General features: G+C 40.5%; 6 protein-coding genes across 8 annotated transcripts in view; 2 read left to right on the top strand and 4 right to left on the bottom strand.

The window, feature by feature from the left end:
- Window positions 1-16,078: 16,078 nt before the first annotated feature.
- Window positions 16,079-20,069, top strand: dclre1b (DNA cross-link repair 1B). The gene is made up of 5 exons (XM_031845383.1): window positions 16,079-16,217; window positions 16,714-16,934; window positions 17,460-17,625; window positions 17,826-18,008; window positions 18,376-20,069. The coding sequence occupies exons 2-5, from the start codon at window positions 16,737-16,739 to the stop codon at window positions 19,662-19,664; spliced, it is 1,836 nt and encodes a 611-aa protein (XP_031701243.1). The 5' UTR covers window positions 16,079-16,217; window positions 16,714-16,736; the 3' UTR covers window positions 19,665-20,069.
- Window positions 20,070-32,413: 12,344 nt separating this feature from the next.
- On the bottom strand, window positions 32,414-97,685 carry cpne5a (copine Va). 2 transcript variants are annotated; one of them, XM_031844557.1, is made up of 21 exons: window positions 96,826-97,685; window positions 85,542-85,582; window positions 84,688-84,734; window positions 80,550-80,653; window positions 79,414-79,453; window positions 78,468-78,482; window positions 78,242-78,318; window positions 66,430-66,493; window positions 62,693-62,796; window positions 62,353-62,457; window positions 59,902-59,943; window positions 59,517-59,592; window positions 56,731-56,784; window positions 56,084-56,145; window positions 45,457-45,503; window positions 44,478-44,659; window positions 43,103-43,230; window positions 40,889-40,991; window positions 38,381-38,438; window positions 38,098-38,171; window positions 32,414-36,226 (listed from the first exon to the last, which is right to left on the bottom strand). In XM_031844557.1, the coding sequence occupies exons 1-21, from the start codon at window positions 96,933-96,935 to the stop codon at window positions 36,038-36,040; spliced, it is 1,722 nt and encodes a 573-aa protein (XP_031700417.1). In that variant the 5' UTR covers window positions 96,936-97,685; the 3' UTR covers window positions 32,414-36,037. The 2 variants fall into 2 exon arrangements, with proteins under 2 accessions (XP_031700417.1, XP_031700419.1); XM_031844559.1 differs by lacking the exon at window positions 78,468-78,482.
- A 17,742-nt stretch (window positions 97,686-115,427) lies between these two features.
- On the top strand, window positions 115,428-118,903 carry lhfpl5b (LHFPL tetraspan subfamily member 5b). Its single transcript, XM_031845455.1, has 3 exons — window positions 115,428-115,836; window positions 117,888-118,127; window positions 118,853-118,903. The coding sequence occupies exons 1-3, from the start codon at window positions 115,428-115,430 to the stop codon at window positions 118,861-118,863; spliced, it is 660 nt and encodes a 219-aa protein (XP_031701315.1). The 3' UTR covers window positions 118,864-118,903.
- A 176-nt stretch (window positions 118,904-119,079) lies between these two features.
- srpk1a (SRSF protein kinase 1a) lies at window positions 119,080-130,545 on the bottom strand. The gene is made up of 16 exons (XM_031845454.1): window positions 130,464-130,545; window positions 129,751-129,805; window positions 126,811-126,938; window positions 126,501-126,609; window positions 126,283-126,370; window positions 125,857-125,944; window positions 125,275-125,381; window positions 124,679-124,844; window positions 124,570-124,595; window positions 124,222-124,447; window positions 123,781-124,131; window positions 123,507-123,607; window positions 123,146-123,253; window positions 122,929-122,998; window positions 121,874-121,966; window positions 119,080-120,424 (listed from the first exon to the last, which is right to left on the bottom strand). Exons 1-16 carry the CDS (start codon window positions 130,474-130,476, stop codon window positions 120,240-120,242), a joined length of 1,914 nt encoding a protein of 637 aa, XP_031701314.1. The 5' UTR covers window positions 130,477-130,545; the 3' UTR covers window positions 119,080-120,239.
- An 849-nt stretch (window positions 130,546-131,394) lies between these two features.
- On the bottom strand, window positions 131,395-141,990 carry mapk14a (mitogen-activated protein kinase 14a). 2 transcript variants are annotated; one of them, XM_031845046.1, is made up of 12 exons: window positions 141,601-141,990; window positions 139,060-139,189; window positions 138,800-138,858; window positions 136,470-136,581; window positions 136,194-136,223; window positions 135,854-135,901; window positions 135,625-135,739; window positions 135,463-135,534; window positions 134,162-134,241; window positions 133,026-133,104; window positions 132,595-132,768; window positions 131,395-132,455 (listed from the first exon to the last, which is right to left on the bottom strand). In XM_031845046.1, exons 1-12 carry the CDS (start codon window positions 141,717-141,719, stop codon window positions 132,394-132,396), a joined length of 1,080 nt encoding a protein of 359 aa, XP_031700906.1. In that variant the 5' UTR covers window positions 141,720-141,990; the 3' UTR covers window positions 131,395-132,393. The 2 variants fall into 2 exon arrangements, with proteins under 2 accessions (XP_031700906.1, XP_031700905.1); XM_031845045.1 differs by lacking the exon at window positions 134,162-134,241 and adding an exon at window positions 134,678-134,757 and having other exon boundaries at window positions 141,601-141,989.
- Window positions 141,991-143,424: 1,434 nt separating this feature from the next.
- elapor1 (endosome-lysosome associated apoptosis and autophagy regulator 1) overlaps window positions 143,425-144,179 on the bottom strand; it is a 10,944-nt gene continuing 10,189 nt past the window's right edge. Inside the window, exon 22 of the mRNA XM_031845771.1 lies at window positions 143,425-144,179. This exon is cut by the window's right edge and continues 396 nt beyond it. The gene's annotated coding sequence lies outside the window, so the exon portion shown is untranslated.

Below are 144,179 nucleotides of genomic sequence, written 5' to 3'. Positions count from 1 at the left end.
AAATTTAAAAAATGTACTACAGGACTGTACTACTGTTCTTCTTTTGTTTTGTTTGTCATGTGTCTGTTGTGTTACAAATGGGCTACAACTGAATTTTGCTGTGTCACTCTCAGTGTGAGAGATTAATATTTCATACAGCAGTTTTCAGTCACAGTTTACAGTCAGGAAGGAAAATTCCTACATTGTGCATGTGCATTGCAGGTGGAGTGAAATAACTATGCATGACAAAAGCTGTTGTTCAGTTATCTCATTTCTTTACTTTCCATTGATTCTGTCCCACTTGCATAATGCGCATTCTGGCTCTGGAAATGAGTTCCAGGGGATTATGTGACTATTGACACAGATTAATTAACATTTTAAAAATGTTGAAGAGGGTTGGGGCTAGACAGCCAAAAGTACATCTTAATGCATAAATATGGTGAATATGTTGGGCTGACTGAAGAGTTATGAGCATAATAATTGCATCATGTACAATTATTGATGGTCAACCATACTCTACAATAATACACTATATTACCGTAAATATGCTTTATGGAAAAAGTCGTTGACTATGTCAGATAGGTGTTAACTCCATTAGTAGTATTTACTACATGGCTGTTCGGATCCATTGCAATACAGTGAACAGATGTTTCTATTTTGTTTCTGTTCAGTCTCTGTATCTTAACAACTACAGGACAGTTCCACTATGCTTTATGTGTGTTTTATTTGTTTATTTCAGTGTTTCTTTTCAATCTTATTTCATTTTATTTAGTTTATTTTATTATAGTCTCTGGACTTGTTTTTGCTTGATTTTATTAATTGTTAATTGCTGAATTGTTTTTGTTCCCATGTAAAACACTTCATAGCATTATTTAAAAAAAGGTGCTTTATGAATTAAGTTTATCATTATATTTTACACTTTCTACCACTTCAATTCATTCTTTCAACATGGACAAAGCTTTTTTTATAGTGAGGTGTAACAAATATTATATCTTCTAGGAGCCACCACCGAAGCTTTAGACTTCTAAACTTGTTCACTTACATTAGTTGAGGTATTTTGTGGATTTCTACCTCGAGTCATGATGCTGATATTTCTTTCTTTTTTGTTTGTTTTTTGGTATCCAGGTCTTTTGGAACCATATTTCTGACAAACAGAAAAATAAAGATGATATCCACCCATTCATCTCATGGGAAGCATTTGAACACACTGGGTTATATATTATCTTCATATATTTTGTTATCATCATTCATACATTCAATGTGACACTGCACACCGAGCAGTACCCTTTAAGGAGGAATGAGATTGTCTTGGCTGAATTCATGTTGTATGGTTTACAGACAAATGAGGGCACAGATTAAAACACACAGCTGTCATGATGCTGAGATCCAGATAATCCCAGCGCTGTTAAGGAATGTGCTGAGATTCTTTGATCCTCAACTGAGTTTCTAAATAAAAGGGTAATAGAAGAATGCGTGTTAACATTGTTTAAATTGAACTGAATTGAAGTTGTAAGGCAAGTGACCTTACTTAAATACTTAAATACAAATACTTACATTTCTAGTTCTCTCAAGCCACAGGGATGTGTATTTTCCTACCGTTTGCTTTTACTACATGCTATATTCAAAAAAAATTGTCAATCAAAAAGTTGTACTTGTATTTAGTTTTAGAAGTGTTCTTCCTTACCTCGTTGTAAATGCACATACATAATACATGCCAAGGCCAAGGTCTTCTATCAATTTTCCTTTAGGATCTACTGAAGTGTCCCTGTCCTTACCCAAGGGCAGGACATCAAGGTGATGCTTCTGTGCATACCGATTACTACAGTAAATTATCTTTCACAAACAAACCCATTGACATGAAATAGCAATTCATACCAGGCTATTTCTGATGGGTAAACACTGGGTCGGGGCCTACATACTACTGCAAAACGGTGTTGCATATTTCAGCATCATTGACATGATTGTAAAGTATGTGGAAGAACCCACTGCTGGCTTGTGTGTGTTTTACTTCTGTATAATTCTCTAAGGGTTGGTTCACCCAAATAACAAAATAGAGCATATTTCCCTAAGTATGTCTAGTTTTATATCGACATGCAGATTTGGGTTTTATTTACTGATCTCCATGTCTAAAATTGTTGCATCACAATTTCAAAGATGATGATAAATTGTTAGATTGCCGAACCGAGTGGTCTGCACAACCTTAGAAAATGTTCGCAGGCTAATGAGCTAAATTAAGACAGTGAACATGGTAAAAATGATTTGCTAAACATCAGCATGTTAACATTGTCACTCGTGTTTCCATTCAATTGTCACAGCTAACTTTTAAAACGTGCCAAAACCAGAAATGTGAATAAGGCGCGTTTTCATCAACTGGTTGAGAGTGTATAAACAAGGCTACGTCGTAGTTTGGTGAGAAATTGCCGCTAAAGGCCAAGGTTTAATTGTTTTTTCATGTCAGCCTCGATTTGCAATGTTTCATGTTGCCCAGTGACGAAGACAAGCAATCGAGCACTATGGCATTTTCCGAGAAGAAATTATTTTTAGGCAAAGGCGTTTCCATAATTAATTTAGCTCAACTCTTTTTTATAGCAGTGTCAGAAAACAACTTTGGGAAGCAGTAACATATTGTGTTATCCTGCCAATAGAGATGTCGGATAAGAAAAGCTTGCATGCGTCACCCTGGAGGGAAACAATATGTTATGTCATTGAATTTGGAGGACTTGTTGGAAACATGCAGCAGCCAGAGCAGAGCAGAATTAAATGCCTCTGGGCCAGATGTCAAGTCAATCTGCATACAATACGTTGTGTGCAACCTTCCACACAAAAGCCAAGCAGCATTTAACATTCAACCCCTTTTAAACCTGTAGTGAGTAGCTGTGAATTCATTTCTGGTAACCTGCATTGACCCATTCACATCAAGGGTAAAAAGCTATTTTTATTAGGTTGTTGCATCAGTGAGAAAGACTCACCTGCCACTCACATTATTTTACAGATGCATTCCTAATGAAGCACAGCAGTGCAGAGTTTGTTTTTAATATCCACTTCATAGCTTTGCAGGAAACAGTTCACCTCAGAGTCTAATGCTCTTCTGTCTAACACAGACGTTTGACTTCGATACCCAAAGGTCAAATTTAGTTAATTAGACATTGCACCGCAGAGCACTTCAGGGAACAGCTGATCTAAAATCAAATCAACAGCACTTGACAGGACCACTCCTGGTTGAACCACAGACAAAGAGACCGGAGAGAGCACATATATATGCTCTAGTCTAAAGTAAGCAACTCCACGGGACAAACCTGCTGAATTATAGATGACCTAGACAACTGAAAGTGCAAGTTCTCTTAATGAAAAACTTTTTAAGCAATATAGAGATGGGAAAAGGGAGCGAGAGAGCGATAGAGAAAAAATTAAGCTCTGTATCTCAGTGGAGAGCAGTGGGTTCGGAATTAATATTTTATCCTTCTCTCCCTCTCTCTCCACTCGCTCTCTTTCTTTATCACTTTCTGTTTCTGACAAGACAAGTTCTGCTCGAACAGAGTGTCTGCCTTTTGCTGAGGCGTTTCGCGGCCTTGGCCAAAGCCTCAATCTCAGCCTCCCGCTCCCACCGAGACCAATCACAGGTCACGCCATGCCTTCAAGTCACGGCAGCCCTGTGCTGACAGCCAGCTAGTTGAATTTAAGATGGAGCACGGTAGAGACTTCTCTTCTCTTCACTTCTCTCTTCATCTCTTTTCATCACACTATGGCATTCTCAATCCTCTTTATTTTTTGGTTCTTATTCTCTCTGCAGTAACTTCTTTTCGTGTTTCACCTGTGTGATGTTCCTGCTCCAGATCTCCACTTCACTGAGCCTTCCTTTCGTGTGCTCTTATCTTTGAATTTCTCCACGAGTACCACATAGTAATACTAGTATTAGTTCTCTACCTCCCACACAAGCCACCCACAGGCACACATTTTTAAACTCTTGTAATGCTGTGTTTTATATTTCACCAGCTGCTGCCACGCAGTGTAAGCATTACGCTCAAGCTGGCACGAGGGCGTTGTCAAATAGAAGAAGGCTGTACTGTAAAAATCTGGGGTGCTCACAACAAGAGGCTAAGCACCATCTTAATCAGAATATAATCAGGGATGACTCTTAGCTGAACCACGAATCTGACAGTTAAGCCCCGACATGCTATCAGAGAAATGCCAATTTAATGGTGATGGTGGAATTTATTCTCCACAACTTTAGAGATTTTTCCCCTCATTTCAAATGTGCCACATTATACTGTGTGCTATAAGGCTGTGTGTGTGTGTGTGTGTGTATGATTATGTGTGTTTTATTAATTTCCCCTGAGCCAATATTTGCCCATCATGTCATGTCACCTGCTCATAGCCGTTAGAGAGCTAACATTATCAACCCTGACATGATGGCAGGTCTAACGAGCAGCAGTATTCCTCAGAGAGCTTTTCCTGTCTCGGCTCCGGAGAGTCACCTGGCTTGTCTGACTAACCGGGAGGAACCTTGTGTTACAAAACCATTTCTCTCTCCAGAGAGGGAGGGAGACATCTCAGGGCTGACTGACAGCACGTCATCACCTCTTTCTGCAGCTCTTTTCACATGCGCGGGTTATCCACTGGTGGATGAGGTGACCAGCAGTTGCAGAGAAGGTTTGAAAGGTTTCTGTACTTAAAAAGGAAGTGAACTGAATAAGAAATGTGCTGCAGGAGGAGCAAAGTCAGCAAAGTAAGAAGTGGTTAAAGCGTGATGTCAAATGATGTCGCTTCTTATACAATAGTAGTTGCTTTTACAAAATCTAACACTGCTGCAAGCACATGCTGCATAGCTACAAACATGAACTGTCTATACTATAAATAAAATGCATACGTACAGCGAGCGCTCTTGATCACATGAATTATGAATGGCCACTCATGCTGCTCTCGAAATAGTCAACATGGCAGCCTGGCATGACAGTAGGAGGATATAGAATATTGGATTGCATCTCTCATTGCTGCAATCAATAGCTGGCAGGTCATCATTGTCTTTTCAGTCTAACAACCTGACAAACTAAAAGAAATAAAAAGGATATTCAAGGTTACAGAGACACACACCTTCGGACTTGGTGAAACTGTCAACAACAGTGGTAGAAATGTAAGTTTCTTAATGTCTGTGAGAGAAAAGAAAGTAATAGTGACAAGAGGAAAACACAAAGGAAAGAAAAGACCGTAGTTAGGTTTTTGCAGACCTACGTGTTTCTGCTATCTCACTGCTCCCCTCTAGCTTTTACTAAATGAGAAAAACTGGCCTCAAGGAAAACGCAGTCCTCGCTTGTGGGCTCACTCGTCTGTGACATTAATTGCGAAATGGCTCCATATTAATGAGTCAAATGGTGTGAGGTTGTGAGAATGTGGGGAGTTTTGTCGGAAAGAGATCACGTTGGTGAAGATCTGCTCCACACTTGTTGACTTTGCATGATAATCTTCCTATAAAGCTTATCTTCTATTACTCATGTTCGCATACAACTTTCGACTTCTGTCTGTCTGCATAATAACTGGCTCAAACAATACGGCGACTGTCTTGAACACAGAGACAAGGTTAACAGCCCTTTAAAAGTGCTGAGGTGCTGAGTTTTCCAGCAATCATTTCCCCTTCAGTCTTTCCCTCTCTGTTCAGTTGGCTTATCTTTTCTCCCAGTATACGATAGACTGATCATTCGTAAAGAATATCAGCGGCATGGGTTGTCTCATTGATGTCAATTCATCCAAGTAAACAAAATGATGACAAAGGCTCTCAGTTTTGTATAATGGGTATAGCAGCATCGTACCACTTGTTGGTTGCCTGATTAAAATATTGAGTAAATTAGTTTTAACAAGGAACAAACACTGAGCTGTTGCATTTAAAATGGGCTTCAGTTTCCCACTTGCATTGATTTTTCTGGCTGCAATCAATACAAACGTTCAAGGTCTTTTTTGGCTTGATGATACTTGATAGGGAAACAGATGTTGTAAATGTAGAGTTGGAAGGTTTGGCTTGCCTAAAATTGATGTACCTAAGAGGAAAATTACAATGAAGTAAAAGTCAAATTATCTACAGACTCCCAAGTCCTTGATCCTGAGCTGTTATCAGCTCTGCAGGAAAGGTCGCAGCACAGATTTTGCCTTTTACTGTCTGAACTCTGGACATTCCGTCCCTGCAGTCGCAGCCTGAGAAGATACTAAAAATATCTAGGGCAAACGTCTGAATCCTGTTTTAAGATAATTCACTCCAACAGAGTTCGAGGCGCACAGCACTCTGCCAACTGGGCCTCATAAGATGACAATGAGAACGCTGCTGTCTGCTGGAAATGAGATAGACGCAGAAAACGCAGATGCATTGGCAGCAGTTCCAGATTGGCTTCTTATTTCACAATTTGAAAAATTCAGCATAGAAAATATGATAGTTTGTCTCTCTGGCTCGATGTCTAGAAAAAAAGGTTTCTTCTGCTGACACTGAGCGCCACAGTATGGTGATGATAGCAGAAGTTGGGTGCACGGGTCTGTCATATTTGACAAGAGCAAAAATCAAAGCAACAAATTAATTTATCATGACCTGAGTATTTGGGGATAGCTTTTTAGAACCTCAAGAGAAAGTGATCCGCTGGCTCCAATGAAGTGAGCTCCAGAGCTGTACTCCTGTAATCTAGCTGTTGTTTGCTGCAGTACCCAGTGAATGGCAAACATCTTTTGTTAACACTTTGAGCCCTGTGTAAGAAGGTATTGATATTTCACTCGCTGCACATATAAGAAGAATCTTAAAAGACCATCAAACTGACAGAGTGTGTTTATCTAAAGGGTCAGCTGACACAGCAGATGGAGAGAGATAAATGTGGATCCAAATCTTTTCAATCTCAGTGGAGAAGAATATGGAAATCTGCTTCCTTCCTTGTGCAGCAAGACGCAAATAATTAAATTCCTCCTACTCTGTAAACTAGAATCTGGACGCTACTGTGTCTGAGCAGAGCACGAGCAGTATTTCACAACAATGATTCCTGCTCCGTTGAATTGAATAATTAGGGCTCTATAATCAATATTTTTAAACTAATATGACAATACATGACTACTTGTATGTAAAAGGAGTCCCTCGTAGAGACAAACCCTCAGAGAGTCATCACCTGATCTCTGCAGTTCCCATCAACATCGAAAGAGCCAGATATCGAGACATGAATATCTAGTTGGTGTTAACAAAAAACACAGCTACAAAGAACTTACATTCATCAGGTGTACACAGACAGGACTCCAAATGAATGAGGATGTTTCCGTTTGTCTGTTAGATGTGTAAATAAGGAGCTAATCTGATGATTAGTGCATTAATTAATGGTTTGCAATTAGGTGTACATAGCGATATACCAGTATTGACAATAACAGTGATGTTTAAAAATGAAATGTTGATATCATTTTAAAGGTTCTCTAAACGACATTCAGAGCATTAACATAGCAGCAAATAACTATTTGTTATGTAAAGATATGTCTACCTAAGCAGAGAATGAAGTCACTCTCTCTGTGTGTGATGTTATCCAGATTCTGCCTTGCTGCTTTTAGTGCATGTTCACGCATGTGAGGGTGATCCACTGGCAGCTGTTATATATATATATATATATATATATATATATATATATATATATAGTCTCTCAAACTCCATCGTAGTTTGAATGTAATTCATTTGCCCATAAAAACTGACAAAACACTCAATAAACTAAAATAAAGAAGACTTCTTGACTTCGCAACTTAATGGTCCCTTCCTCACCTTTTTTTAGACATCATTTTTCAATGCCCCCTTTTTCTTTATTTTTAATAATGGGGTAAGGAATATGATGAATACAAGTATTTATCTAAAGCATGTATCACCCTGTTACAAAACTAAGTGCAATATTCTCCCTTAAACTTAATGACTTCAGTAGTTAACCTCTTGCACACAACGCCCTTGAAACCGCCCGACGCCCTTGAAACCTCTACATACTACATATATAATCTTTGATTTGCCATTTTTAAAACCTTGTCAAAACGTTGGGTTCTTATCCCAATCAAACAATGTATTGGAGCTACTGTACAAGTGTGTGAGGCCTCATCTTTTACTTATCTTCTTGTTAAGTTCATCTTGTGTGATCTGCGGTCATGCGATCACATCGCTGAACGCCGCACTGCCTCAGTGGATTGTTGGCTTTAGTTCAGTCTTTGAAGTCGGTTAACCAGACAACAGGTAATGAAGACAAATGAAGACGTGCTGTTTAGCCTCATTATCGTAAATCTCTCTTCTGAATAAATGTGCAGCTTTGTGCATTTAGCCTTTAGAGGGAACATCTGGCATGTTGTTATTCATCCAAGCTACATCAGTTTACTTCATGGTTGAGTCATATTGAATGACATAGACTCAATTACAGGCTTATTAGATAAACAGTCTAACGCAATAAAAAACTATTAAACACAGTAAAAAAAACTTATGAGTTTGTAATTTTCAGCTTTTTTGACAACACGTCAGAGAACAGTTGATTCCCCATGGTGTTGCATTGAACTGCATCATCCATCCATCCATTATCCAAACCGCTTATCCTGTTCAGGGTCGCGGGGCGCTGGCGCCGATCCCAGCTGACATTGGGCGAAGGCAGGGTACACCCTGGACAGGTCGCCAGTTCCGAACTGCATCATATTTAAAGATATTTTTGTTTATATTGGGGTTGACGAGGGTCACAGAGCAGTAGACGGGCGTTGCAAACTAGCTTAGCCTATAAAGGCTGTGGTATGTGGCATTGGTTAATGCCAATAACAATTAAATAAATTGGAAAAACCTTTCAATACGGTGCAGTCCAGAACAACACCACTAACTATAGCTTTAAAAATGATCGGTCGGATCATACCGTCTCTACATACTGCCAACAAAGACTGAACATTATAACCTCCACAAAAACAGATAGACATTGCAGTGCTACAGTATTAGATTGTATTTATGATACAGATGGTCCCTCAGTATATATCTGATTCAGTAGGTTTAAGGACAGCTGCAGTCAAGTCCAGTAACTGCACAGTACTCCTACACCGTGTCAGATGAATACCTCACTGCATGACCTTTAAAACTGTTGTATCAGCTGTCTCAGTCAGCCACGGAGCCCTAACATGTGCACTGATTCACCTCCGTTTACAGTGGCTGTAATTGATGCTGAGCAGGCCATCCATGAGCATTACATATTGGCATCTGGCTGGGAACAGGAAGAGGGAGAGAGGGGAGATAAAAGAGCATTTTTCATTCACTCTCTGCGGTGGAAGCTCTCTCAGATGTTTACCTGAGCATTTTTCGCCTGTGTGCATATCTGGCTCTTTCAAAATCCATGCACATTTTGTCAACTATGGGCACTTTGAGTTTGATCATCATTTTAAATAGATTTAAAAGAGGATGAAAACAAACGAAATTCAACAGATTATATTTTCATGCAGCACTTAAGATTTGAGTGATTAGACTCTTGGAGCCCGTTGGATAGATGCAGTATAATGCTTTGTCTTGTCAATTAGTGCTACCACTATCATGATGAGATTCAAATGTATTGTGTATATCAGGATGCTGGAGTATTGAAATTCAAATTGTGATTTTAGAACCAGGAAAACTGTGAAGCCAGATGAAAAAGGTTGCGGTTGGAAAAGACAACACAGGCATCATAAAAAAGGAGAGCATGAAAACAGGCATCTTGGGGGGAAAAGACAGGGAGAGATGCCATAAAAGTGTCTTTTATGTCAGCCCAACTGGAGCTGCATGAATAATTTCAACTATTTTGTGAATAATCCACAGTTTTGAAAATTAGAACTACAGCATAACAAAAAGTGGGTTAGCCAGAAAGCATCATCCTGTTATTTGGACTATTTTTGTGCTGAAAACCATGCTTCATCACTTACTTTAGTTTGCCTTCAGCCATCTCATCACCAAAAAAACAGCCACTTATCCGCTAAGAAACCGCAGCACTAACAACAACTGCCCACATTTACACATTTACACTGAAGACTCTATTCTTCCATTTTCAAATCTATTGTAACAGAGATGGAGTACATGAAACCATGCTCTCACTGAAACCATGAATGACTTGTTCTCTTTCTCTTCCTTTCTGTGCAAGTATACTCAGCAGCCTAATCCTGCTGGGGTTAGAAGAGTCAAACTGCTATCAAAGTGAGTGGTACTGAGCTCATATTTGATATTTACTGACGTATAGTGATTGAAAACCCTGCCGACAAAAGGTCATGCTGTACACTGTCAGGACTTTTGGAATAACCGGCTGTGAATCTCCATACCCTAAAAGGCCTGCAGACAAATTAAACATCCTGTGACCTCACTACTCATTGTTGCTGTAAAGTGTCATTCATTATATATTGTTCTTATACAGTAAATTAATCATCGAGAGACCGTGCATTGATTGTCTTGCAATCCTAAGAGAATACGGCTACCTTTTAATTTACTGCAAATTAATTAGGAGTAGCAGGTTCATGGGAGCATCAGCTACAATAGTGGAATTTGCCACATCGTTTTTATAATGAGGCAGCTCGTGTTGCTGTGTCTGTGTGAGTGTGTATGTGGGCCTGATTAGCACCAGGGTAAAGTATTATTCTGACGGCCTTACCAGCAAGACTGTAATAGACCGAAAACAAGGTTATCCCGATTACCAACAGCTACTCAGGGCCAGCCCCTTCAAGGTTGCCATCAGCAACGAACCAACAAAACACACCAAACCTCCACATTCACCTACAACAACAAAACATTTCTCATAACTACTCCCATCGGGCAATAGTACAGGGAACGTGTGAATCAAGAAGGGAAACAGCCACAGTCGAGTTTTCTTGCAGTCTCATGAGTGTTGTAACAGTGTTGGTGGAAAGAATCGAACAGTTCTTCTGTAGTATCTGTAGATCCTGTTGCATAAGTGTGTTAAGCGCTCTATAAATAAATTGTATTATTATTATATTATTATTATGCATATTTTTCTGGGGCCTCAACGATCAATTATTCATCACGTCTTTTATTACAGTTTAATGTACAGGGTACTACTGGCACGAATAAGCACTTCTTCCGATCAGTGGTGTCTGTTAAGAGTTAAAGCAAAATTAAATAATAAATTGAAATTACATAAACTATGAACATTGGTCCTTCAAATTCACTTAGACACTGATGTTTTTTGACAACCTCACAGGACGATTGGCCATAGTATAGCCTTTTATTTCGTCTATGTTCACCCATTGTTGTACTTTCACTCGAGCATGCAGCCGGCAGACGTGAAGCTACTTGAAAACCCATTTTTCACGACTGAATAAGAGTCTCTCTCTCTTTCAGGCGAATGATGCTTTTACTGCAGAATTTAATTTTGCCAACCATCATATACTCTCTGGGCCATCTCAGTAATGCACCTACAATATTAGTTCTTTGTTCCTAAAAAGCCTCTTTGTGCTTTGCATCTATGAGACAGTCTAGATGTAGAACCCCTTCTATGAAATCCTGTCCTGATCTACATGAGAAGAGTAATGGAAGGATGTCAACAGAACTGACTTGACAGTGATTGAAAATCTTACATCACAGCAGCAAATCAGTCGTGCAAAACGTGCTACATGCACAGACTGAAGCAATGTATAAATCGGATCACTGGATGACAATGTTTCTCCTTGCTCATGTGGAAAAACAAATGATACACTGCATGTCCTTGTTGTTGTTGACAATCCATTTGTGAGGAGTTGTCAGCTTGTTGTCATGTGAGGGACAACAACAAGAGCTCTCTTTAACACACACATCTGTCTACTTCAGAAAAACTGCAAATAATCTTAGGACTAGCTAAAATCTTTATTTTTCGCATGAAAGCTTCTACCCATTGCTCAGGGCAGGACTATTAGTAATGCCTGTGCCAGAGAGAAATGGATTATACACACACAAAACATTACACAAATTCAGTCCAGCACAAGAAACATATTTGCAGTTTCAGTGTAGTAAACATTGCCTGAATCACCTTCAAACACCCCCACGGTTCACAACTTTAGTCAATTTAGTCCAGAGCACATCAAAATTATTTGTGTATTTTTTAACATTTATAAACAATCTATAAAATAAAAAGGTATTCCATGTTTCTTGAGCAATTTTCAGACAGTTCATTCTGTTTTTCTTTCACGTAAGGCTGAGGATCAATACCAATATGTTTACTTTTCTATTCAGGAGCAAAAGGTTACGTGTGCTTTGAATGTCTTGTCTGTACTTGACAATGTATAACAGTTTTATTCTACCTTTTTCATTGTTTGTGCACACATTGTTAAGTGTCAATATTGTATAACCTTTTAACTTTAATCTTACATTGTTTTTAGGTTTATTTTGTAAACATCTGCCTTTGGGACTACAGATGAAAAATAGCCTTTTGGCTAACTCTGGCACATTTGCAGAAATGTTTTTATTAATGTGCACTGTCCCGTTCAAATAAACCAATAAATAAATATTAAAAACTGATATGGTGAATAAATTGACCAGGGCTCAGTTTCCACTCATAGATAGAGAGAATAAATGACTGTATTCAGCCCCACTCAGCTCTTATTAGGATGGCATAGTCTAAGAGAGCTTTCAGCCCTCCTCGGCTATGATTTTGCCCACGCCTGCTTCCTACCAAGAGAAATTCAAAAATAAAGACAATTAGAGAGTCATCTTCCCCTCAGTATGTAGCGCCGGCCTGCTGACAGCAAGCTACATGCACATTATGCATAATGCAGCCCTTAAAACTGCACTCTTCGCTGGCCGGTGGGGATCCTCAGCAGGCTGACTGTGTGCCTGTGTGCACCACCCAGCCTACTACTAAAGGTCTAATGAACTGAGCTAATCAAATCAGATGAGTGGGGGAATCAACTGGCTCTCATACCCCACACTATAGTGTGGCACGTTATGGCGTGAAGCCTGGCCACAAATAGCAGCTCCTCCACCTCTGACACTAGGTGTTACAGCAGTTAAGAAAAAAGGCAATCACAAAGTCTGTAAAGAGGTTCAGACAGCAGTCCTGCTGCTGTGCTGTGAGTGTGTGTGTCAGAGTGTCAAAATGACAAACTGCAAGAGCACAAAAAGATACCTCCTGAAAACCCTATTGAGGATGACAGACTGGAAGAGGATGAAGTCAAGAAGATGTAACAAAGACAGAGACTGGCGGAACAAGGGAGTGATGGAGAGATAAACAGAGAAAGACATGAAATAAGTGAATGTGTATGCCAAAGTGAGAATATGTGTACTCACCAGCTCGTTCTGGTCGGCAACTTGCTCTTAGCCCCCAAGAGACATCTTCTCACACCTGTCCATAAATTTCTCCAGAGGAGTGTGTGTATAGCACCACTGCAGCATCCCTGGAGGGGTTGTAAGAAATAAAGCTGCTACTGCTTTTCACTGTACAAATTTGTTGACTCAGACAAATGGGGGAATAGCTCACATTGCTCATCATTCACGTGGGATCAATAACTAGTGATGGAAGAGATTAGAGAATCCACAGAATTTCGCATGGGACAATTTCTGGATTTAGGGGACAATTTGGTCACCAAAATGTATTTAGTCTTCAATAAAACTAATGAGAATGTCACAGAGTTGTATACCCAAAGTACTTATAACTAGTTTTAGTAATGTAGAAAAAAAGAATGAGCGAAGTCACAGTGATTTACTGACCTTAATAAAAGCGTATATGGAGGATTCAAAGAAATGCTCTTAATACTGGCAGTGGCAGATCACAGACTGTGCAGCCATCTGCCTTCGCAGCACCACTGCTGCTGTCTGACAGCACTTTTGTTTTTCTCTGCATAACAACATGACAGAAAAGACAACTCATCCTCCTGACCTCAGCAAGCTTTTGCCTTTATGAATGTAAACAGTGATGCTGTTTTTATTCTTACTGCTGTGCGTTATTAATATCATTCTGGAGAATAAAGTACTGCGCCCTGTTTATTTGTATAAAAACATTAGGACTGAGATTTTAAATCTTAATGAAGATGCGCAATCATTTGCGGAAGTGTTCAAATGTTTCTGACTGATAATACAATACTGTTTATATGGTTACATATTGTTTTCCTGGGTGCAGTACTATTCATCTTGAAATCCTTTAGATAGTGGAGTCTATATTATGACTATTTTCCATATTATCATAATTTTACTCAAACTGCAGCACGCTATTCACTGTAGCTGTTTTTTTACTGTATGTGCCAGGTATGACTGTACTCATTATTCATATGCCAAAGGCAAAATATGTGTGTGAGGATAGAGGTAGGGTCCAATTACTAAAAAGAAAGCATAAGGGAAATAATTTACAAATACGTCGAATGGTAAAGAATTAACTAAAGTATCTTACAGTTAGGGTAAAATTGTAATCACTTGCTGACTTGTGTCTTGACTGTATAAAGTTGCCTCACACGATGTGCAATAATCTAAAGGGCATCCAGCTGTTTAACGTATCACAAAGTATAAGATGCGAACAGTAACAGGGGCCCTCTGACTATGCTCGAGCCACTCCTGTTCAGTTAATCACCATTTCATCTCTATCATAGGGTTTCCACAGTGTGTGTGTGTGTGTGTGTGTGTGTGTGTGTGTGTGTGTGTGTGTGTGTGTGTGTGTGTGTGTGTGTGTGTGTGGGGAAGATAGATAATTAACTGTAAGGCAGAGCATGATTAATGTGCCTCTGGATACAAGGAGAGGACATACGCTGTGCGAGGGGAATGTGAATAAGCAGCAAGGTATAATCCTGAAAAGTGAGTAGTGTGCAAACGAAAGGGAGGGCTACAATGGATTGCTGTCACCATAGCGACGCTCCCATTTAGCAGTAACCCCCCCCCCTCCTAGTATATTGTAAGTATACAATTATTACAAATAGCTAGATGTGATGATGTTCAGGACAATTGCATACAGGATTATATGAGTTTATAACACCATCGTGCCAGATGAGTCAGCAAAGGTTTTAGAGAGGACGCAATCCATCATCCAGTATCACATCAGATCAAACTATGTTATTCATTGTACTGCTTCTTGTTTATGTTCTGTAATAGAAGAAAATAAGCTTGCATATAGAGTGAGAAAGATTCAAGACATGTTTTTATGTCATTGTGTGGACAAAAAAATCATGGTGTAGCATGTATTAAAAGCATAGGCCATTGTTTTCTGAAATTAATCAAAGTATAAATCAAAATGAACATGAATGAATATGTAGCTTTTATATTTATTATATAATTTATATCCTTTCTAAATCTCTCATAATGTAAGCAGCTTACAAATAAATGTATTATCGAGAAATGTTCTATTTCAGACAAAGAAATCTAATCAAAACCATTTCCTCTCTCTTGGCGCCATCTTCTGGAGAGTAAACCACAATTCAATCAATTTGAGGGAGATGTTCCTAACTTGACATTAATTAATTAACCACCTCTTTGCAGATCAATAAAGTGCTTCGGGAGTGTTGGTCTTGGTGGTATTGCGGATTATTAGTTCTGACAATTGGCTTTTACTAATTTAAGAAAAAGGACAAATAGAGAGTTTTACTGTTATCTAAAAAAGCTTCAAAAACTGAAAATATGTTAAAATTTGAAACCAGATAGATTAAGATGCATTCTGTGGTTGTCCATGTCTTGTGTGTTTCATTTTGTTTCCATTCATGCAGCATTTGTTTAGGCTTATATTACTCATTTCTTGTAAAGATATTTTTGAGTTTACTGTTTTTAACGGCCCTTGGGCATTAGAAAATGAAACTAAAGGTAATGAATATATGGCAAACCATTTCCAACAGAAAATAATTATGAAAGATGATGTTAGAAAAACAACAAATACACGTTATGTCCCAATTATAAGTGAAATGGTCTATCATACATTTTATTAATTCTAATTTGACTTAAAACTCAATCAGTAAATCTCATAAATATGATTTACAGTGAGTCATATTTTTTTAAGTAATGCCAAAATGTATATTTCTAATTTACTATCATCGTCATCTAATTGTGTGTCGTTTTCATCGCAGAACAGTCTCGCTACCTGTCCATGGGACCCTCCATGGTACAACCTCCAGGTGGCAGTATGATACAACAACCTGGACGACAGCTACAGTACAACACCGTAGAAGAAGAAGAAAGGGAAGCGGCGCATACATCACACACTTATGAAGGGGCGTCGATTGTTAACTTAAAAACAGAAATGGCGAGGTCCATAAACGGCTGTAAACACTGTGACTGAACATGTAACGACGACCAGCTGCTTGTGATGTCGAAGGTTGGACAAGAGATTTTATAATCGCACAATAACGAAACAATTGCTTAATGCTAACTGCTGCTAGCCACATTGTTTTTAGCAACGTCCGTAGTTCACTATAGTGTCTTACTTATGATTGCTTAACGCTGCATCCAATTATATCCAATGATGACGTCGCTTTTCTGTTTTATTTTTATTTGTTGATTTTACTAAATTATTTGACTAAATATATATATATATTATATTTATTTCTTTGTTTTTATCGTATCAACTGTCTCACTGAGCTTTCTGGTATTGTTATTATTGCCTTGCTTTTGCTGATTTGTCTGTTAAAGCACTTTGTAAACTCTGTTTTTAAAGGTGCTACATAAATAAAGTTATTATTATTATTATTGTTATTATTAATTATCACCGGTATGAAGGTAGTATTTTACCTGAAAGAACCTTAACTTTACAACCAATGTCCACAGCCGTTAAACATAGAAACAGTTGTTAGCTCACCTGTTTCTGGTTGTAGGACATCCAGTGGAACCTCAGACAATGTCAGGCAACGGAAAAGTCATCCCCAACACCCCGCTGGCCGTGGACTTCTGGCACGTGCGGAAGTGTCCGGGCACACGGCTGTTTTTCTTGTCCCACATGCACAGCGACCACACGGTGGGTTTGTCCTCCACCTGGAGCAACTGGCCCATCTACTGCTCACCAACCACCGCCGCTCTGCTCAGACTCAAACTGCAGGTGAGGGAAACGCAAACGTGTGTACTGTGACTCAAATTAAAATACCACCCAGGTAAAATGTCACGTTATTTCATAACAGTTCAGTGTGCTGTAGCTAACTGGAGGGACTGTTTAATGCGGATGGGCTCCGTGCAGGCTCATTGGAGCAACTGGTCACGGGTCTGTGTGCTTTACATTAGTAAAACAATGACTTCTGACTGTTTTTTGCAGTCAGATTTGGTTTAAATTGTGCTCATATCTGTTTTGCAGTGCTAAAGTATTATCTTTATTTTTTTTTTTGTGACAACCCAGTCTCTTTAGTTTCTAGAAGATTTAAGTCAACATTCACTTAACTGTCCTTGTTTAATATAATAATATTTTTTAGCAAACAAAATGAATGGATGACCCTCTTTTACTTTGTCAACATATTTGTCATGTGTTGCATGTATTTCAGAAGAAGATTGGCATCATAGGGTTGCCGCGGTTAAGAACAACAGTAGATATAAAGCTGTATTTCTTCTGCTGATCATTTCTATTTTTGATCAGGTGAAAGAACAGTGGATCCATCCACTAGAGCTAGATGAGCCTTACCTGTTTCCACTGGATGACATCGGCAAGGAGAGGCTGGCAGTCACACTGATGGATGCCAACCATTGTCCGGGGGCTGTCATGTTTCTCTTCGAAGGCTACTTTGGCTCTATACTTTACACTGGTCAGTGTCTGAATGCATGGGCAACACATTTCATCTGATGCTTCTAGGATGTAGAAAAAAAATGTAAAGCTATTTTTTTTTTCTTCAGTATTTTGCTTTCCAACATCGTCTTTGGTATCATATGACATACAAATATGTGCAGGTACTTTATCAATTACGGAATCAAGTAACAGTAAGCATTGACACATTATTCATTTCAGGTGACTTCAGATATACTCCCTCCATGTTGCGTGAGCCGTGCCTGAGGACCAACACCACTATAGATGTCCTGTACCTAGACAACACCAACTGTGATCCCAACCGCACCCTCCCCTCCAGACAGCGAGCCACTCAACAAATCAAAGAGATCATCCGCAGACACGCCAACCACAATGTTGTCATAGGTAATTTTATTTAGACCTTTCTACACATACCTTCTATACTTTCTCCTCATCTCAACAGGATGAACATACAGGTTCTCAAAAAGTTATATACCGTCAGCTCTCTTAACGTCTTTGACTTTATTTGAAACTGTTATTTTTTTTCCATCACTGTGACTGTGTGCTGTCTTTGACACATCTTTCTATTGTCACACCCCTGTATATGTTAAAAAAAAGTGATTTAATCGAGGTTCAAATCAAGCTAACAGCCTGAAAAGTATCTTGGTTTGCCAGTTCACAAAAAGCTGCGCTCTCTTTTTTTTGTGATGTTGCTGTTGCTCCGCACGCTCAGCTGAGACAGACCCTCATGCTCTCTTGCGCTTCCTTGCAGGTCTCTACGCACTTGGAAAGGAGTCCCTGCTGTTGGAGCTGGCGATGGAGTTTAAGACCTGGATCGAGGTGTGCTTTGAGAGGATGGAGACCCTCAAAGCGCTGGAGCTGCCTGACGTCTTCACCACTGACCCAGGAGCCGGTCGTATCCGAGTAGTGCAACAGTCAGAGATTTGCTCTGCCACTTTAAACCAGTGGAACAAAGAACAACCCACTTTGGCCATCATTCCCACCAGCAGGCCCCTGGTCTCTTTTCACCCCAACGTCCATGTGGTGCCGTACTCCGACCACTCCTCTTACCAAGAGCTGGAGGATTTTGTCTCTGCACTTAAACCTACCTCCCTTGTACCCATTGTAGGAAACCATGTACCCGGAAGTTTCTTTGCCTTACTGCCCACCAAAAAGCGCCATGAAATCCTGGTGCCCGAGTCCGTCCGACACTACATGTTGAGACAGCCTGAGAGCCAACTCGGCTCCTCCGCATACACCAGCCTTCGCCGCAGACGTTGCCAACCTCTTGTTCCCAAAGGGGTGGTATTTGAGTCTCCTGAAAGGGGATCCAAGAAGCCATGCGAAGAAACCTGGGAGGCAGAGTGCCTGGAGCAGGATGCTTCTGAGGATGAGATGGACACAGAAAGTGGTGAAAAGGACTCCGACTGCATCCTTGTTGACCTGAGCAAGGACCTCACCCCTAACAAAAACAGAAGAGGGACTGGAGATTTGTGGAGCCTCAATATCGTCCAAACAGTGTCTGAAGATATGGTGATGGCTGAGTCGGTGCCTCTCAGTCAACTCAGCCAGAGCAACTTTGCTCCAGTGGTGATCCGGACCAACACCAAGGCCTGCTTGAAGTCTGTCAGGAGGACAAAAGGGCCTTTTGAAACCAATGCCAAAATAATCAGCAGCACAGTTTCAAATGAAAATGACAGCAGCCAGCGTAGCAGACATGGTAATGTTCACAACAACCACACATTGTCAGGGAGTGATAGTATGAGTCAGCACAGTGGACATGGAATTGATCAGGACAGTGACATAATGTCAAATGACCAACTGAACAACATCGTGACAACATTGCAGAGCAGCCTCGATAACGATTCCTGCTCTTCATCCAGCTCGGAGACTGAGCTGAAGCAGGAGTATATAGAGGAGCTTGAAAGCAGTATTTTAGAGGCTCTCTCCTTCACAGAGGAGGACATGAAGGTGTGTGGCCTCTTGCAGCAGAGCTTTGTGCAACAGTTTTCTCTCTCTCCTTTCTGTGATGCACAAGAAGATGACATCTCAGACAAATAATGTGACCTGACGTTCAAGTTTTTGCCTCGCTTTACAGGCCCTTATTTATATAATGTTGTATGTGTGGCCTGGAGTTTAGAAAAGCAGGCTTGTGATCAGTCTTTGGACCTGACCTGTGAAGAGACTGACCTCTGCCCACACCTTTCATCACGGTAGCCATGGCCTCGTGGACATGTATGCCAAGGCAGCTTTCTTTGGTTAAAAAAAATAATAATCTAATTAAAAAACTAATTACTTTAGTTGTAATGGAAGGAACTATACAGTGACTTTTATTGACCGGTATATGTGGTCGGGGCTGATGCACAGCTTACAGTATTCTGTAATGGATGTTTGTAAAGTCACATTTCCACAATGATAGACAAGTAAGCTCGTTACTCTTGTTTTGTTTTTCTGCCTCGAGAACCACCTGTTTCATAAAAGCAGTTGCTTTTACGTTCTTTGTTTTGATCAGTTGAAAATAAGAATCTTATGTTAGATCTGCATTTTTCACCTTCATTTGTATATTTCCACTGTGTTTGAATAATGGACTTTTTTAAGTCAATTGTGAAATCTTCAAGACTGGTGTCAGTTGTTTTTTTGTTGAGAATCAAGGTGTTAAAGATAAATGGTGATTTTGGTATCATCTGTATTTTGTTTTTTGCATCTAGAGGAACTTTATAATGAAAAATGTTTGAGAAGATACTGTTTAAAATAAAGTGTTTCCTATATATCCGCAAGCAGCTGTGGCAGTGTTCTTTCTTTGTTAGTCAACTACTGCAGATGGATCAGTGTGGAAACATGATTTATGTTGCTGCTCATATTGATTAACAATCCAAGTGGAATTGTCAAGAGGTCAAAATCACTTCTCTTAAAAACATGCATGTGTATTGAGAAGCATGATTGCTTCTGATTGTATTATTCTTACAACAGGTTATCGTGCATTAATTCACAGTTGTTTTTGTCCCCATGACCACCTTTAAAAGTAGCTGCTCTTATCCGTTTTACATGTCTGAGTAGACGTGACATAAACCAGCTGCGTGCTGCTCGGCTGCCCTCTGTGCGTATTTAACAACTCGCTATGATAGTTTTAATCCCAAATCTTACCTGTTGGGACTACAGTGCTTTACAACTCTTTCATACCTGTTAACATTGTGCAGCAACAATTTGCTTTTTTACTTCTGGTTGTATTTTATTCAAATAACTAAAACAAAGCCACATAACACAATGCAACCTTTTCTGTAAATGTATTATGCGTATTACTAGGAGACTTGTGCTTTATGTGATAAATTACTGCATTTATGTTGATCTCATATTCATGAGCCAAGCAGCATTTTGTTTAAAAAAAGTAAAATGTTCCTCTTCAGAAAGAATAATTTCTTGTGAAGTCAAGGAACGTTAGAACTGTAATATTTATGAAGAAAACCGGCTCCTTATATGTGGACTTTCTCCTCAATAAATTGCCCTTTTATTTGCAAGTGAATACGCTGTGATGTCCCTTTTTGAAAATCATTTTTTAAGCCTGATAACTTAAGAAGTCCACACACTGAGATTTCTGTCAGCATCTACTGTATATGTGAGCTAAGCATTAACAGTTGCTTCCTGTTGCAATGCTGTCATTCCTCCTTAAGATGGCAGTAGTTTATTAAGACAAGTTCAGCAGATGCTTTTACTTTGTCTTGCTTCTCATTTAATTAGGTTTTAGGTTTCTGCAGTATGTTTGATTCCTGCAGCAACATTGTTTTGTATATTTGGTCGGGAAAAGCACGCTGAGCAGTAATGACTCTGCTCTCAAAAGAATCCCATTGTGTCTCCATGGTTTTTATGAAGATAATAAAAATGTATAATACAAACTGATTGTCAGAAAATGAACAGAAGCCTGCTATGCTCTTAATGTGAAGGTCTTTCTGCGTTTTTCAAAATCTGCATATTTATATTTGTATAATGTTGAGGTAAGCATGCTGCACTACCCGACTACAAAGCAGGACGGACTGTCGCCCTGCATTGTAAATGTTACATAAGGAACAGTACAACCAGAGAACTGTGCTTAAGAGTATTAAATACAGAAACATTACCCTTTTGACTGTTCTATACACATTGCATATTATTTTACTATATCTATTCATGTGTATTTGATTGTTGCAGCTGCTGGAGGTGGAGCTGGCTTTTAACTAATTTATTTGGGAATGCAACTAATAAATGTTTTGCATAAAAGTTGAATCTCTTAATTATTACAATAAATCAATTGTTTAACAAAAAACAGAGAAAGCGACACCATCACAATTACCAAGTGGGCACTTGGGCACAATTATAATAATAATTAAAAAAATGAATAAATATATGAATATAAAAGACAATAAAATTACTATTAAGCTGTAAATCTTTACATGTGAAGAGCTGGAACCATGAAAAAATTATTTCAACAATCATCAAAATGTATTTTCCGTAGTTTAATCTATAAATATACCTCTCACATAAATATAATGGCGGTAAAAAGACAATATTTCTCTCTGAATTGTAGGGTAGTATAAAGTGGCATGAAAAGAAAATACTAAAGTATAAATAACTCAAAATTGTATTGAAATACAGTACTTGAGTAAATGTACTTACAGTCCACCATTGATGGATGAGTGTGACAGGGTTCTTCTCACACGGGGCAGTTGCAGACAGTGAGATGCTCCACTTTCCTCACATGACCAGATCTACGGGGACTCCAGGTAAAATGAGTCCAGCACTAAAAGAGCACAAGAATGGATTGTTTCAGTTTGCTTACATTATAGTCAGTTGCAATATGTCTTGAACATGACAGTAGGGTGACAGTTTGCATTAAGACGCCTGCTTTTTTCCCTGCAGCCCAAAATGTTATTGTAAGTAAGTGCTGCAAAAAAAACAATAACATAAAAACTGAATATGGGAGAAAAAAACAACATTTTACACAATAAGTTAATATGAAGCTCTGGCAGTGAGGCCAGGAAATGAGAGGAAATGGAGTGTCACATACTCCTACCAGCATCCCAGCAGGGTATTAGGGCTAAAGTAATGGATTTCTCACACATACCATTACTTCAAAGTGGAAATCATCAGGAAGCTGCTACCTGCAAGGCCAAGCCCTTTTACCTGGAGTAAAGCGGCTCTAGAATGAGGTGGCTATTGCAATGGTCAGTCAACTCTCCTTTCAAGTTAATATTTCTGTTCAGGATGGTGATCTGATTGGCAGAGTCTCTGCCTACCTCATCATGTATCTGACAATTCTACCTGCAGAAAGAAGTGCTGGGCAAGGAATATGACATTTGGCAACAAAATCCACCCAGAATCAAAGTGCAGAGTCGATTGTTTTTCTTTTCTCTTTGCATTGTAAAGAAGAAGGTCAGGATGCTTGTGTGCAACTTCCAGCTCTGTTCCAGTAAGGGCTCTCAATACATTCTTCAACTGTTACTAAGGACTAAAATGTGCTTCCAGTCAAGACCCGTAAATCTAAAAAAAGGTAACGCACCCGACAGGCGAGCACACCAAGCCTCTGTTTTGTGTGTTGAAGCACTTAATCACAGTCCAAGGCTACTGTAGTATAATACAGAAAAGTCCCTGCCTCTTTGAACAGGATCTGTTTGTCATTTCTTTGTGATCTGAGTCTGGATGTTACAACAACTGCATTGCTTTGGAAGTGTTGGTCTGGAAAAAAAGACAGCCTTTTCTATGTCATTCCCCCTCTGCCAGATCTATTGGGTCATATAAACCCTTTAACATTGTGAATATCTTATTGTCAAGGTCCTGTTTTGTATTTCAGTGTATTAGCAAGAAGATTCAGCTGATACTCACGGTTCAGATCGTATCACGGTTTTGAGTTACGGATCAGATCAGCAGAAAGAAATTCAGCAAATTGAACTTAAAAATGCCCCCAATCAAGTTTTTGTGCCGCCAATTGTCGATTTTAGCTGAGCCAAATTGGCCGATACAGATCGCTTTAGTTGTCGTTTTGTTATCATGCTGTGAAAAGATCTTCTTCAAACAGTTTCTCGCCGAAAACTACATTTAACGAGATTACATTTGAACTCATCATGATAACGTTCTATTCACCTTCGCCCAATACTCATTTTTGCTGAACAGAGCCTGAATCCATCATAACGTTACTGAAGGGAACCTCTGTCCGTTAGCCGTTAGCGGTGCTGCTAAAGTTACTCGCTTTCCTCATTTCGATTTCAACAATGTAACATTATTAGAGATCTGAAACTAGAAATAGTTGCAGATAACGATCGACCGTAAACAATTATTTCACACTACGATGGTCAGACTGTGTAATTAATCCACGGTTCACATGCATGCTGAAGCCTTTGGTGGGTGGATCCGTAAGGATCACAAATCAACTACACTGACTTTATTAATATTTTTGTAGTGTGAAACGTTTATAAATGTTATTATTTTGTAATTTATATTATTTGCTTTAATTTATTTACTTTCTTATTGTCTTTCCTTTTCTTTCACACACACACACACACACACACACACACACACACACACACACACACAAACTGACATCAGTATTTTCATCTGAATTCTAAACTCAGATGTCTGACTTTTCTTTGCTTCATGCGCCGCTGAGCAACGTTTATAATAAACAGAATGAATCATAGAAGACACTGTAATTGTGTTTAGACTTTGACTCATTTTTCTTTTCTATTTTATTTTCAATCAACTTTGCATTTAAACTAGTAAAACAACTTTGAGTGACACGAGGACATTTCGAACATTTACTTATTACATTTAACTATCCAGTCAGACTTCTTTTCATGTATTTCTTAACTGCAACACTTGTGGTCTTACAACTTGGAGTTTGGTGGGAAACTGTGTGGGCAGTCAGCCTTGGAGCTGGAAGGTTATTGATTATAGTAACATAAAATACATAATAAAATGCATATAACTTATATTGAAAATACGTAACAATATGATTAAAAACCCACCATGCAAGCTCATATATATATATATATATATATATCATGGTAAGTTACTGCTCATGAAAACCCAACATTTCCTGATTCTTTAAAGAATCTGATCTGAAGAAGAGGATGACGAGGTAAAACCATGAATCAACTTGACACAGCTGGAACAAAGACTTTCCTGGAGGCAAAACCATGGAGCAAGAAAGCGGCTTTTTAACTTAGAGGAAACCTTTTTCCTCATTTACTTTCCACTTACAAAATGCTGACTATTCAAAGATGACGCCATTCAGTGGGGGAGACGAGCTCCAGATCCGAGCTCATGTACTGACATAAGAAGAGCAGCGCCGGGATTGTTAATAAGAAAGCCACTGCATGGTTTCTGCACTTTGTAGTGGTTTCCCTCAGTCCCTCTTCCCTACACTGTCGCAGAGAGTTGGACCGATGAAGCTGAGCTGCCTCACACCCACACAGCAGCAGAGGCTGTTATCTTTCTGCTCACAGTCTACTGCTATTTCTGTTGCCTCTGCCAGTGTTTAAACTGTATGTGAGGGGTTGCACACACACACACACACACACACACATATGGTAATGTATTTGTTTGGGTGTCTTCTGAGGGGGTAAACACACAACGATGAGAGGAACACAGCAGTCCCAAAACATCTCCGCTGACTGCAGAGTAGAGAGAAAAGGAGGGATTTGGGGAAAGCTGCCAAAATGCAGCATAAAAAAAAAAAGGAAAAGTAGCTGTTGCTTTGTGACTTTCAAAAACTAGGATCATTTCTGTCTTTCCCACAAACCATCATTAAAAAATGCTTTCTACAATGCTCAGCCTAATACTGGAACCACATCAAATTTCTGCATGTGTCGAGCTTTCTTGACTCTTTCACATCAAAAGAGTCGTAATGAGGAAGCGTTGAGGTGTTGAGAAGCAGTCATTTATTACACTCTCTTTATTAATACCCCATAAGACCATAGGAGGGAGTCTGGTTTACACAGGCCCAGATCCAGCTGCTTGTGGATGACTCACAGGACAGTGCTTCCCTGTGGGGGACTCCTCTCTCCTTCTGTAGTCCTCATGCTCTCTCCCGCTGTCTCTCCATGCTACACTCTGTCTCCCTCCTCTGTGCTCTTCCTAATCTCCTTTACTCCTCATTCCAGCCCCCTACCCTCTCTATCCTCTCTCCACCTGACAGCTTTTCTTCCCCTCCGATGCCCCTCTCTCTTTTTTAATGTCACCACTCGCCTACCTCCCTGTCATCATCCCCTCCCTCTTGTATATTCTCTTCTACTCGCCTCCTCTTCTCCTTCCCCCCAGCCACAGAGATTACAGTCCCAGTTCTGAGTCACTGAGGTAATCTAAGGTGTATAGAAAATACGGGCAGAGGGCGCAGCAGAGAGAGCAGCAGATAGAGCAGCTGTCAGTGTAGGAAGTATTATCTGAGCACTACTTGAAGCTACCACCTACTTTCACTTATTTGAAATCTCCAAAGCCTTTTTATTGCTTGACAGGGCTGGTACGGCATTGTATGCACTTTTCAGCCTTCTGCTAAATGGCGAGCATCAACCAGAGAAAGGTTTTCTGGTTTATGTCTGTTGGCAGCATCAGCACTTACTGGAGATGTAACAGCCATTTGATTTGTGTGAGATTGAGTCAGTCTGGAAGTCTTACAGTTCTGAGGGATTGTTGGGTAAGGAGGATAGTCTGACTTTTTTTTTTTAGAAGAGCTAATGAAAATAAAAGGGCAAATATTCCCAAACATCAGCAGTACGCTGAAAAAAAAAATCAAATCCATCTACAGAGTACAACCTATTTACACAGTGTTTTAAAGCTAGCCTGCTCCAGATCTGATACCAGATTACTGGGTGTGGAGGAGTGTTATGTGTAAGGGGAGGGGGAAAGCCCTCCAATTAAGACGGTCCCTAGTGCCGCTATTCTCAACCACTGGTGGGCCTCAGAGCAGAACCATAGTGGACTGCAGAGGTACTGCCTGATAGTTAGATTAAATCACAAATCTTATTTTCATATCTAAATGTGCTCAATAATTCACAAGAAGTCCAAATAAAATGCTTGATTTTAATAATTAGTTTCACAGTATAACATAAACCATATTCATACTTCATATTCCAGTATTTGAATAATACTGAATGAAAATTGCTAAACTTAGACCACTTCAATTTTCTAATAAACCATTTTCAATGTCTAAAATTAATTTGAAAGCAAATGTTCCTTAAATTAGACACAGTTCAGATCAGTAGATCGCTCTGGGTCAGTTTTAGTGATGGGTGCACACGATAATGTGGACTTGTGACACAATCTTACCACAATGGTGTCATCAAAATGAGGAATCGAAGGAAGCAATGTTTTTCTGATGAGGTCCAACAGCAGCTCGCCATCTCCTTCATCAGGGAGGAAATCCAGAACCCCATGGAGGTCCAAGGCCCTAGTCTGTACACCAACAGAGCTATTACTTTCATTCAGTAAGTTCAGCAAGTTTAAACTAACTAGGCCATGGTGAATTATCACGTTATCAAAATGCTATTTCAACATAATAGCAATTCTATGAGTTAATTAGTTTTTAGAACTGTACAGCATTTTCTAGTATGTTTTTCCACCATCAATCATGAATTATAATTAAAAATATTTCAACCTTGAATTAGGGTTAACATTTTACAGACACAATGTAAACTAAGACTAAGTGTACACAGCATTCATTTCATACTTCACATTGTTTAGGTATTATAATATATTTCCTCTCTATGCTAAAATAGGTGATCTAATGTAACGTTAAGTTAACTTGACCAGTCAGACTGCAGTGTATAGATGTTCAACACTATTCTACAATTGTGCAAAATTAACTACGCTACAAAGTTCACTTGGTTTTTACATTCAGTGTATCGTTCAATGAGTTTCTGTTAACTTTGGCTTTAACCCCGTTTAATATCTCAACATGTTACAAATGCACAAACTTCAGCATGAAAAAATACACACTCGACGTGCAATACCGATTACACACCTCGACTGGCTGCATCGGGCTTCAGACAAGTGTTAATGATGGTCACAAACAAGCTCACTTTCAATGTCTGGGACACATTTACACCCCTTCTCTAAAGGCCTGCACGTTATTTCACGTTTCGCTTTCTCATGTTGCCCTACAGTATAAATTGTGTCATCATGAACCTATGTGGGATTGGAAAGGTTGTCAAATGTCAAAGAGGCAAGGAGTTCTGCTTTTATAACCAGGACGGTCCCAGACGTTGAAAGATCCCTGTCTTGCCATTAGAGGAGCTTTCCTCCAGTTTTGGGTAATTTTGACTCGTAATTGGTGTTTTCCATATCTTTTCCTATGACTTTGATTGTATCTTAATTATGAATGAGGTCGATCTCTCTCCGGTTTAGGCACAGAATTTCACATTTTGCTGTATTAACTTTTGTATCAGAGGCCGCTGTAAAGTTGTCACAAATCAACAAGGTGTCTCTTACTGATTATTGTCTGTGAGAATGAGAGTTAGGTCGTCCATATACAAACAGAGTTGTGCCTCTTTACCTGCTGCTCCTGGAATTGGGAGGCCTCTGATGTTTTTTCTTGCCTTGAAACACATGCAAGGGGCTCAATTGCAAACAAGGAAGGGGAAAAAGGAAAACCCTGTCAAACACCCGATTTGATAGAAAACCTTTTCTGGGACCACAGGTCTCGGGAGGTGAGTAGTACCATATACAATTTTTATTGTATTTTGGGGTGAACTATTCCTTTAAGTTTTTGGAAATCTTGCTTAAAAAACAACATCATTGACTGCCTCCCGAGTTTTATCAGCTCAATTATTTTAAAATATGGATGGGATGTTGATGAGGAAGGAGAGGGGACTTTCTCCCGTCCCTGCAGTCCATGAAAATATTAATGTTCTGTTTTCAGAATACTTTATTTTTATGATTCCCCCCCCCCTTTTTCCCAAAAGATTTCTTAGCAATTCATAAATATATAATAACTCATGTGGAGACTTTGTAGTCTAATAATTCAGCCAAGAAAGCAAAATCATATTTCATTCTTCATAGCAGTAAAGCATGCTGTGTTGCATTCATTTGTATGAAATATATATTTAATTTTAACATCATTAGTATTAAAAGGTTGTGTGAAGTTACATCAACCTTCTCTCTCTTTCTCTCTTTTATATGCATACATAATGTATCATATATAAGTGTTTTTCAGGCAGCAATTAACAATTATTTTCATTATCAATTAATCTGAAGAGTATTTTCTATTTATTTTCTTGGTTTACTAAATTGTAAAATCACAATTTTCTAAAGCACAAGTTGACATTTTGTCTAGGCAGTCCAGCACCCAAATAATATTCAGTTTTATATCAGAGAAGATTAAAAAACATCAAATATTCATATTTGAAAAGCTGGAGCCAGATGTTTTCGGGGCATTTTTGCTTAAAATAGGAGTCAAAATGATTGCGGTTCAAACGCCTATTGATTCGACTCGTTTCACCTCTAAATATATTCCAGCAGTGGTCTGTTCAGTGTAGAGGCAATTAAAACCTGCATTGGCATTCAGACTGGGTTATTTGCCTTCTAACCAGTATTCTCTTGTTTTGCGCTGGCATGAAGAATCAAATAAAATCACCAAAACATCTCTGACATTTTTAAAATCATTGTTTGGTCTGTAATGGGGATTCATTTTTATGGGGAACAGGCTTTTATAGCCCGCAGCAAACAGTAAATAAGGCTCACTCTGTAAGGACATGCAGCATGCCTCCCTGTGAGAAGCCCGCACTGTGATACTGTAGGTACTCAGCTCTTCTCCATTCTTTATTTGTTGATGTTAATTATGTGTGTGATCAGTGCATTGATGCTTTAATATCAGATTTCATCCGTTCAAGGCAGACGACGTGATGTGAGGTATGCTACTATTCCAAACTAAATATCACCGCTCTGTCCTTTAGTTTGCTTTAATGTAGGAACAGGTACAAGAAATATGACATGTTTTTGTTTCTTTTCATCACAATTATTTTTCATATGACCGGTTCTCCCAGCAGACAAATCTCCAAGAACCATTGGGGGGTGATGAGAAACCACCTACCGCGCCACTCTGGCTCTATTACACTGCACTGAAAACTCACTCATTCTTGTAATATCTTTATCGGTGGCCTAATGATGATTTATAGCCAATACAACGGCAGCTGGTGAATCGTGGTGGTGAGTGCAGTTGTGCTGCTGAGCGAGTGTGGCCCCGAGGTGAGTGGAGTTCATTTTGAGCAGCAGAGTAGAAAGGATACAACAGAGAGTTGTACCATGCAGTTAATGGGAGCTGTGAGGCATAGAAGCTGTGACGAAACCTTCCCACGAGAACTCCAAATTCAAATCTAAAGAAAAATAGCAGGTCAATTCACCTGAGCTCTACAAATTGGTGGAGTTTGTTCCACCCACCATCAGACGTGAAACGGCCCACCTTACTGCTGGAGAACCTGGAGTCTGTTTTAATTGGGAAGTGCTGTGACATACCATAAAGATTTGTTTCCAGGTCAATACTGATACCGTGGTCCACTCTGATCTCTGATTAGAGTGGGAATAGCTTCTGCACACCTCCCTCCCCGCCCTGTTGAACAGGTTAAAAAGACAGAGGAGTGTTTGGTGGGTACTGACCACACTGACAGCGGACCTTATTAATTCACAAATGCACACTTTATTTGTGAATGTTACAAACATGAACTGTTGTTATTGTTCTGCTAAATTAAAAGTTGCAAGCTTCGGCAAATTATTTCAGTGAATTCCTTTTGATGATTTAATATATATATCTGCAGTTATTTATCATCTTTATAGGATTCTTGTTGCAGATAAAATGTTTTTTACAGTTCATACTTTGGATTGCCAACCACCCGTAGAGACGTTAATGAATGCAGTGGCATACTGTCTCATCGAGATACGTTTAGTGTGTTCACATGGCTGATCGGAAAAGCCACGAGTCAACACTCAAATTTATTCTACCAAATTGATGATTTAAAAGAAATAGTTTTGGGAAATACGCTTATTTGCTTTCTTACCGAGAGTTAAAAGACTAAAGCTGGGTTGATTTAGCTTAGCACAAGAACTGAAACTGTTTTTTTATATATATATAATTTGGCTTATAAATAGTTGCCTGCCAGAACTCCAGACTGATTGGTGCAATTAGATCTTGGCAGAACTATTTAGCATGTTATACATGTGAAACGTTACATATAGGGTGTAATTCTATGTCATTAGCTGTTGATTTTTCTCCCTGGCTGCCAGTCAGCGGTTATTGTTCAGGCAGTAAGTGGGTGGGCGAGGGAGGTGTTGGCTCTATCTTAGGCTGGTAATTTATGGCTCCAGCTGCTGTCTCCCTCTCCCCAGGTGGACAGCTTGATGCGTCAGCACTGCATCTCATTAGGGGGAGAAAAACACATTTCTAAGGGGAACACATTCTGCGAAAGGACGGCGCTGATTGGACACCAGTCTCTCGGTGGGATAGATGTGTAGATAGAAATCAACCATCTTGTTGATTGTCGAAAAGCTGCAATAAAAATCTCATGACAGCAGCTTTCCTAGTATATGACCCAACACCGACATATGGATCCATCAGAATAAAATGAAATGTAGAGAGCTGAGCTTAAAGGGGAATGTTTCGCACCAAAGTCTGTTCAACGCCAAGATAATAAATGATTCAGTTTACTAAAAACAGCAAACTACATACGACAATGACTGACAATGGACTGACAATGTGTTGCTATGTTGATGTAATAAAGAATACTAAATATATTAATTAAGTGCTTACTTCATGTAAAATATTCAAGAAATACATAAAATGCAGTTTCATCTTAATATTCTGTTGCAAACTTCAACAACTTTCTCTGATGTGAGGCAGCTACGTAGCATCCTGTTGTAATTCCGATAAAAAAAATGTAATTTTGGATTACTGTTCACTCACCTGACCTAATTTTACCGTCCTGCTCTCGTGCACTAACATCATATCTGGTTTGCTGTCTACTGTCTGCCTGATACCATGTGAACACAGCATTGTACTGGCAAACCTGCCGTGACTTAAGACAGAACATCTTTTGAAAATGGGTTTAATAAAATACTAAATTAGACCACCGAAGCAAAGCTGGACTTAAAGGTCAGGGGGCCACTTCAAGTGGTACCCGATAGACAAGACTGTAGAAACACCAGAATAGAGAGGCTCAGGAGAATGACAGGTGCATACTGCCCACTGTCTGATATTAAATCAATTTAGTTGTTTTTTTTAACTTCAACCTCAAACATTTATCGGATTTCATGTGGTTCCTTCTGGAGCTACAAAAAGCTTTATAGGTTGTTTTTTTTCAACATATGCAGTAGTACTTCGCTGTACACCTGTACACAATAGCGGGTTTTATTGGGGGCCCGCGCTCATCAAGGGGCACCATAAAGTAGCCCATGAGATCACAACCTACTTTGCTTAAAAAAAAAAAGTTGGTGTAGAGTTAGAAAGAATTTCTCTTAACAGACGTCTGTAGCCCGCTCCTCGTCTTTGCTTGAGGCTAGCAGCTCAACGCTACATTAGCCGCTACTGGCACAACACACCTGAATCTCTGACTAAACTGCATTATGGGAAATGTTTTAACAAGGAAGAAGAGTGTGTGAAATAAAAAAGACAATATGTCTTGTTCTGCTGCACTGATTTTAATGCTTTATTATTAAATGGTCCATCATAAGTTCAACACTGTTATAGGAGTGCAATGCTAAACATGTGGCTATTAAAGTTAAGAGTTAAATGTTTAAAGTTACTGTTCCAACTCACTGAGACCAAACACACAAAAAAAAAAAAATATCTTGCATTCTGCCAAAGTTGTCAATATTTTATTAATCTTCAGTTAAGGCAAACCATTACAAAGCATTTCACAAACCACAGTATGACGACAATATCATGTCCAACACCTGGTTTGGAAATTATTCAGCATGCAATTTAGAGACCAAGAGAGGTATGTAAACAACCTGGGATAAAACAGGAGTAGTGGCAAGAAGAACCCATACAGAATGTGTGTCATAGGAACAGAATGGAAAGAAACCAGAGATGCAACATGCGAGGTGGCTGAAATCTCTAAATAACACCCTAAGTAACAAACGAAGCACATGGCAGATGCACTAATCAAGTGAAATGAAGGTAGACTACCAAACCTCCCGGCATTTTGGAACAAACATGCACATTGTCTAAAGAGGCCAAGTTCAACAACTGAACACATGTTGGCACTGAATATTCTCTATACGGGCTTATGTACATAATTAGGTTTCAGCCTCAAAGAAAATTCTAAATGAAGAGAGAATCAAAGCCATTTCCATCAAGAAAAATAAATAATTAAATGTATTGTTGGAAAGACATCTTTCAGACTGAAAAATATATTTCATAATAACTTAATGTTTCACAATTGCATAAGTGTCATTGCTGTGCTCATTTCATATTTATTGATCATGTGTTTACTACTGAGGGTTGTAGTCTTTGATTTCCCTGTGGAGGAAATCTCACAGAGAAAAAGGAAGATTGTAGCTTGTTATAATCTTAGTAGGCCGGCCCAAAATAGCCATCTTGCTGTATTAATTACATGAAGTATTTCTAAAAAGTGCACATAACATATGACCCCTACTCCCTGTTTTCATGTCATCTCTTCACAGTCACAGTGTATGAGCTGCATGCGGACGCTGACAACATGCCTGCTAAATGATGTAGCCTACTTTTCCTAATTGATTTTCAGTAATTATAAACTTGTGAATGTTTTAAAGGGAAAATGTGAAAGTAACAACAAATCACTTTGACAAAAACAATTTGAAGAGGTTACTTGCAAAGTAAATATATCATATATGTGAGTCAGTAGTTATAATACTTCTTTAAATTACTTCATAACAATTGTATTCAATGTATATTCATGATTTCCTTTTGACTTGAATGCAGAGGTATTTTGGTATTCATGTGTGTTATGTAACTAAACTTAACGGCCTCAATTCATTTCTGATGAACAAGTGGATTTGGCAGCAGATTAAACGCTTCTTTGTCATCTGAAGGAGAAATGTCATCACAAATTAAAAATTAAAAAAGAAAAAGAAAGGACGCCAAATATGGACCTGGGCCTGCGACAGAAGGAGTTCACTGCCTCTGGACTGAGTTTCTGCAATATCATCACACTATATCGTCTCTTTGACAGCACTAAAGCAATGGGAGTCAAAGAACATTATGCGGCTAACAAAGATCGTAAAGCAACATGAATTACATAAACACGTTTGCTCTCAGCACAAAACAAATTATAACAATGAGAAATGTAAGCTTCACATTCTCTGTGACACACGACAACTCTTTGTAAACGTTAGTTCAGACTGTGTCATTCGATGAAACTTGCTTTAAGTACAAAATGAGACTGAATAATGCACAACACAGCGGATCAAAAATAAACTCACTTCTTAATGAATGTTTGCTGTTAATCCTTGAGACAATGTTAACAGCCACAGTTGAGTTGTAAACAAGTCTTGACTTTGAATATTGTACAAGGCTCAGCGACACTGTTAATTCTCATTATTTCAAGACAATTAGTGAAGAGCTGCAAGTATAAAAAGTACAGGACACTGGTAGAGACAGCGTGGAATAGTCTGTAATAGTCCTAATCTTGCAACAGTTTTATTGTCACCAACATTTTCTGTGTGTACATCTTAAACATGAGATCTGCTGCTGCTGGCAGAATAACACCTGGGTAACTGAATTTGGATATGTTTCTATATAATAGGCACATTTGGATCGAGATATTGAGTGACTGAGAGATGCTTATGGAAATAATGGCCAATATAAATAGATAGGATGCACACCACTGGGCCACAATGGCAATATCTGACTTTAAAAATGTCTACACAGTCACGAAAAAAAAATGGAGAGAACAAACCTGAACATATGGGCAGCTGTCTTAAATTAAATTGTACAACACAATTGTGATATTGTATCTTAGGTATTAAAATGGTATTCCAATGTTTTGTTATAAAATGGGCTGCTGTGCATAAGTGTAAAACAATGTTATCTAGGAACACTCAATTAATTTGAAAGAGTAAAAACAATGAATTCACTAAATAAGACAATAAATAATTCAGAAAAGATGGACTCGTAACTGTTTTTGTTTTGTGCAATCAGTTATTGTTTTCTTTAAAAAACATTCAACACCCAAATATCTCACTGCAAAATGTGCGATTGTTCAGTTTTCGTTCCGGGGAAACAAATCAATATAAGAAGGAGAAAAATAAGTCGGTATTCGTTGACATCAGTCTTTTGAAAGTGTATTTGTAGCGTCCTTTAAAAGTACAGAGCAAAATCCCAGACAATAAACTGTAACCACAACAAATATAATGGAAAGAAACACAAACAGCAAGATGACGAATGAGATATGGCAGCATGACTAATCATTTACCTCTCTGCATAAAACAGGGAAAGCAAGTATGTGCTTTGAATTATTCATCTATTTTTCTGTAAACATACTGTTGTTGTAATAAATATAAGTTAATTTTAATATGTCAGTATAGTCATTTCTTTACAAACATTGTTCCAGTTTCATTCGGTTTAAAACAATGCATGTCGTTGAAGCTGTGTTGAAAACATAACATGGGGTCCTTTCCATTATTTTCATTGTGGTAGCTGTTGGTTCCTTCAAAATAATCATTTTTGAGCTTATTAACATTGTAACCATTGTGCTTTTTGTTAGGACAGTAATTAGTGCATTCTGTTAATATAAATACTATAAATAGGTTTAACACATGGTGCTGGAAAATCAGTATGGCAACAGCTCACAGCAGGTCCTCTACATAACTGCTTGCAATTTAATTATCTATCAGTGAAAATGATTCATAAACTGCTGAATAGGTTTTATCACATGCAATTATATTACAGTCCTTATCAAAGTAGAAATGGGGATTTTTTTAATACACTGGTCATAAAATATAAGATGGAAAACTACAGGGAAAATAGGACTTTAATCCCCCCCCCCCTCCTTGAAACCCCCTTAAAGGAATAAATTATTTCTGCAATAAATAAATAAATAAATTAGTATACCTATGATTTCCTAGTTCAACACACACCGATTCCAAAAGGTATCACAAACATGATACACACTGGCACATTCTAATATATTAATGCCTTCAAACAGGCTCTCCCTACGAGTTCACTTGCTATCCATTACATCACCACTTTGACAGGTTTGACAGCGAACAACTAAAACCTCCTTCAACACCGTCCTCTTCTCAGCGCTCTCATCCTCAAGCACTCGGAAAGAAAAAACTTCCTGATCATCAGCGGGTTCACCAAAAGCAGTCGTATTTCTCCAAAACAATATGGAGTCTCGTCATCTTGTTGTTCAGCCAAATTTATATCTATGAAAGGGCCTTAGAGCGCATTTTCCCACGAGGGATGCTGCCCTACCTCAACGCAGAGCTGTTTTTGGCGCTCAAACGAGATTGGTCTGGAGTTGGTCTCCAGGCGAGTAAGCCGGTGGGATGGGGTTAGGTTTGATGGCTCTGGTCTTCATGGAGGAGATGAGCTGGTCAGGGATCTCGGCCAGTACGTCTTTAGCCAGACGCGCCATGCTCAGCACGTGGTTGCCTGTGCGGTCCATGTAGTCTCTGAACGGGACAAACTGTAAGAAATGTGTGACTTTATGAAAAGGATGTATCACGTATACAGCAAGTCTAACAGGCTAAAGCACTTCTAGTAACCCCTTTAGTTTAGATTGACTTTACTGTCCCCCTGAGCTCACCTGTTGATTGCACCATTGCAGCACTTTTGTAAAGGTTTCACCTGGAATGCTTTCCGAGGGTTCTACCTAGGACCCAACAAAAAGGGTTATACCTAGAACCTTCTGTGAAAGGTTTCACCCAGAACCCCCTATGAGAGGTTCCACAGACAACCCTTCTATGGTGTAATAGTCCCTAACAGAACCCTCTCTGGGGTTCTATCCAGAACGTTATTACCCTCTAATGGTGCTAACAAGAACCCACCTAGGGGTTTCTTCCGAGAACCTTTTTATATTCCAAGCCTTTCATCTAGAACTCTGAAGGGCCAGTGCTGATGTGCAGTGCCACCCACAACAATCATGCTTGACAAATGCTTGATGTTATGAACCCAGACATGATGGCGTTTAGTTTCTCGGGATATCTGACACTTCCACAACATATACAAAGCAGCAATAGTGGTTATTTCAGCCATGATTGATGAAACGTCTACGCAGAGGGAGTCCTCGCGTTTCTCCGGTGAGTCTAGCTCGAATAAAAATGGAACCTGCGATCAAACTCCCGCAAAAATGGAAAATTCCCTTCACGTTTGGTGTGAACGCAGCATTAGTCTTACAAAAAACTCTCTCCTCAAAAAAGAGTTCTTTAGAAGCAAATGATTGTGGGTAGAACCTAAACCCATCAGGAACAACCCGTTTGGAACCATTACTTCTTAGAGTGTACTTAAATAACAGGAGTTGCATCCAGGTATTTTGGCTCGTCTTATTTCTCATTGCTGCCATGCCGTTGCAGTATTTATGTTCTTTCATTCGCTGTGATGAAGAGGGGTATCGCAGTTGGCAGAAATGTGCAGCAGAGATGGTTTTACTTGTATTTAAGGTATTGAAGGGTTTCTTCAAGTTTGTCAATGTCGTCTTCACTCTCAACAATCTCTAGCGGCAACAGAAACTTAGTAGGAGAAAACACAAGCTGCCCAAGCTGACCGATCACAGTCTTGAGGTCGCCACATGCGTGTCTGTACCCCCATAAGTAGTACATTTTGAGGACGTTCATAGGGATACATGCGTAGGCTATGTAGCTACGTCATGGCCCCTTAACACACGGCCATAATTCAAGCTTCAGATCATTGTTGGTACTGACAGTTCAAAGGAAAGAGCATACAAAAGTTTCCCTGATGCTGGTAGTAGATAAAAGTCCAGAAGTTCAATAAAATCTCAAGAGTTTGCCCTCTTTCGAGCGTGAATGTTTTAAGATAATTTTGCCAATTAGAATATGATAATTAATGCAGTTTACATATCATCTTTACTGTGGCGCACAAGTAAAGGACAAAGGGTCACCAAAGCACTTTGGTTGATCCTCTGAGGATGAAGAACATGCACAGTTAATTAATTCGAGGATGAGCATGCAAAGTTAATTAATTCGAAATCCATCCATTTGATATCTTGTGTACGAAGTTGACATTTTAGGTTGAGTTTGGATAAGATAACTCTTGGAGTGGTTTCATCCTCTGGTGAGTATGAATGTGCTCAGTTAATCATGATGTGCTAACTGGATTTTCTCATTTTTATACTGAATGTTTGAATGAATTTGAACTATCAACCACACCTGTAGCTGTTGAGATGAGATATCTTGCTTTGTAATAAAACAACCAACCAACATCGCTGTCTGTAAGCATGGCCAATAAAGGAGCAAAAATGTAACTTTTTCACCACTGTGCCTTTGGAAAATAAGCCGTGTTCTTCCTATCGCAAGCGACAAAACATTAGAAAGGTCTCACCTGAACAATGTCTCTCTCTGCCAACTTCCCCCGGGAGGAAATCCTGATGTCATCTCCATCCAGCTCAACCATGGCTACAGAGAAAAGGTATTAAAATAATCTCAGATAAAAAGTATATTTTCATACTGATGATTATGTACAATATTTGCTGTGGATGAGAGCAAACCTAAAGAGTAAATTTGATTAAAACAAACCATCTCGGATGCAAACAGACCACAGACTGGTTTTCACTGTTTTATTTTTACACATTTGTTCCCTGAAGAACTTTATTTACTGTTCTCACCATCAAACTCAGCTTGGCCAACTCCAACAATGATGATAGACATGGGAAGTTTAGCTGCCTGTCGTGAACAAGAAGAACAAACAGTCAGTCGGGGTTACATTTACAGTATCTTTTTCCCAATAAACTTCTCATTCTGCAAAGTCAGTATTAACCTGCACTGTTGTCTCCAGTGAACAGAATCAATAATGGACAAAATAAAATAAACATAACGAATACGTAGCATTTTCTTGACTGTGTTTCACATTATGATGCATAGTTTGGGTTGTCAGGGGATAGAGATAACATACAAAATGCATTATTCAACTCAGGGGCCCAAAGGTTGTTACAACATCCAGCATATAAAATAATATTTTAGCTTCTACATATTGTGCAGGCCACTTTTACAATGTGGAATACCAAGTCAGTTCAAGGGAATAATGTTACACACCGTTCTTTACATAACGGTCACTAAGAATAAGACAAACATGTACAAACTCACATTATCTATTCATGATCTTTACATAAAGAAATGTTTGCACCACTATTAACGTCAGAGCATAAAGGCCACACTTCAACCTAAATAGTAAATATGTAATAGGGCTTATCTTCCACACTGGTTGTGGTGTCCAGGTTTCTCCACTGCATGATGAATCTAAACCACAGTCCTGATGTGGAGGAAGTGAAAGCTCTGGCATGGATGAATGATGTATGCTTGTGGTAGAAATGCATTTAAAGGGGCAAAAGTAGGTCAGCTTTCCTGGAAGAATCTCCCGAGGGGAGAGGCCTGTCACTAATAGGAGTTTATAGTCAGAGGTGGACCATCCTCTCGATGTTCACATGATCATTATTCTCCCTCCATCTCCTTTGCCATTTTATCTTCCCCTCCACCTGGCTTATTCCCCATGAACTCTTGTTCTCACACTCATTACATACATTCTCTTTGCCCCTTTCCAGCAGCAGAAGACCACACAAGCATATACCTATAAATGCCAGATCGGATTCTGTATCAAGGACTGAATTATTCAGTCTACACCATTTGTTACTTTGCTTGTACTGTACAGTCACTCAGGGGATATAACTCCATCAGTCTGTGTGAACACAATCCTCCTCTCACTGCACAGAACCACAACAAATATAGCATGGAAAAAAGTAACTTTCTCTGTGTCTGTTGGAAATCATCATCAGTTCTTCATCAATTTGGTTCAACTTCTTATTGAAGCAAAATGTTTATCTTGAGTTAAATATTCAAACCCAAAACTCTATGTTTTCTATGGCTGCCTTCTATGACTCATGCATGATTTGATACACATTTCCCCAAAAAGAGATCGAAACATGCTAGCTTGATTAGGAATTTGGTTTAATAAGAAATAAAATCTGTACAAAATAGAAAGTAGCAGAGCATCTAATCTTTGGGAAATTTGTAGATAAATCAGTCAGTAAGTGTTTAAAGTCGGCCAGACAGATGAAACGTTTGCTTTGTTGATTCCAAGTGGACAGATGAACTAAGCAAATGCAGTTATTTATGTGTCTACATTTTAAAATATTCATGGGTTTTATGAAGTTACTGGTCAAGCCAGCCTCCTATCCAGACAACAAAATCACAACCACAGACATAATCCAATACCTGAGCACAAATTGATTTATATTTTGGCCTACCGGGTCAGAGTGAGACTCTCTTTCAGAATCTAAAATCCTGAAATGAAATTTGGCGCTTATTGGAAAAAACATCAAAGGGAAGTTGGCCCCAGAGGCTGTCCTGTTAGATTAGTGGACACATTAGTCACTGAAGGCTAAGCTGTGCTGTTTGGTTCAACCATGGCAGTGTGGTCAGCAGCAGTACTGACAACATTACAAAATGATATCCGCAAAGTAAAATTGTTAAAGTTATCCCACAGCACAAATAAGAACTCAAAGGTGCAGAGATGAACGTTGCACGTAACTCAATTGTTAAGATTCATCTCTCTGGGGCAAAGGCTTAATGCCAAGTGAAGAAGGTTAATCAGTCCTTTTTTCTGTGGGCAGAAGAAAGTGTAGCCAGGTCCAAACTGAGTTGAGACGTGGCAGCAGGACACAGCAGGTTCGGGCCGAGCAGTGCAGAGCAGCAGACAAGATCTTAAAAGGAAGGTGTGGCTGTTCGATTGGTTTGATTAACAGTCGCAAATTCCCTTTAAACCCAGTCTGCTGGGGGTCAGAGCACCGTGTTGCTGTGTATCAGATGCTGGGCTGTGTAAGACCATTGCCTCTAATACAGTGAACCTGTTGACCCGAGAGTGAATCTCAGCTGAGCCCCTCAGCCTTCTGAGAGTCTCAATTAAAAGGACAAATATTGGACAAACAGAGCACCCGAGCACAGTGGGTGAGACAAGTGGAGGAGACAACATCCCACAAAGCCTCAAATCCTTGTGCTACTGGCTTATAAATGAGAAAAAAAGAGAAGTGCCACAGCAAGCTAAAAGCACCTGCATTGTTAATGCGAGCAAGCGAGAGAGAGAGAGAGAGACGTCCTCCAGTTGTTAGAGCTGCACTTACATTCACTATGGCCTCCTTGGTCTGAGCCATGTCTGATATGACGCCATCAGTAATGATGAGCAGAACAAAGTACTGAGATCCGTCCTGCACTGCTGCTGCATACCTGAAACAGAGAGATCATCAGCACAGACTGGTTTAAGTCTCATTTACATACAACTCTGACTTTGGTTCAAACCACCACAGAGCAAGTCTAAGAGCAGCAGAGCGGCAACCCCTTGTGCCAACAAAAAAAAACTTTTTCGGAAACAAAGTTGCCCCCCCCCGTCCACCGTGTGACACAAAGGCTTAATATAGATATGTAAAGAAGTGAAATATGTTGTATAGCTCTTCATGTCTCAGAGGTCTATCCAGACACTATTATGAAACCCATCAGAGACAGCGCAGTGAGTGTGGCCTAGTTTCAATCGCCCATCGCTGGCTGCTCTATGAATAATTTATTAAACTGTTTATGCAAGTACTGCAGTCTTATTCTTTAGAGCATTATTGATTGCCTAGCACTCGACTGACCACACTTGATGAGTGAAAAGGGGTGAAACATGACAGATCATTGTGGGAGCCAAGGACAGGTCAGAGGTCAGCCCTCAGTCATTTTAATCAAAGAGCGTGACAAGTCAGTGACAAAGGCAAGAGCAATGACTGGTGTTCAGGAGATTAAAAAGACCTTTGTCTTCCTCCTTCAGCGTACAGCAATGCGGGCCACACTCACTGGAGACGTTTGACCACATTAGCAGAGTAATAACACCATAAATAATAGTGTATTATAGAGATTACAATTGTAAGATTAAGGTTGCGCCATTGATGAGAACAAAGAGCATTTAGCTTATTACCAATTTAACATCACCCTATACATCTAGCATACAGTATGTATTATGCATCAACACCTTTAAGAGCATCGTCTGCTTCCATTAATGCTTCAGCTTTCTGCCTGTGCTGCATGCACATAAACTTCAAACCACTACCAAAGAGAAATGCATGTTCTTCTCAACATCGAAAGTTAAGATCTGTTTCTGCTCATGTACATTTTCATTTTAGTCTTTTCATCATTTAGTTACTAGATTTCACTTGTTCTGAATAGTTGAGACACTGCAACAGCTTTGTGAATAATCTTTAGTATTTGAGTTTTACTGCAACCTCGAGGACCAAGAGAGATCGTAGAATTATTAAGAAATTATTTAGTCTCCGATTGCTTTCAACCGAGACTATACAAAGCCATAATGTCTCAATATTATTGGGCAAAAAATTCTAAGAGTTTTGTTTATGATTCATTTTGTATTCCTTGAAATCACTCAATGAAATCTGCAGAAGACGTTTTCCTCATCTTTTCTCAATTTTATCATTCTTGTGTGTCTATGTTAGCAGGGAAATAAAGAAATAAAATAAAGCATTCATAAGAAAACTATAATGACTACAATAATGTAAACATAAGCTGATTTAAGACTACGAGTCCTCCTGTGGACACCCATAAGTGGAATCTGGCGAATAAACTCAAAATGAATGACAATATAGTACTACACAGTTTAATGAAATTATAAATGTTGACGAAATCTCTACATTGATAAACACGTCCTTATATCTGTAAAGAATGTCCATATATCTGTTTACAACAACGTTATAGTGTCTCATCAATTATTCATCAAATGTTTATACAGTTAAATTTAAAGTAAAGTCTTACCTCATGGTAATTGTTAACAACCCCGAAAATACAGGTAAATGCCGAAAGTCAAATCCAAAATTCAAGTTCATGTCCGCAGTCCACAAGCGTGAGTCCAAGTGTGAGTCATTAATATTCAGGTCCAAGCCAAGTCACGAGTCATCGTTACTGAGACTTAAATCCCAGTTTGAGTCCGAGACTCCAGTATTAAAACTGTGCTCTATTATGATTGAACTACTGGTTCAATCTTGAGAAGACCATTTTTAATAAATTGTGTGGTTCAGCCCCCCACCAGACTAGAGTCTAAAAAGAAATGTAGCACCTGCATTCTGAAATATCTGGTCCCAAATATGCCGGATTAATATTTAGATTAAACTCAGTTTGGCAGCCGATTATTTATTTTCCCTTCATTAGATCTGCTCAATTCATAGAGAAGCCATCACTCACTCTCTTAATACCTCTGACGGCGTGTCTACCCGCCGAGGATTATTTACCGATTGACTTTCAAAGGAAGGACAACTGTGCTCTGTGATGTTCACCGGGACAGCTATTTGTTCTAGTACCTGGCCACATGATTAACAACAGGCGAAAAGTTGGTCGGTCCGTACAGCTGAACCGTCTTAAGGCTTTGATGGTAAGCTTCGAGAATCCCCTCCATGCCGTTACAGTACGGGTTCTCAACGTTGCCATTCTGAGAAAAACAAAAACAAGGACGGTTGCCAGAATGGAATACAACAGCGCTTGACATGACAATTGATAGTCGATGTAAACAACAATTAGTGTTTCAGTATAGTACCACGTTGTGTCTGGGAGTAAAGTTAAAGAGTAACTTAATACCAGGCTGAAAAGCAGTGTTTTACTTTCCTCTCAACGTTTCATATTTGTCTGTTGCACCTGACCACATCTCTTGCAGCGATTTCAAAATTTCACTCATTCTGCTTCAATTAACGTCTGAGGAGTCTGAATCCGGCTCCGTTTAGCTAATGCTAACATTATTAGTCCATGCTTTGTCTGACAACAACAATTTTTACATAATTTGAATATGATGTCTGGTGTAATAACTGTAAGTATAGGACTTTGGCCAGTTGCAGTGCAATTGTAAGGTCTTTCAGGGGCTTATTTACACACGTGTGTTGTTACCTGACAAGTTAGTAAGTCAAAACATTGTCAAAAATATAGCAAACATCCATCCAACACATATGTGGGTTTCTGTGCTGGATGAAAATGTGCAACAGTTATATAGCAGCTAGTTGTGTTCTCAATAAAACGCATCACACCCAGCTGTGATGACGGGGTGTGCAGGTTCATCAGACTTACATCTTAACCTACAGAGGTCCGTGTAGTTGTGCTTCTCCGCTGTCAAACTTTGCTTTAACAGTTAGCTGACCTCAGTACAAGGCACATTTCTACCCAAATATGTCACACAGGACTCTAACTTTACTTTTAAACCCGCTTACAAGACCAGAGCATGAACGAATCAGACTTCAATTATATAGTGAAATGAATCTTAATTTTGCAAATTTTAATAGAAACATGGAGTGATGCAGATGTTACCCAGTAGACAGACTCCTCATTAGGCTGTACTATGCAGCAGCCAGAGCACATTAGCTGGCAGAGAGAAGCCAAATTGATTTAGGAAGATCCTTCAGCCTTATAGAACCTCATTTGCACTATAAAAGGTAAATGAAATTCACTCTGAATTATGCATATCAGAGGCGTAGCAGGAGTCTTCTCACAATGCACACATCCATATTGCTTAAAAACAGTTATCCATGCATGCTGGAGAGAGCATAAAAACACAAGCGAGTGCTCACAGTCAAAGATAAGCTCCACTGGGAGGGGCAAATTAACTTTAACATAGAGTCTGATTAACTTTATGAACATTTCATAGGGTGAATTACAACCCGAGAGTCTGAAACAACCCCATAATTTACTCACCAGAGGGAACTCATGGGAGACCCTCCCATCAGGGGGCAGCTTAGCACCGAATCCCAGGGCAGGGAACATCTTATCACTGTCATAGTCCTGGATGATCTCCCCCACGGCCTTCAGGGCCATGGCATAGGCATTCATCTGGTACGGGTTCATGTAGTGCAGTGAAGTGGACTGTGACGGATTTCCTTCCAAGACAAGAGAAGTCAGAGTCAGTGATGCAAACCATCAGACTGAGGCTGAACTGACAGCTGCAGGCTGAGCAACCAAGACCAAATTGGATGTTCTGAATCAAAGGTGGGCCTCGATGTAACTATCTGCGTTATTTGCAATAGAGGAATTCAATGTTTATATTTTCCTGTACATGTTTTGAAGTTACACTGTAAACACTTCTGGGTAGGTATTAGTTTCCAGGACTCCCTTTTATACTGGCATGAATCAGTAACAGTCAACATATGACATGCAGTTCAGTGAAAGCAGAGAACATAAAATACCTTTCGAATGATCTCATTGAAATGTTTGAGTGTATATAGGAACCACAGATTGACTATTTGCAATGGTGGGAAAATATTGAAATATTTAATATACTGTCTTACTGCATCTTTGTATTTGCACATCAACATGCCCACATCATGTCACCAAATATACCTAGAGTATGTTGAGTATGTTGTGCCCTTAAATTCACATCTATTGTTTGCTTTGTAGTTTGCACTAGATACAGAAAGCATGTTTTTAACCTTTCTACATTCTGTTTATAATCACATTTTGTTATGTCTTCTCTTGTTGTCTTCTTTTAAAAATGTATTACATGTACTTGACTTTGTTTATCATGTGAACATGTCAAAAAATAGTGTAACAAGAAAAAAAGATTTAAAAAAACAAGCAAGAAAACTCAAGCCGCCTCTTTGATTCATGGAAAATGCAATAGCCATACATCAGATGACAAATGGAAGCAGAACAGGGTTATGGCAGTAAAAACACTCACCGTTTGATGCAGTGAAATCAATGGCCACTGTGAAGTGAATCTGAGTCCTGAAACAGATGAATGGGGAAAGGATGCTGTTATCAAAAGAGAGGCAGGAAAAGTCAGCGCTGCAGTTTAATGAGGCTCTCCCTGGTTTCACTGTGCTCTCTGCTCCACCTCTCACCTGAGAGAGTGTGGATGATGCACCTTTACTGTCTGGGCAACATAGGATCTAATCAGGTTTTTATTATTTCATTTCATGAAACATTGAGAGCAGAAATGTTCTTCTGGTCAATCAGCATCCAAAACACAGCTTTGATCCTAAAATAATACACGTATTTAAAGATTTACCAGCACATCAGTAAACATCGAAAACACAAACACATCCCATAAAAAAAACTAGAAAAACAAATAAATGCAGAGTAATTTCACAAACGGTCACGTTATGAGTTGCCGCTGGCGGCTCAATGATTTGACTGAACATCACAATAAAGAGAGATTTAATTATTTACACGGCACAAGAGCTGGAAAAACAAAATAATACCAATTCCATACTAGCTGTTTTGATTTTTTACCTTCTGTTTTCAAGATATATGAACATTTCCACAATCCTGTACAGTATGTATGTGTACCGTGCAACTGATCGTCCATTATAGTCGCATCACAATCCTCACTGTAATCACCATTTTTGTCTTTGTTCCACCTGGATGCTACTGTATGATCAATGGAAAATTTGAGGTCTGCGTAAATTTGAAAAAAGCAGCCTCACAAAATGTTGAAAAACTACTGGATGTTTTTTATTCATGAGGCAGTGATGATAGACACACCTTGAAAATAAACTAAACACGGCCCGACTAGTCTCTGCTGGATTTATCCGTTTCCCCAGTGAGACAAAGGAAGAGAGAAATGGAAGGGGAGTCAGATCAAAGTGTGTGCTCTTTCATTGTGATGAGCACTGATTGCCTTTCCTGACTTCGATTCCATTGAGAAAATTCCCACAAGCGCAGTATCGGATATAATGGCAGCTTCCTCCTGGAGAGACTCTTACCCCAGCTCATTAATCAGCATTGAGCTGGACCGCTCAGCTGACAAAGGGGAATAGTTACAATGGCATGCTGCCTCAATTTGAAAGTCTCTGCTGATTTCTATGGTTGGTTTTGAAAGTTTAGCATGTAAAGCAAGGTGGTGAGTTAGTGTTACGGCAGAGTGCATACACTAGAAATGGTCACACGGGAACTGTCAATCAAACTGCCAATTACAGTCGTTCATCAGAGCACTCCATGGAAATTCATCCTCAGACAGAAGCAGACAGAAGCTGTTAAACTCTGCAGGGAGCACAACATGTGGGAGCACAACATGGTCATAATACTTTTCTATCTGAATGTTTTTAAGGACAAGAACCCAGTTGACGACTGTCACATTTATAGCATTAATATCCTGAACCCATTTACAACGCACAATCCCTGAAAAATGAAATATATCAAAATAAATAGACACAGTATAACAAGAGAACGCATACAAAAATACACAAAACAAACACGTTGATCAAATTTACAACAGCGATGTATAAGTACCTTAAAAAAAGTAGTGCTGAAACAATTAGTCAATTAATCGACAACCACTGACTAAAATAACCTCAGCTACCACGATCTTCTGTCATTGAACAAAATCATCAAATATCAATGTACTGGTCTGGTGATTGGGTTGTTGATTTTATATGATATATCTATTTCTACACATATTATCTTATGGCATCTACAATACAACCAGTGTCTTCCTAAAACATGTCAAACCTTTGGTCTAACACCGTACAGGACTAGGGACTGGTTAGCGTTAGGGTTGCCACTATCCTAAAATCCATCTACCTATCAGTATTTTGTCTGTCTGTCTGTGACTTGCTGCAGGAAGAGTTACAGCTCACACAGACAGTTGACTGACTTTGGTTTCACTAATTGTTTTTTTCCACTTGTAATGCTCTGTGGGAATATGTTTCAGAGCAGTGAGCTCACGAGTTATTTTGTGACAAAACAATCAATATGGATTGAGGTTGACTGATGCTGCAGTGTTGTCTGTTTTCTAGGTCTAACTCCAGTGGCTGGTCTGGGGTCACTGTTTCTATCTCTGCAATCCTCAAATCTGAAGTCCTTGAGAGCGGACAATTCTTCAGTCATCTTTCAGTTGTCAGACTCTTCTTTGAGTGACGTATTACTGTATGGACAAATAGCTGTACCATCATTTATTGTTACATTTAATCAGGAGTTCATAAATCTGACACCCGCCTTTGAATGGCCTCTAACAACCTGATTCAGAACAAATCCTTCAGAACAAGCAGTCCAATAATTCCCTCTGGGCTTCACTCTGTCCTTTCATATCATCACTAACCTCCTCAGCATCTCCTGTTTTTTTGTTCCCAGCTAAAATGACAGCTCCTCAACCACTTGTGCATCACCTTGAATTACTGCAATCATTTAAAAATAGATACAAACGTATCGGTGTCATATTGACTTTCCCCTTCCTGTTAGACAAACACCATATGGCCGGAGTCTTTGTAATGTGAAATCCCTGCAGTCTTGGCAATCTGGGATTTGAAAACAGAGCGACAGAGAATGCAGCTACTGTACACCTACAATCTCATCAGTGTGTGCAGTAATTTGGTAAACCCAGACCACATCAATGAGCAGCATGGCACGGTACTTTCCTTGTGTAATGACATGCAGGCAGATATACACAGGGGAGTTGTTTTTGTTTCAGAAGTGTGTGTGTGGGGGGGGATATCTATGTATAGATATATAGATATCATATAAAAGAAAGTAGATCTATGCAAATCCCTGTATTATTTATGCACTAACTTTCATTGATGGAGATCTAATACGTTCTGATTTTCATTTTACTACCAAAGCCCTGTGCTTTACTGCCTTACTTTAAAATGAGAATAGATTTATAAAAAATATATATAATTTATTTAACCTGCAAAACTAACACATTGTGTAAAGACGTTCTTCCAGGCCAAAGCAAAGTCTGCAAGCGTTCTATTCAAGGCTGCATACAGCCCCAGCCACCACCACCAATATGGTAGGGCAGCCTGTATGTAGCCCGAGAGGCCAAACACAGGACAAAAAGAGCCCCGTTGCTGCTCGTTAAGCTTAGTTACTAAGTTGTGAGCACAAGGCCTAGACTGCCGGGGGACTTCCTAGGATACATTGAGCTCCTATCGCCTCTTCTTCATCTCTTTTTGTATGAATTCATGTCCCATTAATGCTCATTACTAATTTTGCTTCTTCCCCGTAGTCTTTGTGCTTTCTCGCCTCCCAGGTTCCCATGGATCGTGGTTTTATATGGACCCTGGTCCTTCATCCCACCATGGCCCTGTTGACACCCACTGCTACTACCATTTTTATTATTACTCACATTACCATTCTATATTAACGATACCATTAACGCACATTCCTGACTTTGCTTCTTCACTCCTTCACTTTGTTTTTAAATCTCCTTTTGTTTTGGCTTATGTTTTGATGCTTTAATGATTTTATGTGAAGCACTTTGAATTGCCTTGTTGTTAAAATCTGCAATACAAATAAGCTTGCCTTGCTTTGCTTTGCCTTATACCTGGACCATGGTCTTGCCTCCTGCCGTGGTTCTGTCATATGCATTGAATGTGTTGTAACTCTGTTGTTGTTCATTCTGTACACATGACTCTATTACACTTCTGTCCAGATGGGACAGAAGATCTCGTATGTGTACAGATTGTAAAGCCCTCTGAGGCAAATGTCTAATTTGTGATTTTGGGCTACACAAAAATAAATTGAATTGAATTGAATTTTAGTGAGTCAGATCTTCTCTCTTGTCGTTTTTGGACTTTGGTGACACTGGACAGTGAGACAACAATGTTCAGAGAGATTTTAGTAAGAAATCACATAGCTATAAAAGTGAGGGGAATGCAAGTGGCATTTTGAAAAATGAATGGGACATGCCCCCCCCATCTCCAATGGAAATTACACCCTTGGATATTTAGTATGTGGCAGTAAAAGTTGCAGTAAAACAAAGAAAGGTCAGGGAAGTCTACAGTGGCAAGACTCCATTTGCAGGAAATTGCCACGACAGTTTTTGGTTGCAGCAATTCCCTGCACAACTGTGTCATAGATGAATTTAAAGTGAAGTATTCTGCCTCTGCTTCTTGTAAACAGGATCAACAATGGGCCGATGTCTGAATGAAACACTAATGCACAAAACCTACCAAGAATCTTTTTACATCAATACCTTCTCTTTCCTGTATTTCTGCAAAGTGAACACATAACAAACCATGAAGCGTCCAGTCAAATATAAAGCGGCAGAAGATTGAAGAAATATTTCCCAATTTTAAAGAATAAAACGGCAGTAAAAGAAGAAGACAAAGAAAAGTAAGTGCTATACTCCGGTAAAATATCACTCTGCAGTCTGACCACAAAGCAAACCTCAAAGAAATAAAATAAAAACACATCACCGTCTCCCATATCAGGACAACAAGATATTTTTGGGATGAAACTATTAAACCTTAATATGATCTCCACACAACAGAGACGCCACACAGGCCATTACACGGCCGATCACACTGCAGATTTCATTTAAAAAGAAATATTTCAACATGCAATGAAAACAATATAAATCTTTCATTAGCCTCTCAGAATCAGAGCAGCATGTGGCTTTTGGACTTTAATTACCTCTGTTTGACTATATCTCTGCCCCAGTTGAACGTCAATGAAAATTTATGAAAAACCAATTCACTGTGAAACCAGTCAGGATGTAATGGTGTGTCTGGACAAGAAATTGCTTTTTTACCCTCTGCTTCAGTAAATCATCTAAAATGCATCATTTTAGTTATGACCTGTTAGAAAGGGAGCGGTAAAGCAAACATTTATGAAAGGAAAGAAATCAACAGAAGAAATCTAAAATATCAAATCTGGGTCTTTGGATCAGGTGTAGCCTGATGTAGGCTTCATTGACATTCAGGCTCAGCTTTTTTTCCCAGTTGCTATTTTTATACATTTGTATATATGATTTGAAGAAAAGTCATCTTTTTCACCCGACTACAGCAATACAGATGCCAAATCAAAACCCAGCAGTCCGTTAGACAAACACCGAGTGTGCCAGAACCCATGAATTGCAAATTTTGTTCCCGCAGAATAGAATTAAATCTGAGTCTGATTGAAAAATATTTTGCAACTTGTGTTTGTCTCGAAACATTTGTGAATGAGTAGAAACTTCCCAACTGCACATCAATTTTCAATTGAGTAAGACAATTGTTCGCTGATGTCAATTTAAGAATAGGACATAACAAAGATGTATTACAGTAAATGTTTTATCTATTTTGAGTTAGGGATTCGTGATGTCTTATATATGTGTGTTTGTTCAGACTGCTAACGTCTCATTTTTCCAGCTTGGTGATAATGTGAACTTCCTGTTTCCTCGATTGCAAAACAGCCAAATAAAACAGCATACATCTTGTGATGAGATGAAACAATCTTTTCCACCATTTTCAGCCTTCACTACATGTTTGACCGTCCCAGTGGGGCAAATCTTATTGTTTCTAATGAGCTTTTGTGAGTTTTTCTCACCCTCAACTGAAGGGTTACGGACATGCAGGAGTGGATTACTTTCATAATGTGGGTGTTGGGAAGTCCTTTGAGACAGTCGGGCTATTCAAATAAACCTATCTTGATGAATGTTCAGTGGAGAATAGGCTCTACCTGTAAAGACTAATAAGAGCTCAAAGTTGTCTGAAGGTTTTCCACTTTAATTGTCAAAAACAGCAGCTGCTTTTCCCGAACTCTCTTCAGTTAAACACGGTCTAGTATTTCATTTTCCATGGATACAGTTAATCTGAATCCCATCATGGATAAGCAGCACGCTCATTGTTTCATCTATCCAACGCCAGCTCTAGTAATCTTGTTTATTTTCTTCATCGGTCTGTCATGCAATCTGTTCAAACCAGAGAAATCTGTTCAATACTTTTATTTAGCTTTTTGCTATTTGATAAATCAGGTTGTTTATGATTGTGGAGAATTGATGTGGTGAAATGATATCTTTGCAGTTGTGTCACAAATCTCATAGTTACCATAGGAAGGAAAGTGCACACATATTCTGGCAAATAACATAAAGGAAGGAGGGGAAAGCTGCACACTCATAAATCAGATACAGCCTTTGTATCTAAAATCATATTAACAAATGTTTCAGCTCATAGAGGGCTTCTGCAGAAAATGTATCCTGGATTCATCTGAATGACTGGAGCATCACAATATATCACAAAGTGGTATCAACACTGCTCAAAAATGTGTCGGAACAAAAACTGAACATCATCACCTTCATAAAAGACGCATTTGTTTTGTGGCTGTTGCATTAAAATGAAGGAATGTTACACAGCTGTACCTAATACATTGGACTGTAAGTCTACCCATCTGTCTTTTTTAAGGAGAAAAATGTAATATTTGGAGTAAATAGATTGAGAAGTTCAGCTAAAAATCCTACAGGACAAATTATCAGTTGGGTTTGAACCCACAAACAAACAAAACTTCAATAATTCCAGTGATTCTCTATATTGTACATTTATCTTTATGTGCTACTCTTAGCTCCTTCTTTACTTGACCACAAGTATTGTACGTGTAACTTGGACATGTACTGTATATATATTGTAGACTTTTGACTGAGTTTTAATGTCACCATTTCTATGATCTTGTTGAACGACCTTTGAGTCAGATGATTCCTGGCTTTTATCCAGAAAGAACAAGATGATATGTGCCGTAATAATGACTCATCAATGTCCTCCAACACACCAAATATCTTCATATTGTTTTTCAAAACCAAATAGCGGGGAATACTGAAACAAGTTCTTAGAAGAAACAGATGCAAGACCGTGATTTTGTGTTTCATCAGTCAAATCAGCCACAACTGGACATACAATATAGGCTAATGAGAAAGTCAATGAACATAGGAATTCATTAATAATGAAATACAAGTTTGAATCATTGAAATTCTAATAAATTACAATGAGTGTGTGAGTTCATTTTAAACTGAAAACAGTAGGTGTGCTGTGGGTGTAGGTCATCTAATTAACATAATGACAAAAGCTAATGCCTTAAATCTCCTGCATGTAGAATATTGAGATCAATATCTCAAATTACTTTGACAGCACAGTCTAATGATCACGATAAATACATATAAAGCATCCACTGCTCTCTGCTTTCAGAGACAATTTGGCACAAAAGCCAGTGTTACAAGAAAAAAGAAAGAGGCTCAATCAAAACATAAAACACAAAAGGTAGAGACGGAGACGGCCTCAACTTGCAGCACAAAGAGAGCAGGAGATAGCACTAAGTCATGTTTCTGAATCCCCAGCTGTCATGTTTTTGATGGTATCTTCCAGTAAATTCTTATCTCTGCTGCTCCTTATGAGACTTTTAATACACAAGGAGTTCCATCGTTGAGAGCACTTTTCAGAGAAAACATTAGGGAGAAAATGACAACAGAAGGCACAGAAGTCTTTCATGATGATTTACAATACCTCAAGAGAGAATATGAGTGAGAGAGAATTTTCTTTCAGGGATTCTGTTTTTTTTTTTTTTACGTGAGTGTTTTTAAAGTAATAGTCTTTGTCATCAGCCCCTCTTCCAAGCACGGCACTGAAACCACACCAAAGAACTGGGTGAGCTTTTAACATCTCTAAATGTCTGGAACAAAAAGATGAAGTACCAAAATACTCCACTGTCCATGGGTCACATTAATTAATGGGGTAATGTCGCTCTCATTTCTGTCTGAAACACTTTCATGTGAAGTTTACTCTTTAACATGACGGATAAAAAGCTGTTTCAAGTTTCAGACTGAGTTGAGAGTTCAGTTTGAATCTGATTTTAGAGTTCTCACATTAAAGCTACAAGGAAGTTTCATTTTGTGGTGATTTTACATTATTCTAATCATAATCATAATTAGAGCTTAATCAGATTCCTGTCGACACCATCAGAACAAATTGGCTTAAGAACGATTATAAAGATGAAAATAAGTCAAATAGATACTTGTTTTGGTTTACTTTCTATTTTGGGTTCAGTCCAAGTTGTTCTCCTGGGAAGAGCAGTTCTCAGGGGATTCATCTTTGAATACACAATGTTTACTAGTTTACTATTAAACAGAAGGCGAGCCTTCTGTCGAATAACTCCAGCAGTAGTATTTTCTCAACTACTTCCCCTGTGGGGATCAATAAAGGCTTGTCTTATCTTAAAATATTACTTCAATGGAAACACACACAGGTAACCAACAAGAGATGGTAAGTTCTAAGTGCTTGAAACAGGTCTTATGTAATGATGTTAATGTTTTCTTTTGTTGGATTGCTAGATCTGGTGTATTGTGCATAACAATAAAGCCATTGTTGCCGGCTATTTGTGAGGCCATCTGCCAGAAATTTCGGCTGAATATTTGGTGATATCTTTGATGAACAGGTTCGTGATGGTGAATTTCCCTCAATATTTAAGAAACAAAATGTTGTCATCTGAGGAAACGCATTCAACTCTACTCTGTGTCTTGTGATATTTCTTTCGATGAGTTTCTGGAGCTATTTATCGGTTTAGGGAATTTCGTTTCATATATGAAAGCAAAATCCAATAAAATGGTAAAATGTGGTGTTTTTAAAGACAATTACCTGTTTATGTTATTTTAACGGCTCATTTAGGACAAACTGATGACAGACATTTATTATTCTACTAAATCTCATGTACAGTATCTTTCACCTCTGTCTTTGAGCTTCCTTCCTTCCAAATGCCAGACAGATATACGTATGTCTGTACCCAATTAAAGCAAGAATAATGGTGGGAATACTGTGTGTACATGCCCCAGTACCAGCCAATCCCAGTGCTTACATTTGGGTTATATAGAACTTGGAGTGTTTATCTGAATATGAAATTATGTTAAAATGCACCAACAAAAAGCAGAAAAACCCCATTAACTGAAATATGAATCTAAATGAAGTACAGTGTGATTTGGACTTATTGTCTGTCGAAATGAAAAGCAAACAGGTAGTAAAACTAAGGATGAACACACTGTTACCTTGAGTGCATGTGAGTCTGTGTATGTGTGTCCATTTGTGTGAGCTGGAGAGCCAACAGGACAGATCTGGGACACTCAGCCATCAGTAGCGAAGCAGCAGAAAACTAAAACCAGGGCAGCCACTGATCCACTGAGAAACATTTCCATATGTGACAGGTTGTCCGCCTTTAATTAAGCTCTCAGATCTTCTCCATATTTTATCATGGTCATTCATATTCGTCGACAATACAGCAGTGAATGTGGACAACATCGTCTCCTTTGGGGCCACACTTTACGCACACGAGGAAACTTCCAGGCCACTGAGTAACCGCAGTCAATGATACCAGAAAATGTGGGCCGGTGCTGCAATGAGCAGGAGGGAAGATTGGAAAGAGGATGAGTCAGGGGAGCCCACGAAATGCATTTAAATCTACTGTATTAAATCTTACAGTACTGATTTTCCACCTTATTTCCATGATTAGTCACAGTGATGACATGTTTTCAAAGCCCACAACACACCCTTCTGTCCTCTGTGCTGCCATGGCTACTTCTAGCGAACTAGTTGATCGGGTTGACTCCAAATAGTTGACCATTTAATCCGAGGAGTCGGATTTGGCCAATTTCATGTGGTAATGAAATAAAGAATCATTCATAAATAACAACATGGCTATTTCCAAATCAAAGAACAGGACTACATTGATTAACCAGAGCACTCACATACGAGCTAAGCACTATCAGAGCGCTGAATATATTACTCGCTGTAATCAGCTGGGGGAGGCGAGACAGTTCAAGTCGTATCTTTGTAAGAAGAAACTACAGAAAGAGTTCTCTCATTGCCTCTAGGTATACAGTTTTTTCAGTGTCGTACTATTTCATCGAAGCTGCTAGTGAAGCTTTTGGTCAGCCACAGCGGCTTCCTGTAATATAGCAACAGAACACATTATAGATTTTTGAATGGAAATCACCCATCATCACACTGGGACGGTCTAATGGCGTGTTCACGTCTCATGGGATCAATGGGACAGAGTCCCATGATAGAAACTTGCGAGCGTTCAAATCATTAAGTTGGTTGCATGATCACAGAGTTGGTCGTATGAGGATTAGAATCATTTTCCATGAGAAGCTTAAGACTAATAAATCAACTCTGGCTAGAATAATAACTTGTGATATTTTTTATATTTCAGTAGTATTAACGACTGAAAACAAGATGTATTCTATTTAACTGAGAAGACGATTCTCCGTATGTTTGCAGTGGAGGTTTTTAAGTTACATGACACTTCCGTGAGTTACAGACTGGACCATGATTGGCTTAGTCGTGATGGCTCGTACATGTGATTTAAAGTGAGCACAGAGAAACTTTCCCCCTTCAGCAGATTATTGTGAAAACAGCCTTTTAATGTCGGACTCTGCACCTGCAACATTCTGCACAGTGACGCTCAAACATCCAAGGGAATAAACAACAAGCAAAGTATATTTCAGTGAAGGAAAACTTTCTGTGTTATTCCCCCCCCGGAGCCTGGCACAAAGGTATATCATATAATAATATGAACATACTGCATGAATATAAACAGTAACATCATTATCAGGCAAACATTAGACTCACCCTCCTTTGATGTAATCCAGGAAGGTGTGCTCTGACTCCACATTGAATGACAACAAGGACACCTGTGGGAAAAAAGGTCCAAATACATTATCTCATGCTTGCTAATTAAGGAAAGCTAAATCTACCAATCTACACATTAACACTGACCTCTGAGCTAACCACCCACAAAATGACTTATCCACGCTGAATGGTTTTGACGCCGGGGCAGCATATTAGTATTACAATCACTGAGAGAACATCAGTGTGGCAGAGCACTGATGGATGATCAGTGTAATGGAAAACAGGCCACGGATTTTAATTACAGAGTCATCGCATACAGAGAGAGCAGCCAAAGTACTCAGGCAGTAACAAAAGCTCAGGCTCATCTATAAACATCCATCACTACTCTTCACTAATAGGACAGACAAGAGTCCCTTTATGCATTACTATGGACTTGGTTACTCAACCTGTTTCAGGCCACGAGACTGTTTTCTCATCTACTTAAATTCACTGTCTGGATCACAAGCCCCGAGACTGGAACAGAAACATTTAACAGAGCTGAACTGCCTCATACAATCCACTTAGAGAAAACTTCCTGATGAATACAAAAGCAAGGGAGGGTCGGGGGGGGGGTGCACCAGGAGCTTTGCTCTTATCTCAGAACTCACCGTCCCAGAGTTGATGTATCTCTTTTTCTTTATTTTCTTTTTGGCATTCACCACCTGGTATGAAGGCAGAGTAGAAAAGAAGGATGATGATAATACAAACTTGCAGCTCAATTATTTTTTATCCCCCCTTGGGCATGTAATAAAAACATCTTTGTCCTCCTACTCCATGTCTGTAAGGGTAATGGAGCATAGGGACTGAATCCAATAACTGTAGTAGGTGAGAATGAGATAGCATTGATCATGCCCCGCAGCAAGATACAGATTATTCAGGGGGATTTTTATAAGCACCTACACTGTGCTGTACATTTTACATGCACATTACCAAGCATGGGGATGGTGGGACGCATATGTCTGTCCCAACCATTAACTTGTGATAAATAATAATGATATGTAATGTAGGGAAAACAGACAAACGTGAGTGATAAGCAAGACAAGCTGATTACATGTGTAAGAAATGGCAAGAATTTTAAGAAGTTTAAAACATTTTTTATTTCAATGAAATAACTTTATCAACAGAATCCGAAGAAGTCGAAGTGTTCTTTGAGAGCGATAGTTGAGTCACTGTAGCGTCCAGTCTGCCCACCGACAAACATGAGCGTGTGAAGAAGTATGGCTTCCCTGAGTCTGTGTGCGTTTTGATAGTTTGTTTATTGGATTAAATCCAAAGTGGCAGAAATGAGAAAACAACTTCCTTTTTTGTTTCGTCCTCCCCACCACCAGCGGTTCAGGACATGGACCTTCAGTTAGCTCGACCTCAGCCAATGGTGTGAACCCCAACAGCGGGATCTGATCCCGGGAGACTGTCCCGACTCCCCACCGGATCAGCAAACTTTTTGTTACTGACGTTTCAAAGGTTAGATGCAGCGAGCCACAAGCGCACTGTGACTCTCAGCGCTGGGGTTTGTGCTGGCTGAATTTGGTCCGTCTCCCGGAACCGCCGCATGCTCTTCTCCGGACGGGGTGGTCTACTGTTTTCTACGTTTGTTACAAGCTCTCTTGGCTTTTTTTTTTGTAATATAAGAATAAATAAACAACTGTCTTACATGCCATAATTATATGAACTCAAGTATCTGTTGCAATTTCAGTTCGATTAGTCTGTTGTTTTTTCGGCTCAGAGGATGTGTTTTGTGCTATTGGGTTAGCCTTTGTGCTAACATTACTGGGTAAGCTTGCTGAGCAGCAGCTTTTACTCATTATCCGGCTCAGTGGGTGTGTTCGCTCATGAACGAGTTGACTTCTGGACTGAAGTAAATTTTAAGTTCAAGTGTATTTTTTTAGGCTCAAGTGTCTCAGAGTTTCAGCAGTTTAGTTGAATTTTAAGTATTCTTGCCCTGCTGTTAGTTAATAGTTGGCATTACACGTCGCCTCTTTAAATTAATGTCACTTTTGGAGCCTGCAGGCAGAAACATGTGCGCAACACTGAGCCGTCACAATCTAAAATCTCTACTGCTTATTCTATGGGTCTGCACACAAACATAAAGCTCAAGCCTGAAGGAAACTGTGATGTACAATAAAGTAAAAGGTATCCCACTCTCCCTCTCCCTTCCGTTCTGCCTCTGTGGTTTCTGATGCTACTCCTCAAGACAGATGATGGCTTATAGCACCGCAGTCATCACTGCCAGGTTCACATGATGTCATACAGACATCACCTTCAATTACACCAACCTCTGTTGGCATTAGCCTGCTGTCATCTCACATCACAGAGCTGATGTTTGCAGGCCCTGTTTCCTCTCAGGTTAAGCACACAGGAATCTGCCAAGAGTCGAACACCGCGACTGGTGACCTATTCAAATTATTTATTTGTCAACTGTGATAATGTGGCTTCATGTAGTTTTTGACCACATTTTGAAATTGATTCAAGTGCACTGACCTGGCAAAGAGTGGATGAAGAAACTGCTGCGTTTCATTTTCTAATTAGAATACAGAAAGGTTTGGTGAAGGGTAATGGATACACCTTCTTCTGCCATATCAGCAGTGTGAAAGGGCAACTCTGCATGCTACTCACTAATCTCTCTTTCTCATTCTGTCTCTCCTCACCTATCCCCATCTACTCACAGCCCACTCCCTCTTTTCACTGGCCCTGTTCTTTCCTTAAGCCACCTCCATGACTTATTCAGAGACTAATGTAACATGGCAAGTGTTTTAATGAGCAGGGACCAAAAGGAGTCCCCCCAGCACCCAATAGTACCCTCCCTTACCCTCCAAGGACCATCCAAAAAAAACTCTAATCACCAGCATAGTTCAGTTGTATTCTCCCCACAGAAACACCCTTCTTCATGTGGTCAGCTGCACCGCTTAACCTCTTCGATGCTTCATGCGGTGTAGGGTGAGGAGAGACAGTGGGGGCTGGCTGTTAATCTCAAATCGACACAACTCTGGCTCAAACAACCACAGCCTCTTAAAGTCATTACACTTTGGATAACAAGGCCTTGCTGGGCAAAAGGGTACACTGATTTGGTCTTAAATTGAAGTTGGTTTCTCACACTTGTTCAAAGAAATGGAGCCTAGGTTTGTTTTTTGCTTACAGCTCTGTCCAGCTGCAGTATGCAGTATAAAAAAGAAATCTTAGATGCAGAAATAGATATCAGGCTTTAGAATCAGGTAATAAAGAGGTCGGGTTGACATTGTGACTTAGTTTCAAGAGACCAAAGAGGAACATCAGGAAGAAATAAAATACAAGATTTAGGACAACATTCTGGACACATTCCTGAGATTTAAAAAAAAATGTTTTAAACAGAGGTCAGTTATGAACACCATCAGTATCGACTCTCTTTATCTCCACTCACCTCGTAGACGCTTGACTGGTTCTGACCTCGACATAGCTCTTTATAGCTGGTGGTGAGTTCACCGATGAAATCGTGGCTGGAGAAAAGAGACAAAACCTGCATGATATAATGTTCACTCAGATGCAGAAGGTACAACCCTGAGAGGTAGAAGATAAAAGTAGTCGGAGTAATTACACCACAACCACTGACGCACAGATGGAATCAAATCGTCAATTGTTAATGAAAAAGGAACAGCAAGTGAAAAGACAATATTGTGAATGAAAATGTAATTTATGGAGGAGTTAAAGGAGAAATATGTAGACAGTGAGCAAGACATGTGGAAGAATTTATAAATTCTATGAATTATCGCTGTCCTGTAAATGCTGTCTGTGTGTGCAACCATTACCTCCCGTCTCTGTCCCAGTCATACACCTCCACTTTGATTGTCCTGTAAAACACATCAAAGGAGAGGACAAAGTGTTGAGCACATGTATGTAGCATGTGAACCACCTCATGTCCTTGAGGGGAAACTTCCAAGAGAGCATTTCTGAAATGACCTTACAGAAAAAGCTTTTTAAACTCATTAATTGTTCGTGAAAGCTGAAATAAATCAATCAGAGAGAGCCTGCTCTGTGTTTGCAAATAAAATGTGTTTTTACATTCATCAGGTAATGACCAATCATTCAACCTAGACTGAGACCAATACCTATTCCACACAGCCGAGTTTCTGTCAGTCTTGTAGTCAAAAAATATTTTCAGATCTGGTTGCTAAACTGCCATCATGGATTTAATAATTTCTTTAGTTTGTGTTTCTCACAGAAGAGACTTTGAGGTTAGTTGCCAGAAGTTTGGGTAAAGCATTTCCCTGCACAAGCCAAAGATAGAAAACTAACCTCTTGGGAGGGAGCATATTTTGCAAGTTCCTGAAATAAGTTGGAAGGCAAGAATCCAAATAAGTAAGCCTGAGATAATTCACTCAGAAAGAGGAAATTGCTTCCTCTTTTATTCTTTATCTGATGGAAAGATCAATGGCTCCACCCATCAGCAGCTGTCAATCATGTGTCTCTGAGTCCAGGAGGAGGCAAGGTGCTGGAGGGCTCTGCCCTGTCATCCTGACCTGAACTCATTCTGTCTGTTGTGTTTCCCCTTTTATAACCAACGTGTGAGATCCATGTAGTGCAGAGAGAAATAAGGCAAGAATTGTGACAAAGCCTATCTTTACATAGCAAAAAGCTGTTTGCTGCTATATTAAAGTTATGAATGTCTTATAGAGAACCTTTAAATACTGAAACATACAACATCCAGAACAGAACAGATATTCAGATTTCAGAGTAAGTGTGAGAGAACGATCAAATCGTCCTTGTACTCTTGACTGAAAAACAAATGTGTTTTGACACTCAGGGAAGATAATTCCCCAATGATGCGTCAATCCCCCAATGATGCGTCTCGCAACTAATAGAAACCAAAAAAAGAAACCATTTTTATTGTCATATACACAAAATTTGCCTTCTGCATTTGAACCATCCCTGTATATAGGGATGGGTGGGCTGCCAATGACAGGTGCCCAGGGAGCTGGGGGTTCAGTGTCTTGCTCAGGGACACTACCACACGTGACACGTCCCAGTCGAGGATTGAACTGTTGACGCTGCGGTTACCAGACAACCCTCTTAACCCAGTGAGCCACGGTCGTCCCCTGATCATGATTATGGTTGTGAGCAGCATACTGGTGAAGATACAGAGAATTTGTTCCTGGATCAATCTAATTTCGGTTTCTGCACCCACTGCATGTTTTAGTGCAAATGGGAGAGATTGCACTCTCTGATTGCTATTAAAGCCAGATGATTACATGAGATTTGACAAATTCAAATGAGGCCAAAGACGTGACTCAGAGACCACGTAAACTAAACTGCCTTAGATTTACAGGTAAAAGATGGGCACGGAGGAAATCCGAGGAACAAAACATGAGGTGTTTGTGCACTGCAGCATCGGCCATCCTAGGACCCCTCTCTTCTGTCCCATCTGGTCCTTCTAGACATCTCGGATCTGGATCTTGTCCTCCAGAAGACTACGTCTCAACTCCTGTCTCTTCTAACTGTGTGAATGGTATCCTTGAGTTTTAACTCTTGAGTGTATGTGAAGTCTGTCCTTTTTCTAGATTTTTTTTGTGGTGCAATAATTTATCAAATATTATTATTCTGTTATCCCATGGTGTCATTTTGCTAACGTTATTTACAGGAAATGTCAGAGAGGCCCCAAAGTTGCTGAAGATTTATCTCGCCATCAAAATCCTCAAAGGGAGTCAGGCTTCTTTCATGCTTCCACTCCATCTGTCTGACCCAATTAGCTTCTCCAGGCAGGTGAGGAGAGACAGGATCGAAGTGAAGAACCTCAGTTGACACCCAGCGTGGTGGAGAGGGCGAGGTTTGACGACTTCTACACACTCTCATGGCTGCCTGGGTCTGCACACTTTCATGCTTATGCTCACACACATAGCAGGGCTCTGCTGCTGTTCTAGCCACCTGTCAACAACGACGTGTACAGACACTTTTAACCGTCTCTCTCTCTCTCTCTCTCTCTCTCTCTCTCTCTCTCTCTCTCTCGTATTATATTTTATTTTCCTGCCAAAACTCCTCCAGCTCCTCAGGTATCCCACAAGGCCTTTTGCTCTAAAGAGATTCAGATAAGATAGGTGATGCAACTGGAGCAGCCAAATGCAGGTTGTAATATTTCTCTCTTACAGCAGCAGATAAAATAAAGGTATGAAATCAATGGTGTCTAAATTTGACACATTAAACCATATTGAAAAGTATGTGTAAAGTGTGCAGAACAATTTATTGTACATCATCATTCATCTTACCTGTCATAGTCTCCGTTGCAGAGCGCTCTGACAGGGATGGAGAAGGGCTGCCACACAGGGTTCAGAGTGTTCTTCACCACTTCAGTCTTGTGGCAGATGGTGAACCTGGAGACGCAGGTCGATGGAGATTTAAAATCCTACAAGACAAATCTCGAAGAAAAACCAACCCAGTGATAAAATCTTTGCTTTCGAGACCATGCCTGAATGAATTTATCTCAATGCCGATGAGTTCAAGGGATTTAAATTTTTCACTTCCTCTTTGATCTCCACGCCCTCCTACCTGTCTTTGATAGGCTACAATGGAAGCTCACTGAGAAGAAAAGGCAGGAGACAAACTCACGTGCCATCCTCATTGCTTCTGTAGAAGACCATGAAGGGGTCCGACTTTCCAAAGAAGTCCTTTTTGTCTAGTTTGTTGGCACAGAATTGCATGGTGGCATAATCCTACAGACAAAGGAATATAACACACTCAGAGAAATGAAAAAACAAAAACTAAAGGACATTGCAAATCCATGCTTCTGCCTCTATTTGCCTCCTGTTGTTTATTTATACATGCTGTGTGCCAAGATATAAAAGCACTGAAGCACCAAATAAAAGCAAAGTGCTGACTGAATCCTAATTAGAGGAGAGTGAAACCAGCCAGTGGATGCTCGTTTCCAAAAAATCTGCAAATGCATTCAGTCATTACCATTTCTCTTATTGTGCTACTCCTGCATAACAACAGTGAATGGGATAAGTAGTATCAAATTGAAAATACCTTGTTATGCTGCATATAATCATAGTAACAGTATGAGAGACCATACGGAGGCACATAAATGGATTCTAAACCCTGCATATGGAAGAGGAGGAGGCTGCGTACAAAAAGGATGTGTGAGTGCAGCTAATGATACGTTAGAAAGGCTGGTATTACCATAATTATATTCATTTAGGCAGCATTTCAATGTGCGCTGCCATTACAAGGACAATGAACATGCCCTAAAATGGTCTTGGTTCCAGATAGTCTCCCTGTGGCCAAGATATTAGTCTGCGTTGTATAATAATGAAGCATAGCTGGCACAGTCTGGACAGGTAAACAATATCAACATCAAAAGAAACTCTGCAAAGTGTTCTTCGTAACTGACCGCTTTTACCTCAATGCTGTGTAAGACTTTTAAAAATGTTTTTAGCCCTTTAGCATACCGTAGATGCAAGTCGAGTGTCTAATTGTCATATTTTAAAGCATGAGATGTGATGCCAGAAGATATTTTGGGGCCTTCAACTGGCAGAAAGAAGAGCTGCTTTTACCCTGCTGGACTCCTGAGCTTTTAGATTTTAAAGTGCAGCTGTAAGACCTGAATCAGCATGGTCATGCACTGGGTTTCCATCGATTGCTTTGACCCAGATCAGTGTGATGTGCTATGCCTCACTAACCCCCATCACATCACTTAAAATGCCTTGGAGAGGACCCAGACCAGCCTCTGAGGCAAACGCTCAGAAAAAAATGGATGTCACTACATGGATTCTCTTAAAAATGTAGCTAATTTGATTATCACCATTTGTATAATGTCTAATTATACAATAATGTCTAATTGTCTAATCACACTTCATGTCTCCGTGCAACACTTCTGGAGATGTGAAGACGAAATTAAAGCAAAGAGCCGATTTAAACAGGTGACTAAATGAAGCAGGGCTGTTGTGTATTGTATTTTCTTTACCAACTGTCATTTTCAGTTAATTTCTGTGTTTCTACTGTACCACTTCTACAATATAGGTAGGGAATCATTTTTCAATTGTGTATCCCTGGATATGAATCAGCAAAGCTGCCATCCACTGTGCTTGAAGAAAGTCAAGCTCATCAGTAGAGTGGCACAAGAGAGTGGCACAAGAACAAGAACATCTAATTTGGCATGTTCCCATTGCGGCTTGTTTTGAGGATTTTAAGCTAGCTTAGGTCAGTCATCCAAACCCTTAAAAATAGAGGCATCCTATAACTGTCCTGCTTTACTCTGACACGGCCTCTGCAATTACACTATCATGGCAACACCGTGCCTTAAGCCTTCATTAGGCACGGATAACACATACCCACTTTGGTGCCTTGCGGTGTTCTCTCATTAAGTGTGGAAAAAAAGGCAGAACATTCATTTCAACCACTGAGGTTTCGGAGCAGCAGGGGAATACTGAGTGCAGTCTGTATCCTCTTTTCCATTTCCCTGTTCCCCAAAGATATCGCTGCATGGGTGAAGTGTTAGAGCAATGCACGCTGTCACTTTCAGAGAGTCAGACTGGTCTTTCAAAGGAATACGAAGCAATACCTGAAATGAGGTCTTGGGTGAAGGATTTCTATCAATGTGAGGAGCAGTTTTATATATACAAAAAAAATAAATACATCATACAATCCAAAAAGTGAATGGTAATTGGGCTTATTGATGAGGAATGGATGGATCATCTGAGTACAAGTGAATGGTGAGCTGGTGAGTAAATACTATACATACAGTCGGGAGAAAGACATGGAAGAACTGCAGTACATCTTCATATGACCTAAATCTAAATCATACTTGAACAGGCAGAAATGAAAACAATCTCTGGCATATGTAAAGTGTTGTGTGTTTTACTTAGATTTAAATCAGCCTGAGCTGCAGCTGGACTGTGAGGATGAACTGAGAGAGAGCCAGCTGCTGCTCAGCATGTTACATGTGCCAGAGTTAGCGGTAGCCAAGAGAAAGTCTTTGATCCACGCAGAGGCTGTCGCTATCTCTAATGATACCTGGCAAATCCACCACGAAGGTGAGCCAACCAACCTCGCGGATAACAATCCCTGTAGAACTTCCCCAGTCGAATCCCACTCTGCTGGTTTTAGTTTCCCCAAACAAGAGTTGCAGTGTTTTCCTCAGGCGAGGCAGCAACTCAGCTGCTGCCATTTATTGCTCACATGTGGATTATAGAATAAACACCATCCAGATGGATGGTAGCAATTCCAAACTGCTATAACTCACAGGTGTGGGACTTGTTCTCACAGCATGGTCTTCAGATTATTCAATTATAGTATGCATTTTCTCTCAGTTCCCTATTCTTTCTTCAAACGTGAGGTGTTTATTTTCAGGGTCAAAAATTCTGTGTAAACAGGGCAGGTCTGGAGTGACATGTCAAGTCTGTGTCTGTCTAATGGAGTCTGGGAGAAAGGAAATGGTAATTTGTACCAGTTATGATCATTTGCATTTATATTACAAAACCCTTCTTGAAGTGGTGCTTTGCAGTGATTATGCTAACTTTCATCATTGCAGAACCACTGCACCTGGTGACTCACAGCAGCCCCTCAATGACTGTGCTTGCTTCAATCCAGCAAGAACCAAATCAGTAATGTAAAGGCATGGCAGTTTTATTATAAGCATGGCTTATCTGTCTCACTCTAATCGGGGATTGTTTATCAGGAAATAAATGGTGCTATCCATAAAACGTCCTCAAAGTCAGGTGCAACAACTGTGAAACCACATGCTTTTTACTCAACATGCATGACTGGAAGTTACAAAGCTTTGAACCATTAGATGCCTACATGCGCTAGGATATCGTAAAACATCCACACAGTAGTTGCTGATCAATGGCTTGTTTATAGCCTCCGAGGGAGGGCAGTTGTTCTGGTCAATAAGTTTTGATACTTCTACTGGCAGCAGTATATTGAGATTACTATCTTCATTTAGCAGTGCAGAGAGAAAGCCAATGGGTATCAGTGGACACAGGTTATTAACACAGATTTATGGATTCCCACACAACACATCAGAGGAAAGGTCTGCTTCAGTGATGGGATTGAAAGCAAGCTCATTAAATAGGCATTCAAACTCATAGCATATTCACTATGTATACAATTTAAATTTGACAAACGTAATTGCAAAGAGACATGGCGTATCCTGCTGGTTTAATGGGGGCTGTTATGACATAATATATCTAACTGAAGCCAAGGCTATTAAACAAGCCACTTCACATATGCATTACGGGACGTACACAAAATGCCATTTCAAATTAGATCAGTGAACATTGCAAAACATTTATTATGAAACCCACATTGTGAGCAAATATATAAGGGTTAAAACAATTTAAACTTACTCTGCAGTTTCCCAGCTCCTCAGCAGACAGGATAATGGTCCCACATTTCTTCCCAGGTATGCCACTGTGAAAACAAATAGAAATCATTCCCTCTTACTGCAAATATTGTACACAGCACAATGATGAAGATCCACTCGATCACAATGTTTGTGGCTTAAATGGCATTGAGAGGCACCGTGTTGACTTTTGCATTTCCTACAAAGAGGTATGGTAAAGTTAAATCTGTGATTCAGGGATTCTATTACCACCAGAGAGTATACCAGACACCTAAATAATAATAATAACTAGAAAGATAATCGCTAATAAGGCTTTTCATGCAGTCACACTTTTCACTTGAGGTGATGATTGTAGAGGTGTATTTTACATAAACTTACAGCTTTAATCATAAAATTCCTTACATAATGTGACATTAGAGTGACAGTCTGACAGCTCTAACAAGCACATCATTTTTTTTCCACCACTGTGACCGAATCAAAGACCAGTTATAAATACAGGCTCTTGAGTTTATTAGTACAATGTGGAACAAAACTCCTCTTATCCCTGTTTGCCAGCGTTACACTGACAGTTTAAAGCTCCGCGGGTCTCCAGTTGTTTACCGCTGATTCCCGCTCCAGCAGATGATCAAGACGTATTGTAGCACAAGAGAGGTCCCTGTGTGTCTGCATTTCTATGCTTCACCTCTTCAGTAGCTTGCCAACCCAATGGTGCTAACAAAATAGAGACAGAGTTGCGCCAGAGGTTTTTTCTAAATGGTTTTGGGCTGTATTCTTTGAAGCGGAACAAAATGAGATTTTTTTTTCTATTCAATCCCTCCAACCCTCTGCATCCACTGAAGCTAAGAAGGCAGAGCCCATTCCACTCAACACAGAGCAAGACAGCATATCTACTTTCCCATCGTACAGAAGCACTCCGGCTGCTGACACTCCTGTCATCTTTCCGGATAAAGAAGGAAATTACAAGGGAATCCTGCTGTAGCTGGAGAGCAATCATTAGAAGGTCAGACTTGCTGCAGATCCTCATTAAGCTATGACAGCTCATCTGACTGCCAGTTATACTGGAATTCCAAACTGCTAAATGGGAGGCAGAATTTGACTACAGCCGCAGATGCTTGCAATAGCGCAAACCTGCGATGGCTGAACAGACAGTACTGGGTATGCCAGGGGACCTACAGTATTATGAGATATAGCGTGGCTTCCTTTTGCTTATCTATTTGTGAAGGAATTGCATGTAGTATTTTTAAGAAATGGTTCAGGGTGCTTCCATTAACCTTTACTGGCCTATCTCAGGTATCCCAGGCCCGTAATACAAGCAGTTTAATGCTCCGTAGTAGCAACAGTAGCCCTTTGAGTATCAACTTTGATCAACCGTAATATAGATCCACTGACCAAAAGCATACGATTGGAAATGCTGCGCACCCACCGGTGTGAGCAAGAAAACTTCCATAGCACACCTCATTCTCAAGCTCCACGAGGATTCATTTCAAGGTTAGATAAAATGTCCTTGAATAATTGATGTTCAAGTCGCCACTGTGCAGTTTATGATGCCTCAAAGAGCCAGTAAACCCCAAACCAATGAGGCCAGTAAACCCTGCACACTCCGCAGGTCAGGTTATCTCCCTCGGGTCACGATAATGACCGGTACTCTTTTCAAACTGGGAAATGAGATCTAGTGATAAAATACCAGCTCCAGATACGTTGGGATGCACCACCCTGATCTAATCTCTGCTGCTGAGATGAGAGCAGGTACCAAAAGGGCAATGGTCTTTTTAATTTAGGCATGCATTATTGAGTGCTGCATTTTCTCTGACAATGACTCATTAACTTGAAGAGCACATAAGCACTGACTGGATAAATACAGTTCCTGTTGCACAAGAGTTTCTTTTTATTCCAAAAACTGACTTTTTTTTCTGCTAGTTCTAACAGCGTCTGCACTGAAATGTGACTGCTGATGATATGAAGTGTCCTGTATCAAGAGGCCTCATTCACCCAGCGCTCATTCACTGACGGTTCCTCAGTGAGAAAACGCTTTGATGATGAAATTATGTGAAATGTGCTGCTGCTGCCATCCTTGCTGTACTATCTGCATGTGAACAAGGCCAACAGTCCGACGGCTGTGAGGAACTGACAGTAGTTAATCAGTCGGTCATGTAAATGTGTATTTGTCTCCACTGATTCTGCGCTGCTCAAACATTTGACTATTCAAATTACAACAGGCAAACACCATAAGGGTGTTTTGTGATGTTTAACAGCCAGGCAATCCCCAGCTAACCAACTCATGTCAACAAAACGATGTGACAGCTTCAGTGTTTGGGTTACATCATCAAGCGTATACACGTCTACATACAGCATAATGTGGAATTTGTGCCGTACGGCTGTGGATTATGGAAGAGGATCTCACTCAACCTAGGGGTCGGGACCCCCAAGGGGGTTGCAAGATTATTTCTGGAGTCGCCAGATGGTATTGGTGGAAAAAATGAAATAAAATTGAAAAGAAACATATTTTAGGTTCGGGGAATTTACATAACATCCCCTGTACCAGTGATGTAACTTGCCTCAGAAATATAGACGTTATTGAGAGACAAAGTGTGTATTTAAATGAGTTTCTGACGGGGATTCGCTGCTGGTCAGGGGGAGAGAAAAAGTCTCAGATCACATTAAAAAATCCACAGTGCTTTTAAAAAAATAAATAAAGCTGATCTATTACTGTTCATTTTTTGATAATTTGACTGGTTTGACAGTGGTACAGATTAGGTTGAATACTACCTGATCTACAGACATTCATGTTCCAATGATGAACCGTACGTGGGTTTCAATAATCATCTGCCATGCTCGCCTTCGCTTCCCTCTGCACTTATTACGTATTAATATTAATGCATTGCTTATGCTTATTACAAGCTTTAGTGACCCCCTGAGCTTTCCTTTACTTCCACTATGAGGCACAAAGTTCCACTTGAGCACATGAAACATCAAAGTCTAACAGGTATATTGCATGAAATTTACTAAGCAAATAAATGCTGCCCAATGCAGGATCCCTTTCCAATTTTGCATACACCTTGAACTTTCTTCAAATGTTTACCCACAACACCGGGCAGGCTCTAAGAAAAGCAAACTCAGTGGTATGTTGTACATTTCATCCAACACGTTTATACTTTCAGGGTCTCTATTTCATTAAGTCAAACAACAAGGAATTGAAACATGTTTCATTTTGTAAAGGGGAGACACCCCTGGTGAATGGGGGGGGGGAGGGTAATACATACCTTTCTGAAATTCTATGTATGAATATACAAATTAGGCATTATTCAATGCTAACTTTTAGTAAATTTAGGAGAAATACAGATGCAAATAGACAACATAATAAGATAAACACCTAAATGTGTATTTTGGATGGAAAAAAAAACATGTTATGCAGCCAAAATAGCCCCAAATCTCTAACTTGATCACGGCAGTGCATAAAAAAACGCATGTTTTTGCCCGTGATGTCGTGCCCTAAATCAAACACAGATCATTTTTTTCTCTGCACAGTGTGACATTAATGAGTGAAATAACTGCCCAGCACCCTCCAGTGCCGTGGAGCTACGCGGTGCACATCCACAAAGTCAAATAGAAGATAAATTAAATATCAAACATTACCTATATGATTGGTTAGAATTAAACATTCAATACCTCTAGTTTAAGGCTGCAGGACCCTTCCATCTCCTCACAGGCCTGACTAAGGTTGTTCGGGCTGAATAACTTAGAGCATTACCAACCTTCAGTTTATTTGAAGAATAAAATGTAATCATTTATGCTATTATATTACTTAATTTCTTTAAGAGTTCATGCAATTTACAGTTAAGAGGAACAATAGTAACCATTGTGCAGAAGCAATAATAAAAGCTAAATTCAGCATGTGAAGAGCAGACGGGTGCATAAGAGTTTTGATAAAGTGTTCTTGTTCAGAGAAGACTGATGACGGCTTTTTATCGTCCATGGCTTCTGTGCTTCCAGTGAATGTTTAATGGGATAAAATGAAGGCATTAATCCAGCATCTAAGGAATGCAGGTGAGCAGTGACTGTACTAACCGCAAGTAGCTGTAATACCGAACACCATTCACAGCTTTCTATAATTAATACGGTCAATTAAAAGCTTCCCTTGGCACTCAACAGACACCTTGCCATATGGGCCTGACCATTCAAATGCCACTTGGCGATGTGCACGTGTGTTGCCTGAACATCTCACTGTGGGCCTAATATTTACAGTCAAATTAGCATCATGTTAGGGAGAAAGACTACCTCCTCTGCTGTCCTTCCTATTCAACAGAAACCCAGAGGATCAAACAAAGCGTCAGAAAGACAACTAACAAGTAGAGACAGAAATGAAACATTGCTTTGTAGCAGAGTGCCCTCCTTTACACAGAAAGAAAGCTCACCCTGAAACAAGGAGCTGCCTTGCCAGATCCCCTGATTGATCAACTGAATGGAAAGAGATCAAGCAGCATATTTCGTCATCACTACAATTACTTGGCTAAAGTTTCTGATACTGCTGTTCTGCAGAATACCGATGAGAATATCTCTTTTCCATTGGAAAAACACATTTGAGTCATATATCAAAGATCATTGCACATGACATATTATAATATGGATGTCCAGGTTCAATGCATGGCCTCTGTAATTTCCCATCTAGAGGCAGTTGCTGTCGTGACATTCACAATTTCTGTATTCTCCATTACCTATCAGTGCGTAGGTGGGCTGGATGGAGGTTGGTGAGATTAAAGTCCGGAGAGGGACAAGGAAGCAATTGTTGATGCCGTTCACGTTAGGTCATTAGGATGAGGAATGGGCTTGATATTTAACTAACGCAGCAACGTGTCGTACATATGAGAGTGGGGGAGGGTTATCTGCCCGACAATATGAGTGAGAGCCCAGGAAGAAGATAAATATTTATTCCCACTGCAGCTGTTGCAGGGTGGGTCTACAATACATATTTTCCTACCAGACAAAATGACTGCAGTATTATCACGCTAAGAAGATCGTTACTTCACAGTTTCACACCTGGGGATAAGCAAATTAAAACATATTATTTGGGATGGGGATGTGTAACAAGACAAGAAATAGGATCATTTCACAGCACGAAAGAATGATTTCAGTGAGATTGCCATGATTAGAGAATCCAATGAATCTTTCTGGTTGACTGTGGGATAAGGGTAAATGAACTAATCTAAATGGGTTGAGACCGACAGAGATGGAGGGTAGACAGATGATGTGGCTTTGTGCCACTGTAAACTTTTGGGGCAGTGGGCAGATCATAGTTGAACAGAATTAAACAAGGTTGCCAAAAGTCTATATGGGTTCAAATGGGATTATACCCCTAATCCCTTTGATCGTTGTACACCGATAAACATCCATAATCCCTCACCTCACCGGGATTAAAAAGGAGGATGAAAAGTGCACCGGCTAATTTAAAAAGGACACCAGAAAACCTAACTGTAGTTCTAAGAGAGGAAAAAGAGAGCGGCTTCATAATGGTGCTGCAAGAGGAGCTGGTGTTTGTGTTTAGGTAGCTACAGGCAACCTGTGCTAAGCTCTTTGGAGCTTTGTTAGAATGAGCACAAAGCAAGTAAATAGGGCAAAAAAAATGCTTTGCAGAAAATGTCAGAAGGATCTACCAAACAACCAAGAGTAAAGAATGTGTCTGCTGCTTTTCAACAGTGGAAACGAGGTGCAAGGCATGAAACCACATTGTCACCAACATGTCTATTTTTTTTAACCTATTGGGTACTATTCACTGGACTGAAGTATCCAGTGAATAGCACCCAACATCCAATTGATGCATAATGACCATCATCACAACTTCAATGAATGAAAATAATCTTGTTATTTACGAGAATTATGTTTGCTCTTATGAACACTAAACATGAAATACAATTACATTTCAAATGCACTTTACTGTAGTATTTATGCAATGAGACTGTTGTTGATGTTTTGATTAGATAAATGATGGCGCAGGCTTTAATCACTTTAACAATGTTTGACTAATTGTGATTCTAAACAAATGAGACATCCATCAACCACCCGCAAGCTAAAAATGGCATGTTTTGACAGAAAAAAAAGAGGATTAGGAGAAGTTGTCAATCAAAGAGAAACTTTCTCTCCCGGGCTACAGACAAAAACTACTCAAAGTCACGACAGTGAGTTCACGTCCTCTCTTGTGCTCTCTCCCGCCAACAAGAAGAACCTTCTCTAGAGGACATAACGAGCACATTTCAATTTCCCCACAGCAAGAACAGAACATTCCTCTCTATTAGACGCCGAAAGACAAGCCCAATTATCTTTGTTAATACAGTATTACACATATGTTGGAAGTCAAAATTCATCCCACTTTCTCTCTCTGGGCGCTTGACATTAAATCACAGCCGATTCTCGAGTCCCATATCCCCGCTGTGTTAGGAGGCCACGCCATCTTTGGCCCCCTCTCCTGGTGCTGGGCAGCGAGTAATGGGATTTATACCATGTTACACTGGGGCGCCCTGACCTCCTCTGTGGCGGTTACTGTTGAATTTAGATTGCAATCTGCTTGTCGACAGATCGTTTTCAGGCTGTTAAATAGATTACTAACAAGGGAGTGTTAAACTTAGGCAGCAGGGCGCTCGTTGAGAGGCTCTTGGGGTACCTTTCCATCAGATGAGTCGGTGGCCATGACAGAAATTAATACTGTCTGCTCTGAGTGCAAAACAAATCAGCTAAGCTCATCCACAGCTAAAACCTCCGCTGCCCTTGGCTGCTTTTGCACTTGAGGCCTCAATTATGAGTCCAAAGACAGAAATCTATTGCCTTATTATCCACAGCTTTAAAAACCAAGACCTTTAACAACATTGAATGACCTGTGTCTTTTCATGGCAGAAAAAAGGGAAAGATTTTATGTGACGCCAAAGTCCTTGAAGAGTCATAAACAGAGCAATTCAACTGTATGATGAAAAAACAGTTTGCTACAAGAGCTGTTCTGCTGAGAGGGGAGTCTTTTGCCTCTTATGAAACCAGAATTGTAACTAATAAATCTCTATTTCACTGGACAAAAAGGCTTCTTGTAGAATCAGCATGGTTGGGTTTTTCCTCACTAAGCAGGAACATACGTTATTAAAGAGGGACCCTTGTTAGTTTTCAGGCTTGGCGCCCAAATTGGCATTTAGCGAGGCAGCAGAAAGCTCTAATTGTGTGTGATGTCCCGAGGCAGAGGATGCTGATTACTGTAAGCCGTCTAAAACACTTCACCTCCCAGTTAAGTAAAACAGGACAACATGAGGCTAAACAAGCAAAGAAAACTATCTCCATGCAGTTTCAAGAGTACTTATATTTAGGAATTTTAGTTCCATCAAAAAATGAACTTCTCTCACTTCCACTCAATTTTTAAATCTGCAGGGTTTTTTTTTTCATCTCGGAGGAACTGCCGCTGAGTAGCCCCGAATAAGTCAGCCAACTACATTAACCATCAACTTTAAAAGCACTGCGAGTCTCTGAAGTCGAGATGAGACCAGTGCTTCAGTTTTCTCTGAGAGAGTCATACATCTCTGCTACATGACACAGACGTTTGACGTCCGTGAGAATGACACTGAAAAACGTATCCGACCCTTTTATGTTCAATTTGATTTATTGATTCGGATGATGGTGGGGTGTAGTATGGAATTATGGTATTTACAGATGCATCTTAGAAATGACTTGCGTTCTAACTGAGCAGAGACAGTCCAATCAGTCAGTTTTGGACGTGTACGGACAGCTTGTCAGTATCCGCTCATTACATGGATGCATTTTCAATACTTTTTTTTTTTACTAGAATTCCAAAATGTATTTGATTTTATGCAATCTTGTGTTTCAGTTTTAGACGTCTTATAATGACTTGTTTTGGTAGCGAGATAATTAAAACGTGGCTGATCTGATAAAGCAGAACCACATTTCATTTTAAAAACATCATGATCATTCATCACTCCGTTCACTGTGTATCGTTCATTATCTGTACTGGTGTGAGCAGTCATCATTTAACATGTGCACCGACCAATGTGTCAAAGATTAATCTGGAAAAGTCAGAGCTGAATGTTTCTGGTTTGGAGACATCTGGAGCTTTGATCTGCGCCAACAGTGTGAGATGGACTTTTTGTTTAGTTTTCTCTAAAGACTTCCAGCTGCTTTATCGATGTTGATTGTTTATTATCATCACAAAGCAGGTTGGACATTAATGCAGTCTGTGATACATTGAACACTACACATATTAAACCATAAATTCCCACACCAGAGAAAACCAATTAACAGCAAAGCTGTGATTTGAAAATAAAGAAAAAGAAAAGATGATTATCAAATTAAGCTTCTGTGATTTGATCAAATCTGACATGTTTTAATCAAATCACGTACAAATTCAAGAGAACATGTATCAGTTTAACTAAACTTTCATCCTGTCTGTTTTTGTCATTTATTATTTTAGTTCCACCTCTGGGATAATCTAAATCTAGATTTGGCTTGGCCTTTGACTAAGAAGGTTTGCTTTCAAAGCACCACTGTGTTGCAGGCTCTGAAGAGCTTTAAAGACACATTTATAGTACAGTTTGTAATACAGTTTACGGTCGAGGCTTAAGGAAAATACAGTAACCTACAGTCACGCTGACAGCAGAACACATGGCATAAAATCTATGTCACATCAAACTGCCATGGTACAACCAGGGTACATTCTAACAGAGCACACATTTTACTTCCTATAAATTGAGTCATTCTAGTCGTTTTTAGTGAATGTAGTGTGTAGACTTTCTGTATAAGACTACAAAAACACTTCTTGCATTGTCTCATATACTGTATTTCCTCATAACTGCAACTAGAGACAGAAGCTGAACTCTTACGTTAGCCGAAGAGTCACATAAAGTGCACAAGAAGGTGCTTACTGTATATTGCATTTGTGTAAATATTTCCTGAACTTCCTATTCAGTTGCCACTGTGAAGTGTTGTAGAGACAACGGAAAGAGAAGAGTATTCCTTTTATAGTTGTTTTGTTTCCTACAGGTGGGATACGGTTCAGATGAGCCTCTGACTTGAGTTACGGCTCTTAATCTATATTCCATTCAGCATGCACAGTGTTTTTATCTGTTAATTATTTATATTTCTACAAAACCATCTCCTCCCTTGGCTCCCATGGGTGCAGCCAGCACCCCCACGACAGACAATGCAGTTTTGCATATGGTTCATTTCCTGCCTCAAGCCTACAGCAGCAGGGCACAGTTACAGTAAGCTAATGGGTTTGACATGCTAATTTTGTGCTGCATTCATATGCTCTAGTGTGCAGTATAATTTACCGTATCAACAGAAAAGGTTACTACCATTGATATAATGACCTATATCATACCTATACCTACAGTATGATTCCCTCCCACAGGCTATACACCTAATCACAGCCATGAGAGCAGCAAACTATTTCTTTGTAAAAGATGGCATTCACCTGCATCAGTCAATCATTTAGCTTTGCATTTACACAGCCACCAATTACTTAGATACATGCTTCTCATTAAAACCACATCATGAACAGAAATGATCTCTAGCACTGTATCAGTTCAGCGCTTCAGAGCTCACATTCCCTCCACTGGCAGACGCTTCTGTCTTAATAAAGACACAAGGGTAAAGCCATACATCTCATCTGTCCTGTTATTTTCCCCAAGAAAAATAAATCGGAGAAAATTTGCTCTGAAGTAAATAGCACGAAATTACGTTTTGTTCCCAAGTGCACAGCACATACAAATTCAGAAATGATTGAGGTGAATTATTGAACCAAGCGCGAGTAGCATGTTTCTGCGTACATGAAAGGGAAAGAGTGTATGAGAGTATGTGTGTGTGTGTGTGTGTGTGTGTGTGAGAATGTACCCGCAAAACATTCTTTGTCAATGACATGATGACACTTGCGAACATGCGCACCAGCAATTACATTTTCTCCAAAAATGTACTTGGAAGAGCAAATGTGCAGCATACTGTGTAACGGCATTTTGAAGGAGACGGGGTTTAATCTATCTGTTGTGAGTGTGGGTTCACACTCTAATAGTATGTGCAAACTCAACACCTATCTGGGCACAAAGGGTTGGTCAAGGTAAAAAAAAAAACAGACGGAATGATTAAGACTTTGAAGTCAAGATTAGAATTGTGATTGGGTTCATTCTTAGGCAGGAGTTTGGGAGGCGTGTAGCAGTACGGTTAACATTACTATAGGATAAGTAAATAAAATGGCCTCAAAAGTAAAGTAGTACACATTTGCATGTGTGCTGGTTGTAGGAGGGAGCAAAATGAAGGCAGATCAAGAGAGAGGAAGACGTTTGGGGGAACAAAAATAAATCAAAAACACAATGAAGAGAAAGGGGGTCAGGCTACAAAAAAAAAATCTGGTGGATGGAAGGAGGGAGAATAAATGGGAGATGAAGTGTGGAAAATAGGGAAAGGGCTGCTGATGTGCTTCTTAAGCAGGTCATTGGATGCAACGTGCCTTGGGAGGGCTTGTTTAAGCATGGCTAACAGATTTCTTCACTCCCTGCGGGAGCCGTTCCTCGGCTCTGGTCCGGAGAGGCACTGTCACTTCAGGACGCATTACTAGGAAATGGAGCACGCAGCCATTAAACGACTTCTGAGCTATCGTCTATCACAGACGGCGAGGAAAACTCCATTACCCATAGATGCCGTTTAGCTAATCAAACAGGACAGGGCGGATACAAAATGTACCATAAACTGAATGTTATCAGGAACAGAACATTTAAAAGAAACCTATGCGTTTCCTTTATTTCCTAATTGCTACAGGTACTTCCTGACATAAAAGCAATTGAAACCATTAATAGCAGCGCAACTGACATGTTTCATAAGGGCTCATTTCTGCATTTTTTTTTAAACTGCATTCTGTAACGACAACCATATCATCTGCATCACCCTCTGCTGCAGAGGAGTCTCAAGGTGCCCTGCTGAAGCTGCAGAATCAATACTTCTGTCCATCGTGTCTGCCTGGGGCTCCTGAGCCCTCTGCCTGTCTCTAATGTGTGAAGCCTACAGCATACTGGTGAACACTGTCTCTTGATCCTGCTCATCCTCTTATTCAGCACTGAAGGGCACAGAGCTCTGTAATCCACCGCCACCAGTCCCTGGCAGAATTCATGGTCGACACCAAAGCCCTGTTATTCACACAAGCCCCCCACTGCCAAGGGCCAGCACCGCCTCAAACAGTACTTCACAGAGACGCATACAGGCTTCACAGTCTCACACAAAAACACAAGCTTCGTAGCTCGTCGAACTCTCCTTCTCTCATGCAAACGGACACACAAAGAGCCACGCATAGGTCTGTTGGTGCTCATGGCTTCAGGGCTTCATATTTCCCAATTTACATTGAAGGAGTTGATAGTGCCATATGTCTCACGCTGACTTCAATCCGCTCTCCGTGCTAGATCGCCTCCCTAATGACAGTAATTGCATTGAGGAAGCCCCCGGTCCTGTTCAATTACCCATTCCCATCCAAGCACACGGGTCTAATCTTGCAGTATAATGTACGATACAGATGGCTATTAAAGGCAGACATATTCATCACTGCCTCATCTTTGCTGCAACGTGTGAAATCCAGTAGGAGAACCACGTCGCATTTGAAATGGTTAAGAAGTGGCACTGAGTTTTCATTATCTGATCATTATCTGAAAACTTGTGTTTGCAAGAGTAAAATTGTTATATTTGTCTCCTTGAGAGGATAAGTAAAGGAATAATCTCTACCTGGCTCTGAGTGGCTGTTTTCTCACAAACGATGTGCAAAATCAGAGAGTGAACACAGTAAAATGAACACTCACCCTAGAGGTTTCTCCAGGCGACTGGCAGGTGATCCCACGATCTCTCCCAGTGTACAGTAGACCTGTCCTAGGAAGTCCTGCCATTGGGGGGAGCATAAAGTGGTATGGAGAGACGTAGGATGTTCAGGTGGATCACGGGGGGGTAACAAGGAGAGTCGGTGAGGAGTTAAGCAGCGTTATAATAATTGTACGGTTATGAATTAGGACATCTGAGGCAGACACGTACGTCAAGGTCGGTTGGCTTCCAGGGTGAAGGAGTAGGAGCAAGAGAGAGAGACCAGGCAGTAGCAGTGACACAACAGAGCATATCATGGAACAGAAGGCACATGACTCAAATACCAGACTGTCATCAACCAAGTGCAAGAAAGAAGAGCAAAAGTGAAAGAGCTGAACAGCAGAGGGTAAGAGTCTCAGAGGAGGACAAGAAGAAAAGGGAAACAACACAAGAGATGGGAAGCAACAAAGGCCGACAGAGTTTTATTCAAAGGACTTGTTTCCAGACCATGCAGCACAAAAACACAACAATTAAAGCGTCACAGTAATAGAAGCAAAATTACTGCTAACCATTTTGGAACTATGCAAACCAGGTGCTGCAAATATATTCTTTATGTGTCTATGTAGAATGAGTCATAGTTTATTCATCAAAGCTTTCACCATAAATGACGACAGTAACATACATCATGTTTACCTGAATGTATGTTCTACAATAAAGTGCTGTCCTTTTCAGACAATTTAAATACATATCAATTATATTGTTTTGAAATATACATTTATATGGATATATATATATATATTCTGTCTATCTTAATTGCAAAGACGAAGCACACAAGAATATGTGTTGAAAAGCTTTAATAATGATCTGCCATGCTTCATTTCTCATTAAGAAAAGGTAATGAGGGTATACCAGATGCAAATTAAGCTCTGATTGTTATAGCTCCGGAGGAATAAAATACCTCATTTACAAACAGAAGGAGATGTAAGATATAATATAAACAATATTTTGGCAGATGACGCATAATTCATGCCTTATTCCAAGATATATTTGAGCATTTAGATGGCCCAAACTTTGGTTTGCATAAAGCCTTAATGTTCTAAACACTAATAACAATTCGCACTAATGTCTGAAATATAAAGCGGAACTAATGAACCTAAAGAAAAACGTCTTCACTTACATGCTTTGCCAGATCTGGACTTTTAGAATCAATATCATACCTGAAATCACAAAGAGACCACAAATCACAGCGGCAAAGATGTGAACATCATGAGACACTACAAATTGCTACTAAAATACTGTCTGCTGAGTGGACATTTTTTGCCTGTCAATCATACACCTGGGTCATTGAGGGAGCAAAGGGGTAAGGTTAATTAAGGAAGTAATTCTATAGTTTATGAATGTAATTTCCGTACTATGCCGAGGGGATCATATTCAAACAATCTACCAATGCAGACAAAGTTTCCAGCATTTGCCAGTCAAACTTAATGCAAAAGTAATTAAAGCTCAGTATGCCCTGGCTCCCACTTCTGTGATAAAAGAAAGATGTAGATGAGCAACACTAATTAAGAGGGGATGCACTCCCTCCTTTCCTGTTCCTGAGTCAAATCATGATAGCATGCCAAATTCATTTATTATGTGTCTAAAAATCCACAGAGACCTGCAGCTCTGTCCTGGATACATCACTGAGGTCCACTAGGGACTTCATGCTTGAAGCGAGGAAAAAAAAAAAAAGGGGGGGGGAAGGATTTTTGAGAGCATAGCTGTTCTACTTGAGGAGGGGGGGGAAGAGCGGAGAGAATGATCCCGACTCTTTTCTGGAAGATCTCAAAATGAAACTGCACCTTCCTGACCCTCTCGCTAGCCTGGCCTTTTCAAGAGGAGGAAGGCAGCTATATGTGAAAGAGGGGAGGAAAAGAGGCTTTGTGAGTTTTATGGGACTTGGTTTCAGACATTTGCTTTGCTTAGCAGCAGGGAGATTTAGGATAAAACTTTATATGAAATATTTATCACCGTTATACCAATCTCTCTTCAACAAATGACTACTGAGACACTGCACCAATGAATAATTCCTCAGGAGAGCCGAGCCGAGCTGGTGCAAAGGGAGGGAGGAGAGAAAATGAGAGACAGGAAGGATGGAGAGGGGGTGAAGAGATAGATGGGGGGAGATAGAGAGTGAATGAGGGAGAAGATTCAAAGCTTGTGGTGGGAAAAAAGGAAGAATTGGGAGGACTGGGTTAGGAGAGACCGGCACATCTGAAACACACACACCTCAGTGCGAGTCCCCAGAGGCACGGATCAAACAGAATAACTCACACGTCAAAGCGCAGGTTCTGCTTCTCCTCAAAGAAGTAGTCCAGGATGTACTTCCTGACAAAGTCTGGATTTAGTGTGTTGTCTATCACCTCTGTTCTCCCAAACTAGATCAGAACCAGGAAAGAAGAGCAAAAAGACAGAAGAGGAAGAAGTAAGCCCAGAGCTTTGACACGGCACATCATGCAGTCACTCAGAAACTACATCCACTGCTCTATTTCCTCCCCCCCGCCCACATGATCTTCCCCCAGCAGGCATGTGAGTTGACAGCTTCAGATAAGCTCAGATTTGATTAACAGAAGTCAGTGATCGCACAGTGTCAGCTCTTCTTCTCCACCTCTTCTCATTGTGATGGGGTTGAGCAAGCCTGAGGAAAAAACTTTATGGAGTCCAATTACACTTATTTAATTAACAACCCATTCACGCCTCTGTCGCCACCACAACCACTTCAAAAACACGGGGGCAGAGGATGGAGTGACAAGACAAAGGCAGAGAAAAATAGGGACTTTCATTTCACATTTGGTCTTTACACAGGGGAACTGTCACAAATGACGGAAAGATAGAAAACTATCTCCTGATCCCTGGCGTTAAGAAGAAAATAGGAACCTGCCAGCACAGACACTGAAAAAAGATTTGTCAGCATTACAGAGCGAGAGCTTCTGATGAGGCGATGTGCTGATAAACAAATCAACAGACATAAAAAGTGTTGCACCCCCTGCACAAGCACATTAATTGCATCCAAAATGAATAATTCAAAGTCACAGAACTGATGTTGAGCGGCATAAATAAAAGAACGTGTAACCATAAACCGACACAGTGAATTAATAACGGCAGTGTTGGAGCTTAATGAGCAGATGAAACAGCAGGATTACAGGCTCACACCTTTGTGATTACATCCAGTGGGGGTGAATCTCAAAGTGGGAATTAACAGGGGAGCTACACAGAGTAACGTTACAGCAGTAGAATACTTTTAACGGATGGATGCCTATGCTAATGCGAAGATATGACAGTTTGAGAGTGGGTTTGCTGAAGTGTAACCTGCCATCAAACATAAAAGTGTGTCTAAGCCTATGAAAGTTGAACTGCTGTCTGGCAGCAGCTCTCCTCTCGCTCTTCCTCTGCATCCCTGTCAGATAGTGTGAGAGCTCCCGTCCAGCAGATGCAAACAGACGGTTATTTCAATGATAGGAGCTGAATGTGGAGGTAGGGAGCCAACAGCATATTCTATTTGGTCCCAAATAACTGTCAACCTTCCCGAAAAAAGAGCACAGGGATAGGCAGCGTGCACTTCTTCGCCTCGAAAAACTCCCAGCTAGGATAAATTGTGAGCTGCAGTGTCAGAAAATGAATCTTGGTAAAAAGATTAATGTCTCAGAGTTCGACTAGAAGTGGAAAAACCAGGCTTTGCTTGAATTTGGGGAGGTTTTGTTGTGTCAGCTAAGTGAAAACGGTAGAAAGCGGAAAACCTGAAGTGTCGCGCACTGGGAGTAATTACAGACGAGGGAGTCAGAGGGAGAAGATTAAGACTTTACAGTCATGTGGTAGAATGATGGGCTGCAGCTACAGTTTTATTTATTCGACTACGGATTCAATTAAATTCAAATTAATTTGTATTGCACTATATACACATCATACAAAAGCTATTTATAGTTACATAAGCAAGACCAGAAAATAGGATTTTGAATCTTATTCTGAAAGCAACAGGTAACCTGTCTGACCTTTTTGTACTGGTTTAAGAAATGTGCAGCTGAGTTCTGGATAAATTGTAATCGATGGAATTGTTTTGTTTGGAAGACTCATAAACAGAGAATTGTAATATATATCCTGCTCACAACAAATGCATGCAGGAGTTTCTCTGAGCCAGGATGCTGATAGATTTACTGTAAGTCAAAGGGAGTACAGGTCTCAAGTGGAGCTGATGGAGCAATCCTCCTGGAATCAAAACACTATCCATTTGTTTTGTTATTCTTCTCTTGTTGGATAAATGTAAAAGACTCGCAGCCGATGGTGGAGTTTGTCCCATAGAAGAGTAATTGGATTACAAACGGTTGATGGCACAGTAAAAGGTGCTCCGACCAACCATATCTGCTCTTGGGAGAACAAAACCGCATTAGATGACAGAGGGGCAAAAGAGGCGCTTAGATTTATCAATACAGAACAGCTTGACTCTGCTGCTCACAAAGCCAGCTGTCCTCTGCACTGAAAACACAAGCGTGTCTCACTTTCAGGGAGAGACGATCAGGCTGCCCTCAGCGTTTGTAAGCTCGAGGCGGGGTAGTGCAGCCAGTGGTGACAGGTATAAGAGGCTCTACCCGCCTGAACTCTGCGCTTGATGCCTGTTTACATTGCATGTCAATCAGTAAAACTACTCTCTGGCCCAACTAAAAGAATATCACTGTGCTGCTATACCAGCACCGACGCTTGGTTTACTGTGAGCCAAGCCCAGCTGACCACTTATAAATTATAATCAGCCACCCAAAGTTCAAGTATTATTTGCTCTGAGTGATTAAAGTAAAGCAATGGAACACTCAGCTCACTAAGTTAATCAACAAATCAATTAAGCAATCGATCAAACATCCAACCAGTCCCTCATTCAGTCAATCATTCAGGTTAATCGTCCCTGCTGGGAAATGTATTATGCAGTCAGGTTATCAGAAATGACTCATAACACACAAGACGTGATAACACAGACTAATAACCACCATGGAGACATAGAGGTGACCCCAAATACATTAAAACAAAAATGATTAAGACAACGACTCTCAAGAAAAGTCTTGTGAACCCATCCAGTAATTTAGTTTAAATGTGATAAACCTTCTGCGTCTGTGCGTGTTTTGTTGTACTTCAAACTTCAGTCAGTTGTTTGAGTTTTAAAGGTTGAGGACATTTTTTGAAAGCAAGGACATTTTGGCCGGTCCTCACTTCATCCACGACAAGTGGAGATTCCGCAAAGTCTTGTTGTTTTTAGACTTTTTTTGTGCAGATGAAAGAAACGAAATACAACATGTTACTTAATGAGCTTTAGGGGTGCTGGATGTACTTGATTCTTATTTTTGTTGGCAAGTCACCAAAACGGAGCTCTTTAACTAGTGAGACACTTTACGGGCCCACTCACCATAACAACTAACTATCTGCATTTTCTTTTGAACTACTCAAATGAGATGAAGCTCGTGATGCATGGGCACAAGTAAAATAATATATAACTCCACTACATTTAAGGTTAGGCAATACATAATGTCAGGGACGGTTCCCAGTAGTATAGCAGGTTAAATGAGATCCAATGTCTCTCATGTTGAGATTTATGAAATGAACCTGCTCTGTACCACTGAAAGCTGATTTAAACCTTCCTCCCTTTTCAAGAGCCCACCAACACCAAAACACAGATAATAACTGAAACCTTTGTATCTTGGAGCCGAGGTTTTTCCACTCTTAAATCTGTGTGTCACACCCCTGTGCACCAGCATGACACCAAGGTCTCTGTGGAGTCAATAAACATAGCACTCCTATTGAGCCAAATTGTGAAAGCAGAAGCAAAATATTTTGAGCTCTCAAACCATCTGTCTTCCTTTTAGACAGCGTATATATATACAGTGTCGATTGAGCTGAATACATTTCTGACTTGGTTGGCTTTCAGCTTTTGAAAAAAACTGATTCGTGTTCCCAAAGAATGGCTGGATGCCGTAGATCAAAAAGAATCTGGAATTAACAACTATTTCCCTTTGAGATGTAATTTACAGAAAGTTTCTCTGTATGTCATCCGTTGAGATTACAGGATACAAATAATAACCGGATGTCTTTCCGCAATCTCTGCCCTCCTCAACCTAATCGGTCTCCCTGGTCTAATTAAAACCCAGAGGCCAACAGCCAGGGCAGACTCTGATGCGGAGGCAAATCTTTATTGATACAAATAGCTGCCACCTTAATCAGAAAATCAGTCACAGCTAACACATTTCTGACCAGCGCACGGATATTCGGGGGTCAATCAATTGCAAATGATTGGCACTCACAGCATTTACCTTGAGGGAGAAGTAGGGGAGGATGGGAGGAGGAGGGGGAGTGGTGTAAACAGAGAGCGGGCTGTCACGGAGAAGAGACAGGCTGGTTGAGTTGTCTTGACAAAGGGACGGCTGTGATCTCTTACCTCTCTCCACTGTTTGGTCTCGACGCCCTGCGTGTACAACACCAACACTGAGAAGAGAGGAGAGAGAGCAGAAGAATACATCGTCACTACACATTCTCAATCAAGCATCCTGCTTCTTTAAATGCCGTTTGGTTTGTTCCTTCTTTGCTCACATTAATCATTAATTATCCTGCCATGCCCTGACAGCATAATTAAGTGCCAAGCTTGATGACGCCGTGTTGCGTGACATTCTGGGTTTAATTTCCACATGCAAAGAACAAAGCTATAAAGCAAGATTTAAGGCTCCTGGAGCCCAATTTAAGCTGTACAATCAAAATGCAATTTCTTAACGGTAGGATTCTCCTGACTCCTGTTTGATTTTGCGACTTCAAATGAAGCTGAGGCAGGCGAACGCGATGTGACCTGTCATATATCCCAGGGTTCATCTGCAGGCGAATACCAAACAGGGCCAGTGTGATATTTTCCCGGTAGCTTATTTACACTGGGCTTGAACCTCCTCCCTATTGATAAATGTCTCATCCATTCTCTTTCCCTCAGGGAGTATGAAAGAACCTGCCTTTATGGCGGTTCCCCGTGTCTTTCACCAAAAGATACCCATTTGTATTCAAAGGCTGACTTTTATACCCTGCATGCATTAAGGTACTTTCAGTGAGGAAAGGTTGTCACATTACTGTGCAAATGATATGCAGATATTGAAGGAACACTTTGCAATAGCAGAGTAAACTGAATCAAAGTTAAGCTCAGCAAAAGTAAAAAGTATAGCTTCGCAAAAGGAGAGGAGGTGTCAATGAACCGTATTCTGAACAAGGAAAAGCTAAACTGCAATTAGCATTGAGAAAACGTTGAGAACTTACATGGGTCGGATTTGGAGAAAGTGTCTCGATCCAAGAGATTCCTGTATGAGAAGGAAACAGTCACACATTAAAATTGGGTTCCGGCATGTGGGTCTAATTAATTTCACTGAATTTTAAGACCGCGGTGTAAAGGTTGGGGGAAATCCCATTTGCAAAACACTACAAAATAATTGCATGATAATTCACAACCACACTTTACTTCACACAAACCAAACTGTCCTGGGATTTTCATTTTAAACTTGAGCAGTGCAATAAGCACATTAAAGCTCAGTGAAAGGACACAGACACCACCACAAAGCATGCTGAGGGTGTGCATTCCTTTGCCAAGGCTAAACAATACTTTACATTTATTCTAATAGGAGAAAATGTCCAGAAAACGATGGTCAATCAGGTTGGCATGCATGTGCCAGATTTATTTTTTTTATTCGAGTAAGCGTAAGTAGTTCAAGACAGAATAGCAAAACATGTTAACAACTGCCGATCTCAAAGTGAAGCATTCTTGAAAGTAGTCAAAAATATGGCCTTGTTCTTTCGCAAATGACCTTTTTTTCAACCAAATTTCGTAAACCCCATGACTAATACTGAGAAAACAACCTTCATTTGTGAAGGTTGTGAAAGATTTATGGCATCGATGAACAGAACAGAAGCAACAAAACCTCACACTTGCTGCTGCAACCTAATACAACGCATGGTTGTACTCGTTATTTGAATGGTGATTTTTGTAACGGTTGTTCTAATTTAGTTTGTATACTGTATGCCATATGGACCGCCTCTTGTATGTCATACAGCAAAAGTTTGACATCATTTCAACAAGACCCCAGGTGCAACACCAGGCTAAGCAGCCATTTTGTTGTAGCAGTCACAGGAACAACAGAAATACAATGAAGAAAGAAATCCGAAATGAATCTTTGTATTATAATTTGAGCCATCATGTCCGAGAAAAATTACAAAAGTCTCCAAGAGTCAAATCAGCACATTCATTATGTGCACCCTACTTGACCAGAGAAGGAATTAGAGCTGTAACGAATATTTGATTAACTGATTGACAAAAAACAAATCTTTGTCATGTAGGATAGTAAACCGATATATCTGTGTTTTTGACTGTTGGTCAGACAGAACTAATAATATGAAGAAGTCACGATTGGCTTTTTTTGCTGACAAAAAAATGAATCAAGAACATAGTTTGTAGATTAATTGCTAACAAAAACAATTGTTATTCGAAGCACTAACTCTTAATATCTCCATGACAACACAGAGGAAAGTGTGGCGTAATCATCTCTATCAATGCTCACACTGCAGAGTGAAGATGAGGAGTCCAGCTGTCTTTGCCCTGGTGACTGTGTCCTGAGGGCAGAAGGCAACGGGCCACAGCACAGAGTACATACGAGGATGTATTTCACCATGAGCAAGGCTACATTCAATACTCACGTAGCTTTCATGGGATCGTCCTGCAAAAGAGTGTCCCATGTGTTCACACGTTATAATTATCAGTCTGAGCCGGCAGTCACACACATTCAGACCAGTTCCCATTCAGTCTCCCTCAGTTTGAACCACAATCAAAACAAACTGGCTGCTATGAATGACAGGATACCTACAGCAGCCTTTCCCACACTCTAAATCCTCTAAACCTTCAAATAAAACACAGCCCTGCTCACTGTGGAGGAGCTAAACTGTTCCCTGACGCTGATCATCATCCAACACCTTTTCAAGCAGCCAGACACTCTGATTGGCTCACAGACTCATTTAAGATAATATGCAATCAGCATTAATATTATTCATTCAATCTTTATTTTTAGCCTGTTCCAGACTGGATTTTGTGTGTGTTTCTTTGGGAAACCGGGAAGTTTTCCAGACAACTCCTGTCGTTCCCCTTTAGTATTTCCTTCTGTCAATGTACAAGATCGAACAAAGCAGATACTACCTTTAAAACACACGGCTACTGCAAATGGGCTTGAGCATCAATCACTTAACGCAGCATTTTAAATGAGAGACATTTCCCAGTTTCAATGATCTCATTAGTATATCAGTATAATGAAAAAGCCTATAAACATGTCTTGTTTCTGCTTCCTGATTGTGAGCAGTGTCAATAAATAACTTGCATGTAGCTCAGAACAATGATCATCCCTGTAGTGGACAGCAGGATTTCAGGGCTGAATACAAGCAAGAGGGCTTCATTCATGTGCACATAATTCTGCATTCCTGGACACAAACTCTTCTGTCACAGGGATACGAGGCGGGATAACAGATGCAGCTTGGTTAGGTATTAGCCTTGGGCTGACCTGACTACAGTTGGAACATTGTCAGTGTAATTATCATTGGAGATAACAAAGCCATCCGTGACTAACTGCCTCTTTGAATCCACCTGTAACCGTCTGGCATCCATTAGCCTCCGACAATTAGCTTGTCCATCAACTCATCACATCTCTCAGCGCAGAAGAGAACGTGCTGCATGAAAAACATGACGTCCTATTTTCACATTTACATAATGTAGAAAACAAGCCTTCATTTGCGCTGCTGAACCTCACTTTGGTCTTGCAGGACATTTCTATTCCAAGAAGAAATGATTAGTAAACCGGTTTACGCACAAATGCAAATTCATCCCCCATCTTACTGTTCACATGGCCAGAGAACATACAATGGTGCCGCAGAATGGGTATTACCATCTCAGATAATCTGCTTTCACTGCCATATTTCAAAAGTGAACTCCTTCTCGCTACGAATCTCAGCGGGATAAGAGAAGATCATTATCCCGAAAGCTGATGTAGAACAAGTTTGTTGAAGATGAAGTTCATTGAAAGTAGGACAAAAGTAATTAGATCCAGCTACTTTTCATCCACGCCACATTTCATCCATCAGCCTTCTTTCATACTGGAGCACTTTTGTGATCACTATGTGATCTCATTAGAAAGATGTGAATGAAAATGGCAAACATCACTCCTATTCCTCTTGATCTCACCACCTTCATTAAAACTGTGCAATAAAAGTGCAATAATCTCCTCGAGTCACTGGAGCGTTTAATATTTTATCAAATGTGAAGCTAGAGTCTGGAGTGCATTATTAGATATGGCACAAACTAAACAACAAGAAATGAGATTGAATTTCACTTGAAAAAAAGAAATATATAATTTAAATAGCTTTCTTTGTCTGCCTCATCATCCCGAACAAAGTAATTTCATTATTCGTCAGTGAATTATTAAGCTTGCAGTTATCGGTTATGCACACTTTAATTAATAAAGCAGTACCAGGAAAATCTTCAAATGATGAATTAGTATCACACAACCAATGGATGAACTCCAAATCTGCAACTCTGTGTAAATGTTAATAAATGTTAAATATTGAGAAACATTTCCACTAGAGGCCGAGAGTAAAGAGATCTGACCTCTAAAACGTGGCTGGCTGCTGAACTCAAATTTAGAAGAATGTAATAGGAGAACACGCGGTCACTTCCCTGGAGATATTTTAGCAGCTCCTTGGTCCATGTAGCCGATTATTAAACGGAGAAATGTGAGAATTAATTCATGCACCCGCAGTGCCTTATTGTCAGAAGTCCCTTAAATTTCCTCCACTTTCTTAGAGTGGTCGAAATCTTAATTGGCACCTTGGCAAAATGGCATCTAATTCAGTGTTTTTAAATTGTCTTGAGTCTGGCTTGCCAACTCCAGTATGCACTGCTGCCTCATTGTTTCTTAAAAGGACACAACAAATGCAAGCTTGAAAGTCAAGTCTTCGACTAGCTTTAGAGGAAGGAAAGTCTCCTTATTACATTAGAGACAATGGGAGATTGCTGGGAGGAGAAAGTGAGGGACGGTTTGCATTTTCAAGTCTACTCTGTCACTTCACTTTCACTACTGCCCTATGGCCCTCTCTTTTTTTGATTGAGGACAGACATTTTATTTCCACTCATACACCACGAGGGCAGTAGGTCTTACTTTTGTCTAATATGGCCTGAAGCAGCCTCTCAGTGGGGTGAAACGGTCAGGGAGCCAAAGACGTGAAACACATGCTGCAGCAGAGGTCAGCTGGAGGAATCCCATTATTTAGACTGAAACACTACTTTCCTTAGGGTGTTTTTGAAATTCTTAAAAATAAATACCTACAATATATAATGCAGCACAGACCATCAGATACATGCGTCAAGGAGCACTACCGCTGAAACTAAAACAAACAAACTAAAACAACAACTGATCAAATCTAGCGCACGTCTGCATTTCATTATCGGAAATGATATCTGGCCTCATTGCATAACTAAATCCCCTGAATAGTGACAGATGATGATACACAGTAATGTTGCTTTTGTCTACATCTCAAAAACTCCCCTCAATTCCATTCAATGTGCAATCTGGTCCCTTTATTAGTGACAGACCCATCTGCTGACCTTCACTGTGATGGCACCAGGTGTCTTCTCCTCCTCCATCTGTTTAATTATTCAGTTTCTGTTCAAACTGGGAACTCTCCAGGTCAACAATACCTGCAGCAGAGCACTCCCTGTGCGGCCGTCTCGCGGGCAGCCGTCTCGCAGGCGGTGACAAAATCTCCGTCATAAAGCTGCTGTTATGAGAATCCACATATGCCGCAACTCCCTGTTTCAGAGTGGCTTTTGGTGTGTGACCAGCAATGTCTGACCAGGGAATAATATCACTGCTAATTGCAGTGTGACAGCTCACGGCTTTCTGCAGGGAAAGGTCTTCTTTTCTTTTTTTTTGTGAGGAGCTGAGGGAGATAGACACTATGGGCTGTTATAACCCTGGCAGAGCACTTTGCACTTATTAGTCTACTGTTAAAAAAAACCAAGCTGCAAAAATCTTTGCAGGCCAACACTAACAATGTACTTCACAAACTGTCCACTTAAATCACATTAAAATCTACATTAGGAACCCAATAACGCACAATAAAGTATTTCTAAGCCCATACATATTTCGGCTTTAAAATGACTAAGTGATCATTAACTTGAGATAGAGAAAGGAAGCTCTGCTTGGATTCAGTCAAGTGTGGAGAGGTGAGAGCCGGTTCAATGTGTTCCTGATAATAAAGCTTTCAAAGAAACTTTCTCAGAGTACAACACTAATTGATGTCACTAATAGCTGCAATAGCATCAAGGGTGGAAACAGAGGAATGCAGTTGTCTAACTGGACTCATGCTGAGCTTCGATAAGTGAAAGCAGCACGCAGCAGGTAAAGTGGTGAAAAACCCACACACCTATTCACTCAAACACACACACACACACAACTGACATGTGAACACTGGGCTGGAGATACATATACTATAGTTTCACAACTGATAATCTGATTGAATTGCTATTTCCTTTGACTTTAGTCACAGAAGTTGTGGTATCGGTTGCTATGAATGAGTATGTTTTTTTTTTTGCATTGGTCCAACATTTGAGACACTTTACTACACTTACAACTATTACAGCAGAGTTTATGTGTTGTCTTAGAAGCAGCCTAAAGAAACTAAAATAATTCCATCTTCACAGTTGAATTAAGAAAGGAAGGTATCTTTCAACCTGTGTGTAGGGGTGGGAGAGGGGGCGGTGTGGGTGTGTATGAGGAGGGTTAGGTATATACAGTATGCAGTGTATATGTGAGTATGTGTGTGAATGTGTTTGTTCTCCGTTATTTTAAAGGCCCTTCTAGGGGCGGGCATTGGACATTTACAGCAGCTATAAATGCTGTGATACATTGCATTGGAAATTTGTTGTGCAATTTCTCATATTGAATCTATTGAATCACCAAATAAACATGAAATGAAGTGGGTGGCAATCAGAGTTGTGGAACCAGGCTACAACAAATCTGACCTCTCCTATAAGGCTTATAAAGATTGTAAGCCTTGAAATGAGCCAGACAGCTAAGAGATAACATTCCAATCATGTCATCAATCTGATGACAGTTGTTACCGTCACTGTCAATTAACTCTGATCAGTTTTTTAAGTGTTAAACTCAAACAATAATAAAAATGTTTTCTTTTTTACTTTGATTAACTTTGCTTATTCTCTTATAAATATCAATGTTAAACAGAAATACTTGTTTCTGCCTGTATTGGTTTTCACAAAGCCTGCTGTGTTAATTGAAATCCTGTCAATCAATGAAAAAGGGGGATCTATTGGCATAAGTTAATATAATATTAATAAGTATGCTTTCTTTAGTGTAGTGTCACCTGAAAATAAAAAGGATTTGTATTCTCGTTACTTTAGAATGAGACATTTATATCTACATACGGAGCAGGTCTCCTCCTCTTCACAGAGCCCGAACACACTTAATGAAATTAGGCTAACTGCCAGCTTCTAACAGAAGGCTATAATCATTTAATAGTTTTGTAGCTTGTGGTTCAGTTTATCTTGCACAATTCACACATTTTGACTGATAATCCATTTCCCTGCAGTGAAAATTAATTGTATTTGTACATTTTCAGCCACATACACATCAGCTTTGTGGCAAAAGCACACACACACACACACATATTCTCTCCAACACAGCTGCAAATGTCCCCTTTAGCTAAAGTATAACATCATCCCCTATCGAGCAGAAAAACTATTCTCTCAGATAAGTTTAGACATGACAATAACCTGACAATGAGTTGCTTGTTTAGGCCTGCGGCTAAGACTGTCAATGAGGGAGAGACCTTCAACACATGCAACAAAATGTGCTGAAATCTTCACAGAGCAACCTGTCGCATTTTGTACAGATCTGCCACCAGCTCGCACATTTCCCAGACAAGCTGTGATGTTACAGGTCAAATATCCCTTGATACAGAAATCCACAGACATACTCCGCTGACCCTTAAGGTTTTCTGAAAATAGTGATAAAATCAGCTTGATACTTCTGAGCCAAGAGGGACTGCTTTGATTTCTTACTGCTGCACCACCCTCTTGACTTTTCCTGTCATTCCAATCAACACTTTCAGATGACACAGCCAACATGCAGAGTGTTATACACCACTGACTGGCATGGCACCACAACGGTGTATCCATGGGATCCCCCTCTGCTGTCATCATTGATAATATATTAATAACACTGACACCACCACAAGCCAAGTGTCTGGGCTCCAAACTCATTTTCACTGTGTCAGGAGTTCATGCATAATCATCCGCTTCATCGACCTGTGAGACTCGCCTGCTGCAATCTTAACATCCCCAAATTGGAATGAAAAAAAAAAAAAAATCTACCTCCTCTTGGCACCCTCGTGTCTCTCAGCCTTGATCCCCAAAACAGATGCGACACATTACTAAACACACCGCACACACACACACAAGCCATCCTGCAAGATAAAAGCTGCGAGCTCGCCCCGGGTCAGTCTTAACCCAGAACACGATATGAAAAGAGCAGCCACAGTGAAAACACTGCAAATTGAAATTTCTCTCTTACTCTGAGATCTTTTATTAATATTTTATGCTCTTGCACAATGCGAACTAGTTCAATTCAAACTCGCTTTCTGCCAGTGAAGAGTAAGAGGATGTTTCAACCACAGAAAAAACAGGTCACAGGATTTGATTGAATGGGTAACCAAGACTGAATTAGATCAACAGCCACTACAAGCATTTAACACAAAAACAACAGAGTTAGAGGCCATAACAAAGCATTGGAATAAACAAAGAGGTTTTCACACAGCTTGAATCCCAATTGCTCTGCTTAGGCAATTGTTTCTGACAGATTGAGCAGCGACGGCACACATACTAATTGTCCTGATGATTTTATTAGTCTTCCCCCCTCGGTTGCAATGGTTGCCTCAGGAAGAGTTCAGATCGGGGAGCATGCCACATGGTTTAAGATTGACCCCTGAGAGCCGCATCGGTGGCCCTTTGCGCCAGGTATCCTCTCCTTCAAGCCTTTGTCACAGGATGCTCGCAGTCATGTGACCTCTTGTGTGTTTCACAAGGTAATGAATCCCTCGGGAGCAGCCCTGTTGAGTTAGATCCCCCCAAGCACTGAGGCGCATTGATTGGATGCAGTGCTACTCTAACCAATCTATCACAGCAAATGAATGGTTAGAGCGAGCGCCGAAGCAACAGCAGACAACAGGAGGAGATGGACATGGTGCATTGTCTTCGTCCTGACGAAATGGGCAATGGAGGCTGATAAAGTTCACTGTTCGAGCTGTCAGGTGGGAGGCTGAGCGCAGTGGAAGGGAGGGTGGCTTTGTCAGCTGATTGCACTTTTAACAGCATACCTGTGGTGTGATTTGACATGCTGCAAAGGACCAATAAATTTCGATAATACGCCCTCTGTTGACGTGTTTTTAAGTGGGAGGGATATAAAAATTGAAGCTACGTCCTTGTGCTTGGTGTTTATCATACTCACAATGATACAATGTTGAAATCTGAGCTTTTCATCAGATCATTCTGTTATTTGTTTTCCCTTCAATCTCCTCTCAATGGTAACTGTATAGCAAATGAGAAACCAAAAACGAATCTTTCAGGAGCAAGAAATTATTTTTCCCTCGCTCTACTCAGATAAGGGTTGTAAACCTGTGTGGGGGTTTGTCAGGCTTATCAGCTCTGGTCCCTCATTCTGGTCACAGAGGCACATAAAGTAAACAGTGCATTTACAAATTGTTACTGACATCCTGTCCATGGATCTGTACTGTGACGAACCAAAGACAAACAGGGGAAAAAAACTATTCATGAACTGAAGATTCATGTGTCAAGCCTTAAGGGGCATTGTGATTTTCGTCTATGTGCACTTTCTTCCCCCCCGACATTCATTACCAAAAGTGTGCTTCACAGTGGAACCGCAAGAGTTGAAGCCCCAGTTTCCCTTAAGTCATTGTACATGGGAACTCTGAGACGGTCTGGTGAGCTGATATAAAAAAAAAAGGCACATTTAGTCACATTTATTACTTTGCTCATAATTAAAGCATGATGTAGCAAACCACATAGACACCTTATGAAATATTCATCAGCGCTGCTTCAGTATTAACTAATGAACACACTCACAACTGCCACATAAGAGGTGGGATCAAGCTTGTAAAAGCACAGGGGGCCACTGGCCTAGACCACTGAACTGTATTCACTGGCATGTGTTTGGTTAGGCAGATGTAGAAATCGAGGCCACTTGAGTTTGAAGAGCCATCATCTTATCGCTGAGTTGGAGCTTGCAGCTAAGAAGCAGATGCTCTGGGCTCGGCTCACTGGCTAACCTGTGAGCAAAACCAATCAGAGCTATAGACGGTGAACAATGTGCTATCACAGTGATATGCACTTATTTCGAGAAGGGGTTGTCTGCTTCAGTCCCTCCAGTTTGTCAGCGGGCTTTCTGTAATATTGGCGGAGGGTTATGAGAATGCCGACAGCGCTGCATGCCGCAATTCAACGCCATGTGCGTTGCAATCTCAGAGCGTTCAGGCTTACTAAATCAATTACACAGAGTTGTGGAGCCTGCGCCTCTCACCCAAGTCACACCCATTGTTTCTATTTGCTTCTATTGGATGGACCAGATACACACTTGAAGATAAGTGGGAGGAATAGCTTCATGCATGGCTGTGTGTTGAACCTTTGAGCGGTCCAGTGTTTGATCTTTGAAGCAATCCTCAGAGGTCAGACATGAGCTACTGTAGCAAGTCACAAAGAGCACAATGAAGTCTTTGCATCTAAAACAGACAATGTTTCAAGGCCCAATGAAAGCAGGAATGATTTTTTTCTGCTCTATGAAACTGTGTCCATGAGCAACTCTTTGTTTGGAGAGACATTAATGACAGACTAGGGAGCTGCAGATTGACCGGAGGGCATCAACACAGATACCAGCTTAAAGTATGAAAGTCTGAGGGAAAAAGAACATAAGCGTGTACCAACAGGGAGTCCAGCTGCTATTCACATGCCCCACAATGGACAAAATACACACACACAACCTAAGCTCTATATGCAAACCTTACACACATTCTTACCACACACACTTTCTCTTAGTTGTACACACAATTTAATACATTTTGGTTACATAAACGCAAGACCCCAGGCCTTCTTAGTGTTTAATGCTGTTCATTTTCTTTTAGCAGCCCCCCCTCTCCCCATAGCTGCAGCATCCTCCCAACCCGTCATCTCTATAAAGGTTAACAGATTTATTTTAAAAGGTGACTTGTATCCAAAATGGGTTAAAAGGTTGCCTACACGACAACAGCGATGTTGGGTTTGTTGAACAAGTCAAGAATTTCAAAATGGATGACATAGCAGCATTTGCAACAAGAGTGACTGAATGCAGATTTCAAGAAGACGTCAAATGAGAGAGTGAGCGAAGAAAACGATGACACCAGAATGTGTGTTTGATGAATCTCTCGCCTGTGGCTGAACATGCATTCATATCAGAAGTCTCTCTGGACCCTTTTCAACAGCAGTGCACATGGGAACACATCATTAATATGCATATAATACTGATACAGCCTGGAATTACAAAGAGCTAAACACTATGGGTTAGGGCAAAATGACGCACAGCGGGGAATCCCTGGAAACACAAATTTACAACAATTTTCACGAGAGACATTAATTAAAACGGTAGCGATTGTAGTCGTCGACCTTTATAACGCCACTATATGTTGCAGCAGCACACTACAGTGACTCTATGCAACCAGCGCTGCCCCGCCCTATCCATCCGAGCCACTTGACATCTTCGTGGTATTTGTGATTGGGGGGCGCTGTGATCCACTTAAAGCTTAAACGAGGGTGAGCATATTTAGTTCTAATTGATATTTTCACGTTTCTGTGACAAACTAGTGTTGTTTTGGAATTCTGTAAAGCAGTTACACGGCTTCACACTCGACAAGTTGCCTCTGGGGGAAACCTCTCAGGCACGCCATCAAACTCTATGACGGTCGATAGCTCCCGTGGCACGCGACACGGCACGCGCAAAAGAAACACACACCCGAGACACACTGACAGAGAAATTGATTTTTCTTAATAGACACACCAAAGCGAACATCCGATAAACAGGACAAAGAAAAGTACAGAGATTGTCAGAATTACGGCACGTTGTGTATTTCACAAATGATGGACATCCCTGTGTGTAAAGACAATTAGGTGCTGTGTTTTTGTTTTGTTTTTAGTCTTGTATATGCCTTTCGGAAGCGCAATGAACTCTGAGAAGATTTTACCCACAAAGTAATTGTATCTTTGTAAAGTTTTTTTGTATCTTCTAAAATGTTTGATGTAGCCTATAGTTCTTTTCAGCATCAAAATGTTAAACGACACGTTTACTTGTTACAAACCGTGTCCTGTCCTCTCACGGCAACACGCACCATAGCGCGCGGAGCTCCCCCAAACCCTGGCGCAGACACAGCAGCATCCGCACCGGAGTGGTCTCACCTGCAGGACACGGTGATCTCCACTTTGGTGGCCGGGATGCTCCCACTGATGGGATCGAAGTCACGGACCGTCGCCGTGGCCTCCACTTTGTCCATAACGTCTCCCTCCATGTGTGCAGGAGAACCGGGCCAGCTCCGTGAGTCCCTCTGGACCCGGAGAGTCGACGGTGGAGAGCCGGAGCGCAGCGGGCGAGCGAGCGGGAGCGGATACGGTCCAGACAAACCGCCTAAGTGCTGTCCACTGGACGGGCAACCGCATGGAAAGTTGAATGGGAGGCTGCAGCAGTGAGACGATTGATTTTTGACGAAAGTGGGATCACATGCCAGGACGCATCAGCGCCAACTCCGCTGTTTACCAAGCAAAGAATGAGCTCTTCTGCCAGAGCAGCGCTTGAGAAGTAAAGGGTGTGAACTCCACCCCTCCTGTCTGCATTATCCTACACGCTGGGCTGCGGCGGACACAACTCGTTGCAGATTCAAGCTGTCGCCCTATGGCTGGACGGATCGTTATGTCCCTCCAAATTACAGAAAATAAATTAGCACAGAGGAGCGTGAATATAGAGTGCAGTGTTCCTTTCTTGCTGTTTTGGTTTAAGAATAGGTGGGGGTTCCCTGCAGAATTAAATTACCGCCTCAAATTAACTACAAAATTCAAATGTTCAAGCTGAACCTTTGTCGCACGCAACGGATGAATAGTTTATTATCGCCTATATTGTTAAAATCACATCAGTTCCTCCAGAGCCATTAGCTCTCATGACTAATTGAAAGGCTGCATGGTGCTCTTTCAGCATCTGGATAGCTCCTCGAACTCCTGCAGCTTCAGTCACAGCCTCGTGCCTCGTTCATCTCACCAGTAAAAAGTGACGTTTGTTTTTCTTCCACCCCGACTGTATATTCATCTCTGGTAGATTGCATGAGAGGCTGTGCTCTCCCGGGGGAGCCCCATTTATGTTTCATATTTTTCTTGTTTTCTTGATTGAACTAAAATATGGATAAATTCAAACCATCAAACATATCATTTTCACAGGTAAACTGCTTTACCATTAGATTCTGTGGACATTTGTGTAGTCGTGTGTGTGTGTGTGTGTGTGTGTGTACACATTGTGATTGCCTCTCTTTTGCAAAACATTTTTTTTTTCTTTTTAAGAAATCCCTCTAAACAATTCCTCCTGTCACCTGAAACCATTCACACAGTTATCAGAGGCAAATCGACGAACAGCAAATAAACCCTTGTCAAGTCACCAATTTACACAAAGGTATAAAGAGCTGCATCAATTTAAGACAAATGGAAATCCCTACATATTCTACAGGCTGAAACACCTCGGCTACATATGTTCCAGCGATCACATATGAATCATGCAGCCATGGAAACTAAATGAGGTTCATGTCACATTCTCTGCATTACTTTCCAAATGTCATTCCTGAGCAGCAAGCATTGTGGAAGGTCTATTGATAACACACTGCTTTAGTTACACCCGACATTGAGACTAGGGCTGATGAGGGCTGAGCATTTCGGACACAGCAATACCAGAGTGCAGCTTCATCATTACTCATGTTCACTCTGTAATTAGGCCCCGTGGTGGCCCTCGGCTGGTTGATTTTGAGCTCCCTTCAGTGCGCCGTTCCCTGCCGCCTGCTGTGAGGCTCTCCACTGTTCCCACCCACAGCCGCCCCACTTCCTATAGCTGTGGCAGGAGTGTAATTAGGGCTGTATGGACCCTCTCTGTGGGGAGTCCGTGTGAGAGAGAGAGAGCAGTGACGCAACCCAAACCTGCTCAGCAGCAGGACTCTGCATCAGCAGAGGGAGGAGGCCAGATGACCGGGTACAAACTCCAACATCACTGTTCTGCAGTGACGAGTAGCCTACAGCAACAAGAGAAGATGTTGAAACTTGTACATACATTTACTCAAACATTGTATTGAGAAATATTAAACATTTGACTCTACTACATTTGTCAGACAGCTGTTACTTTTCAGGCAAAGAGTACATTTATGAATATATATATATATATATATTTGAAGCATATGATGTATATGCGATTAGAGTATTTCAATAATTTGAAATGTTTAAGCTCATCGCAAAATTGTTCAAACTGGGATAACAGCTCAAACGTTTCGGACAGTCTTTCCTCTAAAGCACTGATGCTGTTGCACACATCTGTACAAATGAAAAGTGACTGAAGTAGTTGTGTGAAGGATGAGGAGAGCTTGAGAGACACTTTCAAGTCTCCGGCCACCTGTCAATTCAGACACTGGTGTGGTGTGTGGCGAGGGGGGGGTTTCTGATGCTGTTTGATCATCCAACAATCACTTCAGTTGCAACATATGAAAACCTTCAAGTCACATTAAGATCAACATTAGCACTGCGTGTGTTACCCACTCTCAATCAGGATGGTGATGAATCAGGTGCCAAATACTAAAAATCACTGCAAAGACAAAATAGTCTTAGATGATTACAGGGATTGCATTCTCCGCTACCTTGATTGTTTTATGTGCTGCATATCCTCCTTAGCTGCAAAGTTGGGTGATAATTCGCAGTGACTTCATCATTACAAGGGACCTCTTTCACATTTCCAGACAGTCATCTGATTAATTATAATGATACAGGCGCACTAACTAGAGTGCAGATGTCCGCCAGGTGTGGTATCTGTGTCTCTGGCTGCAGAACAGTGTGTGTAGTTCCGTTAGCAGTTAGACAAACACACCGTCAAAAACAAGTGGGGAAGCTGGTGTTCCCCCACTGTGTCTCTGGCCACAGAGTAGTGTCTGTTCGCCAATGAACTGAGCCGTGTTACCACTAGCGGCCCCTCCCGGCCAGGGGTCAGCAGGCAGTCAATGAAAGCATAAAACAGGCAATAAATGGTGTTTTGAGAAAGTGTGAGTCACCACAACTACGAGAGGCCCTTGAGCATGCAGCCACAACCAGGCACCAAAAATATAATGTAGTTTGCTGCAGCAGAATGCGAGATTAGCCGTGTACAACACTTTTTTTACTGTGGTACTGCTACATATTCTTGAGTTACGATCAGAATATTTGTTCTCCCACTGAAGGTTATGATATACAAAAAAGCATCTTGTAAAATCTGCTGTCATTTCCTGTTTTTATAAAAAGTTAGACGTTAGAAAGTCAATCATCTATTTTCTGTGCAATCTGAAAACATGCATCTACTTGAAAATGAACATCTGTGAAGCAACATACTGTAAATGTACCGTGAAAGAAATACTGCACATAAATTCTCTAGATGATTGTTGCTAAAAGTGGAATTTTGTTTGCTTTGATTCAGTTTTTCACATCTCACTTTTCAAGGACAAGTTTGCCATCTGTGTTTCAGTGCACAAAACTTGACTATTGAATGAATGAACTTTTCTTTCCCACTGAGAATAAACGGTCTGACATATGCAGCCTACCAGCATCAGACAGCAGAACAAGATGGCTGTTAAGCATTTCTAGTGATTCATTTTGTAACGGATAGTTCTGTTAGTAACTTTACCAACCGCAGGAACCTGGGATTCAATTTAGTTCCCCTGCCATCATTTCAGGTGTTTAACAAAAGTCCACGCACATGCTGACAAATCAAAAGTAACATGCAAAAAAAGAAAATCAGTCGACCTAAACATTGTGTAGGTATGACCGCATGTTGCTTTTCTCATTGTTCTGTGATAAAAATCAACAATGCGCCTGTGTTGAGCTAAAAAAAAACACATTTGTAATTCTCATTTCCCTTTGTAGAAGAGGAGGAAACAGGGAGCATCAAATCCCTCTGATGCGATGATCTCCAAGCGATAATGAGGGGAGCAGTGAGTTTATCTACAATCATACATGAAGGTACAGAGAACAATTGAACTCAACAGAGAAGTAGGGTGTAGTCCAACTTTGCTCTATTGCACGGTTCAATTGAGCTGCACTGATGTGAGGTGGATGGAGCTTCATCGAGCATGCAGGGGGGGCAGAGTGTGAGATTTTCACTCGTTCATCTTCAATGTGGCTGGAGGTGAGGTGTGAGGGCATGACAGCACAGAGCTTCTTCATGTGGGAATGTGTGTATATACATGCATGCATACATGCGTGTGTGTTAGCATCACCGACTGTTGCAGAAACTCGTCCGTTACACTGATTGAGCACCAGGAAATGCAATGTCGGCAGCCGCTCTGCCGCCATCACTAAAATACTAGAGCGTGTCTGTTTTCAGTGTTGGTGACAGGAAACGGCCGTGTTTTACTGAGGCGAAGCTCTGCCACTTCCCTGTCAGGGAGTTCATTATGTTGGGAAAGAGATTCACGACCCCGTAAAGTGATGGCATTTATTGTTGTATAGTACAGTGGAGATATATTTCAGATGGGTATGCTCTGGCGGAAACATGCTACAGAATTCACATGATAATTCTCAACATATTATCAAAGATTCGCACCACAAAGTCACAGGTAGAGTTGCAGTTATGCAAGTATGCTTTAAAAAACCCAGGATCACAGATTTGACTCTGTGGTTTCCCTTTAAAATGCTGCACATACTACACGGGGTAATTCATTCAAATCATTTTTCCTGAAAAATAAAAAAACAAAGATGTCATTGCATTTATTGAGAGCTGTCATGGATACAGGAGTCATATAACCTTTCATGATTCCCAACTGTGCAAGTCTTTGAAAAAAAGCCTGCACATTTTAATGAAAGAAAATAATACTGGGGGCTTCTCTCATATCCTCCGACATATCTTTTCGTTAGGCATGTGTGACAGCTGTGTAGCGGGTTGGCTGCAACAGACAGGTCTTTTCTCTTCCGCCTCATATCCAACGCAAACTTTAACCATGAGCTCAGCTTGTTGGGCTATTTGCATTATTTATGCTGATAATGTAAGACAAAGTAATTTGTTGGTTTGCAAAATTACGAGCTGTGAAATTTGTCAGCTGGAGAGAGAAACGATCGCAGAACAACTTAAAGCATCATTAACAATTCTTGCTTCGTCTCACAGACCATGGAAGGGTTGTTGTGACACCTAACCCAAGACGGTTGAATTGTTAGCATTTTATTTCGGACTGTTTCTTCCTCATTTGTGTTCACAGACGCTGAAGGGTTTGCTTGTATTCTCTTTACAAACTCTTTATAATCTACAACAAAGAAAGACTACCTCTGAGCTCCAGCAACATATGACATCACTTCTCCATCTTTGTAGAAATATCAGTTTCACATTCAGTGTGAGGAGGTGGACCAATCAATGCATCCAGTTGCTTTATTTAAATTCCAAGCTGTAACAGACAGGAAATGGTCCCTAGAGAAGTCATTTAGGACTCCTCAGCTGGATGAGACCGCCTCCCTCTGAATGCCAAGTGCCCATAAATTCGTTATAGACATAATCTGTAAATGTTAAGGTCCCTCACATCTGCGTGCCTCTTGTGGGTGTCTCTGAATACACTTCTTCTTGCTTCACTTCACAAGCAACTCAACATCCACCAGCAGCCTGACCTAGATCCAGCCATCCCTGTGCTCACGTATACATATTCATTGGGCTCTCTTAATCATAAGACAACACCTTGAGCAGAAGAGAAAACTCTCTCCAATTAGTTGCTATCATCCAATGGCAGATCATTGGGCTGCGTTTGTCTTGCCTGCCGCATGTTCTTGTGTGTTGCTGCAGTCGTTTTCATGCAGGTTCAAGGCTGGCTGTCATCTGCCATACCTGTGGTCACTTGTAAAATTAAGTTTGTGATGATTTTCATGAGACCGTCATTCTGATACAACACGTTTGGTACAGTAAACATCATGGGTGCTTGAAGCTGCCTGCTTAGTAGTTCAGAACCCACATCACATGATCATGACTGACTTAGGTTTGCAGCTTCAGAGAAACAAATCAAAAGAATGCTTGCCTTCTTCAGATTGTGTTACCGTTATCCTCAACACTTACTGGTCTTTCATGCAAACCATTTCCTGCAATGAGAAATGACACTAAGACAATACCCAAGTTCAAAACAGGCACACTCCCCTTCTATTGTTCACAAAATGAATGACTGCAGTGTCAGTTGTGATTGTAGGCTGATCACATGGTTAGCCCATATCAAGTCAAACCAACAGATACAGTGAATTGCATCAGATTTCTGGTTGCATCAAACGATTGTTTGTGAGCCCATTAAGTTAACTTTTTTGTGATGTTGGGGTATATTAATATATTTTAACAAAATTATTATGAAAAAACACAAACACTGCATTTCATCATTCAACATCTAAATTAAAAGAGTTCTCCAGTTTAGTATTTTGTGTTGCCTTTCCATGACGTTGATGGATTTCACATCAGTACGGTTAAAAAAAACAGAATCCTACAACTCCCAAGATGCATTACCCCTAAACACTTGTCTTTCAAATGCCACATCTCTGTAATGCAGGATTTCTGTTAAAAAAATAAAATTCTAGTCTCAAGCCAAAAGAAGTGATGCCATTTGAGTGACTTTAACTCAAATGGCAATATCAACATTCTTGTATTGTGATTATGTTGAGTGTTCCCTCTGACAGGTAAATAGACTTTGAGATGCACAGTGTACTGAAATTTCTGATTATTTTCAGCAGCCTTAATGAGGTCAACACTCTTCGAGTGTGAAGGCCTCCCGAGTAAGCTTTTGGCAACTGATATCAGACTTCATGAGTTATGAAGCCCAAGCACCTCAGTCCCTAAAAATATGATTATGTACAACTGTCACACACTCAGAAACAATCAACAATCCCAGAAAGAGCCACACTTTCTCCTGCCAGATTAGATGCAAAATGCAAGAGAGCTTCTTCCAGTGTAAAGTTTGACAGAAACAGACGTGTTGGAGGGTTTATTGAAAAAAAGTCCCAATATCTTCAAAGGCTGAAAAAGGTGAAAACGTCAGCAGACAAACAAAAGCGGCACAAAGTTGACAGGTTCCTCCTTTGTTCTCCAGAGAGAATTCAAAAAGAGATGAATGATTGTTAATAAACACACACATTTTGTACGTTTATACTCATGAGGACACTCATTCTCTCCTAGAGATGAACCCAAAGAGAATTATTACTCGACACTTCAGTTCCCTTCAGATCCACGGAACTTTATCGTCTTTCGGCTCATGGTTTTGGTTTTACTGTTGAAAATAACAACACCTACATCCCAATGTTGTTTGTTGATTTCAGCTCAGCACTCAACACAATTTCCCTTATGAGAATGATTGGTAAACTGAGCACTCAGTAAAACCAAGGAGCTGATTTGAGAAAAAAGGAGATGAAGACACACACCGCTGTCTACATCAATGGAGCTGAGGTGGAGCAAGTGAACAGTTTTAAGTTCTTCAACAATCTTCTATTTGCAAACATCGTATCACTTTAAAATGGTTTTCACAAAGATATACGTGCATTAAACCACATAAACACTGGCGACTTCTTGGGAGCTTCCACAGAATTACAATTATTTTTCAGGCAGGAGCCAAATTGTAAGAAATTACTGCTGCATGCTTGCATGAACCGCAAACGTCAAGGTGGGTCCAGTGTCAATCAATGAAAGAAAGTGAATTGAATTACCTCAGAGGCAGGGAGTCTGAGAGCAATGCATCACCTGTTCATCCACTGAATTCCAGGCCACATCAAAATGTTCCATTTCAGCTCTTTCATGCAGCAACACGCCCACTAATCATTCATCCTCAAGATGCTAACTGAAGCAGTTTAGTTTGTGTTGACTGAAACTCAGCACCTCCACTGCTGATCTTAAACGAATAAGATAAGAGTGATAAGAGTGATTTAGATGTTTAAAAAACTGCTTTAGTGAGTAGCATCACAACCATGGGAGAGACTACTTTTAGGGATAACAGGAGAAGCAAGCCCTTCCCACAGGGGATTTTGACCTCATCTATTTGTTCAACAAGCAGTGGGTCTAATCTTAAATGCTGCACTCCTGCAGCCTCCTGCCCCTATGGTGCCCTGAGGCATGGAGACATTTCCCTCCTACCCCTGATCAAAGTTTGCTTTCCTGTGTGGGCGGGAGAGCCTTTCATCAGTTTTTTCTAAAAGCTATATCCATGCAAATCACTGCATTCATCCCTTGTGCACTGCATGCAGTATGGGTGGAAATGAATACACCGCCAGTGATATGTGAACATTGCAAGATAAGACTCCCAGCAGGCGTAGCACACCACCAATGGCTCTCTGAGGAGAAATAGCAGGATTCCGCCCACACAGAGATCAGATGCAGGTGCAGAGGAGCACCGCTGAGCCGGAGCTGCAAAGGAGGACTACCATTACAGCACAAACCCCCAAATATTATCAAAAGGGATCTGTCAGCAAAACAGAAAAATATAGAGTGCAATAGTCCTGTGGCATGCGCTTAAATTGCACTGTGGTTGAGTGAGTGAGGACACTAGTTGTTGTCATCCTCAGAGCACAAGCATCCTGGGGTGTGAACTCCTGTCTCTGGAGTGGACCTGTACATATGTGACAGTATGATTAATGCGACTCCACACCCTCTGCATTCATTCAACCCTCATGGCGCTCACATCTAGATAATGAGGAACGGCTCCTCGCCAGCTGAAGCACCCCCACTCTCTTCGCACATGCCCTCCGGCACAGCCATCACAGCCAGAGGATGCTCCGAGCAGGATTTGCCATTATGGTTTTCCTCATTACAGGAGCAGCGTGATTTTAGGAGTTGATGGGCTTCACACGCTCACAAGGGCCCGGGGATGTCGACGCTGTCTGGGAAAAAAATTCATCAGTGGCGAGTGCGGGTAGCCGTGCGGGTAGCCGTACAGGCCTGCCGTGGCGTCGTTAACGCCAACAGTCTTTAACCCCTTGAGCTATTCCTGACCACCCCACCACCAGCAGCTGCCCCTTGACAATTTCTATAGAAATGTCAGCTCACTCACCTCCATTAAACTCCACAATCAAACCCGTCAACAGGTGAGGAAGGGAAGGGATTCATTACTTACATTTTGTGAATCACACAATGTTTACAGTTTGACCTTCGGCAGAGCTTATTGTCAATATACATTCCCTTCATATGTACCCTCTGTGAAAAACAGACATACCTTTAGGATGACTTTCTATGAGCAACTTGTAGACCAGATGACAAAAGGACAGACAACTTGGATGCACAATTTTAGTCAGTGATTGGAAAATGACAAAGACAGCTGAACATTGAAGGCTACTGGGTCAGCAAGTGTCTAATAAAGTTATTAAATCCCCATTCATGCTTTCCAGTCTTTAGCCGCAGCCACTGCTTTCTGTGATGGAGCACTTCTCCTTTCCTTTGGTGGGTAACAGAGAAGCAGTTAATAGCTAAACACCTGGCGGTGTGAAGTGATTTAAAACTAAGCTGGTTTTTTTAATCGACTAAAAAAAACACACAAACTGTTTCCCAGGTTAAGGAAATCTAGTAGAGACGAAATATACAAAGAAAAAGACAGCGACACCAAATGTTATTCAAGCTGAAATGTTGCGAGAAAAGAATAGAAAATTCTCTGCATACCCAGCGACAACCTTTGAAGCTCGATCCAGTCACCCTTATCCAAGTTTACAGTCAGTTTACATGATCTGGCATCATCAACATTCACTGTTTCACCAGTGTTTGATGCAAATGGTGTTTGTTTGGATACTGTTCATCTGAACAGCCTTCTTCATAACGTGTGTGAAGAAAAGGGAGTAAGACAGTGGCTTTTGAGTACACGTGTTCGCACTAATAGTATCGGTATGCTTTCTAAATTCTCGTCATTTTCGAGTGTGCTGTTGATGGGCACTTTTATCCCCCAGTGCAATCAATGCTCAGGAGGTGGAGGAGCAACTCAACAAACAAAAAGTATCAAATCTAAAGGAAAACATTTAAACTTGCATTTTAAAAGGAATATATTCCAGCATTTTGAGAAATAGCCTAACGCACTTTCTTGGATGATAAAATCAATATTATTCTTGACTCTGTACAGTAAATATGAAGCTGGAACCAGCAGTTGGTTAGCTTAAAGACTGGAAGTAGAGGACAGTGATGCCAGATGTGATCGACACCAAGGAGCAATCAAAGCCTCCAACATGCCCACTCGTCATTCATTTTATTAGCTAAATATAATATAATTGTAAAGTTATGGATGTAGGTGATGGAATGGGCATATACACTTTTGGGTATATGAGCCATAATATTAAAGTTAACCATACACAATAATAAGGAAGAGAGATCTTTTTGTGATACAATGCTACCGGTATGGATTTAGAGTGCATATTTGAGACTTCTAAACACGTAACATAGGGTTGAGTTATTTCCAGTAATACTCCAGAGTATTACCTGTTTATATTATGTTGCAGCTCAGCTGATTTTTTAATGATGGATATCGGAGAGTGACGTTGGAGGACCATGTGAGATTAAAAACACAAGCAATTTAAAAATTAGTATTATAGTAGCCTTATACAATTGCATTATATAAATAATCATATTAGACATGTATCATATTACTGTATTATATAGGGAATCTTGTTTGTGTATATTAGTAACCTGTTTGAAGAGCACTGGGTGCTGCGTTGCGTTTCCTCGCACCTGCGCAGGGACTGCAGATGGAAAGCAGCCACGAGCTAAATCCCTCTGTACAAAACATCTCTTCTCTTTTTGAGATGAACGTATTTTTGTACATGGTCCCTGATGTAAATAAACTAAACTATATAAATAATAACCATCGAGATGGTTTGGCCTTTGTTAAAAAATAGCTGTTTCCACATGGTCCACCAGTCTTTATGCTGAGCTAAGATAACCGCCTGCTAACCTCATATTTATGATACAGTCATGAGGTATCGATCTTCTCATCCAACTCTCCAGAAAAAAAGAAAATAAGTGCATTTCCCAAAATATTAAACTATTCCTTTAACTGGCAGTAGCTTTACAAAGTGGCAGTTTGTTTGACGTCTGTCTGTGAAAGTCTTGCATAATTTACAGTTAGTAACTTACAAAACGGTCACCTACGGATTTCTTTTATGGTAAAAGCGTATCTTGAATATTGTGAATATTTTGTCATACATGCTGAAAACAAGTATAGTATGGAATTAGAACATATGCGCAGAGAGAGAAATAGAGGACATGCTCTAAACTAATACCCGTTTACAATCCGTGGTGTGAACGTGCAGAGGAAGAAGAGTGACGTGAGGAGAGGGCTGATCTGCAGTAGAAATCCTTCACAGACCAATTAACAGCAAGAAGTTCCGCACAGCTCTCACATACACAGCACCGCCTCGCCAAATGTTAGTGTTGAGGGGCGGGAATCCTCCTTCCTATCACTTCTGCTACAAGGTTATATAACTGCTGGAGCATCACTTACACAGACACTGACAGGAAACAGACACTCTCACATGCAGTGACAATCTAAAAGTGAACACATGACAAACCGCACAAAAATGACTGCTGTGTGGCGTCTTGCCTCGCCTCTGTTTCAGGGCAATTGACAGACTTATTGATGGTGACATTTCAAAAGGGCACTGCACATCATGATTGAAATTATAGGTTTGTTTGCTTTACTCTTTGGGGGGGGGGGCTCTGATATTATACATGTGAGACTATACACTCGCAATCAATCAAAGTTCAGAGCCTCAGGTCGAGAATACGAAGAACGATGAGATTCACCCCCTGAAAGAAATATGCCTCCTTGCCATGCGTGTCCTCACCCCTGCCTGATTTCTCATGCAGCGTGTGTGCAGCTCGGAGATGAAGCTGGTGTCGTTGCACCGATAGCAGCTGTGTTGGTAGGAGCAGCAGTGTTTTCACAGGGATTCAGTCTGTCAGGAGATCTGAATGATGAGCCCAGCTCACACTTGATGTCATGTTCTCACACACACACACACACACACACACTGGGCTTCAATCCTGGAATCAGCAGGACATCTAAGGAATCACATAATTCACAAATCCAAATGAGGAAGAAAGACGGGGAGGAAATGACTTTCAAAGTAATTGTTTGAATATGAAAATCAATGTGATTAAAGATGTTGTGTGTTAACACAATCAGTGTGGAGGATGCAGAAGCCTTTTCAAAGAACATCACACCAGAAAAGATTTATGTAAAATACACTCAGGGTCTTCTTCGACAAAAAGTATGCTTCATATGGATTTGGAAAACTTCCTGTCTAGTTCAAGTGACTGTGTAAACACACTGTATGTAAACACACACGAATGAAGAGCAAGGACAGTCTGTTCCTCATCCGGCTCTTTTAGTGGAGGTATGCAAGGAGCGCACTCTTAATCTATCCTCTGTGCATACATTCTAATAAATGACCAGACTCAATACACTCAATGGCATACTGCCCCCTGTTGGACAGTCTTGGCTAATAAAATGTTTCTTTTCATAAACGCACTGAGAGAGAAAAGGCATTTTCTGTGTTTTCTATTAATCTTTCTTTTATTATTCTTTTTGCACAAAATCAGAACATCTGTGGTGGAAAAGTAATCTCATTAGTGTGACACCAAACACGCTCCAAGAGTTGTAACAATTGCAGATGCCTCGGTTATCCCAAACACACGAATGCTGTGTCACCGAGGGTGTTAAAGCCCATTGTGGTCTGAAATAACAAGATGTCTCTGGTTGGATGGGATCCTGCTTTCTGATAAAGAACTACACCTATTCTAACAGAGATGGGATGAAAGAAACTGGCCTCAGAGCCGGCTGCAAGCATCTATGAAGCTGCAGTGCTGTAAAAAAGAGGGGGGGTGGGGGCGGCATTAGTGCAGGGTCAGGCATCAGGGAGTACAGGATAACGTTTGGGTTGTTGCTCTGAGAGGAGCACAAAAATGTGGATGCTCATCTCTTTTCCTGTGCAGAGCCGGTGCAGCCATTACAATACCCGCACTAAGGTCATTATTTTCACACATTGTTGCTGAAGAGAAACAACGCCACAGTGCAGTTTAAAGGTTATTGATGCAACACAAGGGGGTGTTTAGAAGGCTATTTCAGTATGCACAACGCCAGTGAGATGCATAAAAATGAAGGAATACTAGAGATGTACAAGACAGTTTGCCCCCCTGCAACAACCCCCCTGCATACTGATGGGAGTGGTTTATTAAACTGAATACTAAGTAGAGAAAACTAGCTAAATCCTTTTATTCTCCTCAAACCAGCACCAACGGGCAGCACCCTTGTCTGGGCCAATCATAAAATAAATATGTGCCAGAGTTTAAAAGACAGTTAATATTTAGATGAAATGCCTCATCATCTCTTATTGGCATCTAATTGGAGGGCTTGTTTGTTATGAATCCAAAGGCTGAAAACAGAGAGACTTTGGTGGGAAGGAATATGAGCCACATAACATGAAGCAATAATATAGCCAAAAGAAAATATGACGGTGATGGAATGTCTGTCACGTTTCCAGAAAAACATTGTGATGTACTCTGCTCTCCGTCTCAGCAGCAAACATTAATCACATCACGGAATAAGCATGTCACTCATTTGATGAAAGTTGGCCATGAATGTAATAAAGCTGCCAAGGTTATTAGAAGTGCCACAGGCCATTTTACAACAGCTCACACACCTCGAATTGGATTATGGAAAGAAATATGATGAACCAAGGAAGTAGGATTTACCCATTTACAGAGGACCTGGGGAGGTTTAATGACTTGTGACTGAATCCATTCATAAACATTAATATCTACAGCAATAACAAGCTGCAGAGGTTTTTCTCAGATGGGGGAAACTTGAAGACGTCCTCTGCTGCAGTTAAACTGTGTGTGCATATCAGACCATGTGTTGCCTTTGTAAAAACATATACACTCCACTATAGCTTTGATCACAGGTTACATCCAGCAGTTTACTAGTGCAATGGGGTATTTAGGGGTTTAAAGACTTGTTTGTCCACTCAGTAGAGTTCATAATGCTCTAGAGTGGCCAGTAATAACATCTAAAAGGGCTCAATTAGCTCAGATTGCAATCAACTTGACTTGATTTTTACAATTGGATTAACACTGAAAACTATACTGACTCCAGCGTAGAGCACTGATAAGATTATGAGAGTTATGGGAGCATTTTTGATGAAAACTGCTGCCAGTTGCAGCTGCAAACAACACTGATTAGAGCGAAGCTCATGATAAGAGAGGAGACTGAACCGAAAGAGAAACGATGGGAGCCAGAAAACCAAAACAATGAGCTGAAAGACGCTGAAACGCTTTATAGAGCTGAGGGAAACTACAGTAGAGTCGGCTGGTAATGCTCAGTGGTTTCATCACTACTATAACAATCAACTTAAGTTTTAAGCCTAGTTACAATTATACTTTGAGAGCAACTACTAACGTCTGGTATTCACAGATTGTTAGTGCCTTCAAAACCCTCTGACAACAAACAAGAAATAAACGTATCTCTAGACAAACATTTAAAAGATTATTTGTCAATTGCAAAATGTCTTTTTAAAAGCTTACTGTGTTCATCAGTGTTCATTATTCAAATTGCAAACATATAATGACAAATATGAAGACAGAAAATATTGTTGTGGTGTTTCCTCTTTTTAAAAAATGTTGAAAACCTAACGTCGCCTCGTACAATATGAAAAGCTGTGGATTTGTCTTCTGAATTGATATCAGGCCTCTGTGGTCCATTCTTTTTAACGGTATAGAATATGTTTCGATCTCTTACCATGTGTGCTGCGACTGAATTGCGATAGACCTGCTGTGCTGGTGATAAGTTGTACAGTGGCACACACAAACGTGATGGGCGAGAGAGAGAGCGAGAGAGAGAGAGAGGGAGAGAGAGAGAGAGAGAGAGAGAGAGGCCAGTGTGCTGTGAGGATTCTGTTTCAGGACATATTTGTTGCGTGGGTGTGTAGTTGTGTGAGTGGCCTTATTGTTAACAATGTTAGCCTTGGTGTCGTGTGTGTAAAGTGTGTGTAGCCGAGTTGATTGCCTTGGCTTGCATCCAAGTGTTGTTGCCATTGAGTCTGAAATGACTTCAGCAGGAGCACTGCGTAGGAGGGATCCCCCCGATTAACCCCGGATGTTTGCCACACTGCATCCTTCCCCTCACATCTGTGGTGGTGTCACACTCTACAATAGACTCCCTTTTGGAACTGCAAATAAAGACTATTTTTATTCTTTCTTTGTTATTGATTATTGTTTTAAATTCAACAAAATGTTGAAAAATGTCCATCACGTTTGCCCCCTGAGTAGAAATGATGTTAACAATTTCTGTTTAGTTTTGAGTCCAAACCTCAAAGATATTGACTTTACAATGATCACTTTATCTGTGATCTTCTGTTTGCAGAGAGCCAGTAGAAAAGTGTTCACCTACCTCTACCCCTCTTCACGTTTCTCTTTCTTGTGGATCACAGGTAACCAGACTGGCAGATCGTTTTAACAGCGTCTTTGAACTGCAGTGAGGAGCAGAAATAATTGAAGAGCCGGATAAACAAACATGACTCCCCAAGGCAGTCTACAAGAGGGACGAAGAGCTCAGCTATCAGTTTGCTGATAAATTCACTCATCGGAGGTAAGAAGTCCTTTCAGTGTGGGTAGGTCTGTGTTTAGAGAGTCGATCCTGAGGTTGTCCATGATGCAACAATTAAAGACGTCTCATTCTAACGCCAAGTCATTATTTGTCATTCAGCCTCCAGACATAAAAGTACTTAATCACCATTAAACAAAGATATTGTTTGAACTTCCTGGTGGCTTAGGGGTCTTTAAGCCAATGACCATGTGTTAGCTGGTCAACTTTGATGTAGCCATGCCCTCTCTTTCGCCTTTCAATTCCTGTCACATCTCTACTATTTACTGTTCAATAAAGATGTAAAAATACACAGAAAAATGCCCCTTCTAACTCGGATAATAGAACATTATAAGTTTAAATTTGTATCCTTATTGCTGATGCATTAAGCATAACATTAAATATACTCCTATGTTTTGTGTGTAAAATCTTCATTTGTAAATTACAAACTAAAGCTGTCAAAAAATGTACAATATTTTCCTCTGAATTATAGGTAGAAAGTGTCATGAAATCTAAAATCTACTTTACAAGGAAAGGGGTTAAAGGCCTTTTTCTCTGGTCGGTTAATCCAGCCACCATGACTGATGGATGATGAGATTTGATGAACAGCCAGCTATCACCATGTACAAACCCAGTGCTCATTAATTTGGAGACAGAAAAAGAAAATGTAAAAATTACCATCAAGTCAACTTAAATTAGCAGTTGATGAAGTTTGGATCATATCCATAAGGCTTCCATATGGTGGCTGCTGATTGGAGAGGACTGGCCATTTCCAGGCTTTTTTATATGTACCATCAATTTGAATTTTGTCTGAAATTTGCTGGATTGCCTCGTGGCACAAAGACAAATTCTTTTGAAGAATCCAAAAGTGATTCTGCTGTCTTCAATGTTAAACAAGCGCTAAAAAGTTGTGGAGTGACAGACGGTAGAATGACTGCAAAAGCCAACGCAAACAAAGTTTAATTCTCCTCAGTAAAGTGAAAGACAAATCCTACTTTGATTTGGATTCAGGAGACGGTGGCACCCCTGAAATCAGACCTATGAGCAATAAGGTGGGAAAAAATGGTAACACAGTTAAACGCCTTTATCCTGCTACTAATGCCGGACCCTGTGATGGGAAAGAAGGCTGTAAAATCTAGACATCAGATTTCATCTTTATTTGGGAGCTATAACACAGCAGCATTGCTCTTGGTCAAAAGCAGATGGTCACGGATTCATCTTTTTAATTCATGAGCTCTGAGTGCAGCATAAGTGGATCTTTGGATTTCACAAATTCCCTCATATCACTACAGGCTTTCATTATTTTGACTTCAGAATCAACCTGGAACAAGGTTTTCTTTTGCCAGAAAACAAATACAAACAAATAACAAGGTTAATCCTCCTAAAAGTGTAAAGCCTGTCTGTGTCCGTCTCTACGTTCTCCACATCCACAACCACATCCCCTCTTCGAGGCGTCTCCAAAGAAACAGCAGGCTTGAAGGAAATCTTGACGAGACAGTCAGAGGCTGTCACTTGTATCAGGGATTACGTCTCATTAGAGCAGCACTCCAAAGCAGCTCCCCCACATTTCTCCTCCACGGACTGAGTTTGATTAGTCTTTTTATCTATGCTGTGTAGTCTCCTCTCCATCTCATCCCTCTCTCTCTGTCTCTCTTTCAGGCAGAGCTCATGTTTCCTTCTCTGCTACCCCCCACCGGCAGCTGATTGTCCCTCCTGCGCTGCAGGGAGCCGTCAGGAAGCCGTCAGGGAGTCTGTGGCGACGCGGGACAGCCACTCCTCCCTGAATACTCTTCTCAACACATGGCAGAGTGTCGTCGGATGCCCTCATGCTCCTTGTTGTGATCACTGACTAGAGGGTGAAGGGTACAGATGGTGGCACGCTCTGTCCGGCTGCCTTCTGTCAGCCTCGAGCCAGGGTCGTCATCCCTAACTGAACATGGTCAAAACAAAAGAAAACGCACGAGGAGTGACACCACATGTGTTGCTGTAGTTTAAAGGACACAGATAAAACGTACGTCAAAACACACCAGTAATTAAGAAAGAGAAATTAAAAAAGTGGGGCTGCATCAATCACATTTACTGTTTTTGCTCAAAATGTGTCTTTGGTGTTCTCAGCAAACAGAGGGGCAATTAAAATGAAAACAAGTCTGCTGAACAGACTGAGAGAGATAGATCTCTGCTTTGGTGTGAATCATACCAGACCAGCTGCTTTTGGCAAACACATTTGTGCTGTGTGATTTAAAGCTGCCCACATGTCTGGATTTCACATCTGTGCCATTGTTAAGCCTCTACGAACTCAGACTTCACTGTCGCTGAACTCCCAACACCGTCTGCAACAACAGTCAAGATCTATATCCATGTGAGATTTTTTTCAAATTCATCAAAATAAAATCCTTATTGTGTTCCTGTCACTGGCAGTGAGTTCCACATAAGCAGCACTGCAATAAAAAAAAGATTCAGCTGGAGTGATGTTGAATTTGATACAAATGAATAAAAGTTTGAATCTGCAACCCTTTTTAATTTATTTGTCCTGTGTATCAGCCATAAACCTCAGCAAACTGCCAGGCAGAATCCCCTAGGTATAACATAATGACATTCAGAAACATTGGAATAAAGATGAGTTTGGACAGAATTAGAACAACTAAACAATGCTGTAAAGCTGCAGTGAGGATACTAAAATAACCCCGAAACATCATGCATGTATGTGGTTTTGTTGGAGATCTGTTAACTTGAACCAAAAGTAACATTTGTATTTTATTTTTAAAGGAAAGACAGGGTTGCAGGTTTGACTTTCCAAGGAGGCAGATGTACTTTTTAAAAACTCTACGTGATATTTAATTGTATAATAATAACACAACTGTAGTGCTTTGATTCTACATATGCTTGTTTATACTCCTAGTTTTGTATTTCAATGGTGATCTTGTTGCTTATTCTGTCAACCTCTGACGTCAGAGCACGTCGTTAATTAGAGAGGTGAGGGTGCTGTCCGGGGTGCTGAATCCCGAGCCAGGTCTTTCCGTGCAAAGCAGCCGCAGCAGCAACGGGCACGCGTGTTTTTGTGTGTTGTGGCGAGTTTAAAGACTCATCGGGACACGTGGATTATGTTTAAGCACGTGTAGGAATTTGTTTGGATTTACTAAAGACAGGGAACATTGACGACATAGTTAAGAAAAGTTCGCTGACATGGATCTGCTTCCAGCCCAGGAGGCAGCTAAAATCTACCACACCAACTATGTGAGAAACTCCCGAGCCATCGGCGTCATGTGGGCCGTGTTCACCATCTGCTTCGTCATCATCACCATGGTGGTCTTCATCCAGCCCTACTGGATCGGGGACAGCGTCAACACCCCGCAAGCCGGGTACTTCGGCCTCTTCCACTACTGCATCGGCAACGCGCTCACCTCGGAGCTCGTCTGCAGGGGCAGCGTGCTGGACTTCGCCTCCATCCCCTCACCTGCCTTCAGGACCGCCATGTTCTTCGTGGGGACCTCCATGCTGCTGATTGTGGCCACTATGGTCTGCTTCGGCTTGTTTTTCTTCTGCAACGCCGGGAACGTCTACAAGATCTGTGCGTGGATGCAGCTGGCCTCAGGTGAGGAAGAGTGTGGTCGTTGTGCTTCTGCACTGCATTTCAGAGGTTAATGTTGTACTTTTAAGTCCACGTAATTAGTTTGACTGTTATAGTTACTGTTCAGATTAAGATATCACATCATGAATATATGATCGTTGTGTAAAATATGACACATTTTTATTGATTAAAGTAGCCAACAACATATGAAGAAGTTAAAGCTTCGACACCTGTAGTCTGCATAGTGATCATTTTTATTACTTTTGATAGTTAAAAGTACATTTTGCTAGTAATACTTACTGTGAGTACTTTTTAAATTCATGACCTTTTACTTATACTAAAGTTGTATTTTTACATTTAAGCATTACTACTTCTACTGACTAAAGAAAGAGATAAAAATGCTTCCACCATTGGTGGCATCCAATGACAAAATAACAATAATAATTTTCAGTAAAAAATGTATTCATGTATCCATAAATCATTTCGTATTATTTTGTAGGATGTGTTTTGATCACACTTTATTTTGTAGTATAGAACTGATACTGAACTTACATTTGAGTGAAGCTGAGACATAAATCAATATTGATAATTGACTATGAGGCTGGATATCATCTGGGATCAAACCAGTAGTAATCCATAAAATATCATTAGATTATTGATATCGAGGCATTGTGTGAAAATACTGTGGTAGTGGTAGATAAAGTTACTCTGCCACCAACAAGTTTACTGGGTTTAAGATGGTTTGAAAAACAAATCAGTTTATTGCTTTTCATATTCAGAGTTAAAATCTTGACAAAGGTCAAAGGTCACACAGTCCGTGGAGAAACTCTTAGTGGGCAAGCGACTCCACCGCCTACTCTACCCTCTCAAACTTTATAGTTGCTTTAGTTTCTACTTCTAACTATCCAAATAAAGACTGCGTTTTTACATTTTGTCACCAAAGTACACATTCAACAGAAACCTTTACCAAAGTTCAGCACCTGAATATCAAAACTCTGAAGCAGAGCAGTGAAGGATGAGTCTTCTGAACGGTTCCCTCTAAACTGTGTGAGAGTGTGATAAACTCATCTTCTCACCTCTCTGGTTTCATGTGAGGTGTGTGTTTGTACTGGATGTGTTGTTCTTCTCTGAGGAAGCCATGAAGGGATCCAGTTCCAGCCCAGACTCTGACACCTCTGATGGTGGATTGGTTACATGTAACAAGATCAGGTGTTGCTGTGTTGTTAAGTGATCAAAACTCCCACTTGAAACACACCAGGGCCAAAGCAACGATGAAGTCTTATCGGAAATATTGTCAATTAAATGAACTGAAAGAATTAAAAGTAAAAGTACTAAGCAGTAAATGTGTCCCCTGTGACTGATATATTATCATAATACAGTTGTAATACTGATGCAGCAATGTGTAAGCAGCATTTAGATACAGTCTTTTCTAACGTTTTCCAACCTAGGGGTCAGGCCCCTCCAAAGGGTCACCAGATAAATCTCAGAGGTCATGAAACGATTAATGTGAGACAACAAAAAAAAAGTCACATTATTCAGGAAATGTGTTACTGTAAAAAATAACTAGGAACAAGTAAACACTACAATATTCCCTCTAAAATGCAGTGGCATATAAAGTAACTAAGTAAAACAAAATGGAAATAGTACAGCACATGTACCTCAAACCGCAAACGTTTATATAAGTATAGTTGTTGTATAGTAAATCTACTTAGTTACCCCACTACAGTATTTAACTTGACAATTTTGGAATGCGCATATCTGCAAAATTCAGATTTGTATCTATATTTGTACGGGAACTGTCTGTGGCAAAAACCCAGAGGACTCTTTACCAGATGAAGAGCATTTAACATTTAAGAACTTTCACAGCAGTACATCATGCAAACAGCCCCACTGAGCATCCTTTGCTGCTGCACCATTAATAAATTACAACTTAGGGCACTTTATGGGGTTACATCATGCCTTATCCTGCACAAGACGCTCAGCAGAACCTCCTTTATAATTATTCAGCAAAGCAACAGCACACAAGGGTAATTATTTCAAGGCTGCACCATTTCAGTGTCCGTCTTCCCCCGCAGCGGTGTTGATGGTGATGGGCTGCATGATCTACCCGGACGGCTGGGACTCTCCCGAGGTGAAGAGGATGTGTGGCCAGAGGACGGATAAGTACAGCCTGGGGAACTGCACGGTGCGCTGGTCCTACATCCTGGCCATCATCAGCATCCTGGACGCCCTCCTCCTGGCATTTCTGTCCTTCACTCTCGGCAACCGTCAGGACAAACTGCTGCCGGATGAGTTCGAGGTGCAGGGAGGAGCAGGTAATGAAAACAGATGAAGGTGGTGGGCATGGACCAAGGCAGGGAGGTAACCGTGTCTGCTCTTGAGCTTGGTTTGTGGAGTCTGTATGCTGCTTGTAGGCCTTTTTTTCACAGAAGACATTTTGACTTGTCATGGAAGGAGAAGCATAAGTGTTTGTTAAGCCGTAATGTTGTGATAATGAGCCGGTGTCCACAATACCAGGACCCTAAAACTGAAGCAGTTACATGTTAATGAAATTCAGCCATCACTCATTTTATTATTTACGATTGTGCTTTTTCTACTGTGACGTGATGTGAAACTTACACTTTCCTTTTCACTTCTGGAGAGAATCTTTTATCTTCACAAATATCCCAGGCAAGGTTATGCAAATACAACTATATATAAATACTCCATTTCTTTCCGGATTGGTTTAATTTAAAGTGTATAAATTCAAAACCATGAAAAATCATGAAATGCTAAACAAGAATGATTTTAGGATTTTCAAACAAATTGCAACCTATTGTATCACATTTGATACACGTCATTATCAACATATTACAACAAAAGAACACTATTTCTATTTCAAATATTGGTAAAAATACAAATCTTACCACAACTTTGTCAATATTAGCTAAATGGTATAGTAAGTCATGTGAGTTGCAACCCAACAAGGAGGAAACTAAGGCCCAGTGTCTGAAGTCCATGAAATAAAGATATCCACAAGAGTGTTTTCCCTCTTTTACAGAAAACCCCTGATGAAGATGGACCTTCAGACGCAACGAACAAGCATCCTGAAACGTCATAATGTAGTTCAGGTCAAACTGCTCACCTGACTAGTCGTGACCTTTGGTTAATTGAAATGCAGCAGTCCCTTACTGCTTCACAACCCCAGCAATAACAGCAGACTTTTAATTCTGTACTTGATGTCAAAGATCTAATAAACTCAGAGAAAAAAGCTCGACACAGCAGCTCTGTATTGTATGAACATTTTTTTATTGTATGGTGTGTTTTTGTAAATTGACAGTTTACACAAAGTCCATGTTCTTGAATCCGACACTGATGTACATTTTGTTGTTCCCTAGGCTCAATAGATACATAGGTTACTTTGATATGATCAATCTGGGACACCATCACATTACATCAGATCTCACCATTTTGTTGGTAGAAACAGAGACAGTATTGAACAGCTGTCCATACGTACAACTGTGCTCGAACACATCTTCCATACACTATTAAAACACAGCTACCCAGCTAAATAACTTTAGCTAAGATATAAGATTTGTTAAAAACTGTACATAACTGTAATATACATAAAGGCAAACTCTTTGGTACAGATATATACAGTTTATTTTCACTTTTTTTCCTTTGACTACGGCTTCTTAACATGTCGTCTTGATGAAACCTTCAAAACAGTATTTTCCTGATTTGTATGAGAATACCAGCCTCCCATGAGAATGCAAGACCTCATTTATTATAATTAACTAACCACACCAAGTACCAGATGACAACAGATTTCTTATGGCTAAATAATATGACCTACATCAGACAGTGGACGTCTCTAAGAAACCATCTGGAGAAATGCTGTGAACATTACCACAGTCAGTGTACATGTCAGCCCAGTGTGCAACTTCCTAAGCCTACTTTACAAATACAAAATGTTTACCTTACATGTTTAATATAAGATAAAATAATTCTTAGAAAAAAACAGCACGAGAAAAGAAGTAATAGCGGATCCTTTTAAAAAGGGGACAGAATGAGCAAGGAAGGCTACATATCCTTAATTTGTTTAGTGCAGGAGTGTAACAAACAAGGATGTGTCACTAGCAGTACAAGAACAGGTTTGCTTAGTTGGGTGGGTGAACGGAGCACAGATGAGTGGAGCCAACATGACCACAAAGTAATATATACCACTGGATTCCTGACGTCATCACACTAAGAGAAGAACCAACAAATACAAAGCAAACATACACAGAAGCATTAGTTCAATAACAAGAACATAAGTAATCCAAATCAACGAAACAAAAAGAAAAGAGAAATAAATATTCATCTGATATGCCCAAACTGGAAAGTGATCTGTTGCAGTCTCTGGAGAGAGTGGGGGGGAGGGACGGTGCAATGGCTGGAGGTCTCCACTAGAGGGTGAGCCAGGGGTGACGCAAGCACTCTGCAGCAGTGGCTCTCTTCTCTGGGATCAGCTCCAGCATGGGAAGCAGGAAGTCAGTGAAGCACTCGGCTTCTTCACGGGGCCACTCGTACTTGTCGAGCAGCACCTCCATCAGGCCCCACGGCTTCAGCTTGGTGATGTGTTTCAAATCACCTGCAGACAGACAGCGCTGCGTCAGAGAGCCGTGCAGGAATACAGCGCAACAGTTTCCCCGAGTGTACATTTACTACCAACGAGAAGTCTGTGAAAACACATAGAAACCTCCAAATAAGACACTAAATAGTTTTACTTCAATAACTGTCAATGGATTTCCAAAACAGGAATTATTTGAATTGTAATATCTAATGTTGGAAACGTTTTAACAATAAAAAGTTGAAGTTTCATACAACAGCTTTGTGAAAACCTTATAAAGCAGCTCTAGGGCATGATTTAAACGACAGGCAGAAAACCCCGTCTAATCTCGACACTGTTGCGTCTTTGTTTTACCTTTCTTGGTGAAAAAATCCTTGGAATATTTGCCAGTCATTATGAGTTTGCGTGGGACACTCCCCAGCAGCTCAATTATCAGCGCTATATGGTCTACACGGCAGACGATTGCAAGAGGAGAGGGACAAGACAGACAAGACAGACAACAGATTGGTCAGACAGTGTCCCGGTCACAGGCCCACTCTGGGTGTGTGGGTGGAGGGCTGAGGAGGAGAGCGGTCAGCTGACGGCACACACCTGCGTACATATGGGTCAGACTGTTGCAGAGGTTGGGGTGCACACGCCTGCAGTTAGAAACTAGGCTGTCAAACACAGCCACCAGACATTACAAGAGCTGTACGTTTCCTAAACTTCTTCCAGCTCCATGTGTCAAGATTCAATAGCTTCAGTTTGGTCACTGGAGTCAGACACTGGAGGGTTATTAACAAAATTCACATACTGTCGATGACAAATGTATACAACTAGGGAGGAAGCAATACTCTTTCTGAAATCTGTAATCAGCCTCCAACTGTTAAGCCTGTCCTTCAATGTCAAAGCACGCACTTTCAGTTGCTCATATTAAAGCAATGGCAGAGTTTTAATCATGTTTGAACACCTGTTGTTTATACACCTGTTGGAGCTTTATCCTCATCTTTAAAAAAGGACTTTAAACACCTCATCATATCAACAAATACAAAATTTGAAAATAAATCAGTGCACTAAATCATGACAAATGTTACCGTATCAAGACTCTGGATGAGGTACTACTGTATATCATATACACTCCCAGTCTATTAGTAAGAAAAACACCGCAAGGTTGCATTTGACCAACCGATGGAGGAAATACTCACGAGTATTCCCCCGACAGTATCAAGTATCCAGCCAAGTCATCTGGCTACAACTAAGGAGGCACCGAGTGTACCTCTGCAAGCAGACAGACCTTCTGACACGTGACTCAATGTCTGATGGCACTGTTCAAAGTAGCAGAAATGAATTGGTCTGTATTGATTATTTTTGCCCACTGGCCATCGTACACCAACAACTGAGGTAGATCTGTGTGTGTGCTGACCGGAACCTTGCTCCTCCACCTCCCACACACCGTTCCCAGAGCGAGCCACAGACAGAGAGGTGGCATACCTCTCTTGGTGAAGTATTCCTGTGAGTATTTCCCACTCAGAGCATATTGGCGAGGGATTTTACCGAGCAACTCAATCATGAGAGCAAGATGGTCTGGAAATGAGGCACATCAGAGGAGGAGAGATAGAAGGTCAGAGGGCAACAGTTTGGAGCGGGGATGAACAGTCGTGTGGAACAATGCATTAGGAACAATGGATGATGATGACAGCCTTGTATGACAAGAAGCATATGTATGGGAAGTTGATATTATTATTCACATGAAAAGCTTCAAACATTTGAATACATGAAGCCATTCACTTTCATATACGACCCCTCCCCCGCAAAGATTGAATCAGACCGACTATAAGACTTAAAGCACAGCCATCAAAGACTTAAACACTAAAACTTGAACAGCAGATTCTGATACAGGATGAGTGATTAGTTTAACAAACGGTCACACAACAGAGCGAGCTGTGGAAGAATTAAGCAATCGCCTCGTGAGTTTGTGTACTGGAGGTGAAGAAGCTGATTCACACCTGCTGGGCATGTGCCAGTGAAAACGAAGGTTGAATCTGAGCACATACCCGACATGCAACAGAATCAAGTCAGTACAGAAACTTCACGCTCAGCAGCGAGCCGACATCAACATGAAGCATAAGGACGACAACGATGGAACTTTGAGAGAGGATGAGGATGAGGTAAAGAAAAGATGAGCAAGGAAATGAGAGATGGCCCTGTCTCCAGTGTGGCAAAAGTGGTTTGAGGTGTTAGAGGAAATAAACACAGGAATGTTGGTACTCATCATTACATCATTAACATCTGCAGATATATTTGAAACCACTGTCATGAAGTACCTCATTTAAGTGTTAACATTGTGAGAATTAAGCAACGTGCACTGCACATTATTACGCTAACTGCACAACAAGTTGAAGTGAAGGTCCCAGCTTGACATGCTTACTGTGAAACTCTTATGAGATGCATCTTACCAGTGAAGCATACATTTCAAAAATACTATTAAGTATGGAATAAGGATTCATTCTGTGCGGGTTTAACTGGAGAAAGAGAGGAAGCAATACCTTCATCCCTGGAATAATCTTCCCCAGAATGTGGTTCAAACAAGTAGTCCCCTGTGGCGAGCTCAAAGGCCTGCGGAGACAACACAATCATCACAGACACAGAAACAGACGCTGTATGAAAATATTGACTCTCCAGCACCACCTGCTGCACACTCGGAGCACCTCGAGGTAAATTGGATGATTTGGTTTTCATACGGTTGTCAGTGCGTTCTCTCACCATGCAGGCGGTGCTCCACACGTCAGCCGGTGTGCTGTATCCAGCACCAATGAGCACCTCTAAGGACCTGTACTGCCGTGTCTGGATGTCTTCTGTAAAGTGCTTGTGCTGAGAGAGGGAGAGACAGAGGGCGAGAAACAAATCCTTAAAAATAGATTCCAAAATGTACAGAGCCGAGGACAACTGTATCCAACTTCATCTACAGTACAATTTCAAAACTCAGATGAATACAACAAATGAAACAATGGGATGGAAGATTGAAGCATTTCTATTTTGGTATATAGATGACACTGTGCGTGTCCCTAGCTGGAGGCTTCATCCCTAATCAGGAAATCCCTCAAGTCATTAGCAGGTTACTCACCACCCAGCAAGCATTTCCCAAGTCTGCAATCTTGACCTTGATCTTGTCTGAATTGAGTGGCTCAAGGGGGTTAACGAGCAGGGATCCTGCTGTCAGCTTGCCTATAACAGAGCAGAGAGAGCGAGAGAAAGAAACATCTAATCAAAGAACAGTTTAATGATTAATGTTCACATGGATGCGCCTTTAATGCATTTCCAAAGCAGCCCATCCACAGCAAACAGCTACCAAAAAACCTCTTCGCAGTGACTAGATGAACTGATTTTGTCTGACTGACCGTCCAGGCTGTCGGGCCCGTCCTCGCCCTCCCCCTGCAGAATGCTTTGCTGCAGCTCTCCCTCCTCCAGCCCAACCAGAAGGTGTCTCTCAGTTACTCCACTGCCTTCAGTCTCAGTGTCCAGCTCCTTGAGGTCTGCAGAGTCCACACCATTGCAGGCGAGGTGAACTGGGGGCTCCTCCTGTTGCTCCTCCTGACTGCCACATTTCTCCGTGGGCTCTGCGTTGCCATTGTGTTGGTCTTCGTCCCTCCACTGGGACTGCCTCTGGTCCGCCTCCACATGGCCATTACAGGTGAACTCCAACAGCCCCTCTGGTCCCACCCTCATGAGATCTGCATTCACACTGCTCTCTGAGAGCATCAAGAAAAGACAGATGACATTTCTTTGCAAATGACTCGTACCAAGGATTTTATAACCGTCTCACTTTTGTGACTCCTTACCCTCTGTTTCCTCATCTCCTAGCTCCAGAATAGACACCTGACTGAGAGGAGCGCACGCTCGTCCCTTTGGAGACTGTGGGTCCTCATCTTCATCTTCCTCATCCTCTCGTGTCTCTGTGGTCTTTTCCATCTCCTCAAGGTCCAGGATGCACTTTTCCAGCAGCTCCGCCTGACGCTTCTGCTTCTTTTTTAACTTCTTCTTCTTGTTCTTGGACATTTTTACCACCTGTGAGAGATGAATATAAGAAACAAGATGGCTCTCATGGATAGTTAAATGTGTGTTAAACTGAAAATGAGGGAGGCTGACGTTATACGCAGAAAAAAAGGAAATAATAAAAAGGGCTGTACCTGTTTTGGAGCAGGTGCTGTGCTTACTGAAAAGAGAACATCAGATGAGTACAAACTGTAAGCACACTGAGCTCATGAATGTACATTTGAACAAGTGTTCGTCTCATACTTGCTGAACCAGAGGGAGGAGGCGCCCCAGCCCTCTGCCACTCTGTAGCTTCAGCGGCGAGCTTCCGGACATAAGGCTCATCGACACTCATCAGGATGTTCTCTGGCTTGATGTCTGTGTGGATGATCTGACACTGTGTGTGCAGGTAATCAAGGCCTTGGAGTACCTGAAAAATGAATGAATGGAAAATGATTGACTGAGTGTAAAAGCGGAACTGTATTTTTTGAACTGATCAAAAATAAACAATTAAAAAGATATTTCAATATCCATTTCACAAAGTTGAAACATGTTGACTAAAAAGCTGATACACATGTGCCTCATAGGAACACAAATCTTGGTAAACTAAAATGAAATTAAAGGCTTGAGAAAAACAATTATCAAAAGCCTAAATAAAAGCAATACTTAGTGGCAAAGTCTACATCAATATTGTTGAATCAGTTACAAAAGCTCCTTGGCTGTAAAAAAAAACAAATGCAACCACAAAATGCTCCACCCTCACAGGTTTCCACCCGTCTCACCCCCTGGAGGCTTCACCTGAACCTCCATCAGGAGTTAGTCAGCATACAAAAGGTGCGACACTGTGGGTCTACAGTTACCTGTCTGATGATGCTCTTCACACACGGCAGGGGCAGCCCTTGATAATTAGACTTTATTATCCACTTTAATAAGTGATGCCCCAACACCTCAAACACCATGCAGACATCTGAAGATCACAGCAGTTAAGATAATACAAGCAAGCCAAAATGAAAACCCATCACGAGAAACCGATTGACTAAACATGTCGAGGCCTTGTGGTCATTCATTAGCATTAGCAAAAATTAAAAAAAAGACAGTGCAAACACGAGGGAGTGTTGTTGGGAAGTGTCATGTTGCAGCTACAGCTCTCCCTGTGGCATTCAGGGGATCTTACTTAGCCAAAGTGTGATAGGCGGAGGTCTGTTTTGGACACACAAGGCTCTTTTTAGTAAAGCCCTCTCTTGTTGTTTACTTTGTTACTTGCATACTGCTTTCACAGTAGAATTTGACACCAGGTCGGAATGATCCGACCATTGTCAAGAGTATTTTTTTAAGAATTAACAGGCTTTATTCTTTCCAGCAGGAAGAAATCAAACAGATCCAATCTGAATCATTAAAAAACAGACCAGGAGGCATTTAAAATATCTGGCTTGAAAGGATACGGGTCCCATTGATACCAGAGATCTTGAAGTCATCTACCATTTGGACCACCATCTCCCGGTTGGGATCATTGGGGTCCGAGTTTCTCACCTGAGAACAAATAAACACAACAACGCAATCCAAACAATCAGGATTGACACTTACTAATGTTAGACTGGACCAACACAGGCTCGGCATGCGTGTCTTTATCTGTAGTCATGCAACGCTGCTTGAACATGCATGCCTAACATGCTGAATGTTGTGCCACAGTACTGTCTGTGAAGTCACATTCATTTAAGTCTGTAATGTTTTTCACTGTAAGAAAGACCCTGTTGTCCTCGTGTTATGTGTGTTACTGTGAACTGTGTCTGCATTGATCAGTACATTTACTCTGCTTCCTAATCTGAAGTCAGAAAACTTTCGGTGTGCAAAGTAACTCATCCACTCACGGATCTGAGGAGTTTGATCTCATCCACCGCCGTCTCCGTGTAATGCTCTGCACTCTTCACCACCTTCATTGCAACAAACCTCTTCACCCTGCAACCACAGAGCAAGTAACGTTCTCTAACAGGAAGCACCGAGTCAGCTGCAACTGAATGTGTAGCCAACTTCAGGCCTCAAAAACAAAACTGTACAGTAAGAATATGCAGTAAAGTGTTTCTCGTACTGGATGTCCCAGGCGAGCCACACGGTGGAGAAGTGCCCCCAGCCCAGCTTCCGGATTACATGGTATTTTCCATTGTAAAGGTCTCCTACTTTCACATGGTGGTAGCCGCCTAGAAGAGGGGAAAATGCACGTCGAATACAATTCAGACGGTCAGTCAACGAACTAATAAAAGGCAAAACTATTTTTATTGTGACTGTCATACAAATATCTTAACTGGGTATCTTAGATAAATTAAAGCAATAAACTGTCATAACTCAGTTATTGGGGAAGTTTGTTAGCAGGTAAGCATGCTAAATAAGACGGGACTGGCCTTTGCAGTAGTCGTTGGGGTCCTCCTGCTCCTCGTCATCAGAGCCGAGGATCTCCTCAGGTTCCTCGGGCTCCTGAGGCGAGGCTTCGTGCTGGAGAAGCTGTCGAGCTCTGGAATTGACTGGTTGCCTGATGAGCAAACACATGCACAAAAACCATCTCAGACCGCATTAGGAACAGAGTATCTTACGTATCACTTCCTGACTGGGAACAAAAGTCATTTAAACCTGTAGTGTAGGACTTGTACTGATTATTTAAAGTCTTTTGAAGTCCAGCCCTTGCCAAACGAGTTCACACAATGCTGATTAAGCCTCGAGGCTGACAGGGAATGCTGTCTGTATTTTTGCAGTATACTGGAGTCTGCAGCGTCTTTTCCGTGCTGGCGCACCGGTGTTGTGTTTTACGTCAACCAGCCAGAGGGGAAGAAAGGGCGTACGTCATAAGCAGCATCGACAGTGTTTGTATAATTACTCTCACTGTCAGTGCTGGTGGGCGGCACTCGGAGCTAATCTGCGAGATTAGAGTTGAAGCCAATTTGAACAGATCCTTATCTGCTAGAAACAAATACAGTATTCACAAACAAAAACACAACAGCTTGCAAATTGACGGAGACTGTAAGCGAGCAAATAGTCACCTTGAGTAATTAAATAATAATTTAGGAGGACCATTTGAACTTCTATACTGTTGATGCTGGAGATGAAGAGACGCTGTGAAATCTTCCTGCTATAACAGTTCCACAGACACTTCTGATATCTGTCCTTCCACAGATATCACACAACATATAGGAGGCATTGAAAGAAATATAATGTATCGCTATGCAGCCGTCAACGCATGTCTAAGTAAGAATGGCTTTACTAATCTGAATTTAGTCCTATTTTTAGGATGAGTGTGAACGGTGCAACTGTATCGTTTATGAAAATATAACATGAACCAGGACTCGTCTGGTATTGGTAGATAGTCTAGAACAAATTACAGGGATCAGGGTCAAATAACTGCAGCTGGAAGAAAAAATATATTCATCATCAATAAGGAAGAGATTAGGTATAAGCAGCAATTACAAAGCTCAATTATTGTCTTATGTGGGGTTGTCAGATGGAAGAGACAAAGAACATTTAGAGCAAATCACAGAAGACAAATTATGATATTACAAAAAGAGCATGAAGAATACAAGTTTTATAGATTGAACCTAAAGAAATTGACAGATTATTATTGTTTGGCATCAGCACTTGAATATATGTGTATATTAAATATTTGGATTGTAGTTACTGGTGTTTTGACTATAATTGCAGTTAATTTATCAACGTTGGCATCACTGACCGACAGGAGGGCCGAGGGTAAATGTGTATAATCTGAATATATAAAGATCTTCATAAGGGGTAAGTCCATTTTTAATGAGATTAACCTCATTTAATGTGTTATTAATTTAGTCAGACAAGTTACAACTCTTCAAATGAGAAATTAAAAAAACAGCCATTCTGGCGTTACAGTCGGGCTCAATCGAGGATTCTGGATAATGTGTAAGAAAAAGCATCGGGCTTTGAAGTTGACCTCTCTCTTCACAGAACAACACACTCACAACAGTTCAGTTCCTGATATTAACTTGAAAGCCAAACAGCCTGATGTTACTTCCTCTACACCGCAGATTAAGGCTGCTCATCACCATGGGAGACAAGAGAGCCGAGATCAAATTAAAATAAATTCCTAAACTCGTCTGTAGTGTCTCTGTAGTGTCTCACAAATGAGCCGCTGCTTTTCACATAATCTACAACCTACTTATTCATGCCTGACACGGCTATTTGAAGCAGAGAGGTTTAAAGGCATGCTTGTGCACCAATGAAGGAACAAACAGCTGCGGTTAATTACTAAATTCAGACTTTTGAATGCCATTTTTCCCCATTTGAAACGCATTCACTACTCTTGCATTATTGCTATAATTAACAACACATTTGTAGGAGGCAGACAAAATTGGTAATAATTAATCTCAATTGTCATATTCATTCACAGCTCTTCACTGATTATCAAAGAATGAATAAAAAAGGAAGAACCAAAGGAATATCATTGCTTAAATGTGAAGCCAGACAAAACTAAAACATGTAATTGATGTACGTTTTCCCTAAGAGGCTTAAATTAAACTGATATTTGACAACTGATTCAGAACTATAGGTTGTACAGTACGCCATGTCTTAGACTGAAGTAGTGCTCCTCCATAGGCATGGTGCTCATCATGCAATAAGAACTGTGGCATGCGACGACACAGCTTTAAGTTATATTTAGCTTTTTAGTATATCATACGATTCTTCTGCACAATACCCATGCCTGTTTCAGCCATGAAGAGAACACTGCCGGGAGTTCGGTATCTGCAATAGTGCCGTTTTCAGTGAAACACCATGCTTCGGTGGGCTGATGTGGGCTTCTTCATTCTCTGGTTTTAAATATAGCACAGGCCGTTATGCAACACTATGGAGGCTGCCACTGATGGCATGATTAGTAAATTGTTAGGTGCATCAAAATAATCAGTAGAGATATCAACGCTTGAGTTGTATAATGTGAGCCCTGAATGTTGCATCATCTTAATACAATCATTTATAAACTATTTTTAATGGTAGGACACGGCCTTCGGGTGGCTTATTTCAGGCACTATATACAGCACATTATATACAGGCAGCTTACATCTCATTAGAATAAAGGTCCAAATGAATGATGCCAATGCCCTCACTTTGAACCCCAAGCAAATATGGAAAGTTAAATTAGCCTTACACGTTTTTATCAATGGATTGCACAGACCAAAATAAGTGCAAGCATGCAGTCAAGGACCTTATGTCAGGTTCACATTTAAACGTCTGGACCATGCACGTTCAAAATGCCACAGCCCACCACCTCTGACTGAGCGGACATAATGCATGCCTGAGGCTGTCATATACCAAAGAAAAAATAAACTCACTTTTTGCTGGTCTTCTTTGCTTTCCCCCTCTTCTTCCTCGCCTGGAGTGCCAGAACTGTCAAGAGAAACCATTTATCTTGCCATTGTCTGGTTGCCGTTTGTCGTCTACTTGACACTCGAGACAAAAAAAAGATTGAAACTGTCTGAGGCAAAGGACACAACTAACGTTATCTCACCCGACTGCTCGTAGACGCGGTCATTATGCAGTGTATTACTAAGTCATATTAGCAACTATCAATATCTAGATAAATCACAATTCAGGTGCATCCACCAGTCCCCCGGTTAGACACTGGAAGCAGTTGAGTTACGTTAGCTAACGTACATCACTAGGCTACCAACCTAACCGTTCTTCTAAAAGACCAACGACAGTGTGACATGAAGTCATTTCACTCTGGTCAGTGTACACGCAAACCCGGCTGGTTACTGGTGTGGGTGTTTTAGGTTGTGTGTGTAAAAACGGACAGCGCTAGAAAGCTAAACGCAGCTACATAATCCTGACATGTCCCGGTGAAGCTAATGTCTAGAAAGCTAGCGTAGCTCGGCTCCAGCTCAACAGTGCGTGACAGACGCGTTCAATTAAACCCCCTCCGTATGTATGCAAGCTCGGCTCCTCTTTACCTTTGTGACCGCAGAGGAACATCCACTGCAGTGTCAACACACGCACGGGCTAACGTTACTCATACGGTGCACGGCGTGTCGGTGTAAAGACTTACCTTTTCTCTCCATGTTGGCTGGATTCGTAGCTTAGCTGTTAGCTACACCACCAGTGATCGAATGTTCCGCGCGTGCGCAGTGGTTCGTATGCTCAAGGGGGAGCTTCCCTAAGTGATGTCTCCACCTGAGCACCAAACCATTGTTTTTAATGAAACACTGACGCTGCAGGGCAACACAGACACTGTTATAGCCAGTGTTACATTTTGATATTTACTGAGATAATAGATTACATTTGTATCACACACAAGCTGCCAGGTGGTTGTGTAAAAAATATGCACAATAATGATAGGCAGGAGCAGATTCTCCATCTTTGGTTAAAAAAAAAAGTTGTGACTAAGATATATACAAATGTCACAAACAGTAATCTAGGAAGTTTTAAATTACTGTAAAAACAACTTTTGTCCGACGTGTGTCGAAACAATATATCTGTTTTGATTTTAGTATAAGTTTGTCAGCATCTTGTTATGAAATTGTGGCTTAATAGGCATTTGACTCAAGAGATGTACTGTAGATGTAGAAATATATTTTCCATTTAAAAAGTACTGCTCGAGCACAGAGCCATCCCTGCTCCTGTACATCGAGGAGGCACAGTGCACTCAAGACTTCTTCAAAAAGCAAAAACCAAAGTTGTTTTTTTGTCTCTCATGTTTGCAATTGAACAGCCAATCTAAGGTTTTCAGTTATATTCAGCAGTTTTTCTGGATATCAGTACTTTGCTCATGAACAGGACAGATACTGCCCAAGTCATCCTCGTAGGTGCTTGAGAGAAAGTCAAAATATCCATTAAGTAAATGAGGTAACATATTATGATACATCATTTTCAAAATGCAAAATAAATGTGCATGTCATTGTCCTCTTGGTCAAACCATTCACATCAATTCAGTCAAGGATTGGCACTGGTGATAAAACAGGAAATAAAAAAAACCTAGGTCTCTTAAAAATAAGTCTTTATTTTGTTAAACAAAGGACTGAAGATAGAAGTTACTCTGCTGGACTGAAAATAGTTTGCGGGATCTTTCAATTGTCGTTCATAAATACCACCTCCACAAAGTATAAATACATCGGAGATCCCTCTTTTACACATTTAAGCAGTATTTCTACTTGAAGTTTTCGCATGACACCATTTAATTCCTGTAAACCAACAACACACACTCGCAAACGCACACGATTTTAACTGATGTACACAATAAAAGTGATTGCTTCACAAGCTAAGATAAAAACAGAGATTAAAACATAACGCACAGATATTTACATCGTTTTGAGTAGAGCTGTACCCATGAATATTGTTTGTTGTTGAATGGCACTGTCCTTAAACAGTGAAGGCTCAGATTTCGCTGTGTAGCCAAAATATGTATAAGAGTCTCACAGAGCATCTAAACTATCAAAATAAACATTAAAATGTGTGAAATTCCATTGGTGAGCACTGAAGGTCAGCGACTACACAGAGCAGGCACATTCTCAAATACCTAAAAACATCAAATCTACTTCTGTCAATATGAAACCCTTCAGAGTTATGTCATGTTAAATATAGGAACCATTATGACAACTGAATCATTTTACAAATCCATGTGACTCAGTGCTGTTTGTGACAGCTTGGCAGGGCAAGTGGTAGACTAGCATATTCCTTTTTCAATTGATGGACACAGAAGCTTATTCATAAGTTATTCAATAGCAAATTTAAAAACACAAAGTAACACAGCTATAGGTCCAGGTGATTCAGCATCTCAGTGTCACAGTGACAAGTCATCAAAGTCTATATTTAAAAAAATAATAATAGTTAACTATAAAATGATTTCAGCTATCGGCAAGAATTGCCATTTCCCAGCAACAGTTCATCAACATTAGTGGTTCATAAATAAAAATAATAACTGCACTAATGAACATGTTCGGGATTGTTACAACTTGTCGGAGGCAGGACTCGATGTGGCGTTACTCCATGTCGTCATCAAAGACAGGTGGCTCAAAAGTACACAGCGCCTCGTAGGTTAATCCTGCAAGAATTAGAAAAAAAATGTTCAAAACATATCCGGGATTCTATACCGTCAGTACGGCATACATCGATACTTGAACATGCTTCTTTGTTGTTCTTTTTTACAGTATTAGATATTTTTGTGTAGAATAATGACGTACGTTTCCACTCTTCGATCTCCAGCTCGCGGCTCTCAAAGCTCTGGTCGTACGGCTCGGCCTCAGGCTCGTCGTCTGGGTCGTGGTACTGAGCGAAGTAGGGGTGAGCCAGAGCCTCGGACGCTGTTATCCGCTTGTCTGTATCCAGAACCAGCATTTTCTCCAGAAGGTCCACAGCTTTAAAAACATGTCAACATGGGAACAGAGCTAAATCTCAGACCATCTAGAATATATCCTGTCATGTAGTTTTTTTTAGAGGTTTGACCAAAGTTTATTTTAAACAAAAGGCAAAACTATTATACTATAAAACTATTTATTGGAGAGAGATAGATAGATATATATATATATATCTATATCTATAGATATAGATATATTTTAATTGCAGTTTTGCAGAGCTGGCACCACAACACAATAGAGCAAACGTCTTGTATTACCTTGTGGGTTGGCACCAATGAACACATCAGCAAAGTTCCTCTTGGGCATGTTTGCCAAGGAACTGATGTAGTTTCTGGCCTGCAAAAATGCACAAAGGAAATCCAATGTCAGCTCCTACCAGCAGCAAAATGTTGCCTACATTCAGTACCGTCTGTTTCCTAATGCTCACGTGTATTTTTTTCTATGCTACCGATTCTGATCAATGTATCCACCTGCATCAAATAATTACTGCTCACTTCTTACATTTCTATCTATTTATGACTATACTCTATCAAAAACCTCCAACAGCAAGGTGTCAAAGAAAAACATTGTGGTGTGGCTCTCTTTGTCTTCTTCTCTGTTTAAACAGTTTGACAAAGTGTTTGTATAATTACTTTTTTAAATATCCAATTTTCATTTTCAATAACCACATTCATTAAAACCTAAGACTTTTTTTAAATTAAAAACGGGTATTAATGAGCCCCAAATATCCTGTAAAAAGAAAATGAAGGTTGCAAATTATTCTATTGTTTGGAATGAAAATTAACATAAAAATAACACAAAAATATATTGAGAGAAGCAAGACAGCAAGTTTTAAGAAATGTGCAACAAAAACAGAAAGAAACCCACAGAACAAAGCAACTTTCATACAGAAAGTGCTGTTAGTAACCACAGTATCACCAACAGTAAGCCTAGCTACTGCACAGTGTGCATGTTTAACGCTACCAGGGTACAATGGCAAGCACACAAATGCCTTTACCACACAAGTTCAGAGACACTTCTGGTAATCACAATCGCATGCAGCGAGCATGTCAGACGCACAATCACCAGGATTAAACTAAACTACTAAATCCCCGGTAGTGAGCCCTGGTGGCCGTGCTGCTCCTTACACCCCACTAGTCTCACTGAGTGATGCTTTCATCAGTGTGGCCACCTTCATTGCCTTAAATAAAGATGAACTTAGTTCAATCTTGGCACCAAATATTACGGTAAGTATGGAACCATTTTGGGGGTAACACTCTGGATAAATATAGGATATTAAGCCAACAGCTGTGTCGCTTTAAAAGCAAAGAGAAATTTACGTCAGCATGTCCGACTGTCCTCCCGTCCGGCCTTACTGTCTGGTCTAAAGAAAGTAACTGTGGATCCGGCTCACCTCATGGCTGGGCATCCTGTTTATTAGAGATGCTGGGGGCGTTCCTGTTAGACGCATTATCTGCTGAAGCTGGTTTATATCTATGAAGCTTGTGTCAAGGGCAGTATAGCGACAGAGCAGAGTAAGTTAAGAAGCTGCTTTTTCAATCGAACACTGTGCGACTAAACTTCGAGATGCACTACAATGTTATGTTGAAAAGCAAACTTCAAGCTTCGAAGCAAAATGTGACAATAAAAGTTGAGATTTAGAGGAAAGACACAACACAATACTTTGCATTACAGTCAATCAGTAGAAGGCAGAGCTCAATCACCTGTGTCACAATGAGATCATGACAGACAAACTTAATTCACCCAATTAAAAAGAGGCAGAAAGCAAGTCTCAAAACCACAAAGCTGAAGGCTGGAAAACATGCCGTCAGTTAGGCAGCAGATACTCCAAGTTATTGCACAAAAGAGTGGCGCGTTCAGAGCAGAAAACTGGTTAGAGGAAAAACCTTGGGTGTCTTTTTGAACTCACAGAATCTGAAGATATTTTCGTCAAGAGCTCGGGCCCTGGTGTTCCGACGAGCAGCATGATTAGCTTCAACTGATCAATGTCTACCGGCACACGGTAAAGGAAGACCAGATACTGGACATGGCAGAACTTGTAATCTGACCCGTTAGTCTTCATCCTTCTTGTGAAACTTATGCCACTTAAAAAAACATCTTCGACATAAACGTTCACACTATGTTTACTTTATATTTCACACATGAGATGAGGCAAAAAGAAGAAAACAAACTGCAGGCAAGTTTGTACAGGTTAGAGAAAGTATTTGAAACGTAATCTGCGGACAAGTTACGAAAAACAAAAGTGGAGGCAGCACACAGCCCTGTTGTACACTTAACTTACAACCGGGGGGTAAACTTAATCTTGAGCAAAGATTGATAGATCCGTGCAAATACTGGCAGGGGTGCAGGCAGAGAGTGGACCGGAGCCAACGATGCATACTGACGGTGTAGGAAGAGTTAAAGCACGCCAGTGGAAACATTGCAGTAAAGGGCATGTGTCAAGCCAGAGGGGAGTGTGAAAACAGGTACTGTGTGTGTGTGTGTCTGTTACATTTCCAATACTATAAACGCCTCAGGCAGGATCATGTTTCAACAGAAACAAGCATTGCAGATCAGTCTCTCCTACTGCGCTGGTGAAAAACATCATAAATCAGTACTTCCACAACCCGTTTGATTTGTTATGCAAATGACATCTCAGAGTGTCTCCAGCTGTTGAGGTTCCTAATGTGCTGTACTCTCAAATGAAAAGGATACGGTCAGTTCCAGGAAACAGAGTTTTTCCAGTGAGAAGTTCTGCCATTATGCAGCCCACTGACCAAATATCAACTGAAAGACAGAAAAGCAGCAACACAAGCATTAAGATTATGACGTATCGGTGAAAAAGTCACTGGGGAAGATTATTTAAATCCCATCTACCTGTCATGTTGTAATGCATCCAGTTCAGCATGATCTCTGGGGCGCGGTACCAACGAGTGGCCACATAGCCGGTCATCTCATCGTCAGTGTGCCGCGCCAAACCAAAGTCCAGAATCTGGGAGCAATTGAAGAGCAAAAAAACAGTTTGTTTGTAAAATATTCACATTTGGGGACTCACGTTTACATGTTTTTGTTCATGTTTTACATGCGAGAGCAGCTGTTCACTGACCTTCAGCTCACAGTCTTCATTCACCGCCAGATTACTTGGTTTCAAATCCTGAAAAAACAAAAAGCCAAAATGTAATTCAGTGCAATTCTAACATCGGAAATCTTAATCTCTACTGTTCATGATTGAAAACAAATCTGTCCCTTTGTTAATATTAGAATGGAAGCCTTACATCATTAACGCCATGTAAAAGTAAAAGGTCCCGTTTATGACTTGCCTTCAGTGTTTGTACAAAGCACAGGACCAAGATGTCATAAACCCGGACACACTGTTTTTTGTAAATTTGATCAGGGTCAGAGACACAGTGACATTTGTCAGACAAACAAAAAAACATGGCACTTACTCTGTGAATGATGTCTGCTGAGTGGATATACTGTAGAGAGATGGAAGAGATCATGTGCATTAAATCACATCGTCAGTTTAAAGGTGTATTGATTTTCCACAACATGTTATGTCAGAGGCAGCACAATGTAGGAAGCATTGATTCATCGAACAATTTGGGAAATAAGCTAATTTGCTGTGAGTTAGATGAGATCATTAATACTCTGATACCTGGGTGTGTTATCAGTCTGCTCACCTAACTCTTGGCAAACAAACAGCCGTTTCTCTAAAAGCTCACCTTTAACCCTCTGAGGATCTGGTATATGAGGAACTGCACATGGTCATCTGTGAGCTTCTGACATTTCACTATGTTGTTGAGATCCGCCCCCATTAAGTGAGTCACAAGATACCTGCCAATCACAAAAGCAGAAACAGATACAAATATCAGAAGGCATGTCAATGTTTTCTCATTTCATCATAAGCCAGATGGATAAATTACTGTATTTGCACTTCAAACTCATTTTCCATTGTTTGTTTGCAATCTAAAACTCCCATATGGTTATGTGAGCTTAAACCGGTTTAGCTGCTGCTTCTTTTCACCCTCACTTCTTTTCAGAGGCACTGAAAGGCCAAGCCCTGCACAAATGAAACGTCACCTAACAACACGCCCGCATAAATGGGCTTAATGGAGCTGCATCAGCGAAGGACTCAAATCTAATCCCAGAGTTGTTTAAAGTGCCCAAATGGCACTTGTGAAGGAAGGCGAGAGCTGCAGCCAAAGTACACAAAGCCATGTGCTGCTTCGTCAGTCTGCTGCTCAACCAAATACCGCTCTTCATGAATACTCTTCTATTCTCACAGAGCACAGAGAGCGAGGCCTTAAAATAGCACCTGGTTACACTGGAGCCAGTTCTCATCAGCAGACAGGGGCACAGTCACTCTACAAAGTTCACCCGCCTTGGAAAAAAAAAAAAGGGATATAAATAGTGACCTCTGTTTTCCTCTCTCCTATAGAAACAGGAGCTCTGAGGAGACTTACCACAGCGCTGTGACTCAGCCGGTATTTTTAGAGCCAAGAGGAGCCATACTTAAAGCATATCTGAGATTTTTCCTGGATATCATAATGCATGCAGAACGTTTCCAACTTTCCAGCAGATGTACGGATGAAGAGATCCATATTTCACGACAGACCGTGACTCCACATTTATTCGTCTTATGTAGTGTAAGAGAAGCTCCACACCACCCACCTTTACTCTGCCCCTCTTTTCCTTCCATTTACAAGAGAGCAGTCTCACACACATCTGCATGTGTGATGTTGCATGGCCTTCAGTCATCCATGACATTATGCTAATCTGGTGGCGACTCTTCATTTCAAACAGCAAACCACCGCTCAACGTATGAGGAAGAAGTTCAAGTATGTCTCTCTGCAAATGATTGATCCACTTTGATTTATGTTAATGTTTTCTGCACATTAAAAGAGCACTCCACCCATTCAGCATTGTACTTCTATAATTACGTCGGACTCACGATAGACATTAAAATAAGGATCAAATCAATACAGCAAAACCAGAGATGTATTTTTTTTTTTTTTGCCTTCTTCTTTCTTGTCGACATCTGGAGCCTGTTTATACATGTTTGTAACCCAGAGGGGTCAAAACAAAAAAAACTGACTTCACTTGAGGCAGTTTATCAGACTTTGCGCAGCTCCATCTGGAGTCACAAAGGGCTTCATACATCTTTGTTCACATATGCAGTAGTACTCCTCATGAACGCTACAGACTTTGACGTGTCAAATTCCCTATTTAAAAAAAAAAAAAAAAAACATTCACAGAGCTACTTCTCCTTCCATCACTTTCATGACATCGTCATGTAAACTTAGAAAGGATCATGCAGACAAGCTGCTATTCGGGGACATGACTGAGGAAAAAGACTTCTGCATAATTCACTTCTCTGCATCAGCCCCGGCTGTAAATGTCTGAAGCCTGTTTCCTTGAATGTTGGGTATTAGAAATAAACATGTCCATGCTGTTGAGCAAGGCCTCCGACATGAAGCAAGTGCGACACTGCCCACTCCCAAACTGCTCCAAAATAGTTAAGATGAGTCAAAACATGAGGGATCATTTTCCGTACAGGAATGTATAAAATCATAAGTGAGATCTGACTGAAGTATTTAGTTGAGACACATTCTTATGTCGGGTGTTGACTGAAATCCCTCACAATCTTGAGTTCGTCAGTGTGCAGAGAAGAGAGGGAGACATTCCACACATGACAGGGGAGGATTTAGTCACCGTCTAGCTGTCCACTTCCCATTTTTAAACGAACTGTAAAATCACTAAATAATAACCTGTTCGACAGCAATGTTCAACAGCAATGGTTTTCACAAAGCCAGAGAGCAGAGAACAAAGGGAAGGAAGCTGGTGGTGAAATAACTCTGGTGAATAACTAACAGAGTGTACAGTCTAAGCAATGTTCCAGTGTGTTTAGTCAGCTGGCCAGTCTCCAGGTGCTTCCCAGCCACAGCTAGGATTGTCTGCTGCTGCAAAACTGTAGGCTGCAGTTTGTTGAACACCGTTTCTAAATCACGCACAAACGTTGCTGAGGGTGAACATGGGAACACATTCGACTTACACATCAGTGAATTCCTTCAGACTAGTAGCGGGGCTGAAGACATCTAGGAGGCCAATCACCTGCAAACATATAATAACCAATGCAGAGTTAACAAAACAGAGAACAATGGGAAGCAACAACAACAAAAAAGTATAAGTAAATAGGAAACATAATAAGCAAACGCATTGTGTGGCGTTGCATATGCAAATAAAACAACCTTGTCATTTATGACTGTTCACCATCTGACACAATAAAAAGGGAAGAGAAACAAGTCCGCTCACATTTTCATGTTTCATGTGCTTCAGCAACCGCAGCTCTCTGTATGTTCTCTTGGCATGGATGATGGACTGAAATGGCCGGGAGAGCTTCTTCACAGCTACCTCCATACCAATCGTCGTGTCATATGCAGAACTGTGGAAAAAAAAAAAAAAGTGGACTAACGTGTAAGCTTGAATCTCATCAGTAATAACACACTGGTCACTGTGACGTTACTCACACACATAACACTTTTTGTCAGCATGAACTTATATATAAATAGAATCTACACACCAGACATGAGCTTAAAATAAAAAAGCAAGCTTGTCATTTTTTAGGCAGATGTTTGCTCTCAAAACCAAATTATGTGCAGTAAGAGCTGCCGAAGGTTGCATAAAAGGGCGACATCAGCAGAAAATGTCATCGCTCAGCAGATTGGGAGCAGGCCTGCCTGCAGTCTGTCCTGCACTCTTATCTTGACTGTCTCTCAGCCAAACCCGACACTTCCTCCTGCTCAGCTCACCTAACCATATTCTCAGGACACATCCACTCGGATACGTTTTCCTTTAAAAAAAGGCTTAACTAAGCTGTCTTGCTACCTAGCGTCCACACTACTGCTGTGCTTTAGAAACGCTAAAACGGAGACGTTTGAAAAAGCTGCTGACGCTGTTTTAGTTTGAAAACTCCAGGGTTGCGTATTAGTTTGGACGGAGAGAAAACGGAAACCTTTGAAACATTATGAAGACGCGAACATGGGTTTCTGCACCAGTCTCTCATCAGTCACGACTTGTCCTTCCCTGGTATGTCAAACCCTTATCATGTAATCCTTTCACGGAGGAAAACAAACAACATCAGGCTCGACTACCTGAGGTTAATTGCAACATGGATAATTACAGGCGTTGCTGACCTTGTTGTCTATGCTAGCAGCTATTGTGCAGTTCAATTCTGCATATTGTAATGCTACGACCGCCTACATGTGCAGGAGGCCAGCTTTTATTGGAGGACTTTGCATCCAGCACGCGCATGCCCGGTGTATGTGAATGGTCATGTGATATGCATTTTCAGGCGCAGTTATTCCTGAAACGGCACTAAAACCAACTAGATCTGGCTAATATTGTGGCTCAGTAGATAAAGCAGGTTGTCCATTAATCACAGGGTTAACGGGTTCACAGTAAACTTAGACCGTCATGTAAACACTGACATTATAGGCCAGTGTACTGTTTAGAGAAGAAAAAAAGAATCACAGTCAATGCACTGGTGAGCAAACAGTAATCTGACCAGCAACAGATTATCCTATTGCCCAGCAACAGCACAGCTGTCCGCTTCCATTTGCAAAACAAACATCTGCCCACTAAATCAAGTGTACCGCTGACCATGTTGTGTCCTAGATAGTTTCAGCACAACGTATTTAATCACCAGACGAATGCACAGGGTCTATCCTATGAAAGCCTACACTTTCGCCCCGAAGCAGCATTAAGGGAATCCACCTCACAGGCAGATAGGTCTTCTAAAAATAATAAGAAATCAATAGGCACGATCCCATCTCCCCTGTAAATGCAACTGAATCTGTGCTGCAAATGAGTTCATAGTAAAAAAAAAAAAAACATTGACTTTAGAGCTGCCTCAAAGGTGTTTTCATTAAGGTTGGAAACGTTATTGATATTTTGATTTGTATGACCAGGAAAGTTACCTGTCTTATTGGACAACTATCTGTACTAGGGCTGCAAATAACAATGAATTTTCATTATCGGTCTCTTGTTTTTTACAAATAACAGAATTATCATCATTTGGTCAATAAAATATATGAAAAACGGAAATTTTCAATTATATAAAAAAGAAACCCAATAAATCCTTACATTTAAGACACTGGAAGCAGATATGTTTCCCTTACTAGATTACTTCTAGTCTACAAAACAATCAAAAAATGTTTCTGATTTACTATTGTTTTCATGAAATGATCAGCCTCTCTCTTTTTGACTCAACACTACTAGTAATGTTTACTAGCATCAGATTATGTTGAATATTTATATGAAAGCACACATAATAGAAATATTGTCACATCATCCATATAAAGTGTATGTAATATGTGTTCTCGAGATCTTACCCAAACACATCAGCACCAACCAACAACATCATTATCTGTTAACCTCATCTAAACTTTACTCGGATTACGTCACCTGTAGGTGGGATTTTAAACTAATAATGTAAACTCAAACATCCGTAATGTAGCCTCTGGGAACACAATCTGCAGTTGCACCGTGTAACTTACTCACAAATACCGATTGATTAGTCAATTCTGTGATGTTAACGTGCACACTGATCAGATAAAGACTGTGTATCGTTACTGTGAGTGAGAAGCTCGTGTGAACATAGAAGCATTTAGAGAGGTTAAAAACAAGTGTGTCAACAAGTTTTCTTGTGTAAAGGAACATCGTGGCTCCACCTTGCTAGCTAACAATCAGGACAAGCTAACCTAACTTTAGCCTCTGCAGCACAGGCCTCGTCTAAATGAATGGAGGTTAAGTTTAGGAGACTACGAGGCTCCATAGACACATAAAGTCATTTACCACACGGATCCGTAGGCGCCAGAGCCCACCGGCGACAGGTTTTGGTAGCGCTCCGGGACTTCCCATATCGTCTTGTTGACCTCCTCCCGATAAAACTTTGGTCTTTCTTTCTGCGACATTCCTGCAGAACCAACAGCCGACCACCGACTCGACTTTCTGGGTCCTCCGAGAGCCGTGCAGCTAAACTTTCCCCAAAGTTACGAGAAGTGAAGCTAAATTGAACGCGTCTCGTCGTTAGAGAACTTTAACGAATCGAAAGTGACGGTGCTGCCTCTTTGCGTAATGTTGCACCGTCTGCTAAATGTACGTTTTTAAATCTTCACGCTGTTTGTTCCCCTCTCCGCTCGCCTTTAGACAGCTCCCGAGATTTCACCCCGCTTGCAACACGTCGCCAAGTCTCGCGAGAGAAAACAACGGGACCTTACGAAAGGACAGAAACTGAAATCCGTGCTGCGGTCAGGTGCAAAAGTTAGCAATGAGATACCTCCCAAACAAATACTCAAAATCGTAGAAGGGCAATGCGTCAGAAATCAATTGCATTTTCCCTAAATGTAATCTTTATGCGAGAGTGTCAACAAGAAGCACCAAATCAAAGAAGACTCAAAGTTGACCCATATTGGATGAACACCTCACCCCATGACACAGATATCGTCTAAAAAAAACAATAGTATGTTGGATTTTATCACCTATCAAACAAGGTAATACACAAGTTCAACATTTCTGGTAAATTGGGTGATTTGTTTGTCACTAAAACTTAAAAAACTGCACAAACTCTGATGTGTTTTCATTTTAGATAGATACTTCTTTACATCTCTTCAAGTTGGTCTGGTGTGCCTGCTATAAATTGAGCAATAACAGACTTCTGAGTAGACCTATGTGGTGGGTAGATCAGTCTGACGCATGAATCTTTCATGTTGCCCATGATTTTCAGTTTAATCTGAAAAATTACTTCAGTTTTCAGATTTGTATATGATCACATGATGAAAAACTGGAATTTAAAATTAATTTATATCATAAGGACAGCCAAGTCAGCAAAAAAAATTTTTGGAAGCAAAAGTGTGTTGCCTGATTCTGTGGATCACTATTGAGAGCACATCGCCCCAAATCAACCAGGAGTTGATCAGGATGTCTTACAGGGCCGTGCACAGACATTTGGGAGGGCAGGTGATGAATCAAAATAAAAAGGGCATCTCTCTCATACTTATTTATATAAAATAAAGCTACATGAACATAACACACAGCACCATACCAAGCCACCAGTCTCTGGCACACTGAACTGTGACATAGCCTTTGATTTCATTGAAGGTCAAGACAAAGTGTCTTGAGTGTGATCGGATCTTCTATTTCAGTTGTTGCATAAGAACTGCCGTGCCATGACCTCGTCCTGGAAATAGGTTCATAGTATTGAAGATTCCTAGTGCCTGGTAAACTTCTTGCCTGACTGAAAAGCAGATCCACAGTGGGGAAATTGTCCTTAGCAAAGAGGTTTGGTACAAATCGCTAGTAGTTGCCCTTTCAAATGAAAAGGGGTGAGCTCAGAAAGTGATTGATTTCTGACGGAATGGCCCAATTATAAAACGACAGTCAGGGGCGGTATTATTATTAAGATCCTGTACTTGAGTTCAAGTGGCAGAAAAACATGTAGAATTCTCTATTATAAGTAAATGTTTTGCATTCAAAACTTTGCTAATGTAAAAGTACAAAAAGATAGCAGCAGAATAGCCCTGCAGTAATACATTATTTATATTATTGGATTCTTATTACTAATGCGTTAACGTGTAAACAGCATTTAAATGTGGCCAAGGTGGAATTAACTTTTGACACTTTTATACACTGTTATACATTTTATTTTACAAGATGATTACATGTGTTGTGTGTTTAAGATTAATCTGCAAAGTATCTAAAGCTGTCAGAATGTAAAAGGAGAATTCATTCTGAATTGTAGTGAAGTAGAGGTATACAGTAGCAGTTAATGAAAGTACTTGAGTAAATGTTCAGCTACATTTTACCGCTGCTTTTAATGATGTGATATTTAAGACATGTTTTCGGGAAAATACTTTCATTCTTCCACGTGAAATTGCAGAAAAGAGAAACATTTTGATTAATATGTTAATGTTAATATGTTTTACTTGCAATAGGTATCATGTCGGTAAATAGTAAAAGCATCTATAAAATGTACACCTCATTTAAAATTCAATGTTTGTATTTTTCTTGACTTAAACAACCACAAAAATACTAAAACACATACACACATTTAAAGTAGTAACATCAAAGTATTATATAACATAAGCAATTTGAAGTGACAATATGATCTTAGGGAGAGCACCAGAAGGCAGCATTAGAGGTTACTCTTAATTTCTAGAAATGCACATTTGTGGTTTCTTTATTGTAGAAAATGTCTTTACTTCACAATAAAGCAAGATTGTATCATAAGCTTACGTGCAGCACAAAAGGTTATCAAAGGTGGGAGCAAATATAATACATATATTGCCAAATAACATTTTAAGACTAAACCGAATGGCTGGTCTGATAAAAAAACAAAAAAACAGAATAGCCTAATAAAAAACAACAAAAGAAAA

Source organism: Anarrhichthys ocellatus, unplaced genomic scaffold (assembly GCF_004355925.1).
Source record: "Anarrhichthys ocellatus isolate YVR2014 unplaced genomic scaffold, GSC_Weel_1.0 scaffold5, whole genome shotgun sequence".
Classification (NCBI taxonomy): domain Eukaryota; kingdom Metazoa; phylum Chordata; class Actinopteri; order Perciformes; family Anarhichadidae; genus Anarrhichthys; species Anarrhichthys ocellatus.
Note: the sequence above shows the minus strand (reverse complement) of the source record. Positions and strands in the feature narration are given on the sequence as shown.

Excerpts from the sequence above, each read along its gene's own strand:
- srpk1a (XM_031845454.1), bottom strand. Across the intron at positions 124,448-124,569 it reads CAGCACCTGCTCCAAAACAG|GTGGTAAAAATGTCCAAGAA; the intron begins GTACAGCCCTTT and ends CATCTCTCACAG. Across the intron at positions 121,967-122,928 it reads AGATTATTCCAGGGATGAAG|ACCATCTTGCTCTCATGATT; the intron begins GTATTGCTTCCT and ends CCTCATTTCCAG.
- lhfpl5b (XM_031845455.1), top strand. The coding sequence starts at position 115,428 with ATGGATCTGCTTCCAGCCCAGGAGGCAGCTAAAATCTACCACACCAAC. Across the intron at positions 115,837-117,887 it reads GTGGATGCAGCTGGCCTCAG|CGGTGTTGATGGTGATGGGC; the intron begins GTGAGGAAGAGT and ends CTTCCCCCGCAG.
- dclre1b (XM_031845383.1), top strand. The coding sequence starts at position 16,737 with ATGTCAGGCAACGGAAAAGTCATCCCCAACACCCCGCTGGCCGTGGAC. Across the intron at positions 16,935-17,459 it reads TGCTCAGACTCAAACTGCAG|GTGAAAGAACAGTGGATCCA; the intron begins GTGAGGGAAACG and ends ATTTTTGATCAG. Across the intron at positions 18,009-18,375 it reads CAACCACAATGTTGTCATAG|GTCTCTACGCACTTGGAAAG; the intron begins GTAATTTTATTT and ends GCTTCCTTGCAG.
- mapk14a (XM_031845046.1), bottom strand. The coding sequence starts at position 141,719 with ATGTCGCAGAAAGAAAGACCAAAGTTTTATCGGGAGGAGGTCAACAAG. Across the intron at positions 136,224-136,469 it reads AGATCCTCAGAGGGTTAAAG|TATATCCACTCAGCAGACAT; the intron begins GTGAGCTTTTAG and ends ATCTCTCTACAG. Across the intron at positions 133,105-134,161 it reads ACAGGATGCCCAGCCATGAG|GCCAGAAACTACATCAGTTC; the intron begins GTGAGCCGGATC and ends GCATTTTTGCAG.
- cpne5a (XM_031844557.1), bottom strand. The coding sequence starts at position 96,935 with ATGGAGGGAGACGTTATGGACAAAGTGGAGGCCACGGCGACGGTCCGT. Across the intron at positions 79,454-80,549 it reads CAGAACCTGCGCTTTGACGT|GTATGATATTGATTCTAAAA; the intron begins GTGAGTTATTCT and ends TTGTGATTTCAG. Across the intron at positions 59,593-59,901 it reads GACTGGGACAGAGACGGGAG|CCACGATTTCATCGGTGAAC; the intron begins GTAATGGTTGCA and ends TCTTTTCTCCAG.